The sequence below is a fragment of the Podarcis muralis genome, chromosome Z, assembly GCF_964188315.1.
Source record: "Podarcis muralis chromosome Z, rPodMur119.hap1.1, whole genome shotgun sequence".
NCBI lineage: Eukaryota > Metazoa > Chordata > Lepidosauria > Squamata > Lacertidae > Podarcis > Podarcis muralis.
Genome location: NC_135673.1, coordinates 21,383,777 through 21,527,532, shown reverse-complemented (window position 1 = coordinate 21,527,532; position 143,756 = coordinate 21,383,777). Strand labels below are relative to the sequence as shown.

The 143,756-nt window shown below is 43.3% G+C and overlaps 3 protein-coding genes and 1 non-coding gene across 10 annotated transcripts; 2 read left to right on the top strand and 2 right to left on the bottom strand.

Annotated features, from left to right (window-relative positions):
- Positions 1-781: 781 nt before the first annotated feature.
- On the bottom strand, positions 782-906 carry TRNAL-CAA (transfer RNA leucine (anticodon CAA)). The gene is made up of 2 exons: positions 869-906; positions 782-827 (listed from the first exon to the last, which is right to left on the bottom strand). It is a non-coding gene; the product is annotated as a tRNA-Leu (tRNA).
- A 239-nt stretch (positions 907-1,145) lies between these two features.
- On the top strand, positions 1,146-7,200 carry COX7B (cytochrome c oxidase subunit 7B). The gene is made up of 3 exons (XM_028715624.2): positions 1,146-1,306; positions 5,362-5,486; positions 6,986-7,200. The coding sequence occupies exons 1-3, from the start codon at positions 1,267-1,269 to the stop codon at positions 7,061-7,063; spliced, it is 243 nt and encodes an 80-aa protein (XP_028571457.1). The 5' UTR covers positions 1,146-1,266; the 3' UTR covers positions 7,064-7,200.
- A 4,845-nt stretch (positions 7,201-12,045) lies between these two features.
- ATP7A (ATPase copper transporting alpha) lies at positions 12,046-58,583 on the top strand. 3 transcript variants are annotated; one of them, XM_028714790.2, is made up of 23 exons: positions 12,046-12,241; positions 25,605-25,745; positions 27,644-28,133; positions 29,446-30,183; positions 30,863-31,087; positions 31,979-32,142; positions 33,318-33,479; positions 35,699-35,775; positions 36,455-36,680; positions 38,127-38,360; positions 38,778-38,869; positions 39,199-39,326; positions 39,486-39,640; positions 40,330-40,464; positions 43,123-43,317; positions 43,753-43,935; positions 45,161-45,374; positions 46,406-46,552; positions 48,025-48,167; positions 48,655-48,858; positions 48,950-49,067; positions 50,153-50,255; positions 51,186-58,583. In XM_028714790.2, exons 2-23 carry the CDS (start codon positions 25,626-25,628, stop codon positions 51,460-51,462), a joined length of 4,530 nt encoding a protein of 1,509 aa, XP_028570623.2. In that variant the 5' UTR covers positions 12,046-12,241; positions 25,605-25,625; the 3' UTR covers positions 51,463-58,583. The 3 variants fall into 3 exon arrangements, with proteins under 3 accessions (XP_028570623.2, XP_028570622.2, XP_077778750.1); XM_028714789.2 differs by having other exon boundaries at positions 12,046-12,343; XM_077922624.1 differs by lacking the exon at positions 12,046-12,241 and adding an exon at positions 22,311-22,408.
- Positions 58,584-71,508: 12,925 nt separating this feature from the next.
- On the bottom strand, positions 71,509-139,655 carry AMOT (angiomotin). 5 transcript variants are annotated; one of them, XM_028714264.2, is made up of 14 exons: positions 139,537-139,654; positions 136,298-136,435; positions 113,868-114,045; positions 107,735-108,629; positions 93,547-94,054; positions 91,143-91,287; positions 89,446-89,532; positions 85,485-85,630; positions 80,276-80,425; positions 78,317-78,507; positions 77,533-77,655; positions 75,711-75,943; positions 74,816-75,052; positions 71,509-74,474 (listed from the first exon to the last, which is right to left on the bottom strand). In XM_028714264.2, the coding sequence occupies exons 4-14, from the start codon at positions 108,568-108,570 to the stop codon at positions 74,374-74,376; spliced, it is 2,757 nt and encodes a 918-aa protein (XP_028570097.2). In that variant the 5' UTR covers positions 108,571-108,629; positions 113,868-114,045; positions 136,298-136,435; positions 139,537-139,654; the 3' UTR covers positions 71,509-74,373. The 5 variants fall into 5 exon arrangements, with proteins under 5 accessions (XP_028570097.2, XP_028570096.2, XP_077778703.1 ...); XM_028714263.2 differs by lacking the exon at positions 136,298-136,435 and having other exon boundaries at positions 139,537-139,655; XM_077922577.1 differs by lacking the exons at positions 136,298-136,435; positions 139,537-139,654 and adding an exon at positions 139,154-139,387.
- Between the last annotated feature and the right edge of the window lie 4,101 nt (positions 139,656-143,756).

Sequence of the window (143,756 nt, the reverse complement as noted above, 5' to 3'; positions counted from 1 at the left end):
CCCTGTTTGTCACCCTTGCCCGTTTGAGTTCCCTAAATCACTTTTTGAGTTTCATTCTTGGCGATGATGACGATAACACTCGCAATGCTTTAAAGAGAGAGAGAGAGCGCAGTATTGTTCCTTCGTTGCCATTTAACTATTAATTTATAATCATTCTATTTTTGCCGCAAATGATCCCAGTGCAAAGGAATTACGCGTGAATGGCAATAGCCGCCACCCATCCACGCATCTGTTTGTGTACAGGTTTTGTGCTACTATTGTTTTACATTGCCTGTCATGTCAGTATTTAATGGAAGACCCGAACGAACAAATATTTAAAAGAAAAAAGAAAAGCAGCCGCCGCCACTGAACCGTCAGGGAGACCTGGAGGGTAACAGCTTTCCTGGACAAAACAAAAAAAAAATTTTTTTTTCCCCCTTCCAGTAGCACCTTAAAGACCAACTAAGTTAGTTCTTGGTATGAGCTTTCGTGTGCATGCACACTTCTTCAGATACACTGTGTATCTGAAGAAGTGTGCATGCACACGAAAGCTCATACCAAGAACTAACTTAGTTGGTCTTTAAGGTGCTACTGGAAGGAAAAAAAAAAATTTTTTTTTGTTTTGACTATGGCAGACCAACACGGCTACCCATCTGTAACTGGAGCTTTCCTGGAGCAAGAACTAAGGAAAGCGGCGGCGAAGCAACAACTCCTCCAGCCCGCTGTGCTTTGTGCAATGGGTTTTCTTTTTTTAGTAAAAATGAAACAAAATGCAACGGAACAAAAAAAGAAAAAAAGGATGTGTCAGAAGTGGGATTCGAACCCACGCCTCTATACAGAGACCAGAACACCCAGCCCCGCTCGCGGGAAGGCAACTCTATGCGTCCGCCTTGAGTCTGGCGCCTTAGACCACTCGGCCATCCTGACACTGCGGGGAAGAGGCACGCAAAGGGACTCTCAACCTCACCGAGGCAATAGGTCTCGGCTTCCCTCGCTCCCGATCCTTTCCTGAACCCACAGACCCCGAGACCGGCCAGAGGCAGGCCAGCCACAAGCTACTCTTTCCCACCCACCACTCCCAAAAGAACTGGGGGTGCCGGGCTGGGTCCCTCGGCAATTCTTCCAGCCATACTATATTTCCCAGCATGCTCTTCTCGGAAGGCGGGGGGGGGGCACATGCGCAGGTCACATCTTGCGCGGCGACGGCCATTGTGCTCTTCACCTGTGCTTGTCAAGGACGCCGGGAGAGGAACTCTGAGGGGCTGAGTCCGATCCTGAGGCAGAGACATGTTTTTTCCTTTGGCAAGGGGAGCTCTGCGCTTCGCGGGTGAGTGTAAAGGGGAAGGTCGGCCCTCCGTCCTCCGCGCGGCGTTGGGTGGCGGCGGACAGAGGCAACCCTCCTCCGACTTCTCCATAGTGGCCGGGGTCTCCCTTGCTAAGGCCGTGCTCGGCGCCGGGGTCTCGCGTTTAGGGCCCTCCTGCCTCGCCATCTGCTGTGCTCTGTGCTGCCTGGACGGACCTCACTTGGCAGCGCCAGTTGCTGAGCTGCGAGGGTCCTGCGGGAGGTGGCACCCAGGACTACCTGTATAGGCTGAAGCTCCAAACAGCTATGTTGGTAGAGGTGTGGGGGTTTTTTTTTTGGTGGGGGGTGCTGCTGCTAAAGGGAGACGGTAATGCAGCGCTTTCATGTAGCCAGGATTTATGCTGGGTGCGGGGAGCCGTTATGTTGGGGTGGGGCAGAACCTCAGTTAGTTAAATGGCCATCCCGAGCATCGCACGTGGCGAATAAGATCCAGCTTTGCCGGCTCCCTCTGGATGGATGTAAGAGGAGGGCAAGACGGAGACACTGCAGCAGTTTTAATGGAGACGGCGCTTTGCATTGCCAGCTGTAAAGGAGATGATGTATTCTCGTTTTTCCATTGACCCAGGAAAAAGTGGCTTTCTCCGCAACTAGCCCAGGATTGTGTTCATTTACTGGCAGTAGCACTCCAGGGATTCAAGGCAGAGGTCTTTCTCATCCTTACTTGCAGGCACTTGGGATTCCAGCTGTCCTTCTTTATTATTCCAAAAGAAGGGTGGTTTAAAACACACAAAACTTTCTAAGCACTGTATTCATTTTAAAAGATGAGATGGCTCCTACATCAAGATAATAACCTAATAGTACAAGGTGACTGGGAAAAGAAGAGGAGAGTAAGCACTGAATTGGCTGCTTATTCACTGGCAAATCGATGGGGTTGCAATTGTCTGTGCCATAGTGCATTTTCTGGGAGTCCCAGGTTACCTGGTTGGGGGCAGAGGCCATAGCGCGTTTGCCTTTGTTTATGCAGTCCTAGGACAACCAGCAATTAGAGCTTAATAAATAATAATCTTTCAATTTCATTCTTGTATGGAAAAAGCACAGTAATGTGTGAGGATGCCCCATTGAAAATAAAGATTGTAACTTGATAGGATTGAGTCGTTGAGTATATATTTCTTTCTCTTGGAATTTTAGAGAATGACACATTCAAAGTAGAACTTCTTACCCATGCAAACTTTTGAAAGTGATATTTGTTTCAAATGTTGGAGACCTTTGTTGGCCTCCTGTGAAAACATTTTGTATTTGGCAAATTCATCCAGCTACCCTAAACTACTTTAGTAAGTATGTAGGAATTCTGAATAGTGATGTCAGAACAGTAAAATAATTAGAGATTTCATTCTGGTTTCCCCCCCAAAATGTTTACTAATTTTCACAAAATTATAAACCAACCAACCAACCAACCAAACATAAATCATAACCTTATTAAAGTTATACTTATTAACATTGTTAAGCGACTTCCTCGCTTCCCCTTGGTTGGATTAAAATGTATATATTTTTAATGGTTTTCCAAATCAGAGTTCTTATAAACTGATACTCCTCCTCCTTCTGGTCGCGGACTCTTCTGGTTAGGTCGGCTAGCTCCAAAAAATCCATCATCTTCATCTGCCATTCTTCCACAGTTGGTAATTCTTGCGTTTTCCACTTTTTAGCTAGTAAAATTGGAGCAGCAGTTGTGGCATACAAAAATAATTTAACATCTTTCTTGGGCAATTCCCGACCAATTATTCCAAGAAGAAAGGCTTCTGGCTTCTTAATAAATGTATATTTCAACATTTCTTTCTTTCTTTCTTTCTTTCTTTCTTTCTTTCTTTCTTTTTCTTTCTTTCATTAATTTTTATTCATTTTTAAACATATTCATTATCATGCATACCACAACATTTCACATTTTATACAATCTTTTTGGACTTCCATCAACACCTCTGATGATCCCCCATTTTTATCATTTCTTCTGCATTTCTTAAATTCATATTGCCTTTAATTATCTTAACTAATGTCTCCCTTTTTATCCAGTTATGCATTAATTCAAATTATTCACCTCACAAAACTTGCAAACCCACAAATGTAATCTGGTTGTCACAATTACTTTTCAAATAGTCCATAAATTTACACCAATCTTCTGTGAATCTCTGGTCCCGCCGTTTCGAATTCTTCCTGTTAGCTTGTCTAATTCTGCATAGACCATCAATTTCATCCTCCAATCTTCTTTCGTCGGTAATTCTTCTTGCTTCTATTTTTGTGCCAATAATATTCTTGCTGCCGTCATTGCATATAAAAACAGCTTACAGTCCTTTCTGTTTATATCATCTCCTACAATGCCCAGTAAAAATGCTTCTGGTTTCTTAATAAATGTATATTTCAACATTTTTTTCCATCTCATTATATATCATTTCCCAGAAGTTTTTCACGTTTTTACATTCCCACCACATATGATAAAATGTTCCTTTTTCTTTACATTTCCAACATTTGTTGCTTACCTTATACATTTTAGCCAATTTAACAGGTGTAATATACCATCTATACATCATTTTCATCACATTTTCTTTTAAAGCATTGCATGCAGTAAACTTTAAGCCTTCCTTCCATAATTTCCCCCAATCGTTCAGCTGTATATTATACCCAATATCTTTAGCCCAATGAATCATAACCAACTTTACCTCCTCATCCTTCAAATGCCATTCAAGCAGCAATTGATACATTTTAGACAAAATTTTATATTTATTGCTTAATATCTCAACTTCAAACTTTGTTTTATTTTCATCAAACCCTTTTTCTTTAAAGTCCTGTTTAAACATTTCATTAACCTGACGATAGTGTAGCCAATCATTTACATATTTAACTTCCTCATATGGTTTCATCTTCCATTTACTTCCTTCTTTTTGTATAATCTCCCGCAAGTTATCCAATTTCCACACATATTGATCTTTTTCACACTCATTGCTTCTAATGGGGATAACCAATGTGGTGTTTTTCGTTCTAATAGATTTTTATATCTATCCCATATTTCTATTAGAGATCTTCGAAATATGTGGTTTCCAAATCCTTTATGGATTTTTGCTTTATTATGCCATAAATATGCATGCCAACTAAATCTACATTTTTCCCAATTCATTATAAATCTTTTCTCAGAAGTCTTTTACCTTGGGGCAGGTCCACCACATGTGATAAAAAGTTCCTTCTTTTTCTTTACATTTCCAACATAAGTTATCACATTTATGATAAATCTTAGCTGGTTTAACAGGGGTCGAATACCATCTATACATCATTTTCATTATATTTTCCTTTAACACAGTACATGCGGTGAACTTAACCCCTTTCTTCCACAGTCTTTCCCAATCGTCAAGCATTATGTTATATCCTAGATCTCTTGCCCAATCTATCATCGCAGATTTAACTTGTTCATCTTTTGTATGCCACTCCAGCAATAACTTATACATTTTAGACAAATTTTTACCTTTAGTATCCAACAACTCTGTCTCCAACTTAGATTTTTCAGAAGATTTCATTCAGAGCTTTTCAGATTTTTCAGAGATTTCATTCTAAATTCTAATAGCAGGTGTAAATCCAGTGTGTAGTACCCTAAGTGGGGAGCATTAAAAATACAAAAAAAACCCTGAGTCAAGTGTTACCGCAACAAATCCAATGGGAATGAGAGGCTGTGAGTTCTGAAATGTGGGTTCTGATGTCTTTCAATAGCTTGGCTGTAGAAGAGGCTCTCTTTTCCTGCAGAGAGAGGGACAGAGATAATAAAGTGCAAAGTGTGTGGGTATGGAAATGCATCGGATGGTGGACTTAGTTTCCCATTGATCACAAAGTGGAGTGTGTCTGAACGAGTGGATCCCATTGCAAACAAGTCATGCAACTTCACAATTTGCCAAGTTGTTTTTGTTGCAGCCATATATATGCACTGTAATATTCAAATGGTTTGAAAGTACCTGTGGTGGTGGTTGTAGTTCTTTCCTATTTAATGCACAAGTCATCACATAGTAAAAGAGGTTCTTAACTAAAGGTTTCATCTTGTGTTTTAGCTCGTGGCGTGCAGCGTACTGCGGCAAGACAAGTTCACCACAAACATGGGCCTGATTTTCATGACAAATATGGCAACTTGATTTTACTTGGTGGGGCTCTGTTTTGTGTCTCCATTTGGAGCTATGTAAGTATTTCAGCTTTGCATTTAGCTCTTGTCAATTGGAAGTAACATTTCCTTCTGAAAAAGCCATAGGTCAGGCTATATGTGGATGAAATTTAATTTTTAAAAAATTAACAAATGAAAGCATCATCACAGCTCTTTAAGAAATCCCGAGAAATTGTGTAAAATATTTTCCTATTCTGCCATTAAGAAGAAAATACAGTGGTACCTCGGATTACATACGCTTCAGGTTACAGACTCCGCTAACCCAGAAATAGTACCTCGGGTTAAGAACTTGGCTTCAGGATGAGAACAGAAATCGTGCTCCGGCTGCGCAGCGGCAGCGAGAGGCCCCATTAGCTAATGTGGTGCTTCGGGTTAAGAACAGTTTCAGGTTAAGAATGGACCTCCGGAACGAATTAAGTACTTAACCCGAGGTACCACTGTATGGTTACTCTCATTGCTTAGCATCCCGAGGTTGATGTACTGCAGTGGTGGTATGACACTTAAAAGATTTTGCAGGACAGATTTGCCTTTAAAGTGCAACATTAAAAAATAAGTTGCACTAAGGGGTTTTTTAATTAAAATTTATAAGCCACTTTTCTGCCAAAGGAGGGCCCTCAGAGCAGCATAATAGTTAAAAGTTCAGGACACAGATTCTGTAATATGAATAATTTCAGCAGCATAAGAGCAGAATCGACAATCCACTTTTTGGCCTCATCAAAACCAGATGAAATGAGGGAAAACAGCTAAGCAACATTTTAAAAATTATATCTAAGTTAGCCTTCACCAGTCAGAGGCAGGCTAATGAGGAAGAGGGCAGCTTAGTCTTCAGTAGAAGCTCCACAGTCTGGATGCTGCAACTAAGAAGACATGTGTGCCAAATAGATTATAAAGTCTTAGATTGGGAGCTAGATTTAATTAATGTATGGTGGTTTAGGTTATTCAGAACTAGGACATCAGTGGAATGAAGAAATAGTAAGCTGCCAGAACTTGAGTTCTGCCTTGACATATTGAAGTTTGGTCTGTGGAAACTGATGTATAACTGGTCCTTAATTTACACAAAACAATTTTACAGTTAAGCTTCATGCCTTCTGTTTGTGCAGCTGGTTGAGTGGTGTTGAGGGTTACACCAAAGTACAGGAAGTTTATAGCTTCAGAGAGACATGTCTCGCTCTCTGAAGAAAACACCTGTCACTGCTTAACAATATATAACACTATGTTGCTATGTACCATATGTATAGAATACCGTTTTTTAAAATTACATTGGATAAATCCAGATCAGAACGCTTCAAGAGAACTTAAGGGGCCATTGGTTATTTTTTCATTGTTTCACTGATGGTACGTGCACATTGTCTCATTACAAAGAGAAAAAATATAATGGGTGTTGCTGAGAAAGGTACATTCAGCTGGTTTGCCTTTGAGGATCTGGCTTAAAACTTCTAAGAGAAAGTTGTAGTTGCGGCTGTTGGAAAGTAAGATTTCACTGTGCTTGACTGTTGATTCTTTACTGTTACTTGCAGGTTGTAACACAAACAGGGATAGAATGGAATTTGTCTCCTGTTGGTCGAATTACCCCAAAAGAATGGAGAGAGGAGTAGAGATGCTGAGTTAAATCCTCTGCTGAAAAGTTGGGAGCAGCCATGGGTTCGCTGGAGCTTTTATTGGAATATACTAATACTATGCCTGTAGAGGGCACAGTTATCTGTGATTTAATAAATGCATTTAAACATTAAAATTATTGGCTTTGTTGCATTAATTTTGTCCCTTATAGCTAGGTAGAAAAGAGTACTTTGGTAGTACAGATTACTAAACTGAATTGTTAAAATGTATTGTGCCAGTAGAGTATTGTGCTTATGAAACTAAAAAAGAGCCAGTCCCAAAACAATTGGAGGCAGAATGTGACATACATATTTGACATGATGTTCTTCATGGATTAGAATAACTTCACCAACTCTTCTGTCATTGGTATCTGGACACAATAAAATACACATGAACATGCACACAACATGCATAGAGTTACAATTGGTAAATGATATTAACATATTGCTTTATCAATAGGATTAAAATTTTATTTAATTTCTAAACTTTGAGAACAACATGTACAGTAACCACACTTAAAGTGTTTAAGGTAACTGAGATGTCATATGCAAAATATACACATGAAAATATATCTGCCAAATTATGTGAAATGCTGCAAGGTGGGCTCTGTGGCACTCTGGTAAGTATTTTATATTATGTGATTGAAATAGTTTAATTCAAAGGACTAGAATTATCTGTGTTTTGGTAACAGACTGAGCTGCAAACAATGAATGTCTGCTGATATTTGTTTAGTCGTTTAGTCGTGTCTGACTCTTTGTGACCCCATGGACCAGAGCACGCCAGGCACTCCTGTCTTCCACTGCTTCCCGCAGTTTGGTCAGACTCATGTTTGTAGCTTCAAGAACACCATCCAACCATCTCGTCCTCTGTCGTCCCCTTCTCCTTGTGCCCTCCATCTTTCCCAACATCAGGGTCTTTTCCAGGGAGTCTTCTCTTCTCATTAGGTGGCCGAAGTATTGGAGCCTCAGCTTCACGATCTGTCCTTCCAGTGAGCACTCAGGGCTAATTTCCTTAAAAATGGATGCGTTTTATCTTCTTGCAGTCCATGGGACTCTCAAGAGTCTCCTCCAGCACCATAATTCAAAAGCATCAATTCTTCGGCGATCAGCCTTCTTTACGGTCCAGCTCATCACTACCGGGAAAATCATGGCTTTAACTATACGGACCTTTGTTGGCAAGGTGATGTCTCTGCTTTTTAAGATGCTGTCTAGGTTTGCCATCGCCTTTCTCCCAAGGAGCAGGCGTTTTTAAATTTCATGACTGCTGTCACCATCTGCAGTGATCATGGAGCCCAAGAAAGTAAAATCTCTCACTGCCTCCATTTCTTCCTCTTCTATTTCCCAGGAGGTGATGGGCCCAGTGGCCATGATTTTCGGTTTTTTGATGTTGAGCTTCAGACCATATTTTGCGCTCTCCTCTTTCACCCTCATTAAAAGGTTCTTTAATTCCTCCTCACTTTCTGCCATCAAGGTTGTGTCATCTGCATATCTGAGGTTGTTGATATTTCTTCCGGCAATCTTAATTCTGGCTTGGGATTCATCCAGCCCAGCCTTTCTCACGATGTATTCTGCATATAAATTAAATAAGCAGGGAGACAAAATACAGCCTTGTCGTACTCCTTTCCCAATTTTGAACCAGTCAGTTGTTCCATATACAGTTCTAACTGTAGCTTCTTGGCCCACATAGAGATTTCTCAGGAGACAGATGAGGTGATCAGGCACTCCCATTTCTTTAAGAACTTGCCATAGTTTGCTGTGGCCGACACAGTCAAAGGCTTTTGCATAGTCAATGAAGCAGAAGTAGATGTCTTTCTGGAACTCTCTAGCTTTTTCCATAATCCAGCGCATGTTTGCAATTTGGTCTCTGGTTCCTCTGCCCCTTCGAAATCCAGCTTGCACTTCTGGGAGTTCTCGGTCCACATACTGCTTAAGCCTGCCTTGTAGAATTTTAAGCATAACCTTGCCAGCATGCAAAATGAGTGCAATTGTGTGGTAGTTGGAACATTCTTTGGCACTGCCCTTCTTTGGGATTGGGATGTAGACTGATCTTCTCCAATCCTCTGGCCACTGCTGAGTTTTCCAAATTTGCTGGCATATTGAGTGTAGCACCTTAACAGCATCATCATTTAACATTTTAAATAGTTCAGCTGGAATATCATCACTTCCATTGGCCTTGTTATTAGCAGTGCTTTCTAAGGCCCATTTGACTTCACTCTCCAGGATGTCTGGCTCAAGGTCAGCAACCACACTACCTGGGGTGTACGAGACATCCATATCTTTCTGGTATAATTCCTCTGTGTATTCTTGCCACCTCTTCTTGATGTCTTCTGCTTCTGTTAGGTCCTTTCCAGTTTTGTCTTTTATTATGGTAATCTTTGTACGAAATGTTCCTTTCATATCTCCAATTTTCTTGAACAGATCTCTGGTTTTTCCCTTTGTATTGTTTTCCTCTGTTTCTTTGCATTGCTCGTTTAGGAAGGCCTTCTTGTCTCTCCTTGCTATTCTTTGGAAATCTACATTCAATTTCCTGTATCTTTCACTATCTCCCTCGCATTTCGCTTGCCTTCTCTCCCCCGCTATTTGTAAGCCCTCGTTGGATAGCCACTTTGCTTTCTTGCATTTCCTTTTCAATGGGATGGTTTTAGTTGCTGCCTCCTGTATAATGTTACGAGCCTCCATCCATAGTTCTTCAGGCACTCTGTCCACCAAATCTAAATCCTTAAACCTCTTCCGCACTTCCACTGTGTATTCGTAAGGGATTTGACTTAGATTGTATCTTACCGGCCCAGTGGTTTTTCCTACTTTCTTCAGTTTAAGCTTGAATTTTGCTATAAGAAGCTAATGATCTGAGCCACAGTCAGCTCCAGGTCTTGTTTTTGCTGACTGTATAGAGCTTCTCCATCTTTGGCTGCAGAGAATATAATCGATCTGATTTCGATGCTGCCCATCTGGTGATGTCCATGTGTAGAGTTGTCTCTTGTGTTGTTGGAAAAGCGTGTTTGCGATGACCAGCTTGTTCTCTCTGCTGATATTGTCAGCTCTTAATCAGGACTCAAGAACCACCTGTTTTGGGAAGCCCTTGTATAAATCCAGAGAGAATTGATCAGCCTATAAACTGTTATGATGTACAGTTTCTCTTTTAATATAGAAACTGTCCATATGATAGGTTGTTCTTTAGATGTTTGGGGTAATTTTTAGAATGATGTAACAATGAATTTCTGTCCGTAGACTTAGTATACCCTGTTACACAAAGACATCCAAGAATGGAATTTTCTTTAGATACATATGATATGCAAACTTGACATTATCGTTAATTGAGTTAATCCAACAAAAAAACAAAGACACCTTGGAAAACACCTCCCATAATATCTGAAATACTTGTTAAAGGGGTTATGGTAGAATTTATGGTATTCTTAAGCTCAGTCATATGTAAACAGGCAGTGATGGAAGCTACTGGGTTGCCCATAGCAACCCCCTTTACCTGGAAAAAAGTATTAATTTTTTTCTGGAATAATGTCTAATTTAAAAAATAGGTTTGTTATCTGATGGATTGGGAAATTAAAACTAAATGTTGGAATGGCTGCCTCCTGGTATAGATGTATAATTGACATCTAGTGTAGTTAAATATGTGATTGCCAGTCTTTCAGCCTTTTATTGATTGAATAAAGTATGCAATATATAGTGTAGCACACCAACTTTTCATGTTAACACTGTGAGAAACAAGAAAATTGACTATAAGTTTAGACTGCTGCAAGAAACTGGTAGACAGTTACAGCTCTGCAACTCAAGACAATAGCATCTTTCCCCTCATCAGCTGGGTCTTAAAATTTTAGTTTCATCTACAGAAAAGGGGATAACATAACACTGGAACATGCTCCATAAGGCCACTGCCATAAGCACAAGGATGCTTTCTTTTTTTCTTAAAGGGACATTTCTAAAGTGCAATTTGCAACAGTTATATCCACATCCTAAAACAAGTTAAAGCAGTTCTAAGAGGATTAGATACTAGCTTTATTGAAGTGCACTCAAGTTTGTATTAAATCATTGCATAACAAAGGGCTGTTCTTGGCAATGCCACCCAAACCATAATATGTTAAGAACAAATTCCCTCATGCCTGGGCCCATGGCAAAGTGTCAGTTCCTCAGGCAGGCTTTTAAGCATCTGTCCAAAGGCACCCTGCTGGAACAGGCCAATAGCTCATCTAATCTAGTAATCTACCTGTGGGAGGCCAGAAAGCAGGACCTGAGCACAAGGGCAACACTCCTGTGGCTTCCAGGAACCAGAATTCAGAAGCATTACTGCCTTTGATATTAGTGGACAAAGAATACATCCCTCATGGCCGGTAGCTATCTATGGCCTTATCCTCCCATCAACTTGTCTAATCCTCTTTCAAAGCTATTCCAAGTTGGTGGCCTTCGCTGTCTCCTGTGGGGGTGAGTTCCACAGTTTAACTGCGCTAAATGAAGAGGTACTTTCTTTTATTCCGTCCTGGATTTTCCATCATTCAGCTCTATTGGATTCCTATCATTTATTGTTTATATTATTATGAGAGAAGGGGAAAAACTTTTCTGCATCAATTTTCCTTTTCTCTAAACAGAGCCCTCCCCCCTGCAAAGCTGCCTCTGCACACTTCCAGCCTTCCTTTTAGACCAGGAGTGAGAAACGAAGGTTGGATTACAGTGTGGTTGGACTACAGCTCCCACCGCCCTTCAGCTATTCGCCCTTGCTGGCTGGGGCTGATGGGAGTTTGGAGTCCAGCAGCGGGTTCCTTTAACGGGCTCTGTCTATACCTACAGCTCTGCCTTAGAGGCGGGGCATCATGTCGCCTAGCGTCATCTTCCTTGTCACATGATCATCCGTTCTCTTCCACGTGATTCCTTTTGCTTTACAGGCGGGGCGGAAAGAGGGAAACGACGAGCGCGATGACAGCGCAAAGTGTGTAGCAACCGTCGTTGGGAGGGGCGGGGCCAAGCCTCAAGGGGGCGGGGGGAACTTAGGGAAACAGGAGGGGAAAGAGTCCGCCGCGCTGTTTGCGGTCGGCCGGCGCCTCTTGAGGGGCAGAAATCTGGCCAGGTAAGGAGCCTGTTCGGGCGGAGAGGAGCGCCCTCCTGCCACGTGAGAGGCCGGCAGACGGAAGAAAGAACGAACGAACGAGACACCCCTCGCTGGCGCCTGAGGTAAATCGCTCCTCAGTCTACCTAGCAGGGTTGTTGTGAGGACAAAAAGAGGAAGGGGGAAGAGCGATGTGGACCCCTTCGAGCTCCTTGGAGGTGGAAAAGGTGGGCTGCGAATGAATAAATATTATAAGTATAATAGATGAAACGCATCCACCCCCCCCTTTCCTCCAGCTTCCTTATTCTCTTGAGAGGAGACTGCTGGGTGTGTAACCGCAATCGACCCCTCCGTGGAAGGACTAGCGTGCTGGAGTCGGAGGGCGGCATGGGGAAGCACTCTGCACAGGCTCAAGAGCTCTCTTGGTCGGCTTGGCTTCCCTCTCCGTCATCTTCCCACAGCGCCTGTTGTGGAGAGTAGCTTTCTGGATCCCTCTTGGGGCAGGGGTCTCTTCCTTTGTTTAGAGAATAAACAATCTTTTTAAAATTTCCTGTTAAGCAAACTTAATTAATGCACCATCCAGTCACTTAGACATTTTTATTTATTTATTCTTAAAGGGAGAGCAAGCGAGAGCCAGAATATGTCCCTCAAGAGGCATCTTTTAGTTCATTAATTAATGCTGATGTAGCTGCTGAGTGTGTCTGTCTTTAAAGTCGACCTTCCTGAAAAGCATTTGATTCTGCTTGTGGATGCGAGGCCCCTGCAGATATGCCCCACCTGTGGAGGTTTCATTCTGTCGGGTATCTTGTGCCTGGGTTTTAGAGATGTCTGCCCACCTTGGCCAGAGGATGGGGCCAGATGCTCTCCCCTGATTTAGTGTGTTTGGAAATACATGTTTGTGATGTGCAAAAGTTTTTGTTTTTGTTTTAGTCCCTTGTTAGCATTGAGGTGGTTTACCAAGGAGAGCTAGCATATAGAAGAACACAGGGTAAAAGCCCCTTGATCAGTGGGATGCTGATGCTGCTTCATGTAATGAACAGGTCAAGTTTACTCCCTCTGTTGAATCAGCCTTGTGAAATCTGTGATATTAGGGCTAGTTGTCTTCTCAAGGTGTTTAGCTTGTTCCCAGAGGACAATTATGTGGGACATTGTGGACTTGGTGTTTCTTGTTTTGTGCAAAACAGTGTGAACTTTTGATGAACATCTGAGGGATAATGGTGCCAAAACTATGTAAACAGAGATGATTGCATGGGATGGAGCATGGGCCAGGATCCCATGGACTACAACTAGTTCCACAAGCCCCAGGAGTTGGGGCAATTTTGGACTTATGTTTCTCAAATAGCAATCTCTCATTCCGCATGACAAGCTGTTTTTGTAACTGAGAGGTGTTTCCAAGGCAGTTTGTGATAAGGAATAGGTGGCTAAGTCTGCTGATTTATGGGAGGATGGGGACAGAATAGGATTGGAGTGGTCTGAAATTGCTCTTTGGTTCCTGTTTTCTGTGATAAATTAATGTGCAAACAAAATTCTAACTACTCTTTCAATCACTGCTTCCCACAAGTGTTTTTTTCCTTTCACATTTATTTTCCATCCTTTTCTCTTTTAAAACTATCCTCATCTATTTTTGTGCAAATATAATTATAGTCCTTCAACTGTTTCTTCTTTCAACATAATATTGGATGTGATAAATGCATTAAGTATAATGCAGTAGGAAAATGCTGTCGTTAAACTGAACCTGTAAGTGTGTACTAATTAAGGTAGGAAATATATATGTATGTATGACAGGTGGTCAGAAAAAGTTCAGGAAGGCTGATTAAAGCTGTTTCAGTTTCTTCTTACTTTTTTGTTTAAAAGCTTTATGTAAACTCCCTTTCATGTAAGTGTCAAAGTAATTTACAACAATCAAATCAACCACTTTAAAATTTCATAAATATACAAACACTAAACATGGAATCACTAAATGATTCTTCTCTTTTTGACATATGTGTGAGTGGCTTTGAAGGGAGGAAAGCTGGTAGAGTAGATTCTTCCTTTCATATGTAATTGCATAATATTTTGATCAAATCCTACACAGTAAACAGGTCACTAGACCTTATTAAGGTAATTATAGGGACACTTTATTTTGCTACAGTTGCATTTAAAAAACAAGCTGAACTACTTTTGTTCTTTATAATGGTACAGTGTAGTATATGCATGTTCTGTTGGTTTAGAAATGGTGGTAATGAATCATTATTAATGAGATCCAGATCTTATTCTGATAATATCTTATACAAGTGGAGAACTGATCTTTCTACTTAAACTCATTCTTGTAATTTAGGGTGATGAGCCAAGGCATACTTTCTTTTAGAGTAAAATAGTATAAAATACTCACACAACTTTTTTTTTTAATGGAAGTGATATCTGTAATAGACGACTCAAATGATGAATATAGTGATTAGTGAAGTTAAGATTGGTGCCTTACATGAATGTGCGGTGATTTCAGTGAATTGTTTTTCCGTGTAAAGTCTGTAACTGATTGAGCCATATAAGAACAAAAGAAGAGCCTGCTGGAACAGGGCAATGGTTCATCTGTTCCAACATACCTGTTCTCATAGTGGCCAAATAGATTCCAGTGAAAAACCTGCAAGCAGGACTCAGGCACAAGAGCCCTCTTTCTCTCCTGTGGTTTCCAGCAATTGCTATTAAAAAGCATTACTACCTCAGGCAGTGGAGGCAGAGCATAGCCATCATGACTAGTAGTCATTGATAGCCTTATTCCTAATGAATTTTCCTCATCTTTTTTTAAAGCCATCCAAGTTGTTAGCCATAACTGCTTCCTATGTACATCAGACATCCTCCTTCCCCTTTATGTATAATCGAAAGGGGCTTCCTGGCTGTCAGTAAAGTTGTATGTGATGCAACCTTTTCCACTACTACTAAACTTTTCTGATTTTAGAAATAGTTTCATAACATTGATAATGTAATGAATGAATACAATAAACATCAGATTTGGCAACTGGAATGGACACAATACTAGGTAGATCTAAAATAAAGATTATACTAAGCTTTATATAAGTAGCTATCCCTAGAAAGCGCACAGTATATCTATGCACCCAGCTTTTCAGACATGCTAAAGTTAGATTGTTAACCACTTCTGGCACCATCAGGATGCCCTTGGGCTTGCTGATCGAGCTCCTGCCAACCTAGCAGTTTGAAATCATACCAGTGTGTGTAGTTAAATAGGTACCGCTGTGGTGGGAAGGTGCTCGTCATGGTGTTCTGTGTGCCAGAAGTGGGTTAGTCATGCTGGCCACATGAAGCTATCTGCGGACAAATGCCAGTTCCCTTGTTTGAAAGCAGAAGTGAGTGCCACACCCTATAGTCAAATTCGACTGGACTTAATCGTCCAGGGTTACCTTTCCCCAAACAGTTCAGGTATCATCTCAGCTTAATAAGCCAAGATAAGCACCTCTAGGCTATTGATCCACCTGTCACTAGAGGCAGAAGTAATGTTTGTGTACAAGAGTGTCTTTATCAGTTTTGGCTGCTTCACCAGCTGCAACCCTATGTGTTCAGTGATAACCTTTCATGTTATCTTTCAGCTGGTAACTTCCCATTTGGGCTACTCCAATGCATTATACATAGGGCTACTTTCAAAATGATTCAGAAACTTCAGTTACAGTATGCTGGTGCTTCACCATCTTCACTTCAGCACAGTCCAGCCCATTTCCAAGCCCAGTTGATGCAGAGGCTATGAATCAAGTGCCCCCACAAAGTGAAGTGTGGAAGGTGGCTACAGAAGAGAACATACTGTGATGCTCTTAACTGTGGAATGCCCTCCCCAGGGATGCTCACCTGGGACCTCCATGGTGTCATTTCAATGTTAGGTGGATACCTTTTTTAATTTCCTAGGCTTTTCATTTGTTTCATATGTTTTTATTCTCTTGCTTGCTTTTTTAAACACTTTTTTATTTTTATTGAACTTCAATGTGTCACTTTTTTGTTGTGAGATGCTCTGAGAGCTTTAAATAATTATATGTTAGGCTAGTGTCCTTACTTTAGTCACTGAATGTAATATGGAGAAAGGTGCTATTAACGCTACTTGAAATCTGTGGACAGAGACACTTAAATACCATTAGGTGTTACAAACTATATAATAACCTCATCAATAAAGGTAAAGGTAAAGGGACCCCTGACCATTAGGTCCAGTTGTGGCCGACTCTGGGGTTGCGGCGCTCATCTCGCTTTATTGGCCGAGGGAGCCGGCGTACAGCTTCTGGGTCATGTGGCCAGCATGATTAAGCCGCTTCTGGCGAACCAGAGCAGTGCACGGAAACGCCGTTTACCTTCCCGCCGGAGCGGTACCTATGGATCTACTTGCACTTTGCTGTGCTTTCGAACTGCTAGGTTGGCAGGAGCAGGGACCGAGCAACGGGAGCTCACCCCGTCGCAGGGATTCGAACTGCCGACCTTCTGATCGGCACGTCCTAGGCTCTGGTTTAACCCAAACCTCATCAATACATATTACTAAAAATGCAGTAAGAAGTACATGGATGCAATAAAGCATTATACAGAAAGACAGGATTTAGGGCAGGGGTAGGCAACCCTCCTGATATTGCATTATAACTTCCAGCCACTGACTATCAGCCACTCCTGCCAATCTAGCAGTTCGAAAGCAGAGTCGTCCACGACTGGACCTAATGGTCAGGGGTCCCTTTCCCTTTACCAGCCACTTGAGACCATATGAAGATGCCTGGGTGCCAGGGTGGCGCCTGACGTCTCCACCACCTGGGAGGTTCATGCCTGGGGGTCTTTGGATCTTGACTGTTTTCACACACTAATAGTACATCCAGTAGAGTTCTGTCAGTTATATTTTATCTGCACAATCAGAATGGATTTCAGGAACCAAAATGCTTTTTCTCTGCAGCCTGAGCAGGTGTAGTGAACAATGTTAGAGTTACCGGTAATTGTTGTAGCTTGTCCTCACTTACTCTACCCCCACTGCCTTGCTCACAGTTGTAAAGAATGTTCTTATGTCTTATGAATGGTCTGTGTCACCATTAAGAAAAAGAGGTAGGAATAGGCCAATATATATGTTGGCTGTCTCTGGATAAAGCAACTTTTCTACTTTAAGTTTTCAAAGTTCTTAACCTAGCACAAGGTTGTCATCTGAACTAGCCAGATGCTTAAGTGAGAATCAATTACAGTCAGTCCATCATTTGAAAAATGAAACTTTAGAGCTGTCTTGCCCAAAAATGGCAACTAAACATTCCATTTTTGTGACTGTAACAGGGGGTGGATCTACAAGCAGAAAGAAAATGCTATAAATAAGTTAGAAATTAAATTGTAATAACAAAAGGGAAAAACACTATGGAAAATCACAAAGAAATATTTTGTTTTGCTCTCCAGCACCATCTGGAGTTTTTTGGACTAATGTAGCTGAGTCCCTGGGTTTAAGGAGCAATTAGGTGCCTAGCTTATATATCTTGAGTTTCCAACACTGGTTATTTAAGTATCCAATTTAATTATTAGCTAAACCTTTAGCTGACTGTTTGGTGAGAATAATGGAGTACATGCTATATTCTGGGGCTTTTAAAAAAAATTCTGGCGTGTGACTAACAACAGAAGAAGACAATACTGTATGTGGCTTTTCCTTCCAACAATGGCTGGCAGGTGATATGTATGAAGCTATAGGTGTGCCTTGCACTTCCTTCATATCACAAAAACACACCTATACTGATAAATTAGGTGAGTAATTAACTAAAATATATTTGATGTACCAGCTTGGCATACAAATGGCTTATTCATCATTAGTGAAGTGAACAAAGGCATCAGTTAAGCATAACAAGAAACATTTATACTGTATGTAGAAATATTTGGTTAGGTCCTAGAACTGATAGCAAACATTCCTATTGTTATTTTTAAAAAGGAAGGTCATATGTTATTGAATCATTTTTCCCTGAGAGGAAGGCAAAGGAGAAAAGACCCAAACCAGAGAGTTTATGTACTATTTGGAGACCACAAATGGCCAGAGATTATTAGTTTTATTGGCTTTTTTCTTATTTTAGAAGTATTTGTACTTTAAATGATACTTCTGTGCCTTGAAGAAAGGCAGCAAAGTATACTTGCAACTTATGTGCATTTAACTTGTGCACATTCAGCTTTATGTGCTTGGCAAAAAAAATTAAGAGGGAGAAAAGGGGGCAGACTCTGAGAAAAAAGACTTTGGCAACACCACATGCTACTGCGCCCATTGTGTTTTGACAACACACGATTTTGGCTTTAGGTGCGGTCTTCAGAACATAACCCCTGTGCAAGTTGCAGGTTTGCAGAATAGTAGTATTGAAAATAATATGTAAGTTAATTGCTGTATTATAATTCCTAGTATTCAAATACTGTCTCCATCATGAATTTACTAAGTGTCCAGAGCAAGCCACTGTTGAGGTATAGCTGCCTGTCTACAGCAAGAGTTGCTATAGTTCCCATCATTATTTAGATTATGAATCAGTGCATATTTTTGAAACATGGAAATGTTATCCCTGTTGTGCATGTGGAATTAAAAAACAACTAATTCTTCAATTCATCTTGGTTTGTTCATGTGTGAAGTGGCCACTCAACATTGCACAACTTGTGTGACCCACCAAGGTGAGAACACAGAGCAAGGCATGGAGTATAATCTGCTGGACCAGTGGTTTGCAACCAGTGGGCTGTGGCACCCTGGGGTGACTTGAGGAGCAATCGGGGAGCCCCCGGGGGTAGCTCGTCCTTTCATTAACTTGCAGCCCATATCTTTCTGCATTACCTCGTAATCTCCCTGCATCCCTTTCTCTCCCCCCCATATTTATTTTCTTAAAATCTCCCCCCAAAACAAAAAGCTTTCCCAGCTTCAGTAGATAACAGTTCCTTAGGTTTACACAGAGGGCTTGAGAAATGCAAGAAAATAGCAAAGTAGTTGTGCCTGGATGTGTGTGTGTCCTATAAGAAGAGATTTTAAAATAACCATATTTTTCTTTGTAGGTCTTGTTGCAAAAGAAGACCAGAGAATTGTGTGTGTTTTTGTTAAAGACACACTACTAAGTTGCTTTTATTTGCCTTGTGCATTGGTGATGTCATAAGTGATTATGGTGACTTCTTTACACATAACCAAGGTGTTCTTGTCTTCAGTTCCTTACTTTGGGAGAATATTTTAATCTCTTCTTAACACTATATCCATGTACTGCCTTGGCTCTGCTCTCTGCTGCCCAATGTTAAAAAATGTAAAGTAGCTCTCTATAGTGGTTTCTTCTAGTGCTGGAGAGAACAAAGGGGCGTTGTCTACTGCTTTTGTCATGAGAGTGTAGTGTGAAAGTTGGAGAGACTAGCCTCCCTCAATTCATCATTTCAGGCTCTTTGAATGAAAAACAGCAGTTGATGAGCTATTCCATCTCTTTAGTTAAAAGATAACACTAACTGAGAACTTTGGGGGTCATAAGTTTTAAATTGTATTTGTCTTCCATGTGCTTTGTTTCCTATTTTTTATGCTTCTTTGTGAATAATTTTTTTTAACAAGCAAGTTACACGTTTATTAAACTTAAAGTATCTCTGACAGGACTTGCTTAATTTCATGATGCACAAAAATGTAAATGTAAATTGTGTAGATAAAGGACAGGATGCAGAGAACTGTACAACTAACTTTTTGTGCCCATGAGGGCATTAGATTATATTTCCAAAACACCATTCCTTGTGCCATTTCACAAGACATACTTTGAAACTTAGTTGAGTTTTAAAAGTAAATTGGGCCTTCGGAAGTGTGCTAATGAAAGAGAACATAAAAATAAAAATATTTGCTCATCTGCAATTGTATCATGGGTGTGAACCTATGGCAAGTTTTTGGACTCCCGCCAGTGTATGCCAAGCCAAGAATTTAAACTTTGGTTGGCTTATCTGAACTCAGTGGGTGTCAGTGCTTAGAACTGACTTGCAAGGAGGGAAGTTCAGAGTGCTAAGTTCAGGGAAGCTGAGCTGTAAGCAAATTAACTTCCGCATTTGTGCATTCACAGGCAAGCTCTCTGCTTTTGTCCAGCAACACAGAGTTAACAGTGAAGCTTCAAGCTAAGCTTTCTGCAATTTTACACCATTTTTTTCTCTTTGAGCTAGTGTTGCGTTTTTGTTTACATTCCCAAGTTTGAAGTTCTGTGCCTAGATTCAAGTCATATTTTAGCTAGTTATTCACTGAAAAAACAAGGTTTATTTTCTTAACATTATGTAATACATTACTGCTCATTCCCGGACACCTTCCCTATATAGAGAGGTGTGAAACAGGGTTGTGTTCTTGCCCCAACTCTTTTTGGCAAATACTTCTCCTTGGTAGTCTCCTATGCCTTTGGAGCAATGGGGGTCTGTTCAACCTGGCATGTCTCTGCACCAAGACAAAAGTGTTGCGGATCCTTATCCAAGAGATTTTGTTTTCAGATGACACAGTTCCTGGAAACAGATGGTCAGGTTTTACATCTATAGCAGTGACCAGAGGAGGAATGGCCACTTGGAACAGAGAGCAGAAATGCCATGGTTCATTTGCAGCAACTGGACACCTTCATCTGCCTCAGCTGTAACAAAACATGTCACCCCTATATCAGTCTCTACAGCCACAGCAGGTGCTGTAACCTTCCAAAAGTTTGACTTCACCCCCAAAGGCGCACTCCTCCATGGTCTCCCGAGACAGACGGATTTCAACTATTCTTAGGGGCTGTGAAGATCACATTGACTACTTAATCTTCATACCATTGTGGTTTAATATAGCATGATATTATTAGTCAGGTTAAAATGTAGTTGTTCAGTGAACTAGTATTTACAGAAAACAACTCAACCTGTGCAAATTACAGTTGTTACAGCAATCTTCTAAAAGAAGGCAAAGAGCATAATAGGGTGGGAAATGCATCTTAGCCAAATCTCCTTTTACCTATTATTTGAACTTAGTTATGTGAAAACCATCTTTTGTTAAAGTTGATTTGCACCTGCTACTTAACTGCCTCCTAAACTTCTTGTTCTGTGTCTGTATTTGTAATAGGGTAATAATCTTTATTGAAATTGTTATGTGACAAACAGAGCTTTTATACCATAAGGTGTAAAATTAGCAGCAGGTGAATATGAAATTCTAAAACCCCTTGTTTTGTACATGTTTTGTGTTTAGGGGTTTTCAAGAGATTTTGGGAAGTAAAAAAAGCTTCATTAACATGTAACCTTGAAATTTTGGATCCCCTCCAAACTGATGCCAAAGTTTTGTGGTGCAAACCCTGTGTTTTGTGTTGCCCCCAAACTGAATACAGTGGTACCTCAGGTTACATACGCTTCAGGTAATATCTGTTCTTATCCTGAAGCAAAGTTCTTAACCTGAAGCACTATTTCTGGGTTAGCGGAGTCTGTAACCTGAAGCGTATGTAACCTGAAGCGTATGTAACCCGAGGTACCACTGTACTCCAATTTAATAGCAAACTCTCTATTTTGATCTGATCAAGTGTTAATTTACAAATTGCCAAACATCTTGTGAGCTCTTCAGGAATATTATGTAGAGGGTAGTTATATATGAGGGCTGTATGTCCATTTTTTATTCTGGAAATTTATACAATTTGAATTAATTGTTTATTCCTTATACAGTATCCCAGTTTCTCCAAAGATGATGATATTGTCAGCATGAAAGGAAGGCTTTAATTACCTGTTCTCCTAATGACCTCATTCTATCTGTTTGGAATTTATGTAAACAAAGGCTTGGTCACATTTGAATTGCAGAGATAATTGTATTATTCCACATTTGTTGTTTGGGTCAATCTTCCAGGGATTTGTGCACACAGATGATGGTACAATTGTAGGCCTGCCATCCTTTTTGCTGTTGGATATTTTTGCTTATTGGTGACAATACCATGTACTCTACTTCCCCCGGCCTTTATTTACCTTTGGATAAAATAGTCTGAATGAAATCGCAGGTTGCTTGTCGCAGGAATGTATATATTTAAAGCATCACATAATGGCCTGTGATGTAGTGGTGGTTTCCATTATGGAAAATCTTGCCTATATGCACCTGACATTTTTGTTAGGGTATTCTTTTAGTTTATGTGTTTATTTGGAAAAATTACTGAATGCAAACAATGCTTTGTTTGATTATGCATCTTGATCAATGTACATGATATTTTATGAAGTTCTGTCCCATCTCCATACCTCCAAAAAATTAACTCCAAGGATCTTATATTCTAGAACCTAACATTTGGAAGCCCACCCAACACCCATGTAGCTCCATGGACAGACAAGCAGGCAGAGGAAGGTGCTGGGGAAGCAACAAGGTGGGAGCCATAGACACACAGAGTAGCAGCCTCCAATGGCTCACTGCATGCAGCAAATGGGAACTCAGTATACATCTGGGAAGGGGTCCCACTTCCAGTTGCATGACTGGCAAAAAGATAACAATTTCTGGACAAAAGCAGTGGAGCTCGTGGGACAAATCCACAATGCAAACTCCGTGGAACAGCTCCCTATCTCATGGGTAGGCAGACTAAGGCCCGGGGGCCGGGTCTGGCCCAATCACCTTCTAAATTCGGCCTGCGGACAGTCCGGGAATCAGCGTGTTTCACATGAGTAGAATGTGTCCTTTTATTTAAAATGCATCTCTGGGTTATTTGTGGGGCCTGCCTGGTGTTTTTACATGAGTAGAATGTGTGCTTTTATTTAAAATGCACCTCTGGGTTATTTGTGGGGCATAGGAATTATTTCATTCCCCCCCCCCCCAAAATAGTCTGGCCCCACACAAGATCTGAGGGACAGTAAACTGGCCCCCTGCTGAAAACATTTGCTGATCATAGATGCTGGGTGTACAGAGGCTGCAGATAGAATCCCACCTGAGTAAAATGTGTTTTGCATAAAGTTCAAATTCAGGGTATAACCCCTCACTACATAAGGTGAAGTGGGGGGATCCTCACTCCAAATACGGCTCAATCAATCAGGAGGAGTGCTGCATGAACCAATAGCCTGGCATCTGCATGGACCAACCAGACCTTCTGGTCAGTTTTTGAAATGTGCCAAGTGCATTTTGCACCTTACTATCGGCCACTTGAGACCATATGAAGATGCCTGGGTGCCAGGGTGGCGTCTGACGTCTCCACCACCTGGAGGTTCATGCCTGGGGATCTTTGGATCATGATTGTTTTCACACACTAATACTACATCCAGTAGAGTTCTGTCAGTTATATTTTATCTGCACAATCAGAATGAATTTCAGGAACCAAAATGCTTTTTCTCTGCAGCCGGAGCAGGTGTAGTGAACAATGTTAGAATTAATTGTTGTAGCTTGTCTTCGCTTATCCCACCCCAGACGTATACTAATACATCTGTTAATCACAGTCAATCCATCATTTTTAAAAAATAAGACTTTAGAGCCATCTTACTCCCAAATGGCAACTAGACATTTCATTTTGGTGACTGCAACCTTGGTCTAAGGAGCCATTTGGTGCCTAACATATATTTGAGTTTCTAACACTGCTTCTGGCCCAGCCTTTGCATACCCCTAAACATTTTGTGAATCTAAGTTTGGCCTCGTTATCAGCCTTTGTGACCAATCCATGTGCACACCCTTTATTTTGCCTTCTACATCAGACCTGCTGGGTAGCATCATAAAGGATTTGACTGCCCCTCCCTACATTACGTATCCCTTTACGCCTTCCATCTACCCTGTCCCAGTGTGTCATACACCCTGATAACAGCAGATTGGGTGAAGTCAAAGCCATTATTGAACCTGCCCAAGATGGAGTAAATCCCAAAAAAGTGTGCATGAGGTTGTCAGTGTATCACCCCAGCAGGGCTCCTGAGCCTCAGGTTGGAGTGCCTGGCTTAGAAAAATACAGCAGTGGATTTTCCCTCCCTACTGTGTGTCTGCCCTTGACATAAAAAAAAAAAAAAGTTGGACTGCTGTTCTTGTCCACAGCATAATGTACAGGCACCTCCCCACTCACACGTGACCATGTATACACATGTTGCTGGTCAGTGCTTCCCCCCCAAAAAATGTTTAGGGGTACTCTCATTTTCTTACTCATGTTGAAATACTGCCCCTCAATTAGGCCAAACTTAGATTCACAAAATGTTTAGGGGTATGCATACCCCTGTGTCTCCCCAGCACTGGTGCTGGTATATAAATAGATAGAATCCTACCAGGAAATGGCAGGAGATAGCTGGAGAGTCCTTGTGGTTTGGACATCCATGAGGATGTATGTGAGGGTGGAGGAAGCCCCGAAGGGATCTGAGGTGTGTTGAGGCTTTGTTTAGACTATGCTTACAGCTGGTGTGTGGGGTAGCGCAGGCTACAGCCACTTTCCTGCTCATCCTCCAGCCTCCAACTGGCCCCAGAGCTTAAACCCTAGATATTTTGGTCTGGATTGGAGAAAGAGTGAGAGAGAAAGCTGGAGAGCAGGAAAAAGTTGGCATTAGAGGATGCTTCTCACATTACGTGATTTCACTTATATGTAGTGGGGCCTGGAACATAACCTCCACCTAGGTGGTGGGGATACCTGCATAAAGCCATCAAGTTTGCTATGTAAAAAATAGGCTTTTCTCCAACACACTCTTCCTTTCCCAGGTGTCTTCATGGCATTTCATAACTGAAACCTTCCTGTGCTGCTTCTGCTATTTGGATGGGTAGAAATCCAGTATTTCAGATTGTTGTTGTTGTTGTTTAGTCGTTTAGTCGTGTCCGACTCTTTGTGACCTCATGGACCAGAGCACGCCAGGCACCTCTGTCCTCCACCACCTCCCGCAGTTTGGTCAAACTCATGCTGGTAACCTCGAAAACACTATCCAACCATCTCGTCCTCTGTCGCCCCCTTCTCCTTGTGCCCTCCATCTTTCCCAGCATCAGTGTCTTCTCCAGAGAGTCTTCTCTTCTCACGAGGTGGCCAAAGTACTGGAGCCTCAGCTTCACAATCTGTCCTTCCAGTGAGCACTCAGGGCTGATTTCCTTAAGAATGGATGCGTTTGATCTTCTTGCAGTCCATGGGACTCTCAAGAGTCTTCTCCAGCACCATAATTCAAAAGCACCAATTCTTCGGCGATCAGCCTTCTTTATGGTCCAGCTCTCACTTCCATACATCACTACTAGGAAAACCATGGCTTTAACTATACGGACCTTTGTTGGCAAGGTGACGTCTCTACTTCTCAAGATGCTGTCTAGGCCTGTCATTGCCCTTCTCCCAAGAAGCAGGCGTCTTTTAATTTCAGTTTTAATTTCAGATGGATATCCCCAATTAATGTGTACTGGATTCTGCAGTTAGGTCACAAGATCACACTTGATAATACTCTTTAAAATATAATGACAATTTTAGTGGATGCATGGAAGTACTTTGAGAATTTCTATAGCCCTGTCTTTACAGGTGGCATATGGTCTTTGTTAAGTTTCATGTAAGATAAGTAGTCCAATGGGCCGGAAATTAACATAGGCCATTTTTTGCCTGAGTACAAATACCACATCTGTTATTCTTCCTTTACATCTTTCAGGAATGTGAAGCAGTCAATAGAATGGATCCAGTATCAGGTGCCAGATCAATTGATGTTTGTGTGGAGGGAATGACATGCAATTCTTGTGTACAGACTATCGAGCAGCATATTGGAAAACTAAATGGGGTTCACCATATTAAAGTAAGTTTTTTTTCCACATTGTTACCTGATCGAAGGGTATATGAGGTGTGGTAGGCCTTGTTCGGCTAAGCAGTTCACAGGATATAATTCATCTAAAGTTTTTTTGAAGAGCACCATCTGGGTTACTTGGTAAGAGATCAAGTTGTGCACTAAGGGATTAAGTTGTGCACTTTGGAAATACTATTCTTAATGACGGGGGAAATAGTATACGTTTACTGCTGTTTCGGAGAGCATGCATTTTGGTTATCTTACATATAATTGCAGGTAAATCAATCATTTCTACCTTAGGCAAACGCAGAGCAGAGAAGCTATGTTAGTTAAATAGATTACGTTTGTGTAATTAGATCATAAGAGTGGCTTCCTGGTTGTGTTTTGCCTAAGGAAAATAATAAAATTTGGAATTAATGTAATTGGCTTTTTAGTGGCATCAGTTTGCCCTTTGGAAAATTGAAGTAGTCAGAAAAGAACTCAGCTTGTTGAAAGCAAATCCAATTTTGAGACAGTTGCCCTGTCTGATGTGAAAAGCTAGTGATGTCAGCAAGGTTGTGTATGAAGTACAAATTATTTTCTGCTGCTACTAATTCATCAGTTCCTTATTCTCTATCCTAGTTAGAGTTAATTCCTGACTTTTCTATCCCTATTGAAAAAGATCAGGATCAGATTTAAAACAGTTTTAACAGCTACATTTCTCAAAATGAAATATATCCTCTCTTTTTCAAATATCTCTTTGTCACTCACATCATTTGGCTGCTTTTCCTGGAACAGGTTTTGATTAGCTGGTCAGGCACCAGAAGTTCAGTTCCATGGGGCTCAGAGAAGGAAGAGAAATTCAGAGTAAATGTTATAGTTCTTGCTGAAACCATCACACTATTCAGTGAACTAGAACAAGGTGGGTGGGTGGGAACGGTAACTCTGAAGACAGATGGAGATGTTCAGAGTGACATGGGTCACTCCTCCAAGTATGAGCCACCCAGGATATGACTGGACTCCTGCTGGACGACAGTAGGGAGCATGAATCTGGACAAGTGGGAAGTCACTTGATGAACACATCAAGATATTAAAGGGTCTGGAAACTAAGCATTATGAGGAATGGTTGAGGGAACTAGGTTTGTTTAGCTTAGAAAAGAGGAGACTGAGAGAAGACATGGTAGCCATCTCCAGACTTCTCAATGGGTGTCACATGGAAGATGGAGCAAACTTGTATTCTCCTGCTCTGGAGGCTAGGACATGAACCAAGGGATTCAAGTTACAAGAAAGGATTTATAAGAGCTGTTTGACAGTGGAACATACTCCCTTGGGAGGTGGTGGACACTCTTTCCTTGGAGATTTTAAAGCTGAGGTTCAGCTATCTGTCAGTGATGTTTTAGTTGATATTCTTGCATTGCAGGGGGTTGGACTACTAGGTGATTCTCAGGATCCCTTTGAACTCTACAGTTCAGTTATTCTAAGTCTATACCAGCTCTTTTCTTTCTCTCTTTAACCTTTTAACCTGTAGAGTTTCATTTCAAGCCTGATCAGTGCAAGGGACACTGCAACATAGGATTAGCATAATCTTCGCTGTATGTAGAGTGTTATGTATGCTTAGGGCACTTTGGAAAGTGCTGTGTGAGAAATTTATACTGTATTATGTGTGTGATACTCAGAAAGAATCTGGCCACTTTTATTGTGACTCATCTTGTAGCCAGTCATCTTGTCTTACAGATAAATCCAAGTTAATTTGTGGTTTAATAGGTACAGTCTTACACTTCCTTCTCAGATGAGTGGAATCACGTGCAGGGTGTCACTATAATAGGACAAAGCTGCCTGATATGTTAATGCCACCTTGAGATTTTAATCTTTGCTTGGCAAAGTTGTCTAACATGTTTTTTCGTTTTTTCTTTTTCTGCTTTCCCTTCAAGGTTTCACTGGAAAATAAGAATGCAGCCATTATTTATAACCCCAAAAAGCAAACTCCAGAGTCACTACAAGAAGCTATAGATGACATGGGATTTGATGCTACACTTACTAATGCAAACTCTAAACCTGTTTTAGCAGACACCATTTTTCTTACAATACCAGCTCAATCAGCATTAACATGTGAAGAAATCCGTACCAACCTCCTGCAAACCAAGGGCATCTTGGATGTGAAAAGCTCTTCTGACAGAAAGTCTGTAGTTGTAACATTTGTCTCCTCTATTATAAATGGCAAGCAGATCAGCCAAATAGTGCCAGAATTCAGTTCAGAGAATGTAGTGCATGAAATAAATCCTGGAATGTCTGAAGATTCAAATTTATTCCAAACAAGCGATGTTGCATTAAGGATGAAAGTAGAGGGGATGACCTGCCATTCTTGCACTAGCACTATTGAAGGAAAGATTGGCAAACTGCAAGGTGTCACACGAATTAAAGGTAATTAAAACGGATTAGAGTTTGGTTTTTCCTGGCCTTATATGTTGCTTGATCATTTCCCATGAGTTTTCCAGTATTGTAACCCTTTATTTGGTATACCCAGCTAGGTAACTGAGTGGACTCTTTCTTTTACCCTATTCTGTGTAGAGTTTGCAGCCAAATCACAAATGCATGCTTTGCTGGACAAGCACAGGCTAGTACACAGAGAGTTCATAGAGAGGACCCTTTATGTGTCCACTTCCCCTGCCTCCTCTGGGCAGGTATTCTGTAACAAAGGAGATATTCCTTTATACTTTATTCTGCCTCTGAGGAGACTCTTTCCACCATGCTTCCAAACTGATCAGACATGTGTCTGGGGGCTTTCAGACACACACTACCTATTTTGAAGCCAGCTTCTTTATTTTGTACCTAGGAAGTTTTCTTTTTGTATTAAGATTTTTACTAAAGTTTTTTTATAATGCAATAAAATATAGAAAACTATAAATTTAAAAAGAGACAAAAACAGCTGCAAAAGAAATAGGGAAAAAAGAAAAACAAAGAAGCAGAAAGAAGGATGGAAAGAGGAAAGGAAATTTTAAAAATGAGAGAAAGAGAAAAGAAGCAATAAAGAGAGATAAAAAGTACTCTGATTTTCCATCTGTCAGTTTCATTTCAAAAAGTTATTTAATACGTTCATGGGAATATCCATCTTCTCCACTTTCTGTTAATATTTCTCTTAAGTCCAACTCTCTCAAAATCATTCATTTCCTTTCCCCTTGAAAAGTCCAAGAATTATTTTTATTAGTAATAAATTTCAGCTGTGCTTTTTCTTTAAAGTCTTTCCACTGTGATCTCATGTTAAAATAATATTCCATAATTCTTTTCTTGTTACATATCCTTTAATTCACACCCGGTTCAGTATATTCAATTTCCATTTTCTGTTGTGGTGCAATTGTGTGCTGTAGAATGAGTGGTGTTAATAGTAAAAGAAGACAAAGCTATGTTAGTAGACAGAGGCTCATTTGAGGGTGGCAGAACTCCTTCCCCAATTGCTTGACACAGTTTATCACATTCCCATAGGGACAGTGCTCCTCCCACTTTGAAAGCTAAACCCCACCATTGCATGCATGTGACCCGTCTGTGTTGCACACTGTATTATGCACTGGTATGTCTCTGATTTTGCAGCCTTTCCCCACCTGGCTTGCCAGTGGCAGCAGACCTTTCAGAGGTGGGCAAGAGGTTGGATTGGCCTGCTAACGTGGAGGAGGAAACCAGGATTTTAGGTGAAACACCATTAGGGAAACATACTAACAATTCACCATTTATCTTCTAGTCTCCCTGGACAATCAGGAAGCTGTGGTGGTTTATCAGCCTCATCTCATCACATCGGAGGAAATAAAAAACCAAATAGAAGCTGCCGGTTTCATGGCATCGATAAAGAAGCAGCCTAAGCCCCTCAAACTTGGTGCTATTGATGTAGAGCGGCTGAAGAACACACAAACCAAATGCTCAGAAAAAGCTCCGCAAGAATCTCCAGAGTACACACAATGTTTGAAGACCATAACATTCCGAGTTGATGGCATGCACTGCAATTCATGTGTCTTCAATATTCAAAGCAGCATATCAGCACTCCCTGCAGTAACTAGTATAGCGGTTTCTTTAGAGGAAAAAACTGCCATTGTAAAGTACAATCCCAGCCTAATCAGCATAAGTGCACTGAGAAGAGCCATAGAAGCAGTATCCCCAGAGACTTTTAAGGTCAGCCTTTTTGACGGACATGAAAATGCTGCACTTCTGAACACACCTAAATCTCCGCTGAAATCTCCAAGAGCTGTCAACAGCACCATGCACCATCCCTTGACATGCATTACCGTAATAAATATAGAAGGAATGACCTGCAATTCTTGTGTACAGACAATTGAGAGAGTAATTTCCCAGAAGCCAGGAGTGAAGGCAATACATGTGTCTCTTCTGAACCATAATGGGACTATAGAATATGACCCCATGCAGACCTCTCCAGATGACTTAAGGAATGGCATTGAGGATATGGGTTTTGATGCATCCTTAACAGGTGATAGCTCTTTAAATTATACTTATAGAGCAAATCCAGCTGCTATTTTGAAAGGTAGCTTTCTCTGGAACAGGAAAGGAAATATTGGGTGTCATTAAAGGCAGCTGATTTGGAGATGGGCAGGTCTGCCCTGTTGTGTAATTCCAACAATATGTTGTTCTGCATAGCCCCACTGAAATGAATAGGTCTGTAAGATGCCACATGGAATGGTGTATCTGATTGAGTGTTGCTGATCTCTTCAAAGATCTGGGAAGATGCCCCTCCTCCAGCTCTACATGCTTGCTTTCTACATGTATGCTGTACAAGCATGTGCTTCAAACAATTGTTTCGTGTTCATGCTTATTATCTTAGAATATCTGTAGTGTTGTGAGTGGTTGCTAGCCTTTATGTTTCGACATAAAGCAAGCATGCCTCCTAAAGAGAAGAGATGCCTTATGGTTTCTGTTTAACTGGAAAGGATATCCTGAGGGTAATTTTCCAATTAGGAAGCATGGGATTTGCTATTTTCTACTTCTCAAATTCAAAGGTATCTTCTGGGCTCAGCTAGAAATAAGGTAGACTGAGAGAGCTGATATTTTTGGCTCCTCCAGATGTGAAATGAATGCATCAAATGCCCCTGGGACTAACATAGTTGCAGCAGTTGTTCAAACACATTAAAATTATTCTTTTCTGTTCCCAGGTCCCACAAGTACAGAACCTTTGGTGCTAATAACTCAGCCCTCACAGGAAAGGCTGGCAGAATCTCAGGATAATAAACACTTCAAAATGGAAGCTCACTCCAACCTCTCCCCCATCCACAATAACCTGGATGCAAATGCACCTTCCAAGTGCTACATTCAAGTCACTGGCATGACATGTGCTTCCTGTGTGGCGAACATTGAAAGGAATCTGAAGAGAGAAGATGGTGAGATATACATTAGTAAAATGGTTTTAAGTTTCCTGACACCATTTTAGTGATGCTTAAACTGACCTTTTAAAGCTCAGGTGACGCATATATGTAGGCCCTTCAGGGATTCTGATTATACAATTTAAATTATGAGGCTTGCATCTTTAGCAGGGATGAAGGAATGGAGTGATACGTTGTGGGAGTGAGTGCCAGGAGAAGAGCTAGTAGCATTTGCCATTCATTATCATAAGACGTAACAATCTTCCAGTCTTCTCTGTGTCTCTTGTGGCAGAAAATAGAAGGTGGAATCCATAATGCTTCACTGCCAGCTATCAGTTTTGGTTCCCTCTCTGAACTCTTAAAGGCTAGCGGCCAAGAAATAGGATAGTGTATTTTAGTGGCTGCCTTTCAGAAAAGATCTGAAAGAGGATCCAAAGGCACTGCTGTCACAGCAGCACAATGGCTGTGTAGCTTTCCCCTTCATTGCAGGGGTTTATTATTATAATACATTCAGTTTATATGCCACACTTTATCTGAAGATCCCATGGCGGTGTACAACATTAAAAACATAATTTACAGAGCATAATAATAAAAAACAGTAAAACTATCACAGAAAGAATCTTAATAACTGGGAGTTGTAATCCAAAACATCTGGGGAGCACGCATTAGGGAAGGCTGAGTTATGCCATATACCTCTATACAGATTAGGCAAGAACAGAAATACTGGAACATAATAGGCATTATTTGCAACAGCTAAAGTAGCCAACTTATTCACAGACATTAATGGAGTGGCGGTCCATAACATTTGAAGACTACCTGATTGCGGAAGGCTGAGCAAGATCAACCCATTGTATATTACACTCCTAATTTCTTTATGTAATGTTCCTTTGTGTGACCTTGTGTCTCTAGGAATACACTCTGTTCTTGTTGCTCTAATGGCTGGGAAGGCAGAAGTGAGGTATAATCCTTCCATCATCCAGCCATCAGCTGTAGCGGAATTGATTAGGGACCTGGGTTTTGGAGCTACAGTTCTGGAGAACTATGATGAAGGAGATGGCACCCTGGAACTTGTCGTAAGCAAATAATTTAATAATCAATGCCACTTAACACTCAGCCATTTTACCTAGTGAGCTTTTCATACAAACAGGGTTAATTAAAGAAAATTCCTCTACAGATTGTGTGTAAGTAACTATGATTCCAAAAGCATTTAGAGTAATTTATCTCCCCCACCTCCTCATCCTTTGCATGTGTGAGAGAGTGTATGTCAGAGAGATTACTACCTGGCAAGCTCCAGCAATTAGCTAGAGACACTTGGTGTTTTTATGAAACAATTTTTGTCAGGACTGTAGCAGGGGTGGAGTGAAGCTAATTCTTAAAATTTAAACTCAGCCTCCATGCCAGCTTGTGTTAGGGCAACAAACATTTAATCAAGTTTTCAGTATAGAAAGGGGGAAGGGGCGAAATTAAGAGAGGTGAAGTCTTGAGCTCATGCCCATTTGTGCCACATTTCTAGGCCAAGTCCATCCTTTAAAGCTCTGTGTCAGAGTGTTGTTGTTGTTGTTGGCACTTTCTCCATGAAAACCCACTCCAGACTGCAGAATTGGAGCAAAAGGCAACCCACAGAAAACCCAAGTTGCCATTTGTTCCAAGTCAGTGCTAAGGAGCGGGTTTTCCTAGGGAAAGTGGTGGTGGTGGTGGAATGGTCTTGGACATGAAGCTTTAAAGTGCAGATATGTGCCTTGAAAGCGTGGGGGTAGAGGTAAGTGTGAAGGAGCCCTCTGTCTTGGCAGCTCAAGTTTTTTTTTTTGGTGTGTCTGATTCATAATACAATTAAGCAACTGCTGGCCAGCTAGGTTTACATTTATACTTTATTTATTTATTTATTTATTTATTTATTTATTTATTTCACAACATTTATACACTGCTTGATTGTAAAAACCCTTGAAGTGGTTTATAAAAGATAAAAAGTAAAATAAAAAAATATTTACAACTTTAAGGTTCATCTGTTTATAAAAAAGTATTCTGCCTTCCTTCTGAAATACTTGGTGTACTATGCAAATTAAAATAACACTGCGAAACAGTTGTGCTACAGAATCAATAAAATAAAGTTAGTGCAATTTTGGGTCATTGACTGGGAACAGTGCCATCTTCCGATTGGAATTACTTATCAACTTAATTATTTATGATGTATGCAAAATTATCTCTGAAGAAAGAATATTCTGCAAACAATAAACTTTTCTTTTAACAGGTGAGGGGAATGACATGTGCCTCATGTGTTCATAAAATAGAATCCACACTTATGAAAACAAAAGGGATTCTGTACAGCTCTGTAGCACTTGCAACAAATAAAGCACATATTAAGTATGATCCTGAGATAGTTGGCCCAAGAGATATTATACGGATTATAGAGGTAAGTAGTCTTGTGAATGCAGCAATTTGCTGGTTCATTTTTCACATATAAATACTACCGTGTTAGTGGAACATATTTTGCTGCTGAAGATTGTTGGTCCCATTGTGGATAGTAAAGATACCAGTAGTAGTAGTAGTAGTAGTAGTAGTAGTAATAGTAGTAGTAGTAATAATAATAATAATAATAATAATAATAATAATAATAATTTATACCCCGCCCATCTGGCTGAGTTTCCCCAGCCACCCTGGGCGGCTCCCAATCAAATGTTAAAAACAGTAAAGCATTAAATAATAAAACTTCCCTGAACAGGGCTGCCTTCAGATGCCTTTTAAAGATAGGATAGCTGTTTATTTCCTTCACATCTGAAGGGAGGGTGTTCCACAGGGTGGGCGACATTACCGGGAAGGCCCTCTGTCTGGTTCCCTGTATCCTCACTTCTCGCAATGAGGGAACTGCCAGAAGGCCCTCGGCACTGGACCTCAGTGGCCGGGCAGAACAATGGGGGCTCCTTCAGGTGTACAGGACCGAGGCCGTTTAGGGCTTTAAAGGTCAGCACCAACACTTTGAATTGTGCTCGGAAACGTACTGGGAGCCAGTGCAGATCTCTCAGGACCCGGGTTATGTGGTCCTGGCAGCCAGTCCCAGTCACCAGTCTAGCTGCTGCATTCTGGATTAATTGCAGTTTCCGGGTCACCTTCAAAGGTAGCCCCATGTAGAGCGCATTGCAATAGTCCAATCGGGAGATAACTAGAGCATGCACCACTCGGTCGAGACAGTCCGCGGGCAGGTAGGGTCTTAGCCTGTGTACCAGGTGGAGCTGGTAGACAGCCGCCCTGGACACAGAGTTAACCTGCGCCTCCATGGACCAAAATGACTCCCAGGCTGCACACCTGGTCCTTCAGGGGCACAGTTACGCCATTCAGGACCAGGGAATCCCCCACACCCGCCCGCCCCTGTCCTCCAAAAACAGTATAAAGACAATTGTAATCTTGGAGACTTTGTCTCTGTCCCTGTCTCGCTCCCCTAACTCTTACCTTTTTCAGTTGCTTGCCTTTCTTCGTGCTTCCACCTTTATTTCCTCATGTTTGTCTGCTTTGATAATGGGCAGGGAACATTTTTTGTTCCACAGGCCACATTCTTATCGAGATTGGCCTCATGGGCCAATCTGACAGTTGGGGGCCTCATTTTCTGGTCAATCACAGGATGTCATATAATGACACTGTGATTGACTATTGGGTTGTCTTGCCCACCTATGAGCATCCCTTGCAGGGTTCTGGAGCACCAGCAGCTGCTCAAGAACACACAAGAGAGAAGCCTGCATTTTAAAATATTCCCCCTCTTGCTGCTGCTGTGTGAAGCCAGAGAAGAAGATAACTTTAAAATGCAGGCTTCTTTCCATTGCTTCCCACACAGGGGGCGGTGGGACAGGTGAATGGGAATGAGAGAAAATCACCTCAGCCTGTTTGTGAGCCTCCCCACTGGTCTCCAATCCTGATGTTGCAAGTTGAAAGGAAAAACATGGGAAGATTTGCAAACCATCCCGCTTGGCTCCTTTTCTCCTAGGATATCAGGGGTAGAAATTAGCTGTGCAGGGAGGCTTAGAGAGAGAAGCAGTTTCCAGTGACTGGAACTACTACTCCCTCCTTCATCTGATGGGCCATTGGGAGCATGCCTCACTCAAGCAAAGGAACATGTGAGAGCCCACTTTAAGATCCTGATGGTTCCTTTGAAGCTCTGCCCTTACCTACCTCACAACTGATGTCATATATGATGTCTGGTATGGGGGAGGTGAGTATGGCCTCTCCATACAGGATTGCAGGCCAAAGGGAGATGACTGGCAGGTCAAGTTTGGCCTGCAGACTAGAGGATCCCCATCTGTGGTTTAGATTGGCCAAAACCTTCCTGTAGGTAGGTGTACATTGTTTTATGTTGCATATTGTACAGCACCATGTTTTTAAGGTGTTAATTATTAGCAGTATATGCACAGGTGATATGCAGATATCCAGACAACTGCATGGTGTCCTCAGGAAGCATGATGTGTTTGAGTCATATGTTTGCATCATTTACTGAAATACAGTTAAAACTCCTCTAACATTTTGAAACAGATTTGTGGGAGGTATCTGCTTTCTTGCGCTCTGAATGTGTTTTTCCCTAGCTTTCAAAACTGTCTGCAACATTTGTACACTACAATAAATCTCTCCCCCCCTTTTTTTTTTTAGAATTTAGGATTTAATGCTGTGCTCGTGAAGAAAGATAGATCTGCTAGTCACTTAGATCACAAACAGGAGATAAGGCAGTGAGTATTCTTTTATTCGTGCTCCAATCCCATTCAAGATGTTTGATTCCTTCTGTGAGAATCCAGAATGCAGTTCTGTTATAAAGCAGGGGTGGGGAATCTTTTTCTTCCAAAGAGTTCTATTTCCTCAGAAGCATTTCAATGGGCTGCATGTTCCTATCATTCCACGATTCATGAATATTCTCTTTCATTCACTCTGGCTGTGTACACACTGTACCTTTAAAGCACATTTCCCCCTTAATGAATTCAGGGCCCTGTATTTAGTTAAAGGAATTGTAATTCTGTGAGGATTAAACTACAATGCCCAAAAGTCTTTGAACGGTGGAAATGCACTTCGCATGTTCTTTAAAGCCAATAAAGTACACACAGCCTAATTGCAATTTGCATTGAGCAAAGAGATTCCCTTTGGTTCTTCTTTTCCCAGTGGACTGCCAGCATGAGGGCCAGTCTGGATCAGGATCCTGGGCTAGAGGTCTTTAAACCATAGGCTCCTGCTGCACCTGCAACTTACATTGATGGGCTGGGGGAGACCTTCCATTAAAGTGAATCATACACCCTACTAAATGCTTCCTGTCATGCTCAAGGTGCTAGATGCATGATTTTTTCTCCATAGTCAAACACTTTCCTTTCAATGTTGTTATGATTTCTTCACTATTATCTTGTTCTCTTATTTATTAAGATGGAAACGATCCTTCCTTGTAAGCCTAATTTTCTGCATTCCTGTAATGGGACTGATGATTTACATGATGGTTATAGACAGCCAGATGTCATCCATGCACAAGGTTGCAAACATGACCAAAGAAGAAATGGAAGCATATCATTCATCAATGTTCTTAGAGCGCCAGATCCTTCCCGGCTTGTCTGTTATGAATTTGCTCTCCTTTCTGTTGTGTGTCCCTGTGCAGGCAAGTAGAAATAAATCAAATGCTAGTGTGATAGTATTTAAATTTCATGCCAAGATTCCTTTGAATGAACCATATGGAATAAAGCAGGTGGACAAACTTGCTGCCAACCCTTGGCCTAATTTCTTGAGCGTGCTTGGGAGTGGGGAATGGCACAGAGATAAGGGAAGAAAAGGGGATGCCCTGCCCATTTTAGATCCAGCCCCCATCATATTATCCCTTGGGGTATGCTGTTCCCACAAGATGCAGTGATGGCCACCGAGCTGCCGTATTTTTCGCTCTATAAGATGCACCTGACCATAAGACGCACCTAGGTTTTAGAGGAGGAAAACAAGAAAAAAATATTCTGAATCAAATGTTGTACTAAACTATTTAATAAACCTAGGGGTGATGGGTATTGTAGTTCAACAACATCTGGGGACCCACAGGTTGAGAAAGGCTGAATTACGGTATGTGAGGTGGGGCTTACCTGGCCTCCCCCCCCATATATTATTCAAGTTGGAAGAGGGAGGGAAGGAAGGGAGGAAGAGCTCACATTTGTGCGTGCCTGTGGCGGGCAGCTGCCTTGCCTCGCCTCAGAGGTAACGCTGGAACCGGAGCAAAAAGAAGAGGAGAAGACGCCGGGACAGGAGCTGCGGAAGGGGCTGCCGTCTGTCCCTCCTCCTGCCTCACTGTAAAGCGGCTCTCCCTTTGTTTGCTTTAAAGCTAGCCATGGAGGAGGGAAGGAAGGGGAGCCATGGCTCCTGTCCATCCCTCCTCCGCGGCATTCGCTTCATAAGACGCACAGACATTTCCCCATACGTTTTAGGAGGAAAAAAGTGTGTCTTATGGAGTGAAAAATACGGTAGATGCTTTTAGAAGAGGGTTAGAGAAATTCATGGATGAGAGGGCTATTGATGGTTACTAACCAGAAAGGCTTTGCTCTTCCTTCCACATTTGGAGGCAGCAGTGCTTCTGGACACCAGTTGCTGGAAGCCACATGAGGGAAGAGGGCCCTTTTGCTCAGTTTCTGCATGCTGGTTTCCCTCAAGCATCTGGTTGGTCACTGTGAGAATAGGATGCTGGACTAGATAGACCATTGGCCTGACCCAGCAGGATCTTCTTGTGTTCTTATTAGCTGAAAGCACATTAGGCCCTGTAGTTACTTTTACTGTATTGCTACCCCTCTAGACAAAAATCTGAAATATTAATGCTTGTTCCTTTTAAGTTTTATTAGGATGGAACAAAATGCAAGAATAACTTCCACACTTCAACAATGCCTCTCTATTAAAGCTGAGCGTCCATCAGATTTTTCTAGGCAGTCTGCTGCCTGTTTGCTTAGCCACCCTACCAGGGAGAATTAATTGAACCCAGGAGGAGAATGACAGTTCACAGATCTCCAGTCCTTATATAGTTATCAATAGTGTGTTTATGTGCAAAATGTAATTGTGAATTTTGCTGTGCTTGCAGTTATTTGGTGGCTGGTATTTCTACATCCAAGCTTACAAAGCACTGAAGCATAAGACTGCCAATATGGATGTGCTGATCGTTTTGGCAACCACCATTGCGTTTGCCTACTCCTTTGTTATTCTTTTGGTTGCAATGGTTGAGAGGGCAAAAGTCAACCCTGTGACTTTCTTTGACACACCACCCATGCTCTTTGTATTCATTGCATTGGGGCGATGGCTGGAACACGTGGCCAAGGTAAATATAAAAATATAAATGCTCATATATTTAGGGCGGCATTTATTAAAGCACTTTCAGACTTGGTGCTGCTAGTTTTGTAAGATTATCTTAAAAGTTTAGTGCTCAGTTATTTGTCAATTACATGATGCTTGTAGGAATCCAAGAGAGAATACAGGTATGCCATTCTGTATGTGGCAGACTTGTGTTAAATATACATTTACTGTTTTCAAGACAAATACTTCGGAATGCATGCTTCCCCCACACTTAAGTCCATCTTCATCCCAAGGAGAATAACAGAAGACTGCTTTGTGTAAACTTACTTAGAACTTATTTATTTGCTAGAAGTATGGCTTGTGCTGCATACGACTTTGTTGCTTGCAATGATCTTTTAGGTGGTACTTTGAATTTAACATATGTGGCTCTATGCTTTTATAGGGTAAAACATCAGAAGCCCTTGCAAAACTGATTTCACTACAAGCAACAGAAGCAACTATTGTTACTTTAGGCCCAGACAACATCCTCTTGAGGTATTTTGCTTTACTGTGGTTTTTTAATAATTTGTTTTGAAAGGCAGCCTGAATACATTTCAGTATGTTGTGCTCATTGATTTCCCCCCTGTGCTCTTTATTTTTGTATGGCCCCATCAATATATATGGCATTTTGTAGAGAAATAGAAGCAGAAGATAATCCTTCACCCTAAATAACTTGCAGTCTAAATTGTTGGTATTTGGGGGAGAGAAAGATGTGGCAAGGCTTAAGGTCAAACCATGAATATGCACAGATTCAGCTGCACATGCTAAGGCTTTGTTTCAATTGTGGATAAATAAGGACTAAGGAATTTTGTGTGTCCTCTTAGTGAAGAGCAAATTGATGTTGAGCTGGTTCAGCGGGGTGACATTGTCAAAGTGATTCCAGGAGGCAAGTTTCCAGTGGACGGCCGTGTTATTGAGGGACATTCTATGGTGGACGAATCACTCATCACAGGCAAGCTGTGTTATATTTATTTCAGCGGCGGCTTGAAACGTAACTAATGGTGTGGGTAGGAGGGAAAGAGACAAAGTGAAAATTAAGACTAGGGGATGAGAGGGGGAAATGCAAAGAATTGTGTCTCTTAATGTTTTGCTGGCAAATCAATTTATGCAGGTGAAGCTATGCCTGTGACTAAAAAACCCGGGAGTACAGTCATTGCAGGCTCTATTAACCAGAATGGATCACTGCTGATCTCTGCAACCCATGTTGGATGTGACACTACTCTCTCCCAGATCGTCAAACTTGTGGAAGAAGCACAGACATCCAAGGTACTTTCAATAAGCAATAGTAGGAAGGAAGTAAAGTTTTTCAGCCTGTTTCTTCAGCTTTGATTCAGTATAGCAAATTTATGAATCAAATTTGACGTCATTACATGCTTACTTAGTGTACCAAATTGGTATTCAGCAGAGAGGCAACTTAAAATTCCCATCCTTATAGGCCTCACGTTCTCTGATCACGGCAGTTGGTAAGCAGACTGTAAAGCAAATCATTTTGTGTAATTTGGAAGCTTTTCAAGCAAAGCATTGCAAAAAAGATGTATTGTTAGGACTGCAGAAAAAGAGACAAGTGCAAAGGTGCCAGTGATGGGAAACTGCCTGCTACTTAGGCAAATGTGTAGACCAGGGGTGGCCATCTTTCAAAAGACTGCAACCTACTCACACAATTAAAAACTGGCAGTGAGCTACCCCTTTTGGGGGGGTTCAGGTCAAAGAGGGGGGGGGAGATCGCTAATGAAACAGTCAGCCTCGCAGCAAGAGCTCCTTCTTCCATTCTAGCAATCTAGAGGGCGGAGCTGGATGGAGGAGCCAGAGATCAACTGCAATCTACCAAAACCTCCCGGGGATCAACCAGTAGATCAACCTTTTGGACATCCCTGGTATAGACAATCTCTGAGACAACCTCAAGCCTCAGAGAAAATGGCTAGAATTTATTTTCTTTTTCTCTCCCTGTGCTTTAGGCTCCAATTCAGCAGTTTGCAGACAAACTTAGTGGCTACTTCGTTCCATTTATTGTTGGTGTTTCTGTGCTTACACTTTTTGCCTGGATAGTGATCGGATTTGTCGATTTTGAAATTGTGGAAACCTATTTTATTGTAAGTCTGGTATTCTTCTTTGGGAAGATTTATTTCACTTCCAGGTTTCAACCCTTTAATGTTGTTGACAACTCCCTACATTGTCTTTTGAAGTAATGCAGGGCTGGAGAATCTTATTGGCTCAGCAGACCAGATCCTTGTAAAGATCTGCCTTGCAGGGCCATCCACCTGTCAGTCAGGAGATGTCACAAATGATGCCAGGGGATTCGGTGCTTTGAAGCCAGGACACCAAAGCCCAGCCAAATTGAGCATGTTGGGTGAGGTAGAAAGAGTTTCTTGTAGGGAGCTCTCGTGCACCTGAATCAAGCTGGATTGATCTCCCTTCATGTTGGCCAATGGAGAGAGAGGTCACTTCTGCTTATTGCTGAAGTGCATGGGGTTGCCTCAAAGAGGAGTCCTGGGAAAGAGGAACACTTCTCTCTCCCAGTGCTGCTTTTGGAAGCATGTCCAGTGAAAACAAGCAGCCCCCTTTCCCTTCAAGCATGGAAGTAGGGTGGGAACATTTGCGGTTATTCTTGATGTGCTTATCAATTGACCAATCTGTTTACATGCAGTTTTTAATGAGGGCATGATCGGGAATTACTAGCCTTAAAAAGGGTAATGGACTTAATTACATGATTTATATGGGCACTGAGGGGCAAATGTAGGTTTGCAGAGGCAATTACAACTTTTTAGAATTTTAAACCTTGAAATTTTATTTAATTGTACTTATAGTCTACCTCTTCCCAAGCACTCCAGTTGGCTCAATATACAATTTCAACAAATGCTTCTTGTGTAGCTTTTGGAAGTACGCCCAGATTCATGCTTAGTTAAGTGTCAAGTGAAACACAGAAGCAAATTCCCAAGTTGAGGTCCAGCCACCGAAAGTGCCCAGCCTTGAAACCTGGAAATATAGGTGAAACTCGAAAAATTAGAATATTGTGGAAAAGTTCATTTATTTCAGTAATTCAACTTAAAAGGTGAAACTAATATATGAGATAGACTCATGACATGCAAAGCGAGATATGTCAAGCCTTTATTTGTTATAATTGTGATGGTTATGGGGTACAGCTGATGAAAACCCCAAATTAACAATCTCAGAAAATTAGAATATTGTGAAAAGGTGCAGTAGCTATTCAATCCATAACACCTGCAATGGGTTCAGTAGGAAGCACAATCACGGGGAAGGCTGCTGACCTGACAGTTGTGCAGAAAGCCATCATTGAGACCCTCCATAAGGAGGAAAAGCCTCAAACGGTAATTGCAGAAGAAGTTGGATGTTCCCAAAGTGCTGTCTTGAAGCACATTGATGGAAAGTTATGCGGAAGGGGAAAGTGTGGAAGAAAAAGGTGCACAAACAGCAGGGATGACCGCAGCCTGGAGAGGATTGTCAGGAAAAGACCATTCAAATGTGTTGGGGACTTTCACAAGGAGTGGGCTGAGGCTGGAGTTAGTTCATCAAGAGCCACCACACACAGATGGATCCTGGAGATGGGCTTCAAGTGTCGTATTCCTCTTGTCAAGCCGCTCCTGAACAAGAAACAATGTCAGAAGCGTCTTACCTGGGCTAAAGAAAAAAAGAACTGGTCTGTTGCTCAGTGGTCCCAAGTCCTCTTTTCTGATGAGAGCAACTTTTGCATCTCATTTCGAAACCAAGGACCCAGAGTCTGGAGTAGGAATGGGGAGGCACACAATGCCAGATGCTTGAAGTCCAGTGTGAGTTTCCACAGTCTGTGTTGATTTGGGGAACTGTGTCATCAGCTGGTGTTGGTCCACTGTGCTTCATTAAGTCCAGGGTCAACGCAGCCGTCTACCAGGAGATTTTGGAGCACTTCATGCTTCCTTCCGCAGATGAGCTTTATGGGAATGCTGACTTCATTTTCCAGCAGGACTTGGCACCTGCCCACACTGCCAAAAGTACCAAAACGTGGTTCAATGCCCATGGAATTACTGTGCTTGATTGGCTAGCAAACTCGCCTGACCTGACCGCATAGAGAATCTATGGGGCATTGCCAGGAGAAAGATGAGAGACGTGAGACCGAGCAATGCAGAAGAGCTGAAGGCTGCTATTGAAGCATCCTGGTCTTCCATAACACCTCAGCAGTGCCACAGACTGAGAGCATCCATACCAAGCCGCATTGAGGCAGTAATTGTTGCAAAAGGGGCCCAAACCAAGTACTGAGTACATATGCATGCTTCTACTTCTCAGAAGTCCAATATTGCTCTATTTGCAATCCTTGTTTTGCTGATTTCGTTTAATATTCTAATTTTCTGAGATTGTTAATTTGGGGTTTTCATCAGCTGTACGCCATAATCATCACAATTATAACAAATAAAGGCTTGACATATCTCGCTTTGCGTGTCATGAGTCTATCTCATATATTAGTTTCACCTTTTAAGTTGAATTACTGAAATAAACGAACTTTTCCACAATATTCTAATTTTTCAAGTTTCACCTGTATATTGATTTAGGTTGGCCTTGAAGTGGAGGTGGTCCCATAGATATGTGGGGCCCAGGCCACACAGAATTTTGTAGGTCAGCACCACACTTCGAATTAAGCCCTAAATAAATTTGTGAGCCAGTTAGTGAGTGGTCAAAGTTGCCTTAGAATAAGCTGTATTTTTCTTGTGAACAACCCTTGTCCATACCTAAGCAACTAACAGTTTGTTTGTCAATAGGGGTACAATAAGAGCATTTCCAAAGACGAAGTGATAATCCGCTTTGCTTTCCAAGCCTCCATTACAGTGCTTTGTATTGCTTGCCCTTGTTCTTTGGGACTAGCAACCCCAACAGCTGTGATGGTGGGTACTGGTGTAGGAGCACAAAATGGCATCTTGATCAAAGGTGGAGAACCTCTAGAGATGGCTCACAAGGTAAGAAATCAGACTTTCCTTTACAGTTTGGCCACAAACTGTCATGTTTCTAAAAAGGATCTGGCTAACTTCATTCATGGTTTGCTGTTGTTTTATTGATTCAGAAATTACTTATTGTAACTGTTGAGTGGATTTCTGTTTAATTTTGAAATGCTGATATTTAATATTATTCTATATTGTTTTAATGAATGTTGAATGTTATTTTATTTGCATATTGTATATTGTACTATGCATATTGTCTTATTTATATGATTTTAGCCGCTCTGAGCCTGGCTTTGGCAGGGGAGAGCGGGATACAAATAAAATTTATTTATTTATATATTTATTTATTTATCCTTCCCCAAAGCTTGTATGACTTTAGTCTGCAAAAAAAAAGGGGTGGGGTGAGGGACAGAAAGCACTTGGTTTCTAATGTGGTTTGCGTTCTTTTTGCAGGTTAAGGTTGTGGTATTTGATAAGACAGGGACCATCACCCATGGAACTCCAGTGGTGATGCAGGTGAAGATCCTAGTGGAGAGTAACCGGATGCCACGCAATAAGATTTTGGCACTAGTGGGAACCGCTGAGAGCAACAGTGAGCACCCCCTGGGAGCAGCTATTACCAAATACTGCAAACAGGTAGAGGAGCACATACAGAGATTTCTTGATTCACCCTCTTAACTATCTGCCAAGTACCAACTTAATTGTGGGGGACATAACAGCCATGTCTGAACTTTCCTGCCATGCAGTGAAATAACCACAATTACTACATATTCACACCTTATCTGGAAATGTTGTGACATGGTAAGGCTGTCTTTGTCATCAGATTTCTCTCTGGAGTGAGAGTTCATGAGTATAGGATTTTGAGCTCATAGCATGCTGTGAAGTAAAGGAACAGCTGCAATATTCTGACCAGCAGAGGGATGTGCGCCTACAGTCTCTCTCAGCATGTCATACTGGGATGGGGCCACCCAGGTTCAAATATCCACTAACACATGAAGCTCACTTGGTTACCTTGACCCAATTGCTCTGTTTTAGCTTTATCTGCCTCATAGGATGGTTATCAGGATGTCATCAAATGGGGAGGGTTGGGGTGGAGAGAGAATCATGCATGCCACCCTGAGCTGCTTGGAACAAGGGTGGGATAACAATGTAAGCCAATGGGCACCACAATGATATTTACTACAGTATATTTTTAGTAACTGGTTAATTTTACTTAGTGAATTATATTTAAATAATTATAATTAATACAGCTCTGTGTACATAATTCTGAATTGTCTAGAAATCTATGGAGTTGTATATAACGTAAGTTCTGCTCAGAGAAGACCCACTGAAATTAATAAACCGCACTTGGCTTTCTGAAAAGCCTCATTATTTACAGGTCTTACAAATATGTGATTATTTCTTAGCACTTCTTTAGTCTTTAGCTCCTTTGTACTTTTGTTCCCTCAACCTATTATGTATTATTTATTTATAAAAATATTGATATACCACTGCATCATAAAGATATATCGCAGCAGTTTACAACAATTTAAAAACAATAAAAACAAAAAAGTTTAAAACTAGTTAAAAGAAAAAAGAAATTAAACACAAGTATCAATAGGCCATTGTGGGGGGGTATACTCCTTATTGCCTTCATAGGCCTGGTGTAACAGAAAAGTTTTCACACATTTAAAAGTTGGCACAGATGGCACCTGCTGAATCCCTAGTGGCAGGGTGTTCCACAGGACTGAGCCAATGACTCTGAAGGCTCAGTTTCTCACATTACAATCTTGGATATATATATGCTTTTGCAGAATGACTTTTAAAGTCTAGTATGCATTTACCAAATCCCAAGCACTATCTGATTATATATTCTCTTTAGGAATTGGACACAGACACCCTTGGAACTTGTACTGATTTTCAAGTAGTCCCTGGCTGTGGCATTAGCTGTAAAGTCACCAATATTGAAGCCCTGTTGTGCAGCAAGAGTGAGACCATGGAAGAGAACAATGTCAGGAATTCAGCCCTTGTGAAAATGGATGAGAAGATTGAGGAGATTATGCATCCTGCCTTGATTATTGATGAGCAGTTGCCAAGTAAGTTGAGATGAATCTGTCAAATGTGCTTCATGTAAGCAGAAGCCTTGTTTTGGCATCTGTTGCTAGAGGTGCATCAGCCTTTCTCTTTCACTGAGGCTGGGATCTGAGGTCTCCTTTGCTTTTAAAAAAGTAAAATACCAGCCCAATAGTAAATTGTGCCTTGTAAAAGCTCTGAGGGGAACTGGGGGCAATTTCCTCTTGATCTTCTTTATTCTGATCCACTTCCGATGTAACTGTGGTTTAGTGTCACAAGAATGAGATGAAGTAAGCCTTGAGTGCATACACTACCTCTTTCCCTCCTTTAAGCACAACTGAAAGTGCCAGCTTTTGGTTTCCTATAAACTGGTTTCTTGAGTTCAGCTGTATTGGGAAACTGCCTTTTATTTGGCATCAAAAGTGAAAGCTTTCAGTTTTCTATCTTTTCATGAGGAAGAGAGTAAAATGGGGTGTATGCTAGCCCAAAACTCAGTGGGGCCGTAGTTTAGTATATTTTCCTACCTGGAGCAGCATCTCTCACACTCTCTTAGTTTTCTTTAGTCAACTATTTCCCTTATTTTATCAATTTAAAGTATTGCAAGGCATTCCAAGTGGGATAAACATGTGTTGCAGTTCTCACTGGACTGAATCATCTCTTACTGGAGATCAGGTCGGATGTGTATCTGAATCTTTCTCCCTCCCCACCCCCAAATAAGCTTTTGTCAGGATTAAAACTAGACTCGAATACATTGGGAGTGCCTTCAAACATGCAATTTCCCCTACCTTCAGCTTGAAGTAATACAGTCCCAACTAAAGTTGTACCGTGTGACTATGCTGCTCGTGTAGCTCAGCTGTAAGCACACTGTTGCACAAGTGCATAATCTAGATAATTCTGACCACACACCTGTGGTCCCTAGCCATAGATCCCTAGTAAATAAATGTTCGTGAATAGCCATGAGTAAATGCTCCTGCAAACTTAGCATGCACCAGCAGTAGTGTGTAATTAACAGGTCACCTGTTCCTCAGAAACTGCAGTAATATTTTCCTTTCAGCTACTTGGGGTTCCCACAAGTATTCTGTTCTAATTGGAAACCGGGAGTGGATGTCTAGAAATGGTCTGCTTGTCAGAAATGAAGTTGATAATGCCATGATTGAGCACGAACGTCGAGGTCGCACTGCTGTTCTTGTGGCTGTGGATGGTAAGCTTGATAATGAGGATTAGGATTGGATTTTATGTGTGATACATTGAAAAGGCAGGGAAGAACGCAGCTGAGGAGTAAACAGTGACTGAAAAAGTTGTACTTCAAGCAATAAGGAGCAAAATATTTTCAAGACAGATAAAAGAGAGCTCTAAGAGAGAATTAGACAAATTTGTGGGGGAGACAGGTATCAAAAGGCTACTAACCATGAGAGCAGAATATGGTAACAGGATGCTGCACTAGATGTGCCATTGGTCTGATCCTGCAGGTTCTTCTTATGTTCTTACAGTATGCTATATTTTTCTATATAAAATATTCCAGTTCTCAAAATGAATTGTTTCATAATATTAATAGATAATCGAATGTGTGGCTACAAATCCTGTCAAACTGGCAGGTCTAACATTGTTCTTAACTTCTTTTTCCCTGTTGACTATTCCTATAATAAATATATACACAAAGCAGTACAGTAATCCTATCCAGTGTCATTTTCCTTTAAACATTAAGCAATGTAAATAAGTATTTTCAATTGACTTGTGTCTTAAAATACACACAGGTCCCAGTATGTAAACACTTGTTATACAAGTCTTCAGGTATCTACACATGAAGGATTTGTAACCTAACATTACCAAGTGAATGTCTTGAATCAGATATCCGAACAACAGTCAGAGAGACAGATATACGGAGAGACAAATTTACAGATACACAATTGCATTCACCGAAAAATCCCCATTCCCTTCCTCCCTTGTCAGCTCTTTGTGCCACAAAACTTGTGTTTGGCTTGTGTTTCGTTGCTTTCTTGTTGAATAAATACAGGTATGTAGTTTAATTGTAACAGTGTTTGTGATTTTATTCATTATAGTAATGTTGTTAATGGTATTACGGGGTTTTATTTAAACAATTTGGGGGCATGTTGTGGTTTTCTCCCTAGGAAGGAATGGAGCTTGCTATGTGAGCGCCCGCCTTACAAACTGTTTCACAGGAACAGATTATGTTTGCAAAGCGGGACCTGTGTGTATTTACAATTATTTCCATTAAAATGCTTTCCAAGTAAAGCTGCCAGTAAATGCATTTGCATATAACTTTTAAGTGACATTTAATGTGCATTATTGATTCCCACAGAACCTCGATTCAGATAGGTTTGGCTATTAGAAATATTATTTGAGATCTGGAAAGAGAGAGAGAGAGAAAGGGAAGGAGGGTGTGTAATGTGGCATACTTTTAAAGTTTTGTGTTCTGCATGCAAGACAAGCTAAATACCAATAGTTCTAGGGCTTTAGGAAACTTCCTGGAAGCTTTCCGCCCAGAAAGCCAGTATCACTGCCTTGGAAAGTCAGAAGAACAGCCCATCTTTAAATTTGTGCAATGCCCCATGGGTGGAAGGAGAAAGGGGGTGAAGGAAAGAGGAAAAATAGTCTTTCTGTTCTCTTCAGAAAACAAAGAAGATTAATGGAAACATATTCATGTCTGTCTAGGAGAACTCTGTGGCTTGGTAGCTATTGCTGATACTGTGAAACCTGAAGCAGAGCTGGCAGTCCGTACTTTGAAGGCTATGGGTTTAGAAGTTGTTCTGATGACTGGTGATAACAGCAAAACAGCCAGGTCTATTGCCTCTCAGGTAAGCTGCTCCATATGTTGGCTTGCCTTGCTTCAGGCAATTTTCCTAATGCCTACAAGGTCCAAAGGTTCCCCCCTTCAATTTTTAAAAATGCAATAGATTACTTATTCAGTCATTGGAGCATCAGTTAAATCAGTGCTACTCAAAGTGGTGGTCCACACACAGGTTCTGAGAGCCACCAGCTGCCAGTCCCTGGTGACTCCACCACAGCTCAGGTTGGGTGGGATGCTTCAGGGACCAGATATGCTACTGGTCCCTGGACATTTGGAGGCAGGGATTGCTGGTCTACAGCATCAGATCGCTTGAGATGTACTGAGGTAAATAATGCTTTGATATTTCTAAGCAATGCCACTCATTGTTGGGGGAATGCTTTTCGAAGATGAGAATCTCGTAGGTCCACGGATCTCATTATTCTTAACAGCTGTATTTTTTTGTGTGTGTGTGAGGAATCTTCTGGTGTGGTTTTGGACTTCCTTTTCTTTTTCAGGTTGGCATCACTAAAGTGTTTGCTGAAGTCCTTCCTTCCCACAAGGTTGCCAAAGTAAAGCAACTGCAGGATGAAGGGAAACGGGTAGCAATGGTGGGGGATGGGATCAATGATTCCCCTGCTCTTGCCATGGCTAATGTTGGAATTGCCATTGGCACAGGCACAGATGTGGCCATTGAGGCAGCAGATGTGGTTTTGATTAGGGTAAGTGATCGGATAGAGTGAAGACCCTTAATTCAATGTAAAACAAATTATGCCACCAATGTAACTAGTCTTGTTAATTCTTACTTGGCAGAATGATTTGCTGGATGTGGTGGCAAGCATAGATTTATCACGGAAGACTGTTAAAAGGATACGAATCAACTTTGTCTTTGCTCTCATTTACAATCTTGTCGGAGTTCCTGTAGCTGCTGGTATGTGATATTCTGGACTTTCACAATATGTATAATATTGCTTTTTTTTTCTTCCATGGAACATTAATTGCAAGTATATATCAATTAACAATTCCTTAATGTGGGAGAAATTTGTGTGTGAGAAAAAGAAGAAAGCTGCAGTTGATATAAATATGTTGCACAGAAAGAAGAATGTTAAGGGTTGCAACTGATACCCAAACAATCTTAAATATTCATGCAAATTATAGTGGGTAGAAAAAAGGGAAGCTTTCCCAGTTTTTATTTGTTTGTTTGTTTGTTTGTTTGTTTATTCATACATACATACCCTACCTATCTGACTGGGTTTCCCCCTGCCACTCTGAGCAGCTTCCAACAGAATATTAAAAAATACTGACATTTCAGACTTTAAAAACTTATTGATACAGGGCTGCTTTCAGATGTCTGTTGAAAGTTGTATAGTTGTTTATTTCCTTGACAACTGATGGGGTGCGGGTGTTCCATGGGGAAGGTGCCATTACTGAGAAAGCCGTCTGCCTGGTTCCCTGTAGCGTCACATCTCACAATGAGGAACTGCCAGACGGCCCTCAGAACTGGACCTCAGTGTCTGGGCTGAACAAACTGGATTAGATTTACTTGCTTGCTTAATTTTTGGCATTTGCATGCTGCCCTATCACCCAAAGTTATTTGAGTGAGCTGTGCTTCTGAAGAGGGCCTTAAGCAATGAGTAGGCAGGTACACATGAGAGAAAACCTGGTTCCAACACATTTATGAGTTTAAAGGTTAAAACCAATTAAAAAGTGATGGGAACTGTAAATGGACCATAAATGGTCAAGCTGGCCTTGCTTTGGACCAGCTGCAGTTTCCAGACTGTTCTAAGTGCAGCTGTTTGATTAAATATGTAGTTACAAAACTCTACAATTGACACTCTATTTAAGTCCTCTGCAAGTCCATAAATCCTATACTTGGGTTTTGCCGTCAGCCCTGCTTTGCCCCCTACATAAACACTAATTTAACATGCTTTGATTTTTTTTTAATGCATTTCAGAATCATGTTTGTGACTTTGTTCTTTAACATCCCCTAGAGTTATTTCCAATTTCCCTCCCCAGGCGTCTTCCTTCCAGTTGGTTTGGTTCTGCAGCCTTGGATGGGCTCTGCAGCAATGGCTGCCTCTTCCGTTTCTGTAGTGTTGTCTTCTCTGATGCTAAAATTGTAAGTACAATATCCTCAAGCTTCTCATTCTTACTTTCATGACTTGCTTGTGAAGTCCATGGTTGCATTTTGAGAAAAATAATTTGCTCTTCCAAAGAGGATAAGCAGCAAGCTGGGTTCTGTCCTACCTTTTCAAAATTCAGGTAGGACTTACCTGTGCCTGCAGTTTTCCAGAAGAATCCCCTGCCCCATAACTGCTGTTCAATGCAGTGAGCTTTCAATAATGTATTTTTAATGCGTTGCGTGTCTCATTCAGCCTCATCACAACTCTATTTAGAGAATGCCAGTTTTTGCAGTTATTGCCGATTAAGCTCGTTAGCCTAATTAAAGATTTGATCCTTGGTTAAATTGGGGATCAAATACTGTTAGTTGCTAGACTACCATGGTTTTCACATTCCCACTTTGTCCTTCTCAGCCCTGCGACAGCATTTTAAGAGAAGGAGACTTTATATCCACACTTCCATCCCAGTTAGGATTTCCTCCCTTCACACAAAGACATTGCAGGCAACATAGAGAACTGTCTGGCTCCTCAGTCTGGTCTGTTCTGGTTATGGATGATATTGTAGCTGGGCACCTCTGGAGCCGGTCAGGGGAGGAAACTGGCACAGTTTGATTTGATTATTGATTATTTAATTTCTGTACCTCTTAATATATATTTTTAAAATCTCTTTAAGAGGGGTACAAAAAAGACAAAGCAAAATATTGCAGAAACACAGTTACATATAAAAATGTTACATTAATACAAAGTTATGAATATATAAAAATCAATATCAATTCATCTTCCTTCTGACACACCCTCCCTCTCAGCCTCTAGGTTCTCATTCAGAGTCCAGACTACAAGCTTTAATAATTATTACCTGAATGATTAAATTGCAACCCTGTTTCAAACTGATGCAGAGGTGATTTTTGTGCATTTTCCCTTCCCTTTAGCTATAAGAAACCCACCTGTGAGAAATATGAACGGCGTACCCATGGCCAGGTGAGGCAGAAGAGCCCTTCCGAAATCAGTGTCCACATTGGAATTGATGAAACTGGACCAAGATCCCCAAAGCTGAACCTCATGGACCGAATTGTCACTTACAGCCGAGCTTCCTTAAACTCCCTCTTCTCTGACAAGCGGTCCCTTAGCAGCATAGTCCTCAGTGAGCCAGACAAGCACTCCCTTCTAGTTGTAGATTCCCGGGAGGAAGATGACACAATTCTCTGAAAGTCTTCTTTTTGCTGAGAAGTGGACTTGGTCTCTCTTCATGCACTGATCTATTCTGGAGGTTGACCAGCTGCACTGTGTTTCCGATTGTTTTGAATTGGATTTCAGTTGCTCAGTTGACCAGGGCAATTATATCCCCACCCCCCAAAAAATCACTTCTAACTCAAGAGGCTGGCAGTTTCTGCAGTGCTTTGCCAGTAATAGCAAGCCAGAGCTTATCCAAAACCAACACTCACAAGCCACAGTATGCACTGGAAGCCAGTGCAGAGCAAGACACTGCTGAGCTGCTGGGATCATGAAAGGGCGGTCACCAGCCCATGGTTTCTAGGCCATGTCTTTGCATGCAATGCAACATTATTTTATAGAGTGTGAACAAGTAAGGATAGAAACCATGATTTCTTTTTTCCTTTCCTTTTTTTTTTTAAACACAGATGTGCCTTATTTTGTAATGGTTGTCTTCATAATTTCTTCCTAATTTGCTATGTGTAAAATGGCATTTTTCAGAAAACATTGCAACACAGGTTTTCCCATGATTTGGGGGGGGGGGAGGAAACAATTCCCGTTATTTGTTTCTCCTCCCCATCCCAGCTGCAGAGCTATAGACAATTCAGTTCACTCACCCGAGGCTACTGGTGAGAACGGTGCTTTCAAGTGTATAGAGGAGCTCCACTCTTGCCACAGCCACTGCCACACAAAGAATCAAGGAGTCAGGGCCATGCCTTGTGATGTTTTTCATTACTCAAAGGTCTGTGCCTTTGTAACTTCAAAAAGATGGAGTGGCTCAGTCGGCAGAGCATGAGACTCTTAATCTCAGGGTCGTGGGTTTTGAGCCCCATGTTGGGCCAAAATATTCCTGCATTGCAGCAGGTTGGACTAGGTGTCCTTCACAGTTCCTTCCAGTTCTATGAATCTGTGATCTGAGATGTCTGCTGGTGAGTTTGAGATGTTTGAAACTGCAGAGTTTAAAAAGATGTGTTTTCGTTCAGCGCTTTCAGGGAGCTCCCATTCTTGCATTTTGAGTATGAGGTTTTTTTGTTTAGTTTTTGTTTTTTTTAAGGCTCCTGAGCATTCTTTATTTATTTATTTCTGAGCAGATCACAAAATTTCGTCTTGGAACTTTTAATTTCTTTTCCATTTCGCTCAACTAAAAATTGTCATGGTTGTCGCAATGCTACTGCTACAGTTACGACTGTGCTGGCTTGGGTCTGTCGGGAGTTTTGCAGTTCAGAACATCTCGAGGGCGTAAGGGTTGGGAAGGCAGTGCTAAGCCAAAGCGCAGGTTCTGCATTGATGGGAAGCTATTGTTTTGTCTCCCTGCATCACAATATACATTTGTTATATTATTTAACTTTTAAAGAGATTGGCGCTAGATTTGCCCACGTTTCTCACCATGTTTACAGTTCAGCAGGTCTTAGATTGTAATCCTTTGCAGTGAATATTGCCTTGTTGATGTTTGAACAGTGGTTGAAGACATACATTGTAGAGTCCTTTAACCTGATAATAGAGGCATTTTTATAGTGTTTAAAGTAGCAAGAGAGAGGACCACGGTTCAGAAAACACCAGGGCTATTGTTCTTGACCTGCAGGGACATTAATGCACCAGTTTTAGTCATCATTAATCCCATTCCTAAAGCCATACTTAGGGGGGAAATGAAGCCAAACTGCAGCTGTTTCACTCCCACCCCAAGTCATGATGGGATAATAAGAGTACAGAAAGTATATCAGTGAAAGTCCACTGCCAGGGAGTAAGTCATCATCTGACTCAGAATCCTGACCCTCTCTGGCACACACCCTGTGCAGGTCTGTCCCACATTCAGGAATCATGAACGTAGCTGGCCCGCACCGGCCCTTTGTCCTTGGCAGTTATGTGGCCACTCACCCTCTGCAGCCTCAGTTTGACTCAAGAGACTGGGTTTACCAGAAAAGGGGGTGGGGCTGGCTTCAAAGGAAAAGCAAGGGCCAAGGGCCCCTTCCTGTCGATTTGCCCCCTTTCACCTGGCATATTAGATGCAAGTGTTGGGTCCTGTGCCAGCCATCAAACACCAATGGCAAGAGTGGTGAAAAAATGTGTGTATTTGGAATGAAGTAAATTGTGTGCTCTAAAAATCTTTAAACTGGAAATGTTTGTAAGACTGCAGCTTAACTGAGCATAGAACACCATATTGACTGCCCAATAGTGGCTCAATGGAAAGCTCAATGAAATATTTTCACAATGATGTTGTGTTTCAAAATAGTAATAATGATGGAAAGATACTGGGGGGGGGGGTACAGAAAATAGTTTTTGATGTTTGATCTGTGTGAAACAGAAATCTTGGAAATTTATTTTTCTGCATCTCACTGTTCTACCCTTGAAGTTATATTCTCCCCTCCCTTGTAATTTACACAAAGCATGCTTGAAATATTAGTTGGAAAGAGCAGCCAATTTCTTTCTGATGGAATCAGCCTATTAAAGCAGAGCTGGTGATGGCTTCACTCTGAGAAACAGATATTTTAAAATTTTAATGGCATGCCAGTCTGGGAGCCTTTACTTGCCTGAATAAATATCCACTTTACTTGCTCTGCAGTTTCATTGCCCGTTAAGCCTGCAGTGAAGAGCCATTAACTTCCTGTCCTGCCACCTCAAGAAAATCTGACCCATATGATACCTCAGTTTAGTTCCTGTTTGTTGCCTGATAAATGGTATTATTCTAGAACAGGCATAGGCAAACTCAGCCCTCCAGATGTTTTGGGACTACAACTCTCATCATCACTGACCACTGGTCCTGTTAGCTAGGGAGGATGGGAATTGTAGTCCCAAAACTTCTGGAGGGCCGAGTTTGCCTATGCCTGTCCTAGAAGTATTACAGTTTTCTTCCTTTGGAGCAACGGTTATATGTCAAGGCTTGTATTGAAAGGGTTCATATCTAAGTTGAATTATAGCTAGGGAGAAACCAGAGAATTGGTGTGGAGGACCACACAGTCGGGTATGTATCAGTTGACGGTGGATGTTTTTGTTTTTTGAGGCTGAACAAATCTGCACTTTCCCCTTTCGAAAAATATTTGTGACGTGTTTTGATGAAACATTTACAGGATTTCAGCTGTCACATCACTTTGATCATTCACAAGATAAGTTGTGGGAGTAGGTGCTATCTTTTGGCAGGAGATGAGCTACTAGCATTTGCCATTCATGATCATGTCATAACAATCTTGCAGTCTTCTCTGTGTCTCTTGTGGCAGAAAATAGAAGGTAGAATCCATAATGTTTCACTGCCAGCTGTTAAATTTGGTTTCCTCTCTGTCCTCTTAAGGGCTACTGGCCAAGAAATAGGATAGTGTATTTTAGTGGCTTCCTTACAGAAAAGATCTGAAAGAGGATGTGTTTTATCTTCTTTCTTCTCTATCTTTATTTTTCATCTTTGGTTTCCTCTGCTCTGGGACATTATTGGGTTCCAAGGATTACATACACACGAAGGTAGTGGATAATTGGTGGAAGGACCCTGACCGAGAGGCATGGAAAGGAAGACTCTCTAACTCTCAGGGTTAGAGACTGGGAGAAGAAAGGAAAGCTCCCAGGTGGGAGCTGGGAGAGTTCACTACATCCTGTGTGAGACAAAAGTTACAAGCTTCCTTTGACAGAGGACTCTGCTTTTCTCTTTCTCTTTTTTTTTTTAAGTTTCTTTTATCTAGTTGTATTATGAAAAAGCTTTAATAAAATCTAATTTTTTAAAAAATGAAAGAGGATCCAAAGGCACTGTTTCCTCAGCAGCAGAGTTAGTGTGTAGATTTTATCTACAGTGTAGGGGGTCCCTTGGGGTCACTTCCAACCCTACAATTCTATGATTCTGTGGTGGTTTGAAATGTACTGCTATCACATACTTGATGCAGAAGCCCACCCAGTGTGTCTTCCCTTTCTATGTGTGATTTGCCAAACTTTTTTGGAATGTTCATCTTGATGCTTTGTGAATAATAGCTTATACTTGGCTTTAATTCAAAGAACCAAAATTACTTTACTGTCTTGACTGTACAGTGTTCCGATAAAATGTCTTCTTCTTTCTTCTTTGGCAATCACTCGTAGCCGAGTAAGATTGTCTTCCATGAACACGGTCTTAGCAGTGAGTCTGTAAGTGACTGTGGAGGCCAATTCTGGATTCACACGTCCTTCCACAGTGGGGACAGAGGTTTCCAAACGGGAGTTGATCACGGTGAGGGTTTGCCAAGCGTGCCTTCCTCCTAGCACGTTTCTCCCTTTCATCCTGAGTTCAAGCGTCTTCAAAGTCCATGAAACCTTTGGTAAAGGCTATTCTCCAAAAGGAGCACTCGCAGGCCAGTGTTTCCCAGTTGTCGGTGTTTATACCACATTTTTAAAGATTTGCCTTGAGAGAGTCTTTAAACCTCTTTTGTTGAAAGCATTATGCTTTCCATTTTTAAGTTTGGAATAGAGTAATTGCTTTGGAAGACAGTAATGAGCTATCTGCAAAACATGACCAGTTCAACAAAGTTGATGTTGAAGAATCATTGCTTTTCCAATAGTCCCAGGCCACAGATTGAAATCTTGCCCAACTCTTGCATTAAAATCACCCAGGAGGACTTAGGTGTCTCTGATAGGATGATATCCAGTTGAGAGTAAATGTTTTTCTTTAATGTCTTCATTGGCATCCAGTGTTGGTGCATAAGCACTTAGAATAGTAGCCTGTTAGTTTTTGGTGAGCTTTATTCAAATGGTTGACAGTCGCTCATTAATGCCGGTAGGGACTTCTGACAAGAGCTTCACAAGATCATTTTTGATAGCGAAGCCTACCCCATTTTTTGATGTTCTTGTTCAGATAGACCTTTCCAGAAGAATGTGTTTCTTCCTTCAGTTGTCCCTCTCCTGCTTTTCGAGAGTCTTGAAGCACTTCAATATCAATGTTAAAATGTTGCAGCTCTCTTGCAATGATGGCTGCATTCAGGATGCTCATTTTCTGTGTTATCCCACAAAGTCCATATATTCCATCTTCCAAAGTTCAATTGTCTTTTATGACCTCTGGGTGGTGACTCCACTGGGTGCGGTAATCCAGTCAGGGAAAAAGGAGGGTAGACTACGTCTAGGGCACATTTTCTAGCCCCTCCCCCTTTTCAGGGTGAGCAGAGTGGATCCTAAAAAGGGCTGCTCAGTCATGGATACAGCTGCTGAGCTGCTCAACTGCCTCATTCCTTGAGTCAGAACAACTGAATCTGCCCATGTGCCGGTTTATGACTAGGGGCTTCCAGATTTCATGGTCCTGCCCGCATTACCATTGCCAATCACCATGGGACTTTGGGGGGTTTGGGATGGGTTTTTGAAAGATGCCTGTGCGTGAATTTGTTTTATGTGTGTAGATCAGTGTGTGCAGACCATGACACAGTCTTTGCAGTAAGGCTCTATTCCGATGGCATGAGTATCATGACGATTGGTAGATTCCTATCTGCTGCAGCCTTCATCCGCCTTCACAGCCGTTGTAACATGCCACTTGTTATCTTCTGCCTGTTCTGCCGTTGCAGACTTCTTGGATCCTTATTTGCCTAGCTCCTTCCCTTTGACCTTACCGCCTTGGGTGACCCTACTGAGAGTCCAAGGCTTCCAACAGCTTCTCTCACAAGGGTCATAGGAACGTGAAAGCCCACTCACCACGGCAAGGTGATGATCTAGCAAGTGAGTCCGATAAAATGTACTCTGCTTGTAAATATGGTTTGTTTCCTGTCTTGAGCACATTTCATTTATTTACAGTTTTATGTTAACTCATGTGTGTTAAAATATCAAAAAAAGCTATTTTTAAAAAGCTGCAGAAAAAGCTATGCATTTACATTTTATTTGATTTATTTATTGCTCTTCTCCACTGTTAGGCAAGATGTTCTGCTGTCTGCTTCATTTAAATTACTATCCAGAAAGTAAATCCAGACATAAATGCAAGTCAGGGCTTCCCTTTCCTCTAGATCACATTTGGCTGGCTGGCAAAGTGAATGCTGATTTAATCATCTGTCTTGTCCTCCCCTCCCTGTTTTGCCAAGTTGGATGTCTACCTTGTTAGTTTTTTTAAGCGCTACATGTACATTTATTCAGTTAAATGTACACCCATCTCTTTCTTTTTAGGTGTGTCTGTTAAAAGCAATTACGTTTTCTTAAAAAATGAAAAACTGCTTTCAGATAAGAGTTGGGTTGGTGATGTCACTGGTTTATATCCATCTGCTGCAAATATGCAGTATTGATGGGCTCTCCAACCTTTTCAGACCTAGGACCTACTTCTAACCCAAACATTCATTTGGGGACCCATTTCTTAATCTTTTGCCATATTTTTGCATGGTGGCAGTGCTCCTGTTGCAACCCATATTGGATTGGGCCACCACCCACTAGCAGGTCCCAACCTACCAGTTGAAGGCCAGTGGACTAGGAGGTAAGATAATCTAAACAAAATGCAGTGAGTGCAGTTCCATTGGTGGTTCAATGCTCACATGATGTGTGTATGTGTACTCCTGCAACTGGGCAGATGGTTGAAGCTTACATAGCATTTTCCCATTGCTTTTTAAAAAATAAAATATGTAGGTATTTTAGTACAAAGGTGACTCACTGGTGGCTTACACAGGTCCAGGATTTATGAAAAATTGGCTGAAGGTTGCTTTACAAGTTACATGACAGCTCACTTGTTTGTTGCGACCACTGGTCCCAACTTCTCAGTAAGCAAATCTAATATGCTTAGTGTGCACATACCCATTATTATTTTTGGGGTGCCTTCCAAATGTTTTGGGTGAGCCCAGATTTGTAGGTCACCTGTGACAATAAGAATGGCCTTTCCCAATCTCCCGTAAAGCTGTCCTGCATTTTTAAGGAAACGAGAAATGTTTTCATCTCCTTGGGACTCTGATTATGGGTTCTACAAAGTACTATTGTGAGTACACATTGGGTTGCATTTAATTTTCAGCTGAAAAAATCATAAGTTCTTGCCATGACTATATGTAATGTCTTGATTTTCAGGATACGCTCTGTAAAACAAAACAAAAAAACCAACAACTTTGTGCAATATTTGCTTTTAATGCATAATATTTTACATTTGGCGGGTATGCCACAGTTATAATCTTGTCAAGAATGTGCCTTCAGCTCTATAAATGTTATATCACAACATTACAAGACTGGTTGTGTGTGGATTTTTATTTGAAGGGCCCCATTTTGGTTTCATTCAATCTGTTTCTGTTCAGAAATCTCTCACCTAGCTAAGCACCATTCAAAATTACATTCTTTAATTAGTGCCACGCCGCCACCACAGTGCGCAATGCAACACTCCTGTGAACTTTTGGATTCTTTCCCATTGCAATATATTTAGAAAGAAAAGGAAGGGGAGCAAGGAAAAAAGGAAGAGGTTCTACCTTCTGGATGAAAAGCCAACCCCAAAGCACCACATCACTTAACTAGTATCTGTATAAATGGGTGCCAAATGGATTCATGCTAGGGTTAGCTTTCCTATATTCTTCCTGTTGTGTCGGAGACAATGTGCCTCTGCATATCCATTGCTGAGAATCACAAGTGGAGCTTAGAGGGCTCTTGTGCTCAGGTTCCACTTGTAGTTTTCATAGAGGCATCTGCTTGAGTACTGTGAGAACAGCAAGCTGGACTAGATGGGCCTTTGGCCTGATTCAGCAAGGTTTTTTAGGTTCTTAAGCAATTTGTTCTATCCCAAAAAATCTGCTTCCAAACTACAGCGCAACCCAGTTTATAAAGCTGGCAATCCAAGGTAGACTTCCTGTAGATAGCAGATTGTTTTGCCCAGTACCTGTGCTTTCTTTGCTAGAAAAAGAGCTGCTGGTACTCACTATGAAGTTGTTGCAGTAAGTGCCACACTTTTTAACAACAACAAAAGAGGTGCTGGTACTGCATACCTGTGAATACCCCTAGAAAAGAGAACCACTGCCTCGAACCATATAGCAATATAATTTTAAGAGCTGCTATTTCCCCCCTCTTCGAAATGAAGACAACAAGTTAGGACATAATAACAAACAAACAACCCTGTGTTCCCTGTCCTCACCAAGTGTCCCCTAGCCCTCAAGGAGCTGCTATTTTCAATGCCTTAAAGGAAATCTATAATTGACAGGGACATGCAGGCCAGCCCTTTCCAAAATGGTGTCCTCCCAATGTTTTTGGACTATGGCCTTGTTCATTGGAGATGATTGGTTTGAATCTGGAGAGCACAAAGTTGGGAGAGGCTGATGTCGACAATGTGAAAAGGCAAATGCAGAGGAGGGTGGACTTGCTCAGAGTTATAAGCAAAATGCTCTTATAAAAGAGAAACCAGCCAGGCTTCCTGTGGCTATAGTCCTGCCCTTGCAGCTTTGCTCACTTTTCTTAACTTGACTGCTGTCATCTAATCATCATTGGAAAAGAAGAGATTAGAAGAAAGATGGTATAACTGGCCCTTGACTCACTAACTAAGCCTTGGATGGATGACCTGTGGTCTTCCTCCTACAATCATCCCTGTCGATAGACCACCTGGGAAGGGCTGATGGAGTCAAGGATGACCTGTGGTCTTCCTCCTAGAATCATCCTTGTCCATAGACCACCCTGGCAAGGGCTGATGGAAGCTGGAGTCCAACAGTTGGAGGCACCACATTGGCTAGTCCCATTCTGTGCACTTGCTCTCTGTATTACATTTGTGCAAATAAATGTTTTTGAGTGCATATAGTTAAAATCTGAGTACTGTATACATCTGTCCTTCACAAATCCCATGTTGGAAGCCCTATCTATATCTACATCCATTTCCTTTGCTTTAATCTACATAGATTAGATACTAGAGCACAGTTTGAAGCATCTGCTGTCCTTCCTTGCACTGACAGGCTAGCTTTCCTCTGCTAAGCTCAATTCAGCAAATGCAAGCTCTCATCAGGTAATATGTAGTACAGTTTTGTTCTGAAAACATTTGCTGGGTCCTTTCCCTTCAAAGCTTGTAGGGGTGGGATGATAAGAATCGATCTCCTAAATATACTTTGGGTCCTACTATCATAAGCAGAAAGTGTGTGACATAAAGTGATGTGGATTTTCAAAACACACACACAAAAAGCACCCTCCACTGCCCTAAATCAGTTGAGTTTTTAGTGTACAGTGGTACCTCGGGTTACAAACGCTTCAGGTTACAGACTCTGCTAACCCAGAAATAGTACCTCGGGTTAAGAACTTTGCTTCAGGATAAGAACAGAAATCGCGCAGTGGCGACTCGGCGGCAGCAGCGGGAGGCTCCATTACCTAAAGTGGTGCTTCAAGTTAAGAACAGTTTCAGGTTAAGAATGGACCTCCGGAACGAATTAAATTCTTAACCTGCAGTACCACTGTAATATATTTGGGGTAAAATCTGTTTGGAAAAATTAGCTAATTTTCCTTCTGTAAAATGGGTGACCTATTGCCTCAAGTGGGGGTTAAAGGAGTGATCCACCTTGCTCATCTCTGCCTTGTCATCTTCGTCCTGTTTCAAACTGCTAGTCTCCACGCTGTTCAACATTTCTATTTGTGCGTAGCACGTAAAGTGGTCCCTAGAAGCTCACAAGTACAGCAACTGCAAGCCAGGCTTAAGTACTATTATTTACTTACATTTTTTTACATTTATACACCACCTTTTCCTCCAAGGTGGCTTTCATGATTTTCCCCATCCCTCATTAGTTTTCCCACAACAATCCTGTGAAGTAGGTTCAGCTAACAGGTAGTGACTGAACCAAGGACACACAATGAGCTTCATGGCTGAGTGGGGATTTGAACCCTGCTCTCCCAGGTCCACCCCTCTAACTCAGGGGTAGTCAACCTTTTTTTTATCTAGCACCCACTAATGCATCTTTCTTGATGGTAAAATTTCCTTACTGCCCACCAGTGCTCTAGGGAAGAAGGATTCAGCTTGTGCCATAGAACCCCCTACTGCCCACCTAGAATCCTGAAATGCCCACTAGTGGGCTGTAGAGACCAGGTTGACAACCCCTGCTCTAACCACTATCCCACATTGGCTCTCAGATTTGCCTCCCACCCTTTCCAAAAAAAGCCAGGGCAGCAAACATCAAATGTTGCAGCCATGACTACCATATTGGCCTCACTACCCCCCCCCCCAATTCCAACCGTGAAAAGTTAAAGTGTGGCTTATATTCGCAAAGTGTGGCTTATATTCGCAACTTTACGGTATTCAGCCAGGAGCGCAGTGAAGCGTCACCCTCCCCACGTGCAGTCCCCTGTCCTCTCCCCCAAGGCCAGGAAGGGAGAGAGCGAGGAAGAGGAAAGGCTGCCAGCAACGCAGCGCGTCCCCCCCCCCATATGCAGCCAGGAGCAGCAAGGAAGGGAGTGGCTTATATTCGGGTACCGGCCCATAGGGTGCACCTAGTTTTTTGGGGGGTGGGGAAATAAAGAAAAAAAATTATTTCCCCCCCAGGCATGGGGCTGGGGCGGGGGAAGCCCGAGCTTCCCCCGACCCCAGCCCCCAGAACAGGCTGCTATCCCCAAGCCTAGGGAGCCCGCAGGAAGTCGCGCCGGTCTCCCCAGGCTTGCGGATATCTGCCCGGGGCGCGCACCCCAGGTTTTGGGATGCAGGCAGCTCTCTGCAAGCCGGGGGAGCCCAGCGCGACTTCCCGCCGGTCTCCCACAGCTTGTGGAGAGCTGCCCGAAGCCCGGGGTGCGCTCTGCTGCATGCCCCAGGCTTTGGGATGCAGGCAGCTCTCTGCAAGCCATGGGAGCCCGGCGGGAACTCCCACGGGCTCGCAAGGCTTGCGGGTAGCTTCCTGAAGCCTGGAGAGCGAGAGGGGTTGGTGTGCACCGACCCCTCTCACTCTCCAGGCTTCAGCGAAAGCCTGCATTCGCCCCATAGGACGCACACACATTTCCCCTTCATTTTTGGAGGGGGAAAAGTGCATCCTATAGGATGAAAAATACGGTAATTTTTCTTTTCCCCTCTCCAATTTTAAAGGTGTGGCTTATATTCGGGCCAATACTGTATCTTAAGTTGACCTCAACACTATTTTTGCAGCTGGGCAGGCACACACACACACACACACACACACACACACCAAAGTAGCAAGTTTAAAAATGAGGTTATGCTGTAGGTCAGGGGTAGGCAACCTAAGGCCCGGTGGCCGGATGCAGCCCAATTGCCTTCTCAATCTGGCCTGTGGACGGTCTGGGAATCAGCACGTTTTTACATGAGTAGAATGTGTCCTTTTATTTAAAATGCATCTCTGGATTATTTATGGGGCATAGGAATTTGTTCATTTCCCCCAAAAAATATAGTCCAACCCCCCCACAAGGTCTGAGGGATGGTTGACCGGCCCACAGCTGATAAGTTTGCTGATCCCTGCTGTAGGTGATTCAATGTAGGATCTCACTATTTCACTGTAGAACTAGATGAGACCTAGACCATGCAAAGCCATGATCAATAAAATGTCTGTCCCTCTGCCCATCTATGGTGAGACATTAAGCTTCCAGGCAAAGGTTGGAAGGGAGCAGTGGAGGATGCTCCCACCCCCTATGGATTTCGAGAATGTTAAACAACTTAGATATTTAAGACAGCTTCATTCCTTTTTGCATTTCCAGACAGCACCCAGACCTGCACCAGATTGCCAAAAAGATTGATGAGCTGAGCCCACCATGGCCAACCACAGAACACAAGCATGGACACCCTCAATCTGCTTCCTGCTGATCATCCCCTCACAACCTCTCTGCCAAGAGTCACATTCCTGAAACATTCAGCCAACAATCAGTGTAGCAACAAGAGGGGAGATGGGGGGAAACAGGAAAGGACTGAGCACCTCTGAAGTCTGCTCTGGCTTGCACAAACCAGCTGCCAAAGGAATTTTTCTCTGGATCTGACTGGTCAGCCTGACCTTAACCCTGAGCCCTTGGGCTCTTGGCCAGTCTTGTTCCACTGTTAAGGAAGGGAGGCTAAAACTGTCTTGGATGCCTGGGCTGTTTGTAATGCACAGGAATGGGTGATGAAGACTCTCGCAGCCTCTGCCTGTTATGGGGAGGCAAGGCAGACAGATGTTGCTCAGCAGTAGAGCATCTACGTGGCATGAAGAGACTCCCAGTTTCAATCCCTGGAATCTCCAGGTAGGAGTAGGAGAAGACTCCTGCCTGAAACTCTGAAGAGCCATTGCTGGTCCATGTCATTGATATTGAGCCACATGGACCAATGGTCTGATTGCATATAAGGCAGCTTCCTATGCACCTTGACACACTGGCTGCCTTGGAGAGGAGCAGGACAGGCAGGCTAATCAGGTGTAGAAGCCAGAAGGGCAAGCAGACCTGCCCAAGGACATGCTCCAGGAGCCTGAGAGCACAGAGTCCTAAGGGCTGGAGGCACACATTCAAGCACCTCCCAGTTCCAGGGAGACTTGGAGGGTCTGGAATTGGAACAACAGGTGATTCAGATTCTCCATGGATTGTCATTTGCTCCAATTCAGTGGTAAAGAGCGAGGTTTTGCAGGACAAAATGGGAAGAAAAAGAAAGAGTGATTGGACACAATGCTTTAAAGTGTGGGACTGTGCCTAGAAACACAGCAAGAAAAGAAAGTCAGGGTGAGCCCTGAGACTAATGGGGAGGGCTAATCACCCCTGGGACTGTTTGGAAGTAAGTAGGGAGGTGGGTTTGTAGGAATCAAGACTCGGGGAGGTGGGGCAGTGCCTCATTTGCCCCGATGCACCAGCCTCCAGTCGTGTAGTGGTGAATTCAAAAGTGCACGGTCCATTCATGACAGCCACGGACACACACTTTTCTAAAATAATACAACTGTTTAAGATTATACAATAATCTTATCATACAATCTTATAATCTTAAATCAATCAAGAATCTTAAATTCTGATGTTGACACAATGTTTTCGTATTATATATTCTGTGTTTTTTATATTGTAATTGTGTGTTGTGAACCGCCCTGAGATCTACAGATAAAGGGTGGTATGCAGATTTAATAAATCGAATCATCAACGTCACTGACCTAAGGCAATCCCCTAACAGTTGGTACAGAATTCTGCTGCTATCCAATATCCCTTTGTGCCAGTCCCCATAGTGCAGCCAAGCTTTATTACTACAGTAAAAGCTGAATCCTACAGATACCGGTACTTATATGATGTTTCAAATTACACTGTCTGCCCCTGGGGGGCAGTGAGGTTACCTGGGAGTGGGGGTCACTAAGAGGCAAGGGGCTGGTAGGGGAGCACTGGAGGGGTACAGTATGATTGCATACTATGCACATTAAACTTTAAGCAATTGCAAACACACACATGGAAGGCAGGGAGCTTGCAATAGGGTTGCCATATTTCGAACAGTGAAAATCTGAATAGAAAAGTTGTTCAGCTTTCTCTTTTTTTTGGTTTGCCCAAAGTTGTGAAAGTTTTCTTGTGAAGTGAAAAGCGCACCTGTATTTTGGAATTGTTAAATTTTGCAAATAGGGTGCCAAAGTGTCATAATGACTAATTGGAAAATAATCATACCATGGACAAATTTCCTTATTGTGGCCAGATTATTCTGTCACTCAATATCATATATGCACTGTCTAATTAAATTATTGGCTTTACTGAAGTCCAGTATTAATAACTGTTGTGGTGACAAACCAGAAAAGTAAAGCTTTTGGTTGACAATTTTAGTCCAAAGCGTTCTCATGACAAGCTTGCAATACTAAGGGTAGTAGACCAGTGGGGTTTAAATTTAGATGAAGCCAATAATTAAATGTCCTACGCCAAATCTGTAATTAAACAGAGGGGAGGTTAGCCTCTAAGCACAATGAAGTATTTGGAACACAGGATGGGACAGAATTTTTTTTGCCTTAGGAATTTAGATTGAGCAGCTTCTGTAGATCCAAGGTGAGGGCCTGTCCAAATCTGAGCCCCATATAATAACTCTGCTAGGGGTTTAGTTTTAAACACTTCAAGGGGTGATGTTATGTGTTTGCCACCTTTTGTATGGAAAAAGTGTGTCAGAATTTTGGCACTTTGGGACGCTTTTTGCTTTGCATATCTCTGAAGTGCTCCCCATGACCCTGTTGCTTGGAAAATAAGGCCAAACTTTAACTTGTTCAATCAACTGATTATACCACCTAGGGGTCTGTAGTAAAGTTAGTGTTTGTTTAAAAGCTGTTCCTTGGTCAAGCAACGAAAGTGAGGCCTTGTGGGTAAGGACCATGGGAAATAAGTTTTGTCCCTTTAACCTCAGACAAACAGGCACCCAGGGTGTGAAGGGTTTATTATGGGAAAGGAAACCCCTGATTTAATGAAAGCTTTGGCACCTGGGTCTGAAGTTATGTGCATTCCCTTAGTGATGTTATCTGGCCTTGATTGCCTGGGAATGTGCATCTGCATAAACTCCACGGAAGGGAGGAACCCCTTTGATTTAGGTTCTGGGTTCTTAATGGGTCCAGCTGCCATAAGTTAGATTGATTAGCCCGCAAGCTGGTCATTGGAGAATTTAAAAATAATCAGGAGTTATTATTGGTTTCGGGGGTTCCGACGCCACGTGCAAATCGGGGATAAAAGATCTTGGAAATGGCTGAGAAAGCGCGCTCTGCAATCCGCAAATCGCCTGGCTGCTGATGTTCCATCTAAGTAGCCGTCCTTTGTGATGGAGAATTGCGAAAGCCTCTGAATGCGGATCATTGAAAGGACTCTACTATTCTATCTGTGTCTTAGTCGTGAGTATGTACCGTAAGTTAGTTAGACTTTACAATGTTCTTGTTTTTCTTGCTTGTAACTTACTAAAGAAGTGCCTGCTATTTTAGCATGTTTTCTTATGTTCTTTTAAAATAAATTTTAAAGAAGAAACTGTTTGGTTTCTGTGCCTTTCCGGGGGGAAAAGCTAATTCCTAGCCTTACGCTTGGTTGTGCTCTACTGTAGAATTTCTGTCTGCAAGTCAGTAAATACAACTTGTGGAGTGGGGATAACCAGCAATAACGGGGCACAGCCTTCTCCCTGGGTTGTGGCTCTGGGTTCCCTGGAACAGAGGGAGTGGTGCTCCCTGCTCAAGAAACCTGATCTGGCCGGAGAGCAAAGACAGGTGAGGGAGGAGCGAGTGGCTGGGGGCAACTTTACCACAGGGTCCTATAGTTTCTTGAAAACACCATGGCTTTAGTATTCTTGTAATTTACAGCCAGCTGTTTTCTTCGGCAGTAAGCCAACTGCAGTATTCCGGATATGACATACTGACATATGGTAAGGTTACCAGATGTCCCCGTTTCCTGGGGTCAGTCCCCAGATCAGTCCCCTGACAAAATCCATCTATTTACCGTATTTTTTGCTCTATAAGACTCACTTTTCCCCTCCTAAAAAGTAAGGGGAAATGTGTGTGCGTCTTATGGAGCAAATGCAGGCTGCGTAGCTATTCCAGAAGCCAGAACAGCAAGAGGGATCGCTGCGCAGCGCTCCCTCTCGCTGTTCTAGCTTCTGGCTTAGCCGCGCGAAGCCTCTTCAGGGTACAGGGAGCCTTCATCCCGCTGCCCTGAAGAGGCTGCGCAGCTATCCCCGAAGCCAGAACAACGATCCTTCTCGCTGTTCTGGCTTCTGGGATTCAGATTTTTTTTCTTCTTGTTTTCCTCCTCCAAAAACTAGGTGCGTCTTATGGTCTGGTGCATCTTATAGAGCGAAAAATACGGTAGTAGGAAGTTGAAAAGTGTCCCTGGATTCATTGAAAAAAAAATCTGGTAACCTTAGCATATGGCAACCCTAGTTTATGAGCTCTTTTTGCACAGACTTTATCTGTTATGGAAAGAGCTTTTCAGCTCTCTGCCTTGCTTACCAGGCAAGGCCCACTCAGTGTGTGGACTCTGAGATGCTCTCACAAGATACTGCAGGCTGTCATGCTGAGAGGGCTCAAAATGCAGAGAGCTCAAAAGCTCATTTTGCACCTGGTAAGCCAAGCAGACCCAATGCAAAAAGGCCCTCTCAGCATGCAGGTTGTTGTTGTTGTTTAGTCATTTAATCCTGTCCGACTCTTTGTGACCCCATGGACCAGAGCACGCCAGGCACCCCTGTCTTCCACCGCCTCCCACAGTTTGGTCAGGCTCATGTTTGTAGCTTCAAGAACACTGTCCAACCATCTCATCCTCTGTCCCCTTCTCCTTGTGCCCTCCATCTTTCCCAACATCAGGGTCTTTTCCAGGGAGTCTTCTCTTCTCATGAGGTGGCCAAAGTACTGGAGCCTCAACTTCACGATCTGTCCTTCCAGTGACCACTCAGGTCTGATTTCCTTAAGAATGGATGCGTTTGATCTTCTTGCAGTCCATGGGACTCTCAAGAGTCTCCTCCAGCACCATAATTCAAAAGCATCAATTCTTCGGTGATCAGCCTTCTTTATGGTCCAGCTCTCACTTCCATACATCACTACTGGGAAAACCATGGCTTTAACTATACGGACCTTTGTTGGTAAGGTGATGTCTCTACTTTTTAAGATGTTGTCTAGATTTGCCATCGCCTTTCTCCCAAGGAGCAGGCGTCTTTTAATTTCGTGACTGCTGTCACCATCTGCAGTAATCATGGAGCCCAAGAGCATGCAGGTTACAGAAGGGTAAAGATGCTCCTATTTGGATTGTTCAAGTATGTGTTCTTGTAGATACATGGAAATCTTGGAACTGATTCCCTGTGTAAGATGCAATCATACTCCTAAAAGATCAAAAGATTTTAAAAAGCTGGTATCACTGGATCATATTCATCAATTGTTTTGAATTACCTAAACAAAATAGTTCTAATGGATTTTGATTAATGGAAATGGTTGTTCCAGCTTAGGTTCATGGCTCTCACAAGCCACTCTTGAATTCCTATATTGATTATTTAGGAACGTTACTATTTTGGAACTAAGTCTAGTTTCACTGACTATGCAACTTTTTCTGAATGCTGTATGGAAAAGCACATGAATCTTACCTTTGGAGAGTTTGTAAGTAAACCACTTTTAACTTACAAAACCTGTGGTATTTTTCTTTGCTAGGGGAAGAGGGGAACCTTGGAACTCACAAGGGGATATTTTAAAGGTCTAACATTCTATATTTCCTTACTATACTGCGTATTTTTTTACTTTAACTCTCTGTAGTTCTCACACCAAAAAATACTTGCCCCAAACTTGGATCTTGGCACCCAATAATTCTCCTTTTTGTATACAGGCGACTCCCCATTTATGCATGCTCTATTTGCACATGACCATGCACACAAGTGGTGCTGGGAGCCTGGAAGTGAAACCTGGAAATGGGGAGCACCCTGGAAAGTTCTCCTGGCTTGTCCCAGGGCCCAAAGAGGATGTCCCATAAATGTGTTTGAGATCTGCTTTAAAACAACAACAACAACAACAACAAAACCCTGTTGCTCTTCACTGCTGTGAGTTTTGTTTTTAGGCTGCATTTTGCCCTATCTTTAGTTGTGTTTTAGTTGTGTCTTGCTTTGTACAGTGGTACCTCGGGTTAAGTACTTAATTCATTCCGGAGGTCCGTACTTAACCTGAAACTGTTCTTAACCTGAAGCACCACTTTAGCTAATGGGGCCTCCTGCTGCCACCGGAGCACGATTTCTGTTCTCATCCTGAAGCAAAGTTCTTCACCTGAAGCACTATTTCTGGGTTAGCGGAGTCTGTAACCTGAATTGTATGTAACCTGAACCATATGTAACCTGAGGTACCACTGTAGTGTGTGTCAGTTTGGTGCCTTTGTGTACTTTTGTAGAAAGGTTAGGTACGTATGTTCATACATACATCCACAGATAAATGCATGTGGCTGAAAGCTTAGCGGTTCAATCTCCATGAGGTTGGGCAAGACTTCAGACTCTGGAAAAGAGCAGCTGCCAGTCAGTGTAGACAATATTGAGCTAGATGAACCTTTGATTCACTATACAGCAGCTTCCATCATAGCCAAGTTCAATTTTAAAATAGGTTTACATGGATAAGACAAGGCACTAGAAATTGCCTTGACTTTTAAAGTAGCTTATCTTTTTAAACAGCCAAAATCCTTTCATGGCTCATGTTTTATTGCAGAGAATTTCGATGACAGATGTGTACAGAATGTTATTGCACCCCAAAGTTATGTTTCTTCTTATCATCAATATTGTGGTGGTGGACTTTCCTCTAGCTGCAAGCTGGAATCTAACACACAGGATGTTTTGGTTGCCCCATGAATGTTTCAGGAAAGATTTAGATTTAGGTTTCTCATCTCTGCCAAAAAGGAGTCAGCAAACATTTCCCTAAGCAGCAGCTGCATCCTTGAGAGGAAAAGGGATCCTGTTTCAGAGCTTTGGCCCAGGGCGATATGTGAGCCACAAAGCTGTGTGGGACTCACCTGCTCTACATCTTGACAGCCTGTTTTTGGAGGGAAGGTAAAGGTAAAGGTACCCCTGCCCGTACGGGCCAGTCGTGTCCGACTCTAGGGTTGTGCGCCCATCTCACTTAAGAGGCCAGGGGCCAGCGCTGTCCGGAGACACTTCCGGGTCACGTGGCCAGCGTGACGAAGCTGCTCTGGCGAGCCGGCACCAGTTAAGCACACGGAAACGCCGTTTACCTTCCCGCTATAAAGTGGTACCTATTTATCTGCTTGCACTTAGGGGTGCTTTCGAACTGCTAGGTGGGCAGGAGCTGGGACCGAAAGACGGGAGCTCACCCCGCCACGGGGATTCGAACCGCCGACCATACGATCAGCAAGTCCTAGGCGCTGAGGTTTTACCCACAGTGCCACCCGCGTCCCTTTTGCAGGGAAAGGGAGGTGCAAAAGTTGAAGGTCCACTGTCATCTTGGGGGTTAGAACTTGTTTCAGTAAACCACACATTGGGCCAGCCTGCTCCATTGTAACTATTTCTGCTGTGTGAATGTTCATTTTGCCCCCATCCCAATGCAAAAGTGCTTTGTGTATTGATCATCCCCGCAGCCAAAGAGATGTAGAGGCAAGGTGAGCTGTGTGGTCTCTGTTTAGCACAGCAAAAGGGGAGAGATTATTGGAATGGGGTGAGCAGCAACCTGGGCAATCCAGGTTGCCAACTTACTCAAGTCAGGCCACAAGAGTGAGTGAAGTCGAAGTGGGTAAGAATCAACCAGGCAACATAAAAGGTGACTTAACCAATTTCTAGCAGTTAAGAGCCTTGCTCTGTTGGCCAGCGTTAATCAATACAAGAGAGGTGGTGGTCACCCCACTGCCAATTTTGTGTGTCAGTGGTTAGGCTTGCCGACGTTTTTTCTCCTTTGATTTTAGGCAAATAGCTAGAAATTAAAAAGGCAAGATTTCCTGACACTAAAATGCATGAAGAGGCGAAAGTGTCATCTGACACAATTTGGGCAGGGCACTACTAAAGGCACAACAGCCCTGTCAGGAAAAACACAAACAACAATGGCTGCTTGAGGGGTGAGGGGGGGACAGAGTGGGCCTTTTGCATTGATCCCTGAGAACACGCTGAGGTTTGTTGTGTTATCTTTCTCAGTATGTGACTAACCTTTGCAGATATTGTTGGGCAGACCAATGGGCATGGCGGCTGGGAGATGGAGTCCAACAACTGGAGTTAAGAACCACTGTGATGTAGTGGTGAGAGCAGTAATGGCCCTCTATATGTTAGGTGTAGTCAAAACATCTGCAGGCCACCACATCGCCTACCCCTGGGTTAGAACACTGGACTAGGCCAGTGTTTCCTAAACCTGGGTCTCCAGCTGGTTTTTGGACTACAATTGCCATCATCCCTGACCCCTGGTCCTGCTAGTTAGGGATGATGGGAGTTGTAGTCCAAAAAGTTTGGGAAACACTGGACTAGGCCCTTGGAGTCCTCTGTTCAAATCCTGAGTGCCTCAAGATAGCCCTGTTGCAAATGCAGTGGTACCTCGGGTTACATATGCTTCAGACTCTGCTAACCCAGAAATAGTACCTCAGGTTAAGAACTTTGCTTTAGGATGAGAACAGAAATCACATGGAGGTGGTGCAGCAGCAGCAGGAGGCCCCATTAGCTAAAGTGGTGCTTCAGGTTAAGAACAGTTTCAGGTTAAGAACGGACCTCCGGAATGAATTAAGTATGTAACCAGAGGTACCACTGTGTTTCCACCATCTAAACACTGATGTGGATACTGAAAAAGTAGAAGCGATAAAAACAGTCTGAAGCAAACATATTTGCAGAAACAATTTTATTTTCTCCATAAATACAGTACAGGTACACTTTGTCATGAGGTTTACAGTCTAGACATAAAAAATAATAATACACACGTTCCTATACTGGTGCAGGAGAAGAAATATATATAGAGAGAAAGAGGCACCAAGCGAAGACATTCAACATGTTCAGAGCTCTGCAAATTCCCTCCTTCCAACAGACTGGAGACACAAGATGTTGGCATCACCCCTACAACCAGTTCCTGAATCATCTGGTCTAATGGGTCTGTTCCCAGTGGGAAGAAGTTGCAGGAAAGACCCCTGGAGTGTTGCGATCAGGTTGGTGGGAACGCAACACCTGTTGGTTTGCTTTCAGAATCCTAGGATTGGACGTGACCCTAAGGGTCATCTAGTCCAACCCCCCTGCAGCATGTAAGAAAAACTACAAAGCCTTCCTCTATACAATCTACACATAGTCTTCCCCGCTGGTGCCTTCAAGATGTTTAGAACTACTACTGTCCCCCCTCCCCACTGGCCATGCAGGCTGGGGAAGATGGGAGATGTGGTGTTCCCAGCTGGGGAAGACTCATCTACAGCATAGCTTCTATTACCCGAGTTTGTGTTAAAACTCTTAGTCTAACGTTTGGTTCAAGCACAAAGGTTATCAGTTTTATATTGTCTTGCCTCTTGTCCAGTACCAATAAATTTTACAGAGGAAAGGAGAAGCAGAAGAAGGAGCGTTGCGCAGCATAACTTCTTCTAAGTAGTGTCAACTTCCAACTTAATTCCACAGCAGGCCAAAAGTTACATGCGAGGAAAACAAATTTTCCTAATTACCAGGCAGATTCCCAAAGTCCCATAATTAGCATAATGAAAAGAGTGGGTGACTAGTGGAAAACTTCACTTGCTTGCACAAAACTCCCAGCTGCTATGAGACTAATTTGCAGCAGCAGCAGAGTTGCAAAAAATAAAAAATCAGCAGATTCAGGATGTCCCCAAATGTGCATAGAGAAATCTCCTCCTACCCAGCCTGGCACGACATTTTAGGGACGAACCTGCAGCCCTCCAGAACTCCTTCTGCTGGCCTGGGGTGAGTACACTCTCAAATAATTATATGGTATAAGATCACTTGCTTTGTCCCTGTTAAAGGGAAATTATCCTGAAGTTCAAAAGGCACCATAGGACACAATGGATTCTTTACTTTTCTTTATGCCATTTTAGATCTTTATCTTCTGAAGATGCTAAGGAGAGGTTGCATGCAACATGCTCTCTCACCTACCAGAGGATGGGAGGCACCTGGATAAAGGAGACTAGACTCACGCTCAGAAGGCACTTCCCTTTGGACACAACTTAACTCACAGTTTACATTTTGTTCAAGGGTTCCTTCTGTTGCCTCTGAATGACATAATCTAGTTACTCCTCCACTTTTACTCATTTCTCTAATATACGTAACTTTGGGATCTGTGCTGGCAGTTATTAAAAACATGTACAACAGAAACACGTTCATTTTTCAAACTTTTAAATGCATGTTTGAAATCGATCCCTGCAAAGTTTGCTACCTAGTGCTGCAATATTTATGTCAGCTCCCAAGAAACAAAATAATGCAAGTTACAGGTGTGTGTCTATATGTATGGGTATGAAAACCTGAAACCTTAGGTATGAATCTATTATAATTTCTAAATGTGTGCAGAAGATTAATGAGAGTTTTCAGGAAAATGCAAGGTTTTCAACTTACAGGGTTGCTTTACTTTATTTAGGAAAGGACCCCAGTGTAACTATTATCTTGAGTAAGGCACTACATTCTTACATCAAAATATACAATTATTTTAAGAGAAAAAGCTGCTAACTTCTGGAATGAATCGATTATAGTCGAAGAAGGCATGTGGAAGAGGCAAAAATATGGTTTAGGGAAAATTCCCCAGCATGGCCACACAGAAAATCAAGTTTCTGTCTGGTGACACACCCTGCCACTTGCTTAGTTTAGCAGTAACTCCAGTCAAGCCAGCTGAATGGCTGCAGTTTAAACGGAACAGAACAGCAGAACAACATGGAGAAAAGGCTCACAGCTTGTTCACTGAAATCCTGAATGGGATGCATTATTCCTCATCCTGCTGCAAGGGTAGGAAGCCCTTTGACATATATGAAATAAACAGAAAACTCCCCTTACATCTTGGGGCATCTAACAAAAGGACAGAATGATATGAACAATAAGATGTATTTTTAAAAAAACAAAATAACGAGTGCAGGCACATTGTGGAAATCAACTTATTTTTTTCTAGTCCTGGAATGTTCTGTGAAAACGGACACTCTCATAAGGAGGGCAAGGAACGTGAAAAAATGTCGTCCCACCCTTTGGAGTCCCATACGTAACAATGGTTCTCAGGGACCCCTGAATATTTGGGACACTTAAACGACACTCAAAAGTGACAGCACCATGTAATCATCTGGCAAAAAGAGAAACCTGGGAAGTAACAGGCTTTGTAAAAAGGCATTATGGACGTCAACGTCTAAATAAGGTCCTTACTTTCCTTACAACACAGGGTTGTTGTTTTTAATAACAAAAAAAATACTGACATTTCAAAAATTTAGTGCATTTAGGAGCTTGGTTTAATTTTTATCCAGATGCTATCAGATCCAGTATTTTTAAAGAAACAGAAAGAAGGTATGGGAAAGAACCTTCTTAAAAAAAAACCCCAGAACTACTTTAATAATTTTGGAACAAAATATAAGTTAACCTGCCCATACCTTTGAGAAAATATATATATATACAAAACAGCAGAAAGCTCTGGCTTCCTTTACTATGATCTGCTTAAAAAAAAAAAAAGGTTTCACAGGGGGAGGGGTACGGAGACACTTCTTGCTAGTCTGCTTCAGCTTTCGATTTCTTCAGATGAGATACTCCACCATTTCCGCATCGTTGAGGTCCTGCCCCAAATTCTGAGCTGGGTTCTTCCTTTCTAGAGTGTTGGAATGGAAAACTGGTGTATCTATAAAGCAAGAGAAGGAAATAAGTTTAAAAGGTGGCGGTGGGTGGGTGACGTTAAGTTTCTAGGGGTGGTAGCCAATTGACAACTATATACTTTTCCAGCTCTTGTTTCCATCTAGCAAAATGCCTTCCATCTAGGGCCGCAATCTTTAAGTGATTTAATTGGTGAGATCAGCTGTTCCCCAACCTGGTGCCCTCCAAGTATTTTAGACTGCAACTCCCATCATCCCCAGCCAGTATGGCCCCTGGGCAGAATGTCACTTTAACTCATTGAAAGCTTTTAAATTATTGTTGTTGATTATTCTTAAGTCCTGGCTCAGCCAAGGGGAAAGTCCTCATTACCTGCTTTGTCTGAAGTGTAGGTCAGATTCATAGCAGGGAGCCTCCCCTGCACAGGAGGCAAAGCAGAGGAGGAAGAGGAGGCGGAGACCTTGCTTTGCTCACTTCCCCGGTCCGTCTGAGTGCTACAGTCTCGGCTGCCGGTCTTGGAGTGCGCAAACAGCAGCGGAGGGGAGGGGAGGATGGGCGAAGGAGTGGAAGGAATGGATTCGGAGCGGCATTCTGTTCCCAGCAGAACACCTGAAGGGGAGAAAAAGGACAAGGCAGTTGCACACCAGATGCATGATGCCAGCTTCGTCTTATATCTGCTCCTTGGGAGCATCCCACAGCACCCAGTCTGTTAAGACAATGTAGAGTTTTTTAATAATAAAAAAGAGCCAAGAGCCTTACTAAAGTATGCATTCCAGAGGGTCACAACACAAACACACACTTCCAACAGTACAACCTTAGGCAAGTGATTATAATGGCACAGAGTGGGAAAAGATGTGTTTGTTTGTTTGTGCTGCTGTGTATGTGTTTCACTGATGGCAGTCATGCTCCTCACTGCCCAAAGCAGGAAGATGTGTCCACCCCACCCCCTGCCACAGGTGTGTAGTATTTGAGCCTGGTGTCAACATACTGGCACCAGAGAGAGAAAATTCCAGTGATTGTTCAAATACAACGATAAATCAAGGGGTGGTGGTGGTGACATCGTCATATCAAGACGGCAGTTTGAGTTGACTCTCCGTCACTTCCATGGGGACAATTTCTAAAAATACATGCCCCCGATGTCAAAATTAAATTCTACCTAAGGACAGGGCCGGTCCTGCAAGGCAGGATTTGATCTCTGGTCAACTGGACTGCTCAGTTCATGATTTGTGAAAACACACACACACACACAAACACATGTGCAAATCACCTAAGCTGCCCTTCCAGCTCTTGTCCTCCCTCTTATCTTCCAGAATGGGTGTGCTGCTCAGTGTTGACGAATGGGAGAGCAAGCCTGAGCCAGTGTTGGAGATGGACATCAGGGATTTCGCTGGCCTCATGGAAGACAGCTGGTCAGTCTTGCTGGCCTCTTTCCTGGACCGCTGCTGGAGCACCTTAATCATGGCATCCTTCTCAATGATTTGAGCATGGAGGGTCTTGATCCTAGGACAGGGCAAAAGGACAGTCATCAATATATCAGTGATCCTGGGGCTTTTTCTGACTGTATCCCTCTTCCCAAATATTAAGAAAACTGGGCAGAGTTCATGGGTCTGTCAATAGGATGCTTGACAGCCCATGGGATCTCGCAAAGGAGCTGAGGGATGTCCTGCTACACTCAAGAAGACCCCAGATAATTTGTGCAGGACAGTCTCCACCAAGCCTGGTGTTGATGGGACTTGAGGTCCAAGAAACCATCAGGAGGGCACCAGGTTGGCAAGACTTTTCTTTAAATAATTTTTATTGTTTTGTAAACATAAAAGGTACAATTATATCACTACAAACAAGAAAAATCTAACAAATGTGGAAACAGAAATTCAATCCTCCTTCCAAATAACATGAACGTTCTTGATCCTGAAATGGTATGTTAACTACTCTAAATGTCCTTTATTCATCCACAGAGATAAATAACTACAAAATATCAGTTTATTAATATGTGTATGAAAATCGTAAAAAAACAACAACCAACCACTTAATTCCTAGGAAAAAGGAATATTAAAACAACAATTGTATGTTAAAGAACTGATTATTAATAAGCCAAAAAGATAAGAGATAAATAAATAGATGAGAGAACAAATAGGAACAGGAATAATCAGATTATCATTTTAAATTAATATAAGCATTCATCAACAAACACTTAAATTTCACATGTTACAAATTTATGCATAATGTGAGGGTGGCTGAATTTAATTAACGCTGGTATAAATATAATTGGCAAGATATGTCTGAAGCTCAGTGGGGTTTCTAATCGGGACAAGAGAAAGAAGAGCCAGAGAAACTATAAAGGTTCTTGAAAATGAAGCATTTTTTAATACAAAAAATATCACATTCCAAGAGGAGACTAGCCAGGCAGTGTTCAGACATGGTTCAAAGCAATTCAGTTTGATGCTGGACACAAAAGATGTTTGCATGGAAGGAGGAACCAAGAAATATCTAGCTTTTACACTGTTATAGTTGCAACATAACACTTGTTCCACATTTGTAAGAACTTACACTTTGGAACTCCCTGCCTCTTGACATCAGGCAGGTACATTTTTGTTTAGGCAAGCCTATCCAGATATGTAGAATACTGAAATGTGATTTTAATTGTGTTTTTTATGTTTTGAACAGCTGTTTTTAACTGACAATCTTATTGTTTTTTGTTCTTTTTGTAAATTGGTTTGAGATTTGTTTGTTTTTACAATTTAGTATAGAAATTTTATGGGAGGGAGGGGAGTTGGGTATGTGTGGACACGTCAGAGAAGTTATGCTCCTCTTCCATGGACCAAGTTATCCAATCCTGGGAGTGGAGGACCCACCTGGCTAGCCAGAATCTCTTCCTCTGGTGTTGTACTACTAACCCTGCTTGTGTTAAGTATCATTCCCACAAAAACGGTCCTATGGATTGTGCAGAATATCAATTTTGACTCCAGGAAAAAGTAAGTGTGTGTGTATGTGCGTGTGAAGAGAAGAAACGTTTCCTATCCTAATTAATTATGTATTTAAAAACTGATACGAAAGAAGAGCACAAGAAAAATGTTCAAGCTGCAGTTTACCTTCCCTCCATGTCTAGGCATCTCCTGTTAGCCATCAGGATCTCCTCCTCTTCCTTCTGGATGCGGGCTTCAAGAGAGGTGTCATAACTGGCATTGGGCGAGTGGCTGATGACAGTGGTGTCCCTGAAAAACAAGCAGGGCTAGTAGCTGGGCAGCGTGTTAGCAGGATCCCTACCCAACAGAACCCATTGCAGCGGAGCTCCTGCATGTAACCAGCGGAGCTGAACCTCATCCAAATGCTAGCCAAACTCCTGTATCGCAAGAATCCCATGTTGCCACACAGCGCAAGGTTTGGGTGGCTGAAGGATTGAGTTTTATTGAGAAATTTAGAAATTCTAGCCCTTGTAGTTGTATGAAAAAGCACACAAACTTTTATTAGAAGCCAGGTTCATAATAATGAGATCCTGGAGGTTGACCGCTCTTTTTGTCTTTTTCTTTTTAAATATGTTTTACTAAGAGTATAACAGCGAATTAAAGTAAATAAGAAAGGGGCAAAAAAAATTAAAAACATTTTTAAAAGCAGAGGAAAACAACACTTTCTCTAAAGGAGTGGGTACGCAGCTTCTGCATCCTTTGCCGTCGTCTGAGGCTCAGGTGACCACAGTGGCTTCCATCAGAATATGCTTCGGCTCTTGAAACAGACGCGCCTTACTTGCACATCAGTCTACGGAGCCATACTCCATGAATGAAATGAAATGAATACATAAAAACACTGTGGGGACGTGGGCTCTATAGATACTATTTCCTCTCCCCCGGTTTCTGTACTATCAACTCCGCTTCCTACCTCTGGGCAGCAACTGTAGCTGCGGCATCCAATGCAAATTGCCTCATGACGCTTTCTTCCAGGTACTTCTGTTCCCACTTTGTCATGTCTGCTTCCAGGGCAAGAATCCGTTCCTCCTTTTCCCGCAGGAGCTCCATAAGTGCTGTGGCGTTGTATTCAGAGACACTGGCCGGCTGAGAAGTCCCCTGGCGCTGATGATAAAACAAGCCAATAAGCTGCTTAGAACGAAGGCTGCTGCCGTATCAGAAATCCCCACTGAACACATTATTATTTTTTTGTTTCAGGATAAATATTCGTTGAAAAGTGCAAACATAATACAAAGGGAAAGAATACAATGAATTGAAAATGTAAACCTAGAGGGCCTTATTGGTGGCTACTCCCAGACTCTGGAACTCCCTCCCTAGAGAAGGCAGACTGGCTCCCTCCTTGTTGTCTTTTCACTGGCAGGTGAAAACTGTTTTATTCTGACAGTCTCTTGGGGACTGACTGTGCTGTCTTTACCAATAGACCTGTCTTTATATTGCTTTAATTCTATTACAGTTTAATTATTTTTAAACTATCATCTTTCATGTTTTTAGCCTTCTGCATGTTATCAGAGTTGTTTTAATTCATGTAAGCTGGCTTTTCCAGTCTGGGGAAAAGGTGGGATATAAATAAAGATAAAGAAAAACCATGGGACATCATAGCCTGTACAGTGCAGCTCCATAAGGGATAATAAGGCATTGATTCATACAAATATACCATTTAGAAGTATTGAAGAAATGCAAATATAAAAGTGTTCTCCACCTGCAAGCTCCGTCATTATTGAAAGTAAAGGTTATTTAAAACCATAGGTGTGTCACACATTTGCCTACGCCAGGGACACTGAGCAACTGTCCCACTGATCACATTATTATTACACTTGCTAACTCTGTGGCTTCCTGGAGAATAAAGTCTGATTCACCTAAGTCAGCCAAATGTTGGATTGCTTGGCAAGTTTGAAGTGTGCTAATTATCAGTTGTGGGACCAAGCTGTTCTGTGGGTCACTTGGACAGAACAGTTTTTATCCCCTAGTAAGAAAAAATGCACACATCTCACCATGGGCTGAAAACCACGCAGTGGGGGGGACAACCTGACAACTGTTCAGCTGGAAGCTCTGCTTTGACACACACTAAATTCATTACATAACAGAGGCACTTTATGAACAGTGCAGGAAGCAGCAGAAGGAAAGGCGCCTGTGATGTGTCTCCTAACAGAAAACAAACGCTCACTCTTGAGTCGCTAACTAGGGCCAGTGGCACAGTGTCTGCTCCACATGCAGAAGGTCCTGGGTTCAATCCCATTTCCAGGTAGGGCTGGGAAAGATTCCCTGCCTGAAATGCTGGAGAGCTGCTGCCAGTCAGTGTAAACAATACTGAGCTAGAGGGACGAAGCAGCTGACGTGGTGTTAGGGTTAGGTTCCTGTGTGTGTTCACCTCCTTTCAAAAAAGCAGTCGGTTAAGTAAGTTTCACTAGGGCTTTTTAAAAACCAGAAGCCCAGCTCCTCCTCCTCCTCCTATTATTTATACCCTGCCCATTTGGCTGGGTTCCCCCAGCCACTCTAGGTGGCTCCCAGCAGAATATTAAAAACATGATAAAAGATCAAACATTAAAAACTTCCCTAAACAGGGCTGCCTTCAGATGTGCTCTGAAAGTCAGATAGTTGTTCATTTCCTTGACATTTGATGGGGGGGTGGCGTTCCACAGGGCGGGCGCCACTACCGAGAAGGCCCTCTGCCTGGTTCCCTGTAACTTTGCTTCTCGCAGTGAGGGAACTGCCAGAAGGCCCTCGGCACTGGACCTCAGTGTCCGGGCAGAACGATGGAGGTGGAGACGCTCCTTCAGGTTTACTGGGCCAAGGCCGTTTAGGGCTTTAAAGGGCAGCACCAACACTTTCAATACTCAGTTGGAAGGTGGAGTTCTGCTTAAGATCCTCTTACCTGCTGCATCCGGAGGGATTCGAGTTCCCTCTCCAGCCGTGTCCGCAGTCGGTGTTCCAGCTGTTCGCGCTTCTCGCAGGCTGCCTGCAGCTGAACCAAGGCCTGCTGCATTTTCTCCACCTTCTCAACATAAACCTGCTTCTTCTTCAACTAAAAGAAAAAAAAAGGGGGGGGGAGTGTAGGTGATGAAGCTCCTTCAGCATCCAGAAGCATCACAGCACCTGCTAGCTCCAGCAAGCCTTCGTCAAGAGCAGCAACCCAGATTCCCCCCCACCCCCCAGTCATCCCAAAAGCACAGCAGGGGGAGGGCAACAACCACCCTTTTGCTGTCTCCCCAAATCAGAGGAAGGGCTGTAGTGCAGTGGTAAGGCACTGCATGCAGGACATTGTAAGAACATAAGAAGAGCCAGCTGGGTCAGGTCAAAGGCCCAGGACTCTGTTCTCACACCCACTGACCAGCTGGAGAGTTTGCGAGGTGGTTTGGACTACAGTTCCCATCATCCCCAGCCAGGACAGTCCTATGTTGGTGGGGTTGGTGATGGGAACACAGCTACCCTATCTGGGGCTGATGAGAATTGCAGTCCAAAACATCATTAATAATGATGATGATCATCACCACCACCACCAAGAGGTCCCAGAGCAGATGACAACAATTCAAACAATTTAGTATGGCAGCACCTGCACTTTGGAACTCCCTGCCTATTGACATCAGGCAGGCGCCTTCATGGTGCTTTTTGGCACGTGCTAAACATTATTATTCAGATAGGCCTACCCAACTGCTTAGAAACTTGACATTAAAACTTGACAAGTTTTAATCTGTTCTTAGTCTATTGTTATTTTAACTTTCTGAAAATTCTAAATTATGGGTGGTGATTTTTTGTATTGCTAATTTAATTGTTTTATCTTTTTTGTAAACTGATGTTCATTGCAGACACACTTTTAATTGATCAAACCCTTCTTAAACCAACTAAAGTAACTGATTCGAGCCAGCTAAACATCACAGGCCTCTCCAAGAGCAGAAATAATTTTGCTTCAAGGAGATGCCTGCTATGGCTGAAAAGTATTTCATCAGCCAAGTGCTTTGGTCCAACATTACTTCTCTCTCCTCATTCCAAATCTTTTTATTGATTTTGCATTAATATACATTAAATGGACACAATAATATCCATACAAAGAAAAGATGCTAAAGTCTCCCACTGCCTCCTTTATATTCTATTGCATGATCATCACTCGTGTTTGTTTAGTATCTATTTTTGCCATTTCTACAACAGGGATCTTTTGAATCAAATCATTATAGTCTCCGAAACCTGAAGGAGAAAGGACACGCACAAACATAACTTTAACAAAGGGAAAGCAATCAGGAAGTCAGATCTGTACTGATGCAGCCAACGCATTCTGGATACATACGTAGTGAATAGCCACCAACTGGCATAGAAAGTTTCCGGTTTCTTTTCCCCCTTCAATAATGCTACATCTTGAGTTATTTTCTCTGCAAGTGCTATTCTCCATACACTCTTATTTCTCTTATATGTTCCTTCTCTTGTACGTATGTACTTCCTTATCTTTTGATTAGAGAATAAACCTGTATTCTGAATGGGAGGGTTTTGAGCATTGCTGAGTTGTTGCACAGAACCTTTGAGAACCAGACGTCACGAAGCGCCACCGTGCCTCAACAGCAACTCAAGCCAAACCCATCTGGTCAGTTCTTTCCCACTTTCTGTTTGCTTATTTTAAAATAAGTTATAACCCTCAAAGAGCACCTCTGGAAAATTACTCACAGACCAAAATGGAGCGTTTTTGTTTTTTTTAAACAGTTTAAAAACAACCCAGCAATTTCTGTGGCACTGCATATGCATGGACCCTTGAAACACACACACAGACTATAGACAGACATGTTATATCTATGGTGTCCTAGTCATAGAGTGTTGCACTAAGACCTGGGAATCCAGGGTTCAGTTCCCCACAATTAGCTATGAAGCTCACTGGGTGACCTTGGGGCAAATCACTGCCTTTCAGCCTAACCTACCTCACAGGGTTGTTGTGCAGATTAAATGGGGTAGATTAAATGGGGGAGAGCCGTGTATGCCACCTTGAGCTCCTTGGAGTGAACGTTGGGATAGAAATGCAATAAATGGTGGAAAAGATGAGTAAAATGAATATTCTTGGGTGAGCACATCAACCATATTGCACTTGAGGCGGGGAGTAAAATAATCACACACACACACACTGCAAAAACCCCCACAAAAAACCCCCAAAGCCTTCACAGAAACTGGAATTTGATCTGGTGATATCCCCCCCACACCCAGCACTTCCGAGAGAAGGAATAGCGGACTGACCTTCTCTATCAGTTCCGCTGACAGAAGATAACTATGTGGTGATTGATGATAGTAAGACAGATGGTCTGACTATTAAATCATTTTGGGAGATAAGAGTGATCAAATAGGAGAAACCTCAAATGCTTTGATCAAGGCTGTTCTCTGCTTCCTGCACCTGGGGGCTTGGATGGGTGACAGAATGAGACAGCAAGCTGAGGAGCTGACACTGTGCCCAAACGCCACGTAACAACCCTCTGTGGGTAAGAAAACCCGCATCCTCTCTTTCTTAAATACTTCTGGGACAAGAAAAATGCAAATTACAGAGATTTCTCTGCTGATTAAAATTTACAATCAGAAAACTTGTAACAGCCACTTCCTGTCTCTAAGAACAAAGGGGAAACTGGTGGTGGGAATTAATGGAGGTAAAGTTAATATTAAAGAAAAAGCTTGGTTGATATTTACCAATAATAATAATCTGGGAACCCAACTTGGACTTTGGTGGGGGAAAAGAAAAGAATGATTCTGAGAGGCTTTGACTTAAAAGAAATACTGCTTGTAGTTATAGTAGCGGCTATCTTATTGTATTGTGAAAAACTTTAATAAAAATCTTTTTTATTTTAAAGAATTTGATGAAAGAAACGGAATTCATATCTTCCCATATAAGAAAGGGGAAAGCTTGGCTACAACTGCAGACTATCGGAGAAAACCAAAATTTGAAAAGTATACTTTGAAACAAATACTATTAGCAGCTTGGATTTGATCACCACAATAGTTATTTGGCGGAAAGAAAGCAAATTAGAAAACCATGGCCATATTATCCCTGTTGATGCTGATCAAGGAACCTTCCCTTATTTTCAAAAATTCTTTTGGTGCAGATTCTGCATAGTGACCCAAAGCACAAGATGTCTTCCCAGCGGGTCAAAAATTCCAAGCAATCATTCAGCCATAACTCTAGAGCTGCCACAGTTTGGGAATGAGTCCCAAGACACTTGGCAATGTTTGTCTCGTAACAGAGATGAATCCTTCTCCAGCTCCTATTAAAATCTGGGTGAGAGAAGACTTCCAGGGTGCAGACACAGAAAACAACCCCTCTCTTCAAAGGAGATGGGAAGACAACCAAGGAAGCTTTAAAAGGGGATTAGGGCAAATTCATGAAGGAGGAGAGGGCTACCAGCAACAATGGCTGTGCTCTGCCTCTACAGCTGGAGGCAGCAATGCTTCTGAGTATCTGGAATGCTTCTGAGTTGCTGGAAACTGCAGGAGTAGGGAGTGGTCTTGTGCCTGAATCCTGCGTGCTGGTTTCCCGCAGGCAACTGTTTAGGAGAACAGGATGCTGTACTAGGTGGGCCACGGGTCTGATCCAGCAGGTTTTTACGTTTTTAATGCAGCTGCTCTGAAATCAGATAATCTAGCAGCTGCGACCATCCTCCAACATTTGTACTGAAAACACAATAGCACCAGCATTCCATTGCATGAGGGTTTCTTTCTTTTCTTTTACAGCCTTGGTCACCCTGGTGACCCCAAGATACCCTGGACCACAACAGCCACCAGTCCCTGGCCAGCCCAGTTCCCCCACCTGCACAATGAGCTCATGTGGCCCACCCCATCTACAAGCCCCCCGCCCCCCCATTGCTACTTTTGGAAGCATGTAAAGAAAAAAACAGAGAAAGGAGGAGAGCACAGTTCCCCATTTTATTCCCCACATACCCAGCTGCGCAAAGACTGAAATCCCGCTGTCTCAGACGCACTGAAGAATAAGCATGCCACCGTCCAATTTTGTTATCTGGGCATCAGGAATGAAGCCACCCCACCCTACTTTATTTCCAAAAGCGAGCTCAGAGGCCCAACTGGACTTGCATAAAAACAGCCTTCACAATACTATGCCCAATCATCCTCTTAAAAAGGAGTCTGGAAAAGGTTAAGCAAGCAGAGGAGAGTCAAGGGAGCAAGAAAAGCGAAGAAGCAGCGTGCACAACACACACACACCCACACCCACACACACACACACCAATTATCTACATGTGCCAAGAACACCACTTGGCAAAATCCTTCCTCTTTCGTAAGGCTAGATTGGAAATTATTTACAATTACGGGCTCAGAAATGTGGACTAAGCACACAAAGGATCTGGCCAAACCACCTATAACAGCTTGATAACCAGTCGGTGCTAAAATCATAGGCCTAGTTCTCCTTTTCAGAACTCAAACACCCTTCACACAATGGTGTTTTGGAAAATTACAGTAAAAAAGAAAAGGGCAAGTCTTTTAGGGATTTTAGTTTCCTTAATAATGCTCAGTGAGTGTTTGAAGAAAGGGGGTCCGGCAGTCAAACTGACATCCTTAAGGACATTCCATTCTTACTGCCTTTTAGCAGTGCAGATCCTATAAGTTTAACTGATGCTCATTCATGGAAAAGCATCCACATTAATTTGCAAGAGGAATGAAAAGCACCAACCTGGCCCTTCGCAAGAGCTTTAAGCACAAATGCTGGTTGGGATCTCACTTATTTGAGATGAAAGCAGTGGAGGTTTTCCTTTTCAAAATGTTTTGTTTTTAAGACCAATTTCCAAACTTTCTAAACTCTCCAAGGGACCTTTGCAGATATGACTAAACTGAGAAATACAGCTTTAACTATATTCTTTCATGACTCTCTTGAGATAGATGAAAAAAGCTTTTGTGCTGCCCCCAGGACATTATATGATGGGCATCTGGATAATTTGTATGGATTAATAAGAATCATTTATGCTACTGCGCAACTTGATATGACTTTCTTTGCTTTTCCGTTAAAAGTGAATGTAGATGACAGAATGCAAACACAAAAGTGTGAAACAAGAAACAGACTGAACATGTGACGAGAACCTCCAGCAGCTCCTCTGCGCTGGGGAATGGGGCCTTACCTCTTCTTCCAGTTTCACCACTTTGGCCTGAGCATTGTTCAAAGCCTGGTCGCGAATTTCAATGTGCCTCCTCTGTTCCTCATTAGCAGAGCGAACTCCAGCCAGCTCGATCTCTAGCTTCTCCTTCTCCCTCTGGGTTTCTTTGTCTGTCCGAATAAAAGGGGAGTGGAAGGAAAACTTTTTAAGAAAATGGGCAGAAGGGCAAGGAGAAAGATTGAGTCGTCTTCTGGGAAATCCATTTAAAATCTCTGTTTCTTTTAAAATGCGTATCACCCTTCTTCATTCTACCTTTCCTCCAAGGAGTGCAAGGCAGTTGGCATGGTTCCCCCCTGACACTTTTATCCCTACTACAACCATGTGACAGGCCGTGACACTGGTGGATCTCAAGTTCTAGTAAAAAAACAAATTATGATTCTGCAAGCCTGATGTTTGTCCACCTGTATTTTATATATTAACAGCCTCAAAAATCCTAGGTCTTGCAGCAGATGTCGAATTCAGTGCCTCACCGTGTACAGAAAAGGACAATATACAGCTAGCAGGAGTGATTTCACACACCTAATTTCCAGGAAGATTATCTGACTGCTTTGGTCAAGTCCAGCCTTTGCCCCATTCCTTAGCTACATGAACTACACAGTGGAGTTTGCTACAAATGAGACAGACAACACCCATGCAAACATAGATCCTAACTGTGCAATTCCTTGTTCGTATTAAGGAAAGTCAATTCTGGTGTGCAAAAACAACATTTTGTGTTAGTGATTAAGGATTTGGATGACTTCCACACAATATGCCTAGAGTGATTTGGGTTGGGTAATTGGAGGGAGAGAAGTGAGTCTACCCCCACACAAGGGAATTGTGTAAATTGGACTTCAACTAAGGACTTTGATTTGGCTGAAGCAAGCGCGTGCGCGTGCGTGCGCGCGCGCACACACACACACACACACACACACACACACGAGATGAATCCCAAATGGAATGGATTCGCTGCTTGCTTTAATCCAACAAGAAGTGTTCTACGAAGAATGAACTATCTGGAACCTCTGCAGTGAGGTGTCCAAACAAGACCCATTTTACGGGTTACTATGTTAAAAAGCAAAACAAAACAAACAGGATAATCCAGGCATGCCTAAGGCATGAGGTGGTGCGGCAGAAATGAAGAATGAATTCACCAAGGGTGCTGCTTTTGTGGAGCTGCTGTGGTTCTCAGCATTCTACCAGTTGGATGCCAACACTGACTCAGCTGCAGAATACACACCTCTTGAATAAAATACATCCAGCCCTGACAACACAGGAGAAAGCACATTCCAAGCTGCAGCATCATCCCATGCCTAAGGAATTACACCAAGTCATTTTGTTAAAAGAACCAGATTTTATCCAGCCAGCAGACAGGCTAAGCAGTGCCAGTCTTGCAGGTGTGGAGAGAATGGAAGCAGAAGATAACCACACACAGAATTTTACACTGTATTCACATTGAGAATTTTACACTGTATTCACATTGAGATTTTAGTGGTAGGGCTCTGTTTATAAATGTTATAAAAGTGAACCTATAGATGTGAAGTATTTTCACACCCTACCGATGGGGAATGGGATGGTGCATCTCATTCAGTTAGCACTGGAATATCCATCAGTAATTAAAAAGATTGCAGGTGCTGGCGTTAAGGAGTATCTGCAGCATTTTCCCCTTTCAAACCAATTATGTTTCAGGAGCAAACCAGAGGAAGATGAATGTTGGTGCAAGACAAGCTTTGGGTCTGCTCCAGCAGGAGTCTTCCTAGATTCTTATCCCAACAGGTCCTGGATCTACCTACAATGGCCAGTCAGATGCTTCCAGAAAGTCCACAAAGAGAGGCATGAAAGAAAAAGTCCCCCGTCCCCTGGTAGTTACTCCCTTGCAGCTAGCATTCAGTGATCGTCATCATGGCTGGGCTCAGAGGCAGTCTAGCAGCCACTGGCCAGGGAAGAACCATAGCTCAGTGGCACTGCACTTGCTTTGCAAGCACAAGGTCCTGGGTTCAAGCCCCAGAAACTCCAGAAGGGCTGGAATCTTGTCTAAAATCCTGGAAAGTTGCTACCAGTAAATGTAGACAGTAATGTGGACGCTACTGAGCAAAAAAATCCCCAAAACATTAAACAGCCCAACAATTTAAAACTTTCAAAAATAATTGAAATCAACAATACAGTCATACCTTGGAAGTCGAACAGAATCCGCTCCGGAAGTCCGTTCAACATACGAAATGTTTGATTTCTAAAGTGTGGCTTCTGATTGGCTGCAGGAAGATCCTGCAGCCAATCAGAAGCTGTGGAAGCCCCATCGGATGTTCAGCTTCTAAAATAATGTTTGAAAACCAGGACACTCACTTCTGGTTTTTGATTATTCAGGAGCCAGAACGTTTGACTCCCAAAGCGTTAGGGAGCCAAGGTACGACTGTATGCTAAAAACCAGACTAAAGAACAGATCAACTTTCTGCATTCCTGGGTAGGCTTGCCTACACAAAAACGCTTTGAGTAGGTACCAAAAAGAGTGTAGCAAAGTCCTGGCTGGGTGCTATTTCTCACAAATGTGGAATGTGATTTAAGTGGTACCTTTGACAATGCCTGTTCTGTTGATCAAAGTGGCTGAGTGGACATTTATGGGGTAAGGTGATCTTGTAGGTCAACTGGTCTGAGTTGTTAATCAGTAACCAGTGGAGGTCTCTGAAGCAGAGGGTTTATATGCTGACAGGGTCTCACTCCCATCACCAATTGTGCCACAGCATTCTGAACTAACTGCAGCTTTTGGATCAAGCCCCACATCGACCACATTCTAGTAATCCTATCATGAAATAACCATTTTTTAAAATTGCAATTTTAATTTTAATGCAACGGCAACACAGTTAAGGGCTGTCTACTGGGTGGAGCTCTGAGGACAGTAAATCAGCATTTACCTTGCTTAAGTCCCGAGACATTTCAGCCCAGCGGAAATGTTGTAAGAACTTGTAACATTGGTTTTTACTATAATCCATCTGCTCCTCCAGGCAGGGTTTGTAACACAAGGCTAACTCGGCACACACTAGCAAAGCAGCGGCATAGTATAGTTCTTCCTCAGAGGAAACACCAGCACCACCATCCATCTTGCTCTCTTGTCTGGATTGGCCTACTTTCACCCAAGTGGCTACACGTTGGATTTATATTCAGTCTCAAAAACCCTACACTTCAGAAGTGCCTAGAGGAAGACAAGTGGAGTGCTCCACTTGTCTTCCAGTGCAAGCAAACCTCTGGGCGTTAACACTATAGCTCAGTGGTAGAGCATCTGCTCTGAGCGTGGTTCAGTCCTCAGCATCTCCTGCAAAGTCTGGGCATGCTCCATGTCTGGAAGCCTGGAGGGCCACTATCAGCCAGTGTTGACAATACTGAGCTAGATGGACCAGTGTTCTACCTCGGGAGAAAGCAGCTTGTGTGTGCTTGTCTGTGGCTTGTAGCTCAATTTTAATGCTCCTTTGCAGCAAAGAAATGGGTTTGCTCATGTAGGAAAAGCTTAGTAAATTGCTCCCTTTGCTGGGCCTGCACCATCAGTTCAATGAGCCAGAAAAGAAATCCCTGCTGGCATCCCCAGGAAGAGCTGGGAGAGTCCTATAATCTCTCACTTTGTTCTGCACTATAGAACTATATCCAGTGCAATTTAGGAAAGGTAAGGTGGGGTAGAACCAAGGGGTAGACAAATAACTGTTCAGGGGAAGTGTGAACGTGCGGAAGTCAAGACCTGTAGTGAGTAAAGGGTGGGAAAGAGAAACTGCTCATCACTATGAGCAGCACTGATTGCGCCTAATTTTTTTTTAAGACACCCCCAGCATCTCACCATCTTATGCAATGCTGAGCCATTCCCAAGCCTACCCACTGCTTGCCCTAGTGATTTCTGAACAGCTGTCACCTCAACCCCACCTTTGCAACAGGCCTCTACCATATTAAAGGAGAAATTCAGACTCACTTTGTGCAAAGAGCTGGCAGATGGTTTTCTTGTTATCCTCAGAGCCTTCCTTCTCCGCAAGCTGCTTGTTGGCTGTTTCCATACGCTCTGCAGAGGAGAGGATAAATACATTTTACAGAATCCGCACAGCTAATTGCAGCTAGCATACTGTACGTTTTTCTAACACCAAGCTTCCTCAATCAATCTGGTGCTCCGGCAGGAGCTGATACCAAGTTGCAGTGAGGTGGATAGCAATAAAAGATGACTGGATAAATTCACAGGTGGTAAAGCTATCAATGGCAACTGGCCACAATGGAGGCTAGTTCTCATGGCTGAAAAAATAAGTGCAACAGTATTTTAAGAAGACTCTGCCAGGCAACCAGGGGTGGTGAGGGGGCAGTGGGAGAGGAGGAGAAGTGCAGGGTCACTTTACTGGAGCACCTGAGAAACCAGCTGTTATAAACAGTTCAAGGGGGAGGAAGGGCTAATATCTCAGCTGCTCATTAGAAGATCTCTTCTGGTATCTGGTATCTGAGTTTGCTTATTTTCTCCTCCTTCCCCACTCATTTGCCTTTTCTGCTGTGTCATTTAGATGGTGTGCCTGAGGACAGTGACAGTCTTTCTTTCTTTCTTTCTTTCTTTCTTTCTTTCTTTCTTTCTTTCTTTCTAAAACTGATATGTAAATCACCCTCCAAGACTTCTTTTCCAGCTGAAGGGTGTAGTTAGAAAAAGGTATAAATAAATAAAAGTTGTAAGCATAGAATTTCTCAAAATAGGCTAGAGAGCTTTTAGGTATGGCAAACTGCCACAATGGCACAATTCAACATCTGTGTCGCTACAACAGAGTCAGAAGACAGAGAATGCTGCACTTGGGTAGAAATCTCCCTTGAGCTGTGAAGCCTATCAGACAACCTGGAGTTCGTCACATGCTCTCAGCAGAACAGAGTGCCTGTGTGGAGTAGGGGTTAGAGTGTCCGACTAGGACCTAGGAGACTGGGGTTCAAATCCCCGCTCAACCATGAAGCTCACTGGGTGACTTTGGGCTAGTCATTGCCTCTCAATCTAACCAACCTCACAGGGTTGTCGTGTGGATTAAATGAGCCAGAGAAGAACCGTGTATAGCACCTTGAGCTCCTTGTGGGGGAAAGAAGGTGGGATATAAAATGAATGAATGACTGAGTTCTCAGAGACCTCAGAGTTGCCATACAGCAAGTTTCACAGGCAAGCAGGATACCAATGTTTTCCCAGCCCAAGTTACTACACAGAGCTGTTGTAAGGGGAGGCGTGCTAAGACTTGTAAGCCAATAAAAATTATTTACAAGGGAAATAAATAGTGTGGTATTAGAATCAAAAATCTTTATATCATGGTACTAATCTTAATTACATACATTAGTCAGTCATCAGCTATCAGTGCTAACACGGAGAGTATTTTAAATGTCTTTTTCATGCCTGTGTGTGCACTCCTGGAACCATATGTTTCGAGAAATGCTGGTAGTCTTAGTGGCCAAGGCGATTTTTATTAGCCTGCACAGTAGCCATGGCTCTAACTGGAACACCTGTACCTGGAAGAAAACGACATTGGCATAATGTGTTCCTGGACTGCAACTCCTATCATCCTTGACTATAGGCTTTGCTGGCAGGGGCTGATGGGAGCTAGAGCCTAGCAACTCCAAACCCAGGGAAGCCTGCTTTAAACTCATGTATAAACAGAAATTTACCTCTGAGGTCTCTATTGAAGTCATGCAGCCTTCGTATCTCTCCTTCCAGCTTGTTCCTCATGGTCTTCTCCAGAGTCTCCCGCTTTGTGGAAGACTTTTCCAGGTTATTGTAGGCTTCTGAAACTTGCTGAATTTCTGTTTCCAGCTGGAGCAAACAAGAAAAGAAAACTATGCATGCATTTTCTATTTATCATCTATCTATCTTCTATCTATCTATCTATCTATCTATCTATCTATCTATCTATCTATCATCATCTATCTATCATCTATCTATCTATCATCTATCTATCTATCATCTATCTATCTCTCTATCATCTATCTCTCTATCATCTATCATCTACTATCTATCTATCTCTCATCATCTACCTACCTATCCACTATATAACAGTATTTAGCATGAACATATATAGGCTTTGTGGTGGTAGTGGGGGAATGAACGACTAGACCTCATGCAAAAGAAAGCAGATCATAACCATGTTGCAAACAGAACACCTTTCACTCAGTGAGCCACAGGCACATGATACTGTTCTGGTACTGAAGCAAGCAGGTCTGGTCCTGAGAAAATTGGATGGGAGAAGGAGGGCCATAGCTCAATGATCAGAGCATCTGCTTTGCATGCAAAATGTCCCAGGTTCAAGCCCCAGCATCTCCAGGTAGGACTGGTAGAGACCCCATGTCTGAAATCCTGGAGAGTTGCTGCCAGTTAGTGTGGACAATACTGAGTTAGGTTGACCAATGGATCAGAACAATGGCCCATCTAGTTCAGCATCCTGTTCTCACAGTGGTCAACCAGATGCCTCAAAAGGAAGCCCACAAGCAAGAGCCCTCTCCCCTTCTGTGCTTTCCAGCAACTGGTATTCAGAAGCATTACTGCCTCCAGCTGTGGAGGGCAGAGCATGACACCCTGGCTAGTAGCCATCAATCGCCCTTGCCTCCATCCATTTGTCTAAATCTCTGTTAAAGCCATCCAAGTTGGTGTCCATCACTGCCTCCTGTGGAAGCAAGTTCCATAGTTTAACTCTGTTCTGTGTAGAAGTCTTTTCTTTTGTCTGCCCTGAATCTGCCAACATTCAGCTTCACTGGATGCCCACAAGCCATCTAAAAGGGTGTCCCATGGAAGATGGAGCAAGCTTGTTTTCTCCTGCTCCGGAGAGTAGGACCTGAACCAATGGCTTCAAGATTCTGACTAAACATCAGGAAGAACTTTCTAGTGGTAGGAGCTGCTCAATGGTGAAACAGACTCCCTCAGAATGTAGTGGACTCTCCTTCCTTGGAGATTTTTAAGCAGCGGTTGGATAGCCATCTGTCATGGAGGCTTTAGCTGAGATTCTGCATTGCAAGAGCTTGGACTAGATGACCCCAGGGTCCCTTCCAACTCTACAATTCTATGAAATGAGTCTCCTCCACCTTTCCAAAGAATGCAAAGTTTTGTGGGTCAACGAGAGGTGTTTCAACACCCTCACAAAAGACACAATTTCTAGGACATGTGCAATAGGAAGCTGCCTTCTTGGTCAACGTGGCTCAAGTGTTATGCACGTTGACCGGAAGTTGTTCTCCAAGGATTCAGGCCAGACTTGCCCAGCCCTCTCTAGAGATGCTGCTGGGGGCTGAAGCCAGGACTCTCTCTGTACAAAGCAGGTCTCAGCCACTGTGCAAGGGTCTTCTGAAGCCATAAGCAAGACAGCAGCAGATGTACGTAAAAGCAAATGTGGTCCAACAGTATACATGCAGGCTAAACCAAGACATAAAAAGGTGCTCCCAGTAGATGCTTGCATACAAGAACCGTGGTGTTCTCCGGCTTCAGAAAAGGGAATGCCATCACTCCCCTATGAGGAAAGGTGGCAACATTTGGGACTTCTCAGTTCAGAGCAAAGGCGAGTAAGAGGCCAAACAATAGGAGTTCATAAAATTATGCATGGCCTGGAGAAAGTGGATAGAGAATTGTTTTCCTCCCTGTCTCATAAAACTAGAACTTGCTGATATCTGATGAAGCTGAATGTAGGAAGAATTTTGGACAGATAAAAGAAAGTACTTCTTCACTCAGTGCATAGTTAAACTGTGGAACTCCCTCCCACGGGAGGCAGTGATGGCTGACAACTTGGATGGCTTAGAAAGAGGAATGGGCAGATTAATGGAGGATAAAGCTATCAAGGGCTACTAGCCATGATGGAGGCTGCACTTGGCCTCCGCGGTCAGAGGCAACAATGCTGTTGATGGAAACTGCAGGACAGGAGAGGGCTCTTGTGCTCAGGCCTGGCCTGCGGATTCCATACAGGCATCTGGTTGGCCGCTGTGAGAACAGGATGCTGGACTTGGAAGGGCAGCGGTCTGAAGGGCACCTCTTACACTCCTAAGAATGAAATACTAAATGGGGGTGGGATGGGGAGGTTTCATCAGTTCTTACCTTTTGGAGCCTGGCTACTTTCTCATAGCATCCTTCCAGCTCCTGGCGCAAAGCTCTGTTCTCATCAGAGAGGATCTCCACCATCTGCTGGGCCCTGGAGACAATGGCGAAAGGGTCGACAGGCATCTGCTGGTATGGGGAAGGGGTCGGCTGGGGCCTGCTGAGGGCCGAGTAGGAGTCCCCTTGCTGATGCTGATGATGTTGCTGCTGCATTTGCATCTGCATCTGCATCTGCTGCTGCTGCTGGAAATGCTGCTGTGGCTGCCCAACCACAGGCTGGCAGAGCCGGTAAAGCTCTCCCTGGTGGACATGGCTGGGCATAAAGAGCTGCTGGGTCCGTTGCTGGGAGAAAGGGTCTCCTTGGACAGGAGTGTTAGGAGGCTGGGAAGGAGATACCCTCGAGGGAGGCAGCGACTGCAGGAGCGTCATGGAGCCCAAGGAGGTGAGTGAAGACGTTGGGCTGTGGTGGTGAGGAGGCCTCTGCTGCAGCTGGTGCTCTGGGTTTTGCCTGCAAAGACCAACAAACACCAGTGGCTCACTTGGGCTGATCTGGCAAAGAGACAAAGTCATATGAACAGAGATGGGTGTGCGGTCAAGGCCTCTACAGCCTGGCCATATGATGCAGGGGGTGATGGGAGTTGTAGTCCAGCCCGCAGGGGTTTCTGGGAGTTGTAGTCTGGCCTGCAGGGGCTGGTGGGCATTGTAGTCTGACCTAGAACCTGCACTGTGCTACTTCAGATTGCAGGTGATGGTTCTGCCCATGGAATGGTACCCGACCAAAAATGGTTCCTACGTATGAAGAGTTAGCAGGTCAGGTAAAAAGCCTTCAACCCAGAGAACTCATTTTTAATGTGTAAGACTTTGTCCTTTTTTCCTGACATGGAGGAAATGTCAGTCACATGGGCCCTCATGTGCAGTCTGAATTGGTACAGTCAGTTGGTACTGACTGACAACCTCAGTGAGAATTAGATGCTTGTTTGGCCCAGCTACTGTATATCAATCTTCCATCAAATACAAATTAGCCTGAAAGCATAACCATTTCAGAAGCAAATAAATTTTTTTGAGGCTGGTTTAAGAAAATTCCTTCTAGCACACCAAAGGGGAAAAGAAGAGTGATCAATGTGCCCCACTGCAAAAACCTTTGTTCTCATGTTAAGGTTCACTGTCTGAACCTCCCAAAAATTTCTTACCTGCTGCATTCTGCATTTATATTTATTTGTAAAAAAATATTTTGCTTGCTGGTCTCCAGATGGAGAATAATAATTTTAAAAAAAATGCAGTGAAAACATCAACAACTATGTAAAGGAGACAATGAGCATTCCCTCTCCCCAAAGATGTGGCAAACATTAAAAGCTTGTTTACAGTTTCCTTTGAAGAGACACAGCCCTGAATCTGCTGGGTGCTGTTCCGTTAGGGTATGGAAAAAGACATACGTGCTCCCTCAATTGCTACCTGAACTCTCCATACCAGCTGTCCATTACAAGAACCTTAACTTTAAGAATGTAAACCTAAGGGCAAAGACTGCCTTACTACTCATTTTCATCAGCAGTTCTGGAAGCCCTTTCAGCTAAAGAACAGGGTAGAAATGCTATGAATGAATGAATGAATGAATAGGTCACTGGTTCTGTGATCTGTAGGCCGCCATCAAGGAAGCCCTCTCCACAATGACCACCAGCATACAATAATAATAATAATAATAATAAATTTTATTTATATCCCGCCCTCCCCAGCCGAAGCCGGGCTCAGGGCGGCTAACAACAAAGAAAATAATCTAAGCAAGTTCTTAAAGAATGGGAAGGTCTCATATGGAAGAAGACACACCTTCAGCAATCAATGCTCAGGTTAAAAGCAGAGCCTCACCACCTTGAATTTCACCTGGTAACAAACTGCTTAGCAAGAGCAGCTCACATCAGCCCACATGTTAGATGCTCTCTGTCACCAACACCAGAAATCACCTGCTAACATATTGTCTGCTTAACACAAGGAAAGCCCTGCTGGATCAGGTCAGGGGTGCCAACCATAGGGGGCCCCAGGGGCCTGAGAACCCACAAAAATTTGTTGTGGGTGCTTAGAACCCACATTGCTGGACCCCCGATACATCTTCCGGTGCCTCGTGAAGCACCAGAATTCAAGTCTGAGGCCTTGCAAGCCCTTGGAGATGTTAAACAGCATTGGGAACAGAGACCTTGCAAGTCAGGATAGCTCAGTTGGTTAGAGCTGACAAGAGTGTGGTGCTAATAAAAGCAAGGTTGCAGGTTTGATCCCTGCATGGGACAGCTACATATTCCTGCACTGCAGGGGGTTGGACTAGATGACCCTCAGGGTCCCTTCCAACTCTATGATTCTAAGAGGGTTTCCATTTTATCTCAGAACAGTCTGTCCTACCGTGGGATTTGAAGCAATGTGTGCTGGTAAATGCCCCCTGGTAAGTTCATTCTTTTAAAAAATATTTTTTAAAATCCCATGCAAGAGGGTTTGAATCTCACAATAGAGATTCTATGTCTAGAAGAGATGCTACTCAAAGACTGCCTGTCTGTCTAATAAATTTACTTATCTGGACAGACAGTTGTCCAGGCAGGGTGGGACGGGTGGGTCTGGGTATGCTAGTCCACAGCAAATAGCAATCTGACATTCTGAGATCATGCATGTCCATTTACACACATCTATGCATGCCAGAGAGATATGACAGACATCTGCCACTCCGAGATGCAGATTCTAAGGAGTTGGAGGAAGGGACTCAGTTTATTGGGAAATAAACATTACAAAAAGATATATTTGAATTTCCCTTAAGAACAAGAAGAGGATTAACAACGGAGGTACCTTTAACAAGGATTATCCCTAACACCACAAAATGCGACTAGAACACATGAACATGGCCACTATATATGGCAGGACAGGACAGAAGGTAGATTGGGATCTACCAACAGATCTCCAAGCAACAAAAAGCTTTTGTCCCTTATGAAGAAACACTCTGGCAAGACGCAGGAATGGAATATTTCTTGGCGGATAAAAAGAATAACAACGTTAATGACCAAGGTTTGCTTCTCAGCTGAAAGGTCTCCGAAGATGAAACTTTCATGTTAATTGCAAATTGTATCTCATGTTTTTATTTTCCATATCATATAGTATTTTAAATATGTGCATATCTTATCTTTTGCATAATCCTGAATTTTAAACAAGGAAATGTTTTAATTAATCTTCAACGTTTCCATTCTTTGTATGCTCTGAGTCTGTGACGGGATAATAAATCACCGAATGATGCAAAGTCAGAAGAGACCACAAGGTCATCCAGTCGAACCCTCTGCAATGCAAGAATCTAGCCAAAGAATCTCTTAACAAGATGGCCATCCAACCTCTGCTTGAAAGCCTTCAAAGAAGAGGAGCCTACTACTTTCCAAGGTAAGTCCATCCCACTATCAAATAGCTCTGACTGTCAGAAAGTTCTTCCTGATGTTTAGCTGGAATCTCCTTTCTTGAAACTTGAAGCCACTGGTTTGTGTCCTACCCCCTGTAGCAGTAGAAAACAAGCTGGCTCCATCTCCTATGTGACAGCCGTTCAGATAATCGAATATGGCTATCATGTCTTAGAACATCAGTTTTCTCTTCTCCAGGCTAAACAAACCCCACACCCTCAACCATTAATGACTGATCAATTGACAAAAATCCTGCCCAAACCATCTAAAGACTAAGCAGCAGTAGCAGATTCTGTGACCTAGTCATGATTTGTGGGCTAAGCAAATGCCCAAAGGAACCCTGGTCCTTAAATCTATGTTCTGCACCTGCACACACACAAAGCACACACATCACATAAAAGTGCATCAGGTAAAAGCCACTATGTGGAACCTGGTTCAAGTTAGTGGATCACAGGGTTCTAGTCAGAAAAACATAAACACAAAACCATATAGTGCCTGGCCTGGTCTATGGAAGCTACTCCTCCGACTCCCAAAAAGGGAGGGAGAACGAGACACAGTTTATTGTATTCATTATTGATCTAATTATCTCATTTATAACTCACCTGTCCTCCAAGGAGTTCAAGGTGACATGCATAGTCTTTCTCCTCCCCATTTTATCCTCAGAGCAACCCTGCAAGGTAGGTCCAGCTGACAAGTAGTGACTGGCCCAAGATCACCCAGTAAGCTTCGTGGCCAACTGGTGATTTGAACTCTGGTCTCCCAGGTCCTAGTCCGACACTCCAGCTACCACACCACAACTGGCTCAATTTCTCCTCCAAACAGTAAATGAGGAAGAGGTGGGTGTGGTTTCAGCAAAGAGAAAAGGGTCCGTATTTCCCCTTAAATTTGTCAGGAACCACACTAAGTGTTATATGCAAACTCAACCCTGCTGAATTCATAGCCGTGACAGATGGCCTTGGACTGCAGAAAGGAGGCGAAAGGACAGTCTTGCCCTGTCCATTGGCCGAAGGAACAACAACCACTAGCCAGCTGTTTATTAGGCAAGATCGGCGAGAGAAGATCAGCTTGACCTGAACCAAATATAAATACATAATAGCTTAGCAGTTCATTGCTGTCTTGAACAGTTGAACCCTGTCCTACATATTTTGCAAGCTTTGTCTTCTTAGTCTGAAGTCTGATACTTATTATTATTATTATTATTATTATTATTATTATTATTAATGCTAAGGAGTTGCTTTGCGGGACAGTAACGTTCACATTTGCTGATATTTTGTGAGCACAGTATTATTTCAAAGTACCCTATGCAAAATGAATTACTGGATTCTGTTCGCTTTTAGCTATGCTTTGTGTACATCTTATGGGCACTGAAGTAATGTGACTTCAATCATACGCAGCTAAAGACTGACGGGTTGAAATTCTGCAAGTTAAAGGTGGAGGGCTTCAAAGCTCTTTTTGCACTAGGTTTTCCTGGAGCAAAAATATCCTTTCAGCTCTCAGCCTTGTTTCGGGGGACAAGGCCCTCCTTGTCACACTGGTTCTGGGATGCACTCACGAGATCTCATAGGGCTGCCTTGAAATCCCAGGAGATTTCAAATTAGCAGGGCCCTCTCAGCACAGTCACTCTGGAAAGCTGAGATGCTTATATGGAGGAGGCTTGAGTATACAGTCATACCTTGGAAGCCGAACGGAATATGTTCCGGAAGCCCTTTTGACTTCCAAAACCAAAGCTCAGCTTCCAATTAGCTACAGGAAGCTCCTGCAGCCAATCGGAAGCCGCGTCAGACATTTGGGTTCCAAAAATAGTTTGCAAACTGGGACAGTCATGTCTGGGTTTGCGGCGTTCGGGAGCCAAAACGTTTTGAGAACTAAGCGGTTTGAAAACCAAGGTACAACTGTACACATTTTTGTGCACATATTGAACCCCTTGAACCAAACCACAGCATAAAATACAACTGTACTGTAGTTATAGGGTGGCAATATGGGGTGGTGTGGTTTTTTTTAGTATTTTGGTTGTAAACAACCTCTAGTACAGTAATAACTAACAATGAAAATGAACTGAATGGCAAAAAGTATGCAGCCTACAAGTGCTCTCAGCTGCTCTGAGCTCTTGGTTGGAGGGCAACGGATTTATTTGTAAGTTTTAGGTGTTCTTAGTTCGCTGCTGCCCTACTTCCATTGCATAATATAATCTGAATTAATTAATTGCCATCCGAGTCTCACTTCCACACCCCCATTGCTGCTGCTATTGCCTCCCTCCACAAATTACAAGTTAGGAACTATGTGTTTAAGTCTTCTTATTGTTCTTCTGTTATAACTGTCTTCACAATGGGGGTTATTCAGGTTAAAAAGAAGGGAGGAGGGAATCCTTGTACATATTACAGAAGTGGAATTTTAGCTGCTTCTGGCAAAAAAAGCATTCTAAAGTTCTCCTAACTTAAAAAGAGGGAAATGAAGTCATGTGAATATTTAAATTCAAATATGCAGAACGGGATTCACAGCCCAAAAGGAAGAAATGCATCACCAGAAGATACAGATTTCACATTAAATCGGCATGCTGATTTATAAGCACAGAGACAGATTTAGAATTGATTGCTATGATTTAAATAAAAATACAGTGGTACCTTGCAAGACGAATGCCTCGCAAGACAAAAAACCCGCAAGACGAAAGGGTTTTTTGTTTTTTGAGCTGCTTTGCAAGACGATTTTCCCTATGGGCTTGCTTCGCAAGACGGAAACGTCTTGCAAGTTTGTTTCCTTTTTCTTAACACCGTTAATACAGTTGCGACTTGACTTCGAGGAGCAACTCATAGCACGCGGTGTGGTAGCCTTTTTTGAGGTTTTTGAAGACTTTGGTGATTTTTGAAGCTTTTCCAAAACTTTTCCGAAACCGTGCTTCGCAAGACGAAAAAAACCGCAAGACGAAAAAACTCACGGAACGAATTAATTTTGTCTTGCGAGGCACCACTGTATGGTGAATCTGACCATGGGGAGTAGAGGAGACTGCGCTACCCCAATGCAGAAAAAAATGCCCCAAGACAAGAAATAACTCTAATACTGTATACTTTAACATGCAATGGTTGTCTGTTGGTTGAAGTTCCTGTAGAAAATGAGCCTCTAGGAAAGGACATTATTATCATCAATAGTAGTGGTAGTAGTATATTTTATTATGATAATCATGAGCAATCTGTCAGTTTCTAAAGCACCGTCTCAAAGTGATTTAAACAAGTTAAAAACAGCAAGTGCATTTAGAACAAGACTAAAACCCTAACAGAAAACCTTTTGAATCAACGATATCTTTTGATTGTTTATAGAAAGTGCAGGCAGTTGGTGATTACAGGGATGCTATTCTGTAGGGATGCTATTTGCAAGTGAAGTGCAGGATGTATTAATCACCCTGTCTTCTGGTGGTTAGGGCAGAAAAATAAGAATACTGTATTGGGATGAGATGGGTAAGGATTAAATAATACACGAGAGGATCAGGTCTTTGAATAATCAAAGGAAGGGTGGGGAGCCTGTGGCCCTCCTGAAGTTGTTGCCTTCCAACCTCCATCAGCTCCAGCCAGCACTGAGAGTCTCAGGGTGGTCTGATTTAAGGGTCCTAAACAGGAACCAAAAAGCAGAATATTTAGGAAAACACAGAGATTGATTTTCCTGCATGAAAGAAACCAAAGGCTTCCTGAACTGCTTTTGAAGGTTGGTTCTGTAAACTCAGCCCCAATGCCCCCTACCCTATAAAAAGCATGGTTCAGAATAGCGGTTTGCACATTCCACTAAGGAAGGTAACAACACAATGAAAATTCAGAACAGCAATGATTAATCGCACATTTCTTCAAAATGCAATTGAAACTATTCAGTTTAATTAATTTAACAAAACTGATGAACTTGATCTGGTGATACCAGTTTTTCGAAGTCTGACAGTCACTGAAACCTCCAGCGCCTCCCTGCCAGTTAGCACTCCCTGGGGTGTGGGTATGTGCTATTGCCCACTTGGGGAACCACTAAACTAAAGTGTCCCATCGGCTCTAGGACTACTGTTAGCACAACAAGGCATCTCCCTCTCTATGTTCCCTTGTCCTGCATCATTATTTTATTTATTGCTTTATTACATTTATATACTCCCTTTACCTTCCAAGGAGCTCAGGGTGGTGTAGATGGTTCTCCTCCTCCTCATTTCATCCTCACAACAACCCTGTGAGGTAGGTTAGGCCAAGAGATGCTGACTGGCCCAAAGTCACCCAGTGAGCTTCATGGCTGAGTGGGGATTTGAACCCTGCTCTCTCAGGTCACAGTCCCACACCCTAACCATTATGCCACACTGGCTCCAGAGGACTGGAGGAACCCCAGAATAGATTTAGGAGGTGGGGGGGGGGGAGAGAGAAGAAGTGGGAAAGCTCCACTGTGCAAGGAGAAATATTTGCGCTGACAGAACTACTGACTTAGCACTACCCTGACTTAGCACAAACCCAACTTACGTTTTTACGCCAAAAAAAAGAACCTAGGAGCAAAGTGCTCACCACTTTTGAAAGACACCATGCGAAATAGCGTTTTTTCCCTCCTCAGAGCCAGACACCACCTTCTTGGCAAGTAGACCTAGACTTCTACAAAGCTGCTCAACTACATACCAGGAGAGAGGATGTTTTTCATCTTTGTGGGTTTGAATGCCTCAAGCTCTGATGACCCCGTGCATCGGGAAGGCTCACTGCCTGATCTCACACAGAGTTAGGCATCTGGTTTAGGCAATTATTCATAGGACTGACTTCCAGAGCAGAGCAGAAGACATGACTTTAGCTGTTAGTTGGTGGTCTCCAATTCTGGTGAACTTAGCAACACAACTGGTCACTTTCCTTCAAGATGGCGTTCCCGTAAATCCAATCCTTAAGAAAAGTGATTGCTCAGAGCCTTGGAGCTACAGACCTACCAGTCTTTTAGATGTAGTCTCTAAACTATATAAGTTAACTAAATAAGTTACAAGAATGGGATAGGAAACAATCTGTGATAAACAAGCAGGGCAGGAGTACTGTAGACCAGACTTATCAGCAAATTTGTGAACACACCAACAATCCAAACAAGTTCATTTTTATAGCCACTGTTCATGTTCATCAGCCTTTGATTTAACAGAGAGTGATTATAGCATAAAGATTGATAAAATAATACTCTGGTTATTCAGTTACAACATCAAGAGAATTATTTGCCTTATCACGAGCATTTCTTATCAAGCAAGGAATGAAACAAGGCTATATTTTGGCGTAATTTCTAGTAACTATTAACTATTTAAATCCAGGTACAGTGGTACCTCTAGATGCGAACGGGATCCGTTCCAGAGCCCCGTTCACATCTAGAAGCAAAGGTAACCCATGTCCGTGCATTTGCGCGGGCCACGTTTCGGTGCTTCTGCGCATGACGTCATTTTGAGCGTCTGCGCATGCGCAAGCGGCGAAACCCAGAAGTAACGCGCTCCGTTACTTCCGGGTTGCCGCGGAGTGCAACTCAAACACGCTCATCCCAAAGCACATTCAACCTGAGGTATGACTGTATAGCTTTCCCCTTCCTACTTTCCCCCTTCAATTGGAAATCATAAGTTGTCTGAAATGCTTTGGGCTGATGACCTGGTCTTGCTCTCCTTGAACAGAACAGGCTTTAAAGGAACATTAACCAAATTTGGGCAACTCTGTAAAAGAAGATCAGCTGGCAGTAAACAATAGGAAAACTAAGGCCATTAGACTTAGGAAGAAGGCACCTAAGTTCAGGTGGTCATTAGATGGGCATGCCCTTGAACAGATCCACTTGATGAGAAACTATTATGGGTACAATTAAATTACTGCATGCCAGGTCCATACAAAAGGCGGCTAATTAATCGATACTGCTCTTGAGATCTTTGTGGCTAAAATCACAGCACAAATGTTACGTGGGGCATAAGCTTGGGGAATAGGAGCCAAATCTGAGCTGGAATTTCTGCGGAATAAGTTTATGAAGCAGACACGGGGAGCCTTGAGCTTGGTCCTTCATTGATTGCAGCTAGAATTTGTTTAGCGTACATCAGATATTGTCCTAGACTAAACAGCCTGGAAGGCTAGGCTTTGCTGGTTGGAGCATTTGAAATGCTATTTCACTGTTTTAATTTATGTGTTCTTCCATGTAAGAGATCTATTAAATAGTACTCCTATTGCAAACCTCCCTAGGACCTTAGGATGATGGGTAGGCAATAAATAAAATAAAATAATTAATAAAAATAATAATAAAAAAAGTTGTTGAGCTTTTTTCTTTTACGGAAAACCTCAGAATCCAAAATCCCCCACCCCCAGATAAATGGCAGCCCTAAATAAAAGTTAGACAAAGGATTTGTAATCTCCCCATGCGGAAATATCTTAGTCCCCATGTTCTTACGAACTGGATTTTGGATCATGATGTTGATCAAGACAAAGCATCTGTGGTTGATGCTTCCCCCCCCCCCATCTGGTACACCTAAAATCAAGATCAATCATTCAAGGCGCCGTTATTTCTATTCACAGCTCCTCGGAGCTTTTACAAAACCTAGGTTTTGGCAGATGCCCTCAGCATATTTGGACAGGAGACACCTTGGAATCTCAGTTGCAGAATGGATATGGATATTCAGCTGTAATCAGATCTAAAATATTATCCATATCTCCATGCATATCTGCTTTTCTTTTATTGATTTGATAATTGCAACGAAGTGCAGACATAACAAAGAATCAAAAATTTAAGCCATTAAGTGCCGCAGCATGGAAGGACAAAAGTGCAAAGCTATAGTACAGGTCCAAAGAAATAATAAAGTATTAACTTATACAAATATTCCTTTTACAAATAATAAAAATTTATAAAAATAAAAGTATTATGCACCTATGGATAATAATATTATGCTCATTATTGAGAATAAAGATTATATATAGTCTTAAGGAATAAAATTTGTGTAAGAAATAAAATTTGCTGTTCTGCCCTTTCCATTTGGAGCCCAAAGAGAGATATTTATCCCCTATTCTTCAGCTGTATTCAAAATGTCTAGCTGATAAACACATTACACATTCGGTAGCTAAACTTGCACTGTCAAGAATTATCATGTATTATAAATCTTAACACAATGTTTCGTTACCCTTGCTGGATGGCACACATGGCTACTAATGGTTGCCCTGTGACTTTCTGCAACATGCATCTCCTTTAATTCATGCATTGCTTTAGAAACTATATAATTTTTGTACTGGAAATGCCTTTGGCTGTGTTCAATAAAGCTGACTGTCAGCGCAGCAGCAGCAGCAGTAGCAGCTGGTGGCTCCCTTGCTCAATGGGAGGAAAAGGCACTCTGCATGTGCTCAGGTAAACTCTTTTAATATTCCCACTGGCTAGAATATTGGACACAATTTGCTGACTGGGACAAATAAATAAATTCTGGTCCAAGCTGGGCAGCAATCATATTTCTCATTTCATAGAGTCACAGAATTGAAGAGCTGGAAGGCCCCCAAAGGATTATCCAGTCGAACCCCCTCTGCAATGAAAACTTTTCTGCAAGGACAAAATTTAGAATACATCAACCAACAAATCAGAAAGGGGGGGGGGTCCTTTCCTGCTGCTCTTCAATCTCTATTCAGAGGTATTATACAACTAATTTCAAATCATGCATGCAAACCAAAGCTTAAAACAGAGAAGCAGCGCAGAATTCATCCAGCAAAACCCCATCAATGGTCTACCTGCAATCTGAAAAATGCACAGAACTTTTGTTGATATTTGGGACAACTCACATGTCGTATCGTGAAGTGTAGAAGGTAACGGAGTCACTCCTGGATGGGAGAACACGTTTCTTCAGTGAAACAAAGCAGCCGGTAAGCCTAGGCTTACATTTCCAATCTTTGGAGGCACCAGATTTGGAAAAAAAACGCTCCATCATCAATGCCTGAGCCAAAAGCACAGCAAGAATCCTATAGACTCAAGAACACCAGACTCTTCCCTCAGCAAGTGAGGCAAGTGTGGAACCAATGTGGAAGGAAAACGCCTATGCGTCCATACAACAAGAGAGAGACAGACAGACAGAGATATCTCAGTGCCTCTCCAAGAACACATACCAAGGGGGATGTACACGGTCAAGGCAACAACTGACATCAGACATGCGCCTTCCCTGTACTCCTTTTGGCGAAGGCTAGAAGCATTTTTGTTTAGGCAAGCCTATCTAGATATGTGGAATGCTGAAATGCAATTTAGTTATATTTCAGCTCAATCGTCAATTTTAACTGTATTTTGAATTATTATTTTTGTAAACAAACAAACAGATGCTTGCAACTTTGTCCCATGTCCAGTGTTTTAATGCTTTGTTCTTCTGTCGAATGCTTAGAGATTCTATTTGCTGTCAAGAAGGCAAGAGCCAGTGTGGGGATGAGGACCTGGAAGAGACCAGGACTCAAATCTCACCCACCTACCCACTTGGCCGTGAATCTCATTAAATGAGGGGCAGAGCCATGCACACCACACCTTGAGCTCTTTAAGAGGAAAAGGTAGGATGGAAATGCAATGAATAAATGACTGAACTGATTGTTTTATTTTAAACCCTACTCAGCATATCTGGACAATGTGTTTTGTGTGCTTCTTACATTGATCATAACAATAAAGATTTGAAGACAGAAAGGATAGTTTATTTATATATCACATTTAGATCCCTTCTTTTTTCCTCCAAGGAGCGAAAGGTGGCACACATGGTTTATCCCCCTCCTCATTTAACACCCACTACAATCTTGTGAGGTAGGTTAGGCTATAAGAGGCAGTGACCGGGGCTCCATGGCCAAGTGGGGATTTGAACTCTGGCCTCCCAGGTCCTAGTCCAAAACTTTAACCACTACGCCACACTGGCTCTTAAAGGTTTGAAGGTTGGGCCAGATGGAGCTCTCTTTCAGGTCCTGGAATCCCACCGGACTGGCAAATGGATCTTACTTGAACACTAGCAATGGGAGAGCATCCTCCACCAACCCTGAGGCAGCAGGCCAAATTGCAGGGGCGGGACAAAGGGAGGCTATGTGGCAACAGAGGGGAGTTGCTAGAGGCTCTGGAGCAATAACTGTGAGCTGCAGCTGCCCCCGAGAATCTGCCTCACACTGTCTAATGAGAGGGCTGGGCTTGCTGAACACACCACCAGGTTCTAATTCAGACTATATTCAACGAAACCCTTGCTCAACCATGCAGTACACCACAAGAGCAGCCACAGAGAGCTGACAGCATCCTGCTGCAGAGTGTGGTTTCTGTTCATGGAGACCAAAAGGGGAAGGCATGGAAGAGGGTACCCTGGAACATTTCCCAGAATCCTCTGCAATGGGCAAGCATTCTGCAGTGAATAAATTGATGTGGCACTTGTGCCCTGGGGAAGTAAGTTTGAAAGCCACAGACGTCCACAGCAGGAGCCATAGCTAACTGAGCAGTACAGCGTCTGCTCTGCATGAAGAAGGTGCCAAGTTCAATTCTCAATGGGATCCCTAGGTATCTTATGCCCAACACCCAGGAGAACCACGGCCACTCAGTGTAGACCATACTGAGATAGACAGAGCAACAGCTCTGACTATCACAACTTTCTACAGTCTATTATTTTAGTTATCTGCTTAACTTACAAATATAACTGCTCTTTGTTATCAAATTCCAGGATGGTTTACAAAAAAAACACTGAAACAGTAGTACGCAAAAAAAACAAATGCTGTACAACATTCCCATAGTAACCTCCCTGCAACAATGCCAAACAGAAAACATGTCACTCAAGAGGCTGGTAAAAAGATGAGCAACTGTTTGTTTATATATATCAGTCTCTAACAAACTCTAAAACATACTCCAGCAGGGAGCAAGAGTAACAAATGTGCTACACCAGCAAAATATCTGTCTCTGGTTGCCACAAGATCTACACTGGTAGTCAATAGGAGCAACCAAGAAGGCCTGATGCACAGATCTAAGTGAATGGGAAGCTTGACTGAGCTGACTGCTGCTAGCCTGAGTGATGGCCCAGTAACTGCTATGCAAAACCACCAGCGGGAGAATTACCACTCTGGTAACCTCTATCCTGGAAGGGTCAGGCCTCTCACATCCCTTTCTGCCTATAGCACTTTTCAGTGACAGGTGCAGCTATCAGGAAGTCCTCTTGTTCCTCCAGCTGTTTTTAAGGAAAGCCAATTTCACATCAGGATGGCTACTGGCCACCATGATGGCCATGTTTTGCCTCCAGTGTCAGAGACAGAAATGCTTCTGAATACTAGTTCCTGGAAACCACAGTAAGGAAAAGGGCTCTTGAGCATCTGGTTGGCCACTGTGAGAACAGAATGCTGGACTAGATGGGCCATTGGCCTGCATCCTGCAGGCTCCTTATTTTCTCTTGATTCCCATTAGCAAAGTACAAAACCGAGACATCACCTGAAAATACCACAAGTTCCCAAGGATGGTTTGTGCAGACAGGTAAGGAAAAAGCCAAGAAGAAATTCTCAAAAGCGCCAGCAAAATACAGTAAGCCCACAACTTATGTGCATTTAACTTGTGCACAATCAGCAGTTATGTGTGTTGCAAGAAAAATTAAAAGGGGGTGGACAGAGTGCAGGGTTTCAGGAAAAATGACTTTGGCTATCCGGCTTACCACTGAACCCAATGTGTCTTGACTATAAGCGATTTTAGCTTTAGGTGTTATCCTTGGAATATAAGCCTAGTGTATGTTGCGGGCTTACCGTAGCTCATTCTGGGCCCTTTGAGGACCTTGGGCTGAATTGCTCCCTTTCTTTGGTTTCGTGCATGAAAGGCAGGCTGCTTACCTGAAAGATCCATATTCAGGAGGATGCTGGTACCTCATCAGTGGCCCGTCAGCTCGGCCTTGCTGACCCAGGCGGTGGTCGCTGTAGAAATGCCCGGGATCCATCTGCTTACAGCTCATCGGAGGGGTGGGCATGTTTTTGTAGGGGTACTCAGGAGGAGGCCCCCTGTGCTCCATCCCTTTCATATTTGGCTGGGGAGGAGCTGTCACAGAGTTCTTGTAGAAGTCGTTGGTCTGCTGGGAGGAGAGTGGGGAGAGCGGGGCGCTTGTGACGGGCGCGTGGGCCTTCACGCCACTGGTGGCCAGAGACAGCTGCATCAGCCTCTCGCTCAGGGAGCGGACGTGCCCTTGCTTTAGGTCCTTGAGTCCTTCGTCCTGGTGGACCTTCCCAGGGCTCACACGCTGGACTGTCGGGCGCCCCTCAGTCCTCATCTTCTGGTTGGAGACCCCCGTCACATAAAATGCTGCCCCAACGCTGGCGTGCTGCTGGCCCCTGAAGTACTGGGACTGGACTTTCGCTTCCTCATAGGTTGGGAGGTCTTCGCTGTTCTGGAGCCTTGGGGAGAGCTGCTTCTCCATGACACTATTGTCCATTTGTATTTCCTGGCCCTGGGGCTCCTGGCGGGCAACATGGGCTCCGGCCTGGTGGTCCTGGGGACTCAGCCCCTCGCTTGGAGCCCCTGGGCTCCCGTTGCTGGCGAAAGTGGGTGCGTTGCCCGTAGCTTGGTGGTGCAAAGCGAGGAGGTTGCGGCTGTCGTTTGGGTTCCCATATCGCAGCTGCTCCTGCAGCAGGCGCTGTAAAACTGTCGTGGCCGTTTGCTCGTCTGAATTCCTCATCTCAACTGCGAGGCCTCGGGGGGTGGAATGCGAAAGGGGGCGCGCAGGCTGCCCGTGACCTGGAAAGGAGGGGAAGAAAAGAGGGGATTGTTGGCCTCCATGTTGAGCTGAGAAAGGTGGAAGTCCGGGTGGAGAAGGCAGAAAACCCCATACCTTTCCTTATTCAGGTAGTGGGGCTTAACAAAAAGATTGCCATTAGCACCTTGGGACCAGTTTGTCTGAGACTGCCTTACCCTGACTGCTTCAATCTGTGGCATTAGCACTATTACGGGCGCTGCCTGTTCCACATTTGCAAGAAATCAATCTTTTAGTCTGGAACTCCCTGCTTATTGACATCAGGCAATGCACCTTCAATGCACTCTTTCCAGTGCCTGGTAAAAACATTTTTGTTTAGACCTACCTGCGCAGACATGTAGAATGCTGACACACGTTTTAATCTGTTTTTCATTTATTGCTGCTTTAATCTTTTATATGTTTATAAGAGGTTTTTTTTTTACTGTTTTTAGTGATAATTTTATTGCTTTGTTCCCTTTGTAAACCACGTTGAAGGGTTGTTGTGGGGTGTTTTTTTTTTTTTAAATAATCAAGCCATGTCTAAATTTTGTGAAATAATAAATAAATAAATTCAGAGAAAGGGATTTATCTGAGAAGGTGGTCTGAAATAACAGCCACCTCCCACAAGGAGAGTCAAGAGTCTAGCCATAGGTTTGATTGCTAAAATACAGACAGCGTCTATACTGTCAAGTTCACACCATCATGTTGAACCATGGTTGAAACCTCATTTTCAGACATGGCTAAAAAATTCCCACTTTGCTCTCTCTTCCCTCCCTCCTCCCCCCCCCCCCCCGCCCACTGCCACAACTCCTGCTATGTTGCCAGGAAAAGGGACAGAGTTCATGGCTGTGCGGTTTCTTTTGGAAAAAGCAAACTTCCAAGCAGTAAGCTCCTTATTTGCTCCTTGTTTGGAGAAAAACAAACCAAAAGCCCAAGCTTGGACATCGCAACAAGCTAGCCCACTGGTTCCCTAACAGTTTTGGCCCATCAGCCCCTTGGTTCCAATAAGCTGGTGCCCATTCCCCACCAACCTTACCTTATAAAGAATGTTATTTAGAATAGCGTTTTTCATGATCCACTAAGGAATATAATAAGATAATAAAATTTGGAACAGTATCAGTTACTTGCACATTTATTCAAAATCCAACAAAAACTGTTCCGCTTAATTGATCCAACCAGACCAGGGGTAGGCAACCTAAGGCCTGGGGGCCAGATGCTGCCCAATCGCCTTCTCAATCCGGCCCACGGACGGTCTGGGAATCAGCGTGTTTTTACATGAGTAGAATATGTCCTTTTATTTAAAATGCACCTCTGGGTTATTTGTGGGGCCTGCCTGGTGTTTTTACATGAGTAGAATGTGTGCTTTTATTTAAAATGCATCTCAGGGTTATTTGTGGGGCATAGGAATTCGTTCATTCATTCATTTTTTCAAAATATAGTCCGGCCCACCACAAGGTCTGAGGGACGGTGGACCGGCCCACGGCTGAAAAAGGTTGCTGACCCCTGAACCAAACTAATGAACCTGATCCAGTGACAGCAGCTTTTCAAAGTCTGAGCATCATTTACACCCTCAGCGCCTCCTGCTGTCCCCTTGCCTCTTAGAACCCCCTTACATAATCCCACCTCTACCCTTTGGGAACCACTGAACTAGACTCTGACTTGTTTCCTGGCAGCAGCAGGAGTAGAGAAGGAGCACAGAAATCATAGAATCATAGAGTTGGAAGAGACCACAAGGGCCATCGAGTCCAACCCCCTGCCAAGCAGGAAACACCATCAGAGCACTCCTGACATATGGTTGTCAAGCCTCTGCTTAAAGACCTCCAAAGAAGGAGACTCCACCACACTCCTTGGCAGCAAATTCCACTGTCGAACAGCTCTTACTGTCAGGAAGTTCTTCCTAATGTTTAGGTGGAATCTTCTTTCTTGTAGTTTGGATCCATTGCTCCGTGTCCGCTTCTCTGGAGCAGCAGAAAACAACCTTTCTCCCTCCTCTATGTGACATCCTTTTATATGGATTATTAAATGAAAACAAGGTGGAGAGCTTAACACTTTGTTTTGCACTGGGTAACCCAAGAGGAACCAGAGTGAAAACGGATTTTAAGCTCTCCGCCTTGCTTGCTGGGCAAGACTCAATTTGTACACAGGCTCTGGGAGAACAGGGAACTCTCTCTCTCTAACCCTCATTCACTAGTTGTGGGGCAGTTCCAAAGGCTTGCCTATATGCAATTTCTGTGATCGTATGCTAGAAACAATTAGAAATGTCATCAATCAATAAATACCAAAAAAAATGGTATATGGTTGTATAAAACAATACAAATAAACCAATCTAATTTAACAGCTTAAAACTAAGCAGGAGAGAGAATAATGCCTAACACAGTAAAAAGATTTTTTTAAAAGTAATATACCAATCATCCACACTCTCCAGAGGATGCAATTATTTCTAAGAGTTTGTATCCAAGATTAAATCTTCAAAGATCCAGAGGTCATGGCCACTAAAAAGTCCCCAGTTTCTAGCTGTTTTCTGCAACTCAGGAGCACCCCCTTGCAACCAAGTTGAGATTTCCTGCTGCCAGATTTGGGACTCTCCTCTGGTTGGGTAGAAGAGCCAAAGACAGCTTTTCAGCCCACTCCCCAGGAAGTCTTTTGTGCTGAAGAGGAAAACTTTCAATTGTTGTATGATTTGCATAAGCAAGCAAACAAACTGCTTTCACGCTGTAAAATGGACTACTTCTCTCTTGGGCCAGGAGCAGGAGGTGAGATCTGGATGATTTTCACCCCTTAAATCACTAACTTTGCAGGTAGCAACTGATGGTATCTTCTGGGGAATTTCAGATAGTCTCTCTTTGTGAGACCCATTGAGGTTTGCAAGTTTTACTTGTGGACCTCTTGCTGTGCTGGCTGAGTATTTAAGGGGTTTCTAATTGGTTCTGGTTTTGCTTCTCAAAACGGCTCTAGCAGCAAAGCAGTGCCTCTCTTCTCTTGCTTTGGCTTTCATTTCTTCTAATAATAACATTTTTGCTGGCTTCCCTGCAGAATAACGGTCCCCCCCCCCTTTATTTGGGTTCTGCTGCATCTCTTTTTTTCTAGGAATGTGGGGCTGGGGAGAGAAGACTGGAAATTATGGCGAAAAAGGAAGATTTCCTTTGGGTTTCCCTTCCTGATCTAATAGTCGCCTTTGACTGGACTTAACTGTCCAGGAGTCATTTACCTTTATCCTTTCTGTGTACCTACCCATTCTGAAGTTTTATTTTGTGTATCTGATGGTGTGTTTGGTATGGAGCGGGGAGTGAAAGTAGGATAAATATTCTTATATCTTGAAATAGATAAGAAAACCATTCTGGTTTAATTCATCGTTCCGGTCCTACCCATCTGTGATAGTGAGTTAGATTTACTGGATGCATGTTGTCTGCTTTTTGAACCTAGGTTTGCAGCATGAGACACAGCATATTTCTAGTCCTTTCTGGAGATCACAGAATCATAGAGTTGGAAGGGACCCTGAGGATCATCCATAACTGTCAACGTTTCCCCTTTTTAAAGGGAAATTCCCTTATTCTGAATAGGATTTCCCTTAAAAAAGGGGAAGAGTTGACAACTATGGGATCATCTAGTCCAGCAAAGTTTGCTGATGACACTAAGTTGTACAGGGTTGTTGTTGTTGTTGTTGAACTAAAAGAGGCTTTGAGGCGACCAAAAGGATCTCTCCAAACTGGGTGAATGAGAATTTAAATCACAAGTGTAAAGTGATGCCTGCTGATTCTAACATCACATATGTTATTGAGGTCTGAGCTGGTGGTGACTGACCAAGAAAGAGATCTTATGGTCATAGTGGATGGATCAATTAAGATGTTGATCCAGTTGTGGCAGCGGTAAAAAAAAAGGGGGGGGGGGAATTAAAGTTTAGGGATCATTTTGAAAAGGACTGAAAACAGAACTGGCAATATCATAACAGCTTTATACAAGTCTATGGAGCAACTGCTCTAGAAATACTGTTTATAATTCTGGTCACCACATCTCTTAAAGGATATCATAATGCTGGAAAATTTTAGAAAAGGGCATAAAACTTCAATCCTGTTGTCGTTACCCTTGAATATCACATTTCCAGAAGGCATGGGTTGAAATAATTCATCTTCTCTCCCCTCCCCTCCCAAGGCATACAAAGGAGAAATTTATAAGATGGTAGCTGAATGGGAATGAGATGCAAAAAATACGGCCAGTGATAATTACAGCTTAATTGTATGTTCAATAAGTGGTGAGATCAAACATGGGAGAAGTGGGGGTTTTTGGGTTGCGGATAACGATATAGCCTCTTGCCAAGGGTGCAAACAGCCCTCAATATGCCTCTGTCACTGAGTTCAACTGCGACTTAGCTGTCTAAAACCATGTGTAGGTTTATCACATTCTCCAGCAAAGTATCTTTGGATCTTTCATATATAGAGGGATAATTGAGAGACCTCATGGATTGACCTCCATACAAATTTTATCAAACAGGATCGTGCCACCATCATCACAAGAAAGCCAAAACACTGCTGGGATATTTTAGGAAAGATTTCAAAACAATATTGTGAAAAATGAATAGGCTGAATGTGTGTAATTTGATGAGGTTCCATCCATTTGTGACTGCTCCTGAAAATATTTTAAGAACCAACTCCTGGATCTGTTGCTAGAGGGAATATTAGAAAACAAATTGCACAGTCCATTTAGCAAATAAATTAGTATTACACACTACTGTAATGATAATGGTGCTACCTTCTTATAATTGGTTTATGGCTTTAACACAAGTAATACATAAAATATTATTGTCATATCAAGTAGTGTTTCATATTAATCTAGAACAATATGTTAAACACCCCCCCACACACCAGTATTTATAAATATTAATTATTCAAATAACTTGTGGTCGGCACCAATTCCTAAGGCTGAATCCTGTTTATGTTTGTGGGGTCCAATTAACAATTGCTATGAAAAATGTGATATTAAAAATGTGTCACTGCAATAAACCTTTGCAATAAGTAAAAAAGAATGCCAAGACACTGCATTTTAAAAGCTCACTCTGAAACCCGGTAAGGGAGGGCAGTGAAGAGCTCCTGGCTCACCCCTGCTCCTTCCGCCTGCGGTCAAACCTATCTTACCGCGGTTGGCAAACTAAGATACAAGCATTTTCCAACAGAGATTTATACAGCCTCATGAAAGCTGCCCACAGTTATCTTCTTGCTTGGAAAAGATTGTGGAGGCCTTTGATGTACCTTAGAAAACAAACTTAAATTGGCGACTCCAGCCTTGGCTCTTGCAGCATGAAGTGGGAGTTCTGGTATGAGAGATGACGATAGTCCCTCTTTTCTTCCTTAGTCAAGAGTGGCAGCGTATTTTTGGGTCCCTTGAAATTTGGGTTAGCTTGGCAATTCCTTGACACTTTAGAAAATTCTGAAAAACAAGAAATGGTGGAAACTGATTAAATAAGACAGTATTAGAAAACAGCTACTAACTTAACTCTGGAGGCATGGTGAGATAGGCTATGCAACACAGCCCTTATAGAGAAATGAATGAAGCATCTTAGCGTGCTCAGGAACACAAAGGCCAACGGTGATTTTGAAACTGTATGGCCACTGGCCCATGTATATTCAGTGTGCTGGAAAGGGCAGTGCTGCCCCCCACCCACAGCTGCCCACAGCTTCCTCTGGGCAAATCTGTTAAGACAGAGTAGAATTGTAGAGTTGGAAGGGACCCTGAGGATCATCTAGTCCAACCCCCTGCAATGCAGGTATATGTAGCTGTCCCATAGGGGATCAAACATGAAACCTTGGCATTATCATCGCTCTAGACAACGGAGACATTTAACTGATGTGATACACTCTAAACTATTTAAAAATTTCATGTTTGGCTGCATTACTTACATGGTATATGCATGGAATGTTTATTGGGGGTTAGGGATAACATGTTTATGTTTGTTACGTGTACTTTTAGAAACTGAAAAATAAAGTTAAGAATTGTTGGGATTTTTTTTAAGGAAACATTCCTACTTTCATCTGGGGCATTTGACAACACTGCATCCAGTTCTGACATGCTTGATTAAAATGCTGCATTAAAAAGATATTATTTTAAGCAAGTGCATCCATGTGTGTATGCAAGCATGTGATAACAGCAGCTGTTTCTGCAACGTGAAAGGATTTTGGAGCATGTTGTTTGTATGCATTTGGTCTTTGGAGGAAGAGCTGGTATTCGGGGGGGCTGAGTGGAGGAGAGGTGCTTTAATTCACCAGTCCTCCTAACACCCTACTCTTCTGCCAAAATTGATCAAGGATTTATTACAAAACTCTCTCTGTGGGGGGGGGGGATGGGGTGGGTGGGTGTAATTTGGTTCCATAACCCATTTGAGTTGGACACCCCTTCTCTACATTCTAGCAAATTGTGAGGAACAAAATCAGTAACTAAAGGACATTGGTTGAATGACACTATGCCATTGTTTTATTTCTTATTCAAATATTGAGGGAGACAGTCACTCAGCACCACCAGAATATGCAAATGCCTGGCTCATTTAAGACTTTACAGAAACTGTTCGGAAAAATGATGGAACTCTGAACTATAGATATGTTATAAAGCAAGATGAGTTGGCAGAGGAACTGAGGGAGGGTGCCAAATAACATCTTGGAATGTTTTTTAAAAGCAGATATAAAAAGTAGATATTGCAATAACAATTATTATTTCACCCAAGTTCAAGTCTTTATTTGTGATTAAACACACAGAGGATCTCTATTGAGCCACTGATTGCATGGATTCTGTGGCTAAACCCAAGAAGATAATCAAATTTAAATTGGTTAAATAAGAAGCGACATGACAGAAGTTTATGAAATTATGCATGCCATGAGAAATTCGGTAGAAGACAAATTCATGGAGGAGAGGGCTGTGGGTAGCTACTAGCCATGATGGCTATGCTCTGCCTCCACAGCTGGAGGCAGTAATGTTTCTGAATACCAGTTGCTAGAAACCACAGGAGGGGAGAGGGCTCTTGCACTCAAATCTTGCTTGTGGGCTTCCCATTGGGGCATTTGGTTGGCCACTGTGAGAGAAGGATGCTGTAGACGGGACACTGCCTTGAACCCGAAGGTTCTTCTTATTTTCCTAAAACAAATCTCCTCCTACTAGATTTCAGAGGGATGTACCAGTGCTTGGCACTCTGCTGCCTCCCCCCAGATGTTTTGGACTGCAATTCCCATCAGCCGCAGCCAGCACAACTGCCGGGAAAAGGCTTCCTAAGCACATCTGCCAACAAACATTCCAGCAAAGGTAAATCCAAGTCTTTGAACAACAGAAAAGCAGAACCTTTCTGGCATGTTTTACAAGGAGCTTACTAAAACCATTCTTACTTCAGCTGTCCATTTAAAAAAAAAAATGCCCAAAGCCACTCACAACACAAACATAGTTAAAATAACAAGCAGTGAAGGGAAATACAAGGGAAACGGGGGCGGGGGACAGATTCAGACTGAAATACAAAGACTAAAACCTTAACAGAGCAGCTGGTCAAATATCTGCTGTAAAAGAAAAGTCCTCCTCTTGCAACAGAGGACCACAAGAAAGGAGGGCCAGGAAGAACCCACTAGGAGAGTGGTGGCGAACCTATGACACGCATGCCAGAGAGGGCACTCATAGCCCTCTCTGTGGGCACGTGCGCAGTTGCCCCAGCAGGGCTGAACCAGCCTTCCCTCACTCAGCACTGGGGCTGCCAGAGCTGGAGGAGGGGGTGGTTGCTGTTGTGGCAGCGGCAGTGGAGGGACACAGTGCTGGTGGGCGGCAGGTGCCTGCTTGCTTGCTGCCCGGCCTGCCTCCACTCACCAGGAAAATTAAGTGTGGCACTCAAAATGGAAGTTATACTCAGAACAGAGCACGTTTGGCTTCCAAAAAACGTTCCAAAACCGGAACACTTTTCCCAATTTGAACTGTATTTATTTTTCCCCCAGTGGTGATTTTCTTGAGTCAATATGGGAGTACCCCTAAACATTTTTTTAGAAAAATAGCACTGAGTTATACCATAAAATTATATATCAATGGAAAGAAAATTTAAAGAAGAATGTAATGCAATAACTTTTATGAAGGATTATTTATTACAACAGCAGTCATAAAGAAGAAATATGAAACACACAGGGGGAAAAATGAGATATACAGGTTAAGTTGCCGTGTTGGCACTTTGCGATAAATAAGTGGGTTTGGAGTTGCAGTTTGGGCACTTGGTCTCTAAAAGGTTTGCCATCACTGCACTAGGAAGACAGTTCCACGGGCTTGGAATGGCCACAGAGAGAGCCCACATCCCAAACAGACACACTGCTCAGATGCTGGTGGGATGCAAAGGGCAGCCTTTCCAGAAAATCTTAAGGACAAGTTCATCAGGGGAAAGAGAGTTCTTGAAGAACCCTGGTCCCTAGTCATTAATGATTCAAAAGGTCATAGCCCCCATTTCGGATTTTGGCCTGAAAACAGACTGGGAATCAGCGTAGCTGTGGCAGGTAGTGAGTCACAAGCTCCTCAAAACTGGCTGTAATCAGCAAACTCCTTGAAGTTTCCAAAGGTAGCCCGACTTAAACTACTGTATGACTGAATCTCACACAGGGTGTCAGTTCATAGGGTTCTGTGTATACATGAAAATCGCATATACCTAAACCCCTGGAGCGGCCCCATGCCTAGTTTGGTAGGGGAGAGATAGCTCTCTGTATTCCCAGAGCTAGCACACTGAGCAGGACTTGCCCAGAAAGTAGTGCAAAGAGCTTAAAACCTCTTTTCACACAGGGTGAGCCCAAGCAGAGCTGGTGCAAAAACGGCTTTTAAGCTGTCCACTTTGTGCAATTCCATCCAGCACGCATGTGGCTGAAACTGTGTAGGTTGAATGCGTGTTAAATGCGCAGAAGGTGCAATTGGTTGATGTGAACAAAGGCATGCGTGTTACCATGCCCATGACTGCATCCAATGTTACATTCCCAGGCTGAGCACCAACTATGGTATCCAAGTCAGAACAGGCTGTTCACCTTGGCAAGGAGACTGTTTTGCAGTGGGGAAGGCAGTTCCCCAACAGATTCTATGCAGTCACCTTCAAAGAAACACACACACAGGCCAGATGGGGTACCTGAATAGAGGAATGCAGCTGTGACAAAGTAATCTGACTCCACCTTTCCAACCTTTCTCCCCCTAGCCTGCTGAGGTATCACAAATCCTAAAGTGAAGGCTCCTAAGTCTTACTGTTAATTGCTTCTGCCAAGCTGTAAGCAGCCCAAATCATTTTTTTTTATTAGAAAGAAAGAGGGGTTTTATTTGTATTAGACAACGTGAAAGTCTATTCCTGACTCTTCGCTGCCATATTCTCTCAGTGTCAACTGGATAATCCCATTTACTTGTTCCACATGCTGTTGTTTTAAACAGACAGACACACACTTCTCTGTTCTCCAGAGTACACTTTGGTCACCAAAAACATTCCACAGATCCTAGTTTTCAATCTTAAAAATCTATCTAAGGGGTGGTGGTAGAGGAGATTACTTCAATGGGTGGAATCAGTGAATATTTACGAAGAAGCCACAATGCCCAGGAATTCCACTCTCATGCTGACTGGGATGATTAAGATGACAAAGACTGGTTCCTGATTGTGTGACCAAGTTCAAAATCAATTACCTCCAAAGTCATCACCATTTTCTGCAAGCCTAAATTCCAGCAATATTCAATTGATCGACAGCAACAGCACAATTTTACCTGCCTGCATCAGTCCAAGGTACTCCTTAGTGTAATGACCCACATGCTTAAAAGTCATGCCTCACACAAGCTTGTAGTCCCCAACCTGATCTTATCTCTCCTTCATTTTATTCACCATCCTACTCTTTCATTCTTATTTACTTATTTTTGCTCACCTGTTCATTTTACTGATGTAGTGTTTTCCTTTATTTCTCCTTCCTATATATATCGTCACCTCATTTCCTCTATTTTGCATGGTTATTTCCTGGCTGGGGCCCTCAAGAAGCAGGCCACAGCACTTTCACCTCACATCAGAGACCCTGCAGGCATCTCACCCTGCTTAGACCTGCAGTGGTGCCTCATCACCAGGGAGAGAGTGTCAGATGGTCACATCAACCAGAGCTAGGGAATGGAAACCAGAAGACATGATCCATTGCCATGGGACTGGAAGAGTATCAAGGGCATTTGAGGAATGGGTTCATGTTTTTGAAGCAAAGGCGTTGTTAATGGAGCGCAGTGCCTGGGGGGCAGTCTCTGGAGAGGGCTACAAACTCATCCTGCAGCCGCTTCAAAAAGTGTGTCTTATAGAGCTTCAATTATCCTAATTCCATGCAGTGCACACTTCAAATGTCAAAAAGGCCACTTGAAAAATATGGAATGAAATAAGCAAGATGTAAGTGATCACATGGGGGATCAAGTACTTTCAAATTATGCCACATACTACTTCCAGAGAGTGCTGCAAGCTACTGGATTTTTCGCTCCATAAGATGCACTTGACCATAAAACGCACCTAGTTTTTAGAGGGGGAATGCAAGAAAAAAAATATTCTTTAAGGAAGCGCTGAGCAGAGCCTGTATGCATCCCAGGCTCTGCTCCCTTTCACAAGCCACGTGGAGCGTGTGTGCGGCACTTGCAGGCTTTTCCCCGAGGAGGGAGAAGGGCAGCCCATCACTGACTGGCTGCCCTTCTCACTCCTCGGGGAAAAGCCCCCAAGAGCTCCACGTGGCTCTTTAAAGGGAGCGCGGCTCGGGGGCTTTTCCAGGAGACGGGGGAAGGGACTGAGGGGCTAAGCCAGAAGCTAGAACCTCCCTCTCGCTGTTCTGGGTTCTTGGGATAGCCGTGCAAAGCCTCCTCAGGGCAGCGGGATGAAGGCTCCCACTGCCCTGAGGAGGCTTCACACAGCTATCCCAAGAACCCAGAACAGCGTGAGGGAGCGCTGTGCAGCAATCCCTCTTGCTGTTCTGGCTTCTGGGATAGCTGCGCAGCCTGCATTCGCTCCATAAGACGCACACACATTTCCCTTACTTTTTAGGAGGGAAAAAGTGTGTCTTATAGAACGAACAAGATGGTATTTGTCAGATTGTCGGCTGCAACTGAAACAGTAACAGGCACATACAAGTGCTTCTCCTCTGCTTGCAAAACTAAGAAAAGTGGGCCACAAGATTTGGTGTAACCTGCAATAACTTGCCCTGGAAAGAGAGCCCAGCCAAGAAATTAATAGGGAAATATTCCTAATTGGAAAGAACAAGTTCACCTCCTTTTGCGGGGAGGGCACCAGGGCAGGCCTGCCCCTATGAGTAATCCAATGTTAGCCATAATAAATAAAACTAGAGGGCTCAAAGGCTTGGGCTAGTAGACTATTATTTCACAGTGGAAGGTTCATACTATTCTCTCTCTCATTATGTTTGAAAAATGCAGGCACCACACAAGCATCCACCTGAGTTGCAAGAGAAGTCTCTGAGAATCAGAAGCATTTCTCTGCCCTCAACCCAGCAGTAAACCTCTGAGTGTACACCACACTCAAAGCTATTCCTGAAAGAACCCCCCTTTAGTAAAATGGGGAAGAGTTGTGAAAGTGAATCCATTAGAAAAGGGAGGCATCACTGTCATCAGGCTGTGCAGTACATAATGAAAACTTCAAAAGGTGGCTTCTGCTCAGAACTAAAAATTCCCATAAGCAAACAACAGAGATCAAAAGCAGAGGGGACAGAAATCCTAAAGGACCCAACTCAGAGCCTGTGGAACTCTTAGGGGTTTCTTCAAGTAACTAAGACCCTTGAGGTGGAGCAGAAAAAATAGGAGCATGTTGACAGGAGAGTGAAATGATCAGGAGGAAGGCATGGAATGGAAAGCTTGGCTAAGAAGAATGTTTACAAAACAACGACTTTTCAGCTTTCTGTATAACTAGAGGTAAAAGTCAATTATACTGAAGTGTACACAATTGGTCCCAATTAAGTAAATACAGTGACAAAGAAATGGGCTGCATTGACAATTATGCTGCTTTAGCTACCCCTATCCCAGTTGCCTACCAACTGTGTCTCAGGTGATCACACAGGTGTGGCACCAAGCAGGTGCATGGACAAGGGCCAGTATTACACATCCTCATTCCAGAGAGTGAGAGTCACCCTCACCACCACCTCCTGTTAATTAGAAACAAGAAGTGAGACTGCGGGAGACATACACATATTCTTAGCATGAGCTCAGCTTCCCAGCTCCTAAGGCAACGGAGTCGTACAGGCGAAAGGCATAATGGAAATTGCTCCTATGACCCGGTGATGCAAGGCAAAAGCTCATTTTCAGCAACCACTTGCCATTTTAAGAAAGGAGTTTAAGCTGTAACCACAGCCCATGTGATCAATTGAAGTTCAAAACTGGAACACCAGAACACATTCAGACAGAAATAAAAATAATAATATAATAATAATAATAATTTGCTGGGCCAAATTCTCCAAAGTGAATCAAACACAGTATGATCGCATGTGATGTGGGGAATTCAATTCCAAGAGTTCTGCATATACATGAAATTCATGTATACCCAAACTCTTTGAGCCACCCCTGTGGCTAGCATGTGATGGGAAGAGAGAGATTCCCCAGCACTCCCCAACAAGCAAGGCAGAGAGCTTAAAAGCTCTTTCCAAGCCAGGAAACCCCAAGTGGACTTGAGATAGCTCACTCTCTAGAGCATGAGACCATTCATCTCTGGGCCATGGGTTCGAGCCCCATGTTGGGCAAAAGATTCCTGGTGGTTCCCAAAACTTTTCAGGCAACTACCCACTCAGTTTCATAAACTCGCCCCCAGTGTCCTCTGCCCTATTATTCATAATAGCAGTTCTCACTAAGCGACCCACTAAGGAATAAAATTCAAAACCGAGACAATGAATTGCACCTTAATTCAAAATGCGATTAAAACTATTCCGTTAAATTAATTCAACAAAACGGATGAACTTCTGGTAGTCATTTACACCTCCAGGGACCCCCCTGCCACACCCTTGCCTCTTAGTGCCCCCGCCTTCGTAATCCCACTGCCTCCCCAGTGCATAGATGTCAACTTTCAGATTTGAAAATAAGGGATCAGCAGCCTCACCTGTCCCAGGGTCAGTCTACGGGATATCTAACAATCCGGGATAGCAGCGGGAAACGGTGCTGGAATAAGGGAATTTCCCGCAAAAAAAGGGAAGGTTGACACCTATGCCCCAGTGGGCAGCGCTGCCCACTTGGGAAACCTAGATAATATTTACACACCCATTGTGAAAGTGCTAGGCAGGCCCCAAAGCCTACCCAGTACAGTTCTACTCCCATCGCAAGAGCCAGTGACCCAACACAAGCAGGAATTTAGGAGTTATAGTTCAGCTCCATTCCTTTTGCTTTGCTCCTTAGCGATCCGGGTCCTGCTCTTTCCTCTCTGTTGTTAGAAGCCCCATCCCACAAATATCCCAAGAATGCTTCAACGTCATCTTCATTTATTTGAGTGGTTTTTGCCATTCCTCTGCTTATTTAGCCCAGGCCTCTCTTTCTGCTCTGGGGTCCCAGTTAATGAAAACCACATGAGATCACAATGTGAGTTTGCCTAGTGCTCAAATCAATGTCATCTGCATTAATGGGGGGGGGGGGAGCATTTTTTAGCATATCGTTTTTAACAAGGATCAAAAATGTCAAGCAGTGCGCACAGAGATTTAGATAAGGGCACAAATTTATCCACCTATCCATGCCCCCTCTCCCCTGTCCCAGCCACTGTAATATACTTTTGCAGAAATGCCAGCTGAGATGATAATTGTGCTTAGCACTGAAAGCCCTTTTATTATGGCCGAAGTGCTTCGCAGTATATTATCTCACTAATCCTGACAACTGCTCTGTAAGGGAGACCAATATTATAATTATTGTAGATGACCTGCTGATAGGGTGGCCCTTTGTACATTGCCAAAAAGGGAAAAAGAGAAGAGGGTGCAGATTTACATAAAATTTGCATGTGCTAATTACAAAAAAACCCCACAATTTTTGTAATAATAGCTATGATCTGAACAGCAACACACCTTAGCGCTGCTGTGAACAGGCGACCTGTGTTGCTTACTCAGCCTGATGCCCAGCTGCAAACTAGGGATCAGACCTCCCTGATCTCTCCTTTTGGGGATCTTTAAACTGGATTCGCAGTGGATAGCCTTGCCAGCCACACACACATACACACACACAATGTTTGTAGAGAACTGACCTCTGTAAAGTAAGACACACGGCTGCTCTGTCAGGTGAGTCAAAGACAGGGCAGGAGCCTAGTCTTAACTAAGGCCCCCAATGAGTGGACGGCAAAGGCAAGGTTTGAACAGGGGACACAAGTTCTCAGCCACTATTAGCACAGGGTGGCATTTAGGTTGGCCCTAATGTGGTGAATGGATTCTTTGATGACTCTGCTGGATTTGGTCACAGAACTCTCAATTTTCAAATTTATATTTGTGACCTACTTTTTACTCAGCGCTTATACCACTGTGAAGTTGTAGAACTGAAAAGCAGGATACACACCCTGTCTCAAGTAATCAATTACTTGTTGCAGTCTCCCCACGAGTAGTGTGCGTATCCCTTGCCCAGGGTATGTGAAAGGGTTTCAAAGGGCACACAGCAGAACTTTTTAATTTTACTTTAGTATAACTCTTTATTATATACTAATAAATTGATGCCACATATTGTAATTGGTCCGGTCTAGATAAAACAGTACAGTGGTACCTTGGTTCTCAAACTTAGTCTGTTCCAAAACCAAGGCGTGCTTTCCTATAGAAAGTAATGCAAAATGGATTAATCCGTTCCAGACTTTTAAAAACAAGCCCTAAAACAGCAATTTAAAATGAATTTTACTATCTAACAAGACCATTGATCCATAAAATGAAAGCAATAATCAATGTACTGTACAGGGTGGATTTGATTTAAATCAAATCGATTTAAATCACGATTTAAATCACTAGTCAGTAAGGCTTGATTTAAATCAATTTTCTTTCTTTCTGGTATAATCTTAATATTTACAACCATATGAAGGTTTCATTTTTGAAAAAATAAATTTTCAGAGTAGTTTTTACAGTTATATCAAAAATTACTGATTTGATATACTATTAGAAATACATAGACAGATAATTATGAAATTATGGTGAGGTTTAATGAGCTAACTGTTTATATTTGGACAATATTTCTGCTGTACTTTTTTGGAAGGAGAAAAATAATCATTTCCTTAATAACCATTTAAACAATTTATTTAACTGGTGATAGTCGTTGTTTGGATGAGGGCTTTTTAAAAAAAATTTTTTTTGGGAAATATTTTGAAAATAGGGACAACATTTGCCCTCCTCCAGTCTGGAGGGCCAGAAAGTGGGAGAAGCAACAAGAGGAACAGCCATTTTAGATCTGGTCCTAACCAATGTTGATGACCTGGTTAGTGGGGTAGAAGTGGAAGGATCATGGCTCTGCTCTGCCTCCACAGTTGGGGGCAGCAATGCTTCTGAATGCCAGCTGCTGGACACCACAGGAGAGGAGACAGTGCTCTTGTGCTCAGGTCCTGTTTGCAGGTATCCCATGGGCATCTGGTTGGGCACTGCGGGGACAGGATGGTAGACTAGATGGGCAACTGGCCTGATCCAGCAGGGCTCTTGTTATGTTCCTACATTCAAATCAGTAGTAATTAAAATGTTGTACAGTACTTGAAATATACAGGTCATCCCAGCGTGCGGATCAGGCAGGCCAAGAAGCAATTAGTTCTACTTTTTGAGTCACCATATTACATCTGGCTCCAGTTGGCAGACTTCAATGTTACAGTAGACACAAACACACCCTTCAAGCCTCGCTGCAGGCCAGAGATGGGGAACATGCTTCACTCCAGATGTAGTTCAACAACATAATGGTAGTCGTAGTTAACTACCATTATCCCATAGCACTACCCAGGAGAAAGGGGGTTGGAGCCCAACCACAACTGGAGGGCCAGAGATGGGGAACATGCTTCGCTCCAGATGTAGTTCAACAACATAATGGTAGTCGTAGTTAACTACCATTATCCCATAGCACTACCCAGGAGAAAGGGGGTTGGAGCCCAACCACAACTGGAGGGCCAGAGATTTCCCATGCGTACTGCTGGGCAGAGAGGTGTGCTCAGGGCAATTTTCTCTTCGTTAATTTTTTTTTGAGGGTAAACTACATTTTTTAAAGGGTCAAACTCTCTATTCCCCATCACTTGAATCTAACAAGTCCTTAAACTAGGATTAGATTGGACTGATGGCACCAGTTCTGGAGATCTGATTAGTCACATGCTAGCATAACCATGGAACAGGAGGAACTAATTTCTGTCTTAATCAGAGATCTTTGCAACTATGAAACCTAGCACTCTAGCTCAGTGGTTTCCAAAGTGGGTAGCACTGCCCCCTGGGGAGGATAACCTAGGGGGCTCTAAGAGGCAAGGGGGCCAAAGGGGGGCCATTAGAGGTGTAAATGAATATCAGATTTGAAAAGCTGGTATCGCTGGATCAAGTTCATCAGTTTTCTTGAATTAATTAAACTAAACAGTTTCAACAGGATTGTGAATTAAAGTGGTTATTGTTTTGAATTTCATTTATTATCTTCCTTAGTGGGTAGTGCAAGGGGAATAATGCTTTTTATGTGTTGCGTAGTGGGTTCTGGGGATGTGTTTATGGAACCAACAGGGTGGGGGTGCAAAGAAGTTGGGGAACCACTGGTCTAGTTCTTCACTTGTTTGTTCTGAGTGAAGGGAGAAAAAATAATGGGTCAAACTCACAGCACAACCTGCCTTGTAACTCACAGGAACATGCAGTGTTTAAGTCTTTTATGGGTTGCACTGAACTGCAAAGGTGGAATAAGATCTGTTCATTCCAATGCAGTTTCATTTTAGTCTTGTAAGCAAGAGTGAGATGTTAACGTCAGTTCTCAAATACCTTGGATGCAACAGCCACTTTGAGGGTTGCTGTTGCTGTTTACAATCAAGTGGCATGTAAATTTTATGAATTTGCAGGGCCTACCATGCTGCTACATAAGGGTCATAAACACACTTGATATTCAGACACCACACCAAGTCAAACCATGAGTTTAGCATGAGTATACGGACTCAGGGAGAGGAGACTGCAGTCACTTCATTCCTTTCTGGTTGTTCTGCCATTATGCCTCACTGAGCTAAGCCATGGTTTGCCATAGCATGTGGTCTTACTTTGGACTTGTGATGTAGTTCTCCAAAACAAACCATGAGCCACAAACAATAGGATAAGCCTTGGTTGCACCACGCGGGTGGCAGGGCTTGCCGATCAGAAGGTCGGCGGTTCGAATCCCCGTGACAGGGTGAGCTCCTGTTGTTCGGTCCATGATCCTGCCAACCTAGCAGTTCAAAAGCACGAAGTGCAAGTAGATAAACAGGTACCGCTCTGGCGGGAAGGTAAATGGCGTTTCCGTACGCTGCTCTGGTTCGCCAGAAGCAGCTTAGTCATACTGGCCACATGACCCAGAAGCCATCTGCGGACAAAAACCGGCTCTCTCGGCCTAAAGAGCAAGATGAGCGCGCAACCCCAGAGTTGTCCACGACTGGACCTAACATTCAGGGGTACTGTCAGGGGTTCAGGGAGAGAGGCACAGATGAGGGAGGAGACTGAGAGCGAGGGGGAAGAATCCCGGAACGAGGAGGAAGAGGATGACAATGACTTGAGGGTTTCCATGAGTCTTTCAAGTGAATCGGAGGTTTCCCAAAAGGGGGCGCCCGTGGTCAGGCCAAGGGGAGTTACAGGGGGGACTCGTCAGGAGCAGGGGAGCAGCAGGGGAACCCCGAGTGGGAGTTGGAGATCGGGGCCGGCTTCCCCGCCGGAACGGAGTGAAGGGGGTGGAGTTCCCAGTGTGACAGGCGAAGCAGAGCAGGAAGCAGAGAGGGGAAGGAGATCGGGGCAAGACGTCCTGCCGGAAGGGGCGGAGAGCAGTACAGAGAGTAGTATAACTGTCAAGAGGAAGGTCAGGGGTAGCGAACGCGCGCCAAGTTCAAATGTGGAGGCGCGCGGAAATGCGGAGAGCCCGGAGGAGGAGCCTGGTCCCAAAGCACGGAGGAGGGGGGAGCAGGCGTCTGGGGACTCAGCGTCAGGGGAAAGCAGGAGGGAAGGAACCCAGGGGGGCAGAAAGACCCTGCGGAAAAGGAAGGACAGGAAGAGGTGGACTAGCACAAGCCTCTTAAACTGGTGTAGAGGCGGGACTGATTCAGAGGGGACTTCAGCGGTCTAAGCGTAACAGACGTGGGGCTGTGCGCCTCGGCTGTGGAGCAAACAATGTACTTCAATAAAGACTTTTGTAAATAAAGTGGACTTGGCGTTGGTCTCTTGTGAGCTGGGACCTGAGGCGGCCCTGACAGGTACCTTTACCTTTACCTAAGGAAACTAAACCAAAAGCCCAGATTTAAGTGGTACACTAAGCTAAACCATAGCTTAACTCCTTCCAACTTCCAATTCTATGATTCAACACAGCAGCAAAAAAAGCAGGGAGGCCACATCCTCCTCTATGGGAGCCTGCACACAAAATAAGTCATGGTTTGGCTTATCAGGATATACAAACCAGATCATGCTGTTATCCGTACCTCACTAAAAATTAACCTATGTGGGGTGATATGAGAGGGAAGTATCAGCCCTGCTGTAAACTTCAGTGGAATACAAAAGATCAGAAAAAATCAAAGTGAGGCTGAAGAGACATTGGGGGCAGGGAGCAGAACTCGCCCCAACCAAAGATTTTAACACAGTTAACAATGCCTATGTAGGGCTAATTTTGCACCATTTAAAAAAAAATGTTTACACAAATCTGCATGTGTAAAAATATTTCTGCCTACATACTTTGCTTTTGATCATACAAGCAGGTTGTAGCAATGATTTTTTTGGATAAGATGTTTCCTCCTCTGGGAGAGAAAAGGGACAATGGTTCTCTCAATGATACTTCCACTCTCTATTTTTTAATATCTGCATTAAAAATTATGAGTTATATCGAACCAAGTTCTACTCAGAATAAACCCACCGGAAATAATGCACTTGTTAGTCCTGCCTGTTATTTTTAATGGGTCTACTTTGAGTATAACTGATCATCATCATCATCATCATCATCATATATTTATACCCTGCCCATCTGGCTGGACTTCCCCAGCCACTCTGGGTGGCTCCCAACATAATATTAAAAACATAATAGTAATAATAATAATAATAATAATAATAATAATAATAATAATAATAATAATAATAATATTTATACCCCACCCTCCCTGGGGTGCTAACCCCACCCTCCCTCAGGGCTGCTAACACCAGTAAAATTACAATAAAAACATAATATGGGGGGGGGGGCAATTTAAAATACAGGTTAAAAATGCAATTTAAAATGCAGCCTCATTTTAAAAGTAGCCCATGGATCAAAACCGTAAGGGGAGGAAAAACATAAGGGTCAGACTGAGTCCAAACCAAAGGCCAGGCAGAACAGCTCTGTCTTGCAGGCCCTGCGGAAAGATATCAAGTCCCGCAGGGCCCTAGTCTCTTGTGACAAAGCGTTCCACCAAGTCAGGGCCCATACTGAAAAGGCCCTGGCCCCAGTTGATACCAATCTAACCACCTTGCGATTTGGGACCTCCAAAGTGTTGTCATTTGTGGACCTTAAGGTCCTCCGCGGGGCATACCAGGAGAGGCGGTCCCATAGGTACATGGGTCCTAGGTTGCGTAGGGCTTTAAAGGTCAAAACCAGCACCTTAAACCTGACCCTGTACTCCACCGGGAGCCAGTGCAGTTGGTAAAGCACTGGGTGAATGTGATCCCGCAGCAAGCACCCCGTAAGGAGCCTCGCCGTGGCATTCTGCACCTGCTGGAGTTCCTGGGTCAGCTTCAAGGGCAGCCCTGAATAGAGCGAGTTACATAGAGCAAGCCTGGAGATGACCATCACATGGATCACTGTGGCCAGATCAGGGTGAGAAAGGTAAGGGGCCAACTGCTTAATACGGCGGAGATAGAAAAATGCCACCTTTGCTGTGGCTGCAACCTGTGCCTCCCTGGAAAGGGAGGCGTCGAAGGTTACACCCAAGCTCTTGACAGAAGGCGCTGGCACTAATTGGGCCCCCGTAAGAGATGGGAGTTGGCCCCCCAACCCTATGTCATCCTGACCCAGCCAGAGGACCTCTGTCTTCGAAGGATTTAACTTCAACTGGCTCCCACGCAGCCATCCAGCCACAGCTTCCAAGCATCTGGTCAGTGTGTCCAGGGCCGAGTCAGGGCGGCCATCCATCAACAGATAAAGCTGGGTGTCATCAGCATATTGATGATAACCCAGCCCAAAGCATTAAAAACATTAAAAACTTCCCTAAACAGGGCTGCCTTCAGATACAACCCTGTCTCTTTACCCATTTTGTTTCTTCTTTGCTTCGCAGTTGATTGGGGATACCTTCCATAGTTTAAAATTGATTAATTTGGGCCACTGCCCCCTTGATTCCATAAGCTCATCCCCAAGGCTCCTTACCCTATAAAAAGCATTATTCAGAATAGCGGTTTACAGCAGCCACTAAGGAAGATAGCAACACAATGAAATCCCAAACAGTGACAACTAATTACACATTGATTCAAAATCCAGTTAAAACTATTGAGTTTAACTAATTCAATAAAACTGATGAACTTGAACAAGTGATGCCAGCTTTTCAAAGCCTGATAGTCATTTACACCTCCAGTACCTTCCTAGTGCCCCCTAAGTAATCCCACCACCTCCTGGGGGCAGTACCACTCACTTTGGAAACCAGTGACTTAAGTTGTAAAATGCTTCACCCTTAGTGCTGGTATCAGTTAGGTAGTACCATCACTGCTTCACCATCAATGGGACAAGGCAAGTGACCACATAGGCTTGACCTGGGAGTTTACTGGCTCTGCAAAGGGTCAACAGTCTGGATTCTGCAATCACAATGATTTGCACGCAAACCACATGAAACAAATGAGGATGCTCATGCCTCCATCCCGCCCATCCAGCCAGACCCTTCCAATCCCATCCTGTCCAAGAATCCCAGGAGCACAGCACTGGAAGGAGCCAGCTTGTGTCACACCCCACCGTGGGAAACTGAGAAGCTAACTGGAGGGGTGGAGCACCCGTTCCACGGCATTCCTCCTTTGCCCTGTGACACAGCCTGGGAGCAATAAGAGATGGAACCACAGGACGTAAAGGCAGACATGCTTTGCCTGAGCATGGTGTATGCAGGCACCATGTGTGCTATATACACAGCCAAGTAATGTATTGGTGCTACTTCAGGTGAACATTGAGTTGTGGCTGATCAGTACTGTTAGCAAAAGAAATAAAACATCTAATTGCAAGTGAATGTGGTTTCATGCTCTTAGGCTTGGTGCACTCTTTAGATCAGTGTTTCTGGAGAAAAGCCTGAAGTGTTTGGTTATTTGTTCAGTTGTACTTTAATTTCATCTGTACTTGAAAACAGTTGACAAAAACGAACTGGAAAAACTGAAGACGAAATAATACATAATTGCAAGGAATGTGGTTGCTCTGCTCCAGTATTGACCTGACACACAGCACTACCAAAATATATGCTTGGGTCTATTTCCACCCACTTAAAGAATGCCCATTAAAGAGGTACTGAAAAGTCATACTGCTCACTTATGTTTGCTTGACAGCAAAGCACAGAAAGCAGTTCCTGAAGAAGTATAAGAGGCAAGAACAACTGGGCCCTCTGCTTAATTATAGATGGAACTGATTTGGAACAGAGGAAGCCAGGAATTAATGATAAACAATTCAAATTCAAAATCAGCACTCAAGTTCTACTATCCAGTTGCCCCTTTAACTAATGTTACTTTCCATCCCAATATTATTGCAAGAAAGGATGATGTGGTTCAGTTTACATATTGGCCAGTGTGGTGTAGTGGTTAGTGTCTTGGATCATGACCTGGGAGAGACTAGGGTTCAAATCTCCACTTGCCCATGAAGCTCATTGGGGTTGACCCCTGGGGGCCAGTCTCAGTCTAATCTAGGGTTTTTCTGGGAATTAAATGAGGAAGGGATGAATTATGTGTGCCACCTTTGGCTCCTTGGATAAATAAGTGGGGGATGTAAATGCAATAAAATAAATAATACAGAAAAAGTTAAGAGTGGCAAAATAAAGTATTAGTTGTCATTGTTCTCATTGGGCAGCAAAGACTGACAAGCCCACTTGGAGAATAACTTGATAAATCTAACTGGGCTAAAACTTTAAAAATCCATCAGGTTCCACACCAGGTAGCTCCTGCATATCTTCCCCCATGTTAAGTAAAATTACGAATTGCCAGAGAAGCCACTTTCGTCTTAAGGGTGTTGCTGTCGCAGGGAAACAAAAAGTGCATAACTTTTCATTCCTGGCACACACACAGGCCCGTGAGAGAGAAGGAATACTGGAAGGAACTTGATTTCCCAGTTGCAAAACCCCTTCACCAGCCTTTTGCCTTCAACATGCAGGAATTATATACTTTTGTTTTCAAAAAGTTGGGTTAATATATATAACATATATATTGCCCAAGAAACCAAACCTGTGCGCGTCCCAGCATCACAGGAGGCGGAGGTCCAAAGGGGCGGAAACGGTGCCGCTGGAGAAAAGCAAGGGTGGGGTGGTAGGGGCGTCCGTCCCGACGACTCAGTTTGTCGCGTGCGAAAAGGCTGGAAAAGGGGCGCTTCTTCTGCACAGTCTCAGCGGGAGCTGCTGCCGCTGCCCGGGGGACAGGCAGAAGCGTGCAGGCGGCCCATCCCCGCGTTCCCGGGGCGGCAAGAAAGATTCGCTTGCCTGCTGCTGGTGCCAAACTCCAGAGCGCCGCTCTCCCCTTGCGCGCAGGCGTTCAGCGCTCCGCCCGCTAACGAGGAAACATGGCCGGGGAGGGAGGGAGCAGTGGGAGCGGAGTGCCTCCGGGAAGCGGAGAGACTCAGCCCCTCGCTTGCCTAGGGGAGCCTCAACCAAGGAGGGAGAGCGCGCTCAGCGCCGCCGCAGCCTTGCCAAGCGCCCCATCTCCATCGCCTTTGCGCGCTCGGGACGCGCCCTCCTCCCGAAGACTTTAAAGCAACAGCAGCCGCTTTGGAAACCAAAGGCTTGGAAGGAGAGGCAGGCAGGAAGGTCTGCCCAAAGCCACACGCCGCCTGCTCACTGGCCCGAGCCGGCCCAGCTGCAGATTTCCGTTGGCTGCCCGGCCTGCCAGTCGCGCTCATTGACGAAGAGGGAGAGGGAGGGAGGCGAGACACGGTTCTTTTGTCATCTCTGGCTTGTGCAGCAGAAAGAGTTGCAAAAGAGCCCGGTCTCAGGCAGCGCCTCTCCGGAGTAGGTTTTGCAAAAGGCTCCTGATTTTGCTGCAGGATCTTGTCCCGCGTTAACGCAGAGTTAAGTTCCACAAGGAACCAGAGGATCTCACACAGAAGACCCAAAGCCATCTTCCTCGCACGGATTCACACACATTAAGTTCAGCAATTCTTACAAACAACCCTGCCGGGTAGGCAAGCATTACCTACTGACAGGCCCCTTGTGGCCAAGTGCAGTCGAGGCCACACAGTGAAGTCCTGGCAAAGGTTGGAGTTGCAATTAGGACTTTGCAGCACAGTACTTCACTGCCATGTCCTGTCAAGTTCCCATGATGTGCCCTTTTCAATCCCAAATGAAACAAAGGGCACCTTTCCACCATACATTTAAACCACTAGGAGGCCACTTTAAACCATCATGGCTTCCCCCAAAGAATTCTGAGAGATGGAGTTTATGAAGGGCACTGAACAGTTGTTAGAAGACCCTCCCCGCCAATTCCCCTCCCAGAGCTACAGTCCCAAGTATACTAGAATCAGAGGTGTACCTAGGCTCCTTTGTGCCCTTGGCAAAGAACTGTAATGGCGCCTCTGAAGCTGGGAGAGACCATGGACAAGAAACTAAAAAAGTTTGCTTTTCAGCACCTTTCATGCTCCGCCACTTACTTCCTCCACAGCCATCAGGGTCAAACTGAATAATGCAAGGGCCACTGGGAACAAGGTTTAAGGAACCAAAGGCGAGGAGTGGCCTGAAAAGGTTTGGGAACCACTGGTCTAGTGAGATGTACCAATGGGACAGTTTTGGATGTTGCTCTTAACAAAAAACCAGGACTGGCTGAAGACATTGTGCTCTGTGGTGAGCGACAGGATGCCAGCCCTTTCCATTCCATATGCAGAAGCCAATTTGCCTGGCAGCTGTATCAGACTTCAGCATGGTCTGCCCCTCTCCACCCAAGGACAGCTGTCTAGCTTAGGCACACCACTTCCCTGACCCTCAACTTCACTCTGCCTGATCCTGGGGTGGGAAACCTCTGACTCACCACATGTTGCTGGGCTAGATTACATCGTCTCTGACCATTTATCATGGTGGCTGAGGCTGATCAGGGTTGAATTCCAACCAACAGCTAAAGGGCCACAGGTTCCTCATCCCTGACTGGCTAGGAATCCAGGCTGATATGTTTGTTGGTAATTTATTTTTTTATTGAGATATGTTTTAAATAAAGAAAAATGTTAAAGTACATATAACACATCAACAACCACAACTGGGGTACATTTCAGCAGGTAAATCAACAAAGGGCAGAGGATCAAGAATTGGGGGTGTGGGGGGGAAAGGGTCACCTCAGGGAAGAGGCAAGTAATGACACGCAAAGTACAGTGAGAATCTGAAGGGAGGGGGCTCCTTGTTGATGTAACACAAATGAAAACCTTTTGACTGAAAAAGGTGACTTGCATTTAAGTCCCCAGATTTGTGGACTATGTCCTGTAAGTTTCTTGGCCACTGCCATTTGCCATACCCCGTTCCACCACCCTGCCAAAGAAAAATGGGCATGAGGCCTCCAGTGGTGCGCAACTTCAATGGAATCGTAGAATCACAGAATTGTAGTGTTGGAAGGGATCCCGAGGGTCATCTAGTCCAACCCCCTGCAATGCAGGAATCTCAACTAAAGCATCTGTGACAGATGGCCACCTAACCTCTATGTAAAAACCTCCAAGCAAGGAGAGTCCACAACCTCCAGCGGTTGACCATTTCAGACTGGTTACAGTTAACCAATAGCACAATCAAAACTTTGTACAAAGTGTTATGCATATTTTCTGGAAAAAATGAAATTTGGGGTAAACCTGGGGGAACAAGGTATTTCAATGAATGTTTCTAACCAGCATTTGTCAACCCATGCCTTGAGGTCTGCTGGGAGGGCTGCTACAGCTTATTCTGCAGCGGCTGACAGCAGGGCCTTCTTGCTTATATAGGCACTATGGCTGTAGAAATCCTTTCCATTGAAGGGACACTTGACTCCCCCACCAATGTTTCCTCAACAATAATTGAAGATGTACTTGTTCTGCTTGGCCTTTGGGAATTGGTTGGCTTAGTCTGTTCACCATTACTCATGCAGGCACTGGTGAAGATTGGTGGAAAATCTGTGAGCTTTGATCATTTGAATGTTGAATCTGGTATCATTGCAATGCATAAACAGGTAAAGGTACCCCTGTCCGTACGGGCCAGTCGTGTCCGACTCTAGGGTTGTGCGCCCATCTCACTTAAGAGGCCGGGGGCCAGCGCTGTCCAGAGACACTTCCGGGTCACGTGGCCAGCGTGACAAATGCATACCCTCGTCTTAAATTGGGAATTTTGAACATAAGAAGAGCCTCCTGGATCAAGCCAACAATGGCCCAGTCAACATCTGGTCCAGCATCCTGTTCTCACTGTGGCCAACCAGATTCCCCAAAAGGAAGCCCACAAGAAAGCCCTCTACCCTTCTGTGGTTTCCAGCAACTGGTATTCATAAGCATTTGTTGCTTCTGACCATGGAGGCAGAGCATAGTCTTCATGGCTACTATTTACCTATAGCCTTATGCTCCCCCATTAATGTGTCTAAGCCTCTTTTAAAGCCATCTAAGTGCCTCCTTTGGGAGAGAGTTCCATAGTTTAATTCTGCTCTGCATGAAGAATGACTCTCTTTCATTCGTGTCCTGAATTTTCTAATATCCAGCTTCATTAGATGTCCACGCGTTCTAGTGCTATGAGAGAGGGAGAAAACTTTTCGCTATCCACTGGTAATGTAAAGATATTATTAGGTTAAAATGATGGTGGTGGTCAGGAAAGCCCTGACTGAAAGACAGCTCTAGGAAGTTCTGGAAAAGAGGCACTGGTTCCTTTACCCTTTTAGAAACAGTTCTCTTGTACTGTACTGTAATAGCTCTTGTGTGACCAGTTTCCTTTAATTTCAGGAGAGCAGGAATGCATTGCGTTTTCTAACCAAACAAAGCCAGACACGACAACTTGAGCTGAACAGGAAAGGAGCAAGGAAAGGAGCAGGACATCCCAGGTTCCCTTTGCCAAATGTTCCTCCTTCCCTCCCCCCACTCCGTGAGCTGCAGCAGCACACTCTTGAGGGCCTGCCAGATAAAGGAAGCTTGCGATTTTCCATGAATAGATCACACTACAATGTCAGAATACAGGAAACAGCGCAGGAAAGGGCTAGTAAAAGCCACTAAATTGTAGTGCATTTCTCAAGCCAAGTTACACAACTGAGCAAAAGGTTATTTCTGGTCCACGGAAAGAACAGAGAACACAAAGGCTACTCTGCAAACAAATTGGAAGGCTCCAAAATGCCTTTTTTGTTGCCATTGCCTCCCATAGGAATGTGGCTGGAAAGAGCTCTATCTCAGGTTATTAAGAAGCTGTGCAACAGGGATGGTGCTGAACAAAAGGGTACCCTAAAAGTCTTCTGTCAGTGAAAGAACAGGAGACTGCAGCCATCTGTATTAAATTTCCATAGAAGGATGTTTGTTGCACAGTGAAGACCACTGAAAAGAGGATCTGCAGAATTTTTCTCCTTAAAAACCCTGGAGCTGCAAAGTGCACGGGAATCTTCACTAGTTCAAAAACATGCCACAAGAGATTAACTCAAGCTCATTTGTTAAAATGGATTAAAAGTCACAGAAATAACCCATAAATTCCCAATACACCACTCCCTATTTGTCTATATCAAATACAACCAGGATAATAATAGGACACTGTACTATTTTCAGGTAGGATGCAAACACATACAGTACCAGCAAATTCAGGGTGTGCAGTTACAGTTGATTGGGAGGTCTTGTGCAACAAATCCGCTTCTCTAAAAGATCAGCCATTTTGCGATAAGGAAGGTGGCAGAAAAATGCACTGGAGAGTGTGGGACTACACTTACTTAGCACCACACTGTCTAACCTCCCTGCAAACAAATCAGGATAAAGGCTCCACATACAGGTCATCGGGAAGCACTTTTACATTCTCTTCTTCCTGTCTCCCAAGTGGGTGAAGACAGTTATCAGGTGGCTTTAATATACATAGCTGCAAAATCTTGTTGCACATCTGGATGCTACCTTCAAGGTTCTTGGTGGGGATTAAGGAAGTCTGAGACCTATGACCTGCGTGCATCTCTAGAGCCATTCAAATACCCAGCAGTTCAATAAATACTTCTCCATATAGATGTGCAGCCTATACTAGAACCTCAGAATCTACCAGCTGGAGACAGGTGTAAAAAAACACGCTGTTACGATTGAAAAAACAGTGCTGAAGTCAGTTAGGCTGGCAAGCACACAAGGCCTTCTTGGTGGTGGCTCTGCAGTAATGCAACTCTCTTTCTGTTACCATTCATTGGCCCCTCCAGCTCTAACATTCAACAAAGCCTTAAACACGTGCATTTGTTACTATTACCTTAAAGAGAGTTTAGGTGATCCAGTTTGGTTTCTCTCATACACATCTTTGTCTGTATCCATACTCCATGTTCTGCCTAATGCTCTGTTGCTTTATCTCCCTTCTCTGAGCTTCGTGAGTTCTTGGCCCGAAAAGCAACTAATAAATAAGCAGAATAATACATATTCTGAGTTGAGGAATTTTTATGCACCAGAACTGAACTGAACTTATACAGCCCTTTGACACAAAAGGCCACCCCCTGTTAGCATTCCTCATTACACCAGCATGGTGTCGTGACTAGAATGTTGATCTAAGACCTAGGAGAACAGGGTTCAAATCTCCCAGTGGTCCTGGGAGACCTTGCGGGGGGGGGGGGTCTGTCACTGCCTCTCAGCCTAATCTACCTCACAGGGCTGTTGTGGGTATTATATGAAGAAGGTGAGAACAATGGATGCCACATTGAGCTCCTTGGAGAAAAAAGCAGGATAGCAATGCAGTGAAATAAATAAAAAATAAATGTGGTCGTCTGTATCTTAGGTGGGAAAAGTTGTTTCATTGTTGCTCTTATAAAATGATTGGGTGTCACGATAAATCACTCAAGAGATCCATCAGCAGATCCCAATCTACCTTCCACACACCCTTGTGTTAGGTCCAAGGAAAACAAATTCAGTAGTTTGTATGGCTTTATTGGAGATTTGGACTGATCTTCTCCAACCTGATACCCTCCAGATAATTTGGTGGTCAGCTCCCATCTACCTTAGCCAGCACGGCAGGATCAAATCAACGCTTTCTAGGCATGATCCTGGGGACAAACCACACAAAAGGTGGTTGTTTTTTGTGCCAGACTTGTAAGCTTCCCAGAAATGCCTGGCTGGCACTTTTAGGAACAGAATAAGGTAAAGGTAAAGGTACCCCTGCCCGTACGGGCCAGTCATGGCCGACTCTGGGTTGCGCGCCCATCTCGCTTAAGAGGCCGGGGGCCAGCGCTGTCCGGAGACACTTCTGGGTCACGTGGCCAGTGTGACGAAGCTGCTCTGGTGAGCCGTTTACAGAAACGGTAAACGGAAACACCATTTACCTTCCCACTATAAAGCGGTACCTATTTATCTACTTGCACTTAAGAGTGCTTTCAAACTGCTAGGTGGGCAGGAGCTGGGACCGAACGACAGGAGCTCACCCCGCCGCGGGGATTCGAACTGCCGACCATGCAATCGGCAAGTCCTAGGCGCTGAGGTTTTACCCACAGCTCCACCCGCGTCCCTGGAACAGAATGCTCGATAGCTATTTGATCTAATATAGCAGGACCTTCTGCACACATTGGAAAAGCTCTTCCACTAAGCTGTGGCTCTTCCCCAGAACATGTCATGTACACTGATGGTGCTATGATGCTACTATGATGCTATAATGATGCCTACGATTAGTACCATGAAGTGGCTCTTGATTGTTTTGAGAGTCACTTTGTTGGAATCAGAGAAGGTAACAAGGAGTTCATAGGAGGCATAAATTTGCTTCGGCCATGTACAGGCCATGCTAGATGTTCTTGGTTCTAGAGAAAGTGCTGCTATCACAAGGGAAGCCTCCTTGAACAAGTTCGGAGAGTCTCTGCTGAATTCAAACCCTATTCAAGCCAGGAGAATGACCCACTTATGCAGATGCTTATTGTGATCAGAAACACAGCATTTATAACAACACAAAAGAAGAGCCCTGCTGGGTCAGGCCTATGACCCATCTAGTCCAGGACCCTCTCCTCACAGGGGCCAACCAGATGCCCCAAGGCGAAACCCACAAGCAGCATTCAAGCCTATGAGCCATTCTCCCCTCTGGGAATTCAGAAGCAATTCCCATCTGTGGAGGGAGAGCACAGCCATCATGGCCTTCTCCTCCATGAGTCGCTCTAATCCTGTTTTAAAGCCATCTAGGTTGGCGGGCAGCCACCACTGCCTCCTGTGGGAGCAAGTTCCATAATTTAACGCTATGTGCTGCATGAAGAGGTACTTTCTTTAAACTCCCCTGAATCTTCCAATGCTCAGCTTCATTGTATGCCCGCCAGGGTTATTACGAGAGACGGAGGAAAACTTTTCTCTATCCATTTCCCCCATGCTATGCATGATTTTATAAACTTCTGTCATGTATCCAACCCTACATACAAAGTGCAGGCAAGCAAAACTAAAGGTGGTTCTTCTCTTCCTGCCACTTTTATGCCTTGGAAAAGGTAAATGCAAATAGAAATGTAGCACCTCCTACTGGTGGTATGTGGCTCCACAGGCCTTTTTGAAAAGCCATCATAGGCCAGTTTTAAATGAAAACAAAAAACAAAGCTCTGCAATTACCCTTGCAAAATATTACTAATAATATCTGGCTACAGACCTGCTCCAACCCTAGGGACCTTGCAGCCATGTGTGTGTGTGTGTGTGTGTGTGTGTGTGTATACAAATTTCATGTTCACTAATGGTGTAATATTACACTATGTTCACTAATGGTGTAATATAAAGCTAAAGCAAAGTGGGCGTTCCTTTCTTGGTTTTGAAGGAAATGGTTTAAAGATATAATTTACGGGCAGATCTTGCAGCCAGCCTTGGTGCAGCAGGTGTTGGAATGGGAATGATATCGGGCACTGCCATTAATCCATCCAGCTCAGTATTGCCTGCACTGACTGGCAGCGGCTCTCTGGAGTTTTTCTCCCAATCCTACCTGAAGCTGCCAAGGACTGAATCTGGGGCCTTCTGCATGCAAACGAGACCTTCTTGCGCTAAGCTAACCCTACCCCCGATCTGCCTTTTATAAAATCTGTCCACCCAGCTCAGTATTGTATACACTGGCCGGCAGCAACTCTCCAGGGTTTCAGACCAAGGCTGTCCCCCAGAGGCCCAGACCTACCTGGAGAAAGTCCAGGGACAGAAGCTGGGACTTTCCACCTGCGCACGCTCTGCCATTAAGTTGCGCCCCATCCAAACACTTCTCCCCACAGCAGGCAGGCAAACCTTCCTTCTCCAACTCCCACACAGGCTCCTTCTGTTTTACTCGTCAGCAGCCACGAAGCCGCTCCGAGGGCGGATTAGAGGCGGCGGGTTCAACCTCCCTGCTCCCTTCCCGCCGCAGCTGCCCCAGACCCCGCTTGCAACGGGGGTTGCAAAGCAGCCATGCACGGCAGCTCACCGACTCCCACAAGCTCCCCCTTCCAGGAAACTGGCTGTTGCAAGGGCAGCAGCTGGACAAAGCCCCCCACCACGCGGCGCCTAGCTCCCTCCTATACACCTTACCGTGCGCCTTCGCCCTCGGAAGCCAGCATGGTTAACGAGGGCAGGCAGCCGCCCTCTTCCTCTCGTTAACTTTTATCAGCCAACTTCAGCTACGATCCTCAGCGTGCAGCTAGAAGATACGGTGAGCAGCAAAGGCTCTTGGGAAATGTAGTCCATTGCCCAGGACAACCTTTGCTGTCTCCTCGATTATGACAAGGCAGTGGATGCATCGCAGCAGCACCTCCACCAGGACCCACTTCTTATTTACCAGAAGTGCATTCTAAAGCAGACTTCACCAACCCAGGTGTCTTTTGGACGTCTTGGATGGACTACAACTCCCACCAGCCCCTGTCAGCAAGCACATCAGCCTGTGGGTGTTGTAACCCAAAACATCTGGAGGCCAGTAGAATGTTGATAATGATTATTAATTTCATTGCGTTTGCATCCCACCTTTCCTCCGAGGAGCTCAAGGTGGTGTACGTGGTCCCCTCCTCCCTCTCCATTTTAGCCTCACAACAACCCTGTGAGGTAGGTTAGGCTGAGAGGCAGTGACAGGCCCAAGGTCACTTTGAGGCCTAGTTCTAGCTGGCACACCACACCACAGGGTCTCTAGAAGGCTCTTGTTACAAGACTGCTCTAAGCACACATGGAGTGTGTGTGATCCTGTGCACATTTGGGAGTAAGCATCATTGAACCCAATAAGACTTGCTTGTGAACAGACATGCATAATGCTGTCACTCAAGAACAAAAGTAAGAGGCATTGCTTCTGCAGAGCGTTTATTATAAAATTTCTATTCCACTTTTCCTCTAAAGCAGTGTTTCTCAAACTTTGGTCTCCAGCTGTTTTTGGACTACAACTCCCATCACCCCTAGCTAGCAGTGATGGAAATTGTAGTCCCAAAGCAGAGAGAGAGAGAGAGAGAGAGAGAGAGAGACCCAAGTTTGGGAAGCACTGCTCTAAAGAGCTGAAGAATCAAACATAGTTGGGAAGGATCTTACCCCAGTGGCAGATCATCTGTTTGTATGCAGAAGGTCCCAGTAGGAGATGCCAGTATGAGGTAACCATCCCAAACGTACCCTTTTGAGTTTGCACCTGTGAATTGCGATAACTCTAGGTGGTTAAGGGTTTTTCTTGTTTTGCAGCCCAGACATGTATGCTCTCCCAGCAGACACAGGTTCTTACCACCATCTCACACTTCATAGCCTAGAAAGTGGTGGCTGTCTTGCAGCAGGGCTGCAAGGGCAGAAATTGATTGCGCAGCAGCTCCTGCTGGCTACATCAGCTTTTCTGCAACATTTATGGAAAGTTTGGTGAAAGGAGATAAAATTATAAGGGCGGTTATGCGCGCTCTCTCTCAGCAGTTTTTGATGCCTAAAGTGCATTTCAAAACTCAAAACCTGAATACAGTATTTGGCTGCAATGCAAGCTCTCACGCCTGTCTCCCCTTTCGGTCTTGAGAGCCAGTATAGTAGTGAGTGTCAGACCTGGGAGACTAGGGTTGAGATCCTGACCCTCAGCCATGAAGCCCACTGGGTGACCTTGGGCCAGCCACTTACCCTCAGCTTAACCTATCTCAACAGGGTGGTTGTGGGAATTAAATGAGGAGGGGGAAAGAACTATGTACAGCCCCCCCATTTATGTGGGGGTTATGTTCTGAGGCACCATGCACATCAGTGAAATCACATGTAATTGAAACCAATTGGAAAAGCCTGCAAACACCCTGTTCCGCCCCTTTAGTGATGTTTCAAGGTCACTTTTGGGTTCGGTGTGATGCGCATATACATGGTCACATACATATTGAACATGATGCATAAACGGGGGTCTGCCTGTATGCCACACTGAGCTCCTTGGAGAAAAGATGGTGGGACAGAAATGCAAACAGTTAACAAATCAGCTCTAAAAGTAGAACCTGTGGCTTTGCACAGAGAAAGCCCTGGGTTCAAAACCAGCTCCAGCTTCCCCAAGCAAAGCAGAGGAATAAATACCGTGTGGAATGTTGGAGAGGGGGTATCTGCTAGTAGTCTGTGTTGACAATTCTGAGCTTGGTGGACCCATGTGCTTATTTGGCACAAGCCAGGCTCCTCTGTTCTGTTCAAACAACTTAATGTTCTCAAAGCTTAGCCTTTATACATCGTAAGAGTAGCGTCATATATTGTTTCTGCTGCCACAGACTAAGACTTGAGGCAGCTTATAGACCAAAACATTTACAATGGCTTAAACTTTCAAAAAGCTTCTGTAATGTTTGCCTTTAAGGTGCAACACTCTTTGCTTTAACCCTTTTATCTTCAGTTACTTATTAAATGTACTCCAAATGTTTGCTCTCCTCTGCCTTCTCTCCAACTGCCACCTCCATTGCTAGACCAATTATTTGAACTTCAGCCATGTATTTGCATTTAAGTCCAAAGCTCATGCTTCGGACTAAAAATCAGCTATGCTGCTCCTGCAAAGATCCAACCCCCCCCCCCCCCGAAAGAGTATAATTGGATTTCCTGTAACAGGAAAATATCTTCAAACGTCTCAGTAGCTATATCCTGTTATTGGTAAAGTGTAGAATTTATCCTGTATCCCCAAGGGATTCTCGTCTCCTCTCAATCTATTGCTTCCCCCAAAAACCTTATTATCATATCAGCACTCTTCATGTTTTAGCCTTTCTCTGAAGTAGTGAATAGCAAGTTCTTCTTTATCCTCCAACTCAGGCTGCATTAGTATGGCAATTTATTCAGTTTCCCTAACTGTTAATTTCTGTATTATATTTGAACTTTCATGTGTCATAAAAGGCACTTCTGGAAATCTAGTGGAATATAGTGAAAACTTGGCACTAATTTCTGTGTTAACTGGTTCCAGAAACAATATATTTGCAACCCTAACCCAGAAAATAGGAGTAAAGTGATAAAATTTGAGGCAGAATATAGGCATATAGTCCTTTCCTGCCATTTTCTGGGTGAATCTTGGAGCAACTGGACAGAAGATTATAATCAGGAAAGCTAATGCAATATAATATAATACATGGATAATTACACCTTCAGACTTGAAGCAAATTCAGGAGTACATGTATAGTATTTCAGATAAATTTAAATTTAGGGAATTTAGGGAAGGAAGGAATAGAAGCTATTTGTTTCCCACCATAAACAAGAAATTAAATATTTTGTCTCTGAATAAGCATTAAAAATTGCAGCCCACTACTGATAATTGTTATAGAGAGTTAAAAAAATGTCACATGCTCACTTAGGAGCACTTTGAAAGATTTACAATACATACTATACATACTGTACTATACTGTACTAAATTTAAAAGGGGGCGTTATTGCAGAGGCTGTGCAAGTTTAGTCCAATGATCAAATCCAAAACAATAAAACTCATACAAGTAAAACAAATATTAAATTAAGGATTAGGAAAACTGTTAATTCTGAATAATTCTAAACCGTGCAAAACACCACCTACTTATCTGAGATCTTTACCCTAAAATTTTGGGTAACCTCAAGGCAATCTTAAAAGATTAGGATTAAGAGATTAAGAGCGGGTGGCGCTGTGGTCTAAACCACTTTTGGGCTGCTGATCAGGTTGGCGGTTTGAATCCCCGCCACGGGGTGAGCTCCCATTGCTCGGTCCCTGCTCCTGCCAACCTAGCAGTTCAAAAGCATGCCAAAGTGCAAGTAGATAAATACCGGTAGGTACCGCTCTGGCAGGAACGTAAACGCAGTTTCCGTGCGCTGCTCTGGTTCGCCAGAAGTGGCTTAGTCATGCTGGCCACATGAACTGGAAGCTGTCTGCGGACAAACACCGGCTCCCTTCCCGCCAGAGATGAGCCAGATGAGTGCCACAACCCCAGAGTGGTCCGTGACTGGACCTAACAGGGGTACTTTTACCTTTACCTTTTAGGTCTGCTGTGGGGCCAGAATCTTTTACTGTGATATCCTGGGACTTTATTTTAATGATAGAATTGTAGAGTTGAAAGGGACTTCAAGGGATGAAATGCAGGTATCTCAACAAAAGCATACATGACAGAGTGCCATCCAGCCTTGGCTTAAGACACTGTCAAACAGCACTTATCGTCAGAAAGTTCTTCCCAATGTTTGGTCAAAATCTCCTTTCTTGTAACTTGAATCCATTGGTTTGGGTCCTACCCTCCAGAGCAGAGAAAATCTTATTCCATCTTCCATGTAGCAGCCAGCCCTTGAGATATCTGAATGTGGTTATCATCTCTTCTCTCAGTTTCTTCTCCAGGCTAAACATACCCAACG

Coding starts and splice junctions, on each gene's coding strand:
- COX7B (XM_028715624.2), top strand. CDS start 1,267: ATGTTTTTTCCTTTGGCAAGGGGAGCTCTGCGCTTCGCGG. Junction 1,307..5,361: donor GGGAGCTCTGCGCTTCGCGG/GTGAGTGTAAAG, acceptor CTTGTGTTTTAG/CTCGTGGCGTGCAGCGTACT. Junction 5,487..6,985: donor GTGTCTCCATTTGGAGCTAT/GTAAGTATTTCA, acceptor TGTTACTTGCAG/GTTGTAACACAAACAGGGAT.
- ATP7A (XM_077922624.1), top strand. CDS start 22,364: ATGGACAGACAAGCAGGCAGAGGAAGGTGCTGGGGAAGCAACAAG. Junction 33,480..35,698: donor ATATTATACGGATTATAGAG/GTAAGTAGTCTT, acceptor TTTTTTTTTTAG/AATTTAGGATTTAATGCTGT. Junction 46,553..48,024: donor TGTTCTTGTGGCTGTGGATG/GTAAGCTTGATA, acceptor ATGTCTGTCTAG/GAGAACTCTGTGGCTTGGTA.
- AMOT (XM_028714263.2), bottom strand. CDS start 108,570: ATGAGGAATTCAGACGAGCAAACGGCCACGACAGTTTTACAGCGCCTG. Junction 78,508..80,275: donor AATCCCTCCGGATGCAGCAG/GTAAGAGGATCT, acceptor TTTTATCATCAG/CGCCAGGGGACTTCTCAGCC. Junction 77,656..78,316: donor GCTACAGTTGCTGCCCAGAG/GTAGGAAGCGGA, acceptor CTTGTTTTTCAG/GGACACCACTGTCATCAGCC.